The 144179-nt window shown below is 40.3% G+C and overlaps 3 protein-coding genes and 1 long non-coding RNA gene across 5 annotated transcripts; 1 reads left to right on the forward strand and 3 right to left on the reverse strand.

The window, feature by feature from the left end:
* Positions 1–215: 215 nt before the first annotated feature.
* igdcc4 (immunoglobulin superfamily, DCC subclass, member 4) lies at positions 216–54296 on the reverse strand. 2 transcript variants are annotated; one of them, XR_008827769.1, is made up of 21 exons: positions 53935–54296; positions 36914–37231; positions 30260–30401; positions 27819–27952; positions 22986–23120; positions 21923–22075; positions 21019–21429; positions 20744–20908; positions 20213–20350; positions 19465–19647; positions 17774–17986; positions 16552–16653; positions 16250–16436; positions 15309–15436; positions 13357–13527; positions 13119–13253; positions 9950–10052; positions 9528–9759; positions 9274–9402; positions 2596–8831; positions 216–1899 (listed from the first exon to the last, which is right to left on the reverse strand). XR_008827769.1 is itself a non-coding variant. In XM_056375412.1 (20 exons), exons 1-20 carry the CDS (start codon positions 53999–54001, stop codon positions 8298–8300), a joined length of 3780 nt encoding a protein of 1259 aa, XP_056231387.1. In that variant the 5' UTR covers positions 54002–54296; the 3' UTR covers positions 216–8297. The 2 variants fall into 2 exon arrangements, 1 of the variants encoding a protein (XP_056231387.1); XM_056375412.1 differs by having other exon boundaries at positions 216–8831.
* A 9690-nt stretch (positions 54297–63986) lies between these two features.
* Positions 63987–70535, forward strand: LOC130166186 (secretory carrier-associated membrane protein 5-like). The gene is made up of 7 exons (XM_056371636.1): positions 63987–64159; positions 64609–64671; positions 64762–64888; positions 66354–66515; positions 67750–67851; positions 68747–68864; positions 69221–70535. Exons 2-7 carry the CDS (start codon positions 64665–64667, stop codon positions 69398–69400), a joined length of 696 nt encoding a protein of 231 aa, XP_056227611.1. The 5' UTR covers positions 63987–64159; positions 64609–64664; the 3' UTR covers positions 69401–70535.
* Positions 70360–77220, reverse strand: LOC130166251 (uncharacterized). The gene is made up of 3 exons (XR_008827129.1): positions 76390–77220; positions 71679–71827; positions 70360–71593 (listed from the first exon to the last, which is right to left on the reverse strand). It is a non-coding gene; the product is annotated as an uncharacterized LOC130166251 (long non-coding RNA).
* A 3745-nt stretch (positions 77221–80965) lies between these two features.
* On the reverse strand, positions 80966–100055 carry loxl1 (lysyl oxidase-like 1). The gene is made up of 7 exons (XM_056381230.1): positions 98506–100055; positions 93280–93388; positions 92036–92173; positions 85707–85863; positions 85321–85416; positions 84833–84948; positions 80966–83259 (listed from the first exon to the last, which is right to left on the reverse strand). The coding sequence occupies exons 1-7, from the start codon at positions 99602–99604 to the stop codon at positions 83253–83255; spliced, it is 1722 nt and encodes a 573-aa protein (XP_056237205.1). The 5' UTR covers positions 99605–100055; the 3' UTR covers positions 80966–83252.
* Between the last annotated feature and the right edge of the window lie 44124 nt (positions 100056–144179).

Consider the following 144179-nt stretch of genomic DNA (forward strand, 5'->3'; position numbering starts at 1 on the left):
ATAAAAGTCAAAAAGAGTGCAATATGCAATATAACCAAGTGGTCCCTGCTATCTCAAATATCATCTTTTGGAATGTAAAATGCAATGAAAAGCATACAGGGAGTTGAATTGACTGATAAATCTTTGTAAATAAAAGTAATAGAAAAGAAAATTCAAGTGGGAATCAAGTTGGGCTGTTGCATGCACAGTTTGGCAAGAATCACACTGAGTCTTGCTTTCCTTTTTCTTTGATGTTTATTTACAGAAGAGTAGTTTCCACAGACATCTTGAGAGTTGCTGTAAGTTTTGACATTTTCACATATGGTAACACAGTGGAAATATTTCTACAAACCACAAGTACTACCTATCCTGTTACTGATTCCTCTGAACAAGCAATGTTTCTATCACAAATCATGGCCACTGTCGCCATGACTAACACTGAGTAATGGATCTGTCGTTTTACAGGCTAAGGAAATTGCACTTCTAGAAATGTAAAGATGGCAGCCCAAAGTTGCTCATGGCCCAAAAAGAAGTGTTAATCTATTACGTGCTCCTACAATTTGCTCCTACAGTAGCGTCCGTGACATAAATGAGGTTCTGTTCGGCACACAATGATTACAAATGTGTGTGATTAGCTGCAGAGTGTTGCTGGTGGCACATGAACACAGAGTCTGAGTCTGTTCTTAGACATTCTGTGAAGCACAACTGAGCTGGCACACACAAAACTAGAGAAGAAGACGTACAAACAAAAAAAGAAAAAAAAAACCCACAACAATGTGACATCACTGGACAAAGCAGCTCACCACAAAGCACTAGAATGTACAGAGAAAAGCCGGAGAGACAGAAATACACTGAGTGATTTGTACAAAACAAAATATCATCTGTGCATAAGAGTTTCCTTGATTTACTTTCAAAATGACAAAATGAGGTTTTTGTTTGACAACAAATGACATGTATCTGAATCAGATATGCTGGCATGATCCTCTACAATTTTATGCAAAGATGGGGCACCTGAGTAGAGAAGACACAATTATTTCTAAATGGCTGTCTGCACTGAAAGGGTATGACCTGCCTGGGGAGGACATCCCTTTAGCCCTTCTCCCTGCCTAGTACTTCAGACACCTGGGTTGCTTAAAAATGTGGTATTCTGCCAAAAAGTGACTTTTAGGCTGTTATTCATCAAGACATTTTTTTTGCTTCGTTTTGTATTTATCTTATATTTTTTATTTGAAGCATGACTACCAATTGAGTCAACCCATGCTTTAAACTCTAACGGTAAAAGTTTGATAATAACTAACTATTGCAGAATAACAATGTAAAAGTCAATTTGGATTTCCACTGACCCCTCCTCCCCTCATTATTTACCCCTTCACCACTAGACTAGACCATCCAGGCCACTGTAATGAGTAAAGACTCACACTGAGGTAAAACGAAACAGTCTATCCTGTTTTCTATGAAAAACTTGGCTCACAAAACTACAGGATGCTCACGTATATATGTTCTACTCATTATAAAATGTGCAGTATCAAGAAACTGATCAGAATCAAATCAACAAGTTACCAACATGAGGTATACTGTTTTAATAAAACCCTTACAAAAAGAGGATGAAATAAACATAATTATCGAAGTAATTATCATCTCTAGGAAATGAGAGCATGAACAATTTTCCTCAAAAAAATCTGATTGTTCTAGCCGACAAAAAGACGAACAAAAGCAAAAAAAAGTTACATGTATTTCAGAGACAGTGGTTAAAAGACTTAAAAGAGCTCCTATAAGGAGAGCATACATCCTTTATGCTGGAGGCAGGCTTCATGCTAATCCCCATTTCAGATCCTCTGTGTCGGCTCCACCCACCATAATAACCCACTACTGCATCAAGACTTCAAACACAGGCAAAATGCTGTGATTTAACTGAAATATCTGTGGAAAAAAAAAACAACAACATGAAAACCCTAATTTTAAATACTGGATGTTACTAAAAAATTTCAACAGTAGCTTTTACATTAGATTTTGGCAGCTATATTGTCATAAAATCTAAGTCCTGCATCACAAATGTGATATTGTCATTGTTTAACTGACTAACATCCACAAAACTGCAACTCACTGGCACAAATCAACTCATTTCCAAATGTGACGAATGTCCAATAGAACAAATGTGCTCACTGGTTCAGAGTTTACTTTATCTATTACTGGGCAGAGGAGCATCAGCAAATAATACGTACTTTCTGTTAGTCTACTTGAGTGCCAAATGGCTGTGGTCTGTCTGCAGTGACAACAGAGGCTTTTTCACAAAATTAACACCCTCTGTGTTGGAAAGCGGAACAGCTGCTATGTGCAAAGCAAAGCCTGCTTTTCATGCCTTTATGAAAAATATACATACTAAATAAAAACTTGTACTTGGTGTATTATTTTCTCCTGAAAATGTTGGGTGTGAGACAACTTCACAAAAAATTATAGGGTGTGAAAAGCCTCTGTAAGATGAGGATCAACAAGAAAATGTTTTTGTCACCATGACTGACTCAAAACACTTATCTTTACTGCCCTGATTCAGTGATTGCCTCCCACTTGTTGGTTGTCCAAACAGTTTTGCACACATTGCAGCTTAGGCTGCAGTACCTGCAAATGCTGTAGTGAATGGAGGAGCTGAACCTGGGTCTGGATGAAGCCTGTCAGAGCAGCAGGAACACAGTCACTGGGGTTTTAGCACGTCTCTTCTTAAGGTAGCATTGCTAATCATGGCTGACCTGGACTGAGAGAGGTATGTTTAAGATATCAAACTGGAATGCTTTTGAGAATATTTCTGGACTGAGGACATACAAGTGTTTGAGGATGATGAGAAATAGTTATCAATATATAGAACAGTATCAGTAAAGAACCTGGGTCAAAAATATGCAGTTTGGGTGGTTTGCTTCAGCTTTTACTGTGTATAGGCCAAGTGATCCTCAAGCCACAAGGCAGGAAGCTGTGGCTGCATTGCTCTCTGTACATTTAACCTGTCACCTGAATCAATGAAGCCACAGCAGGTGCTTCACTGTTACCTGTTCTGACATGACTGATTGGACCATGGCCACAAAAAAAAAAAAAAACACGCTTGCCACTTTAGATTGATGAGTTGAGAGGTACAGCAGCAGTCTGCTTCCAATGTGAGCTTTCTGTTGAATTGCTCTTTCCGTACCATTCAAATGTGGTTTGCCAAATAGCACTGTGCAGTGAGTGCCATATATTTTAGATGTATTTAGTCGTGAAATCTGAATTCACCTGATGTAGCAAACCCCCCTCATGCACACTTAGATGAACTTCCAATTACTGTTTGACCCAGGTTTGCTAACAACACATTCACTTCTGTCCCTATATGACTGCTAATGCAGTAAAAAAAAATCATATTCATCTCACTGTGATGTTAAGTACATACATGGCAAGGCTAAAAAACAAATAAGTCTCTTTGAGGTACCAACTATGCAACAATAAAAGTTTTCAAGCAAACACAATTATGTTGTTAAAAACCTGTTGAGGGTGTTTCATAGATGTCATGAAGAACCTTTTACATTTCTGTTGCTGATGTGTTTGAGTTGAGCTGGAGAGATTTTTACAGTTGCATGGACATGGGTAGAAACACAGGCAGGACAGAAGAAGGGGTTTGTCACACTCCTTTTTCACTGCTGGATGACTAGAAGAAAACCACCTGAGAGAAGATGAGACATCATGTACAATAGGGCTGGATTCAATACTCTGCTTAAAGCTCTAATTTTTGTAAGAGGATGTTATCATCATTATTATCATTATTAGTAACTGACCCCAACTTTTCCTTGTTTCAGGATCACACACATGTATGCCATAATAGCAGGACTACATCACACTCATACAGAGCAACACCAGCCCTTTCTTTCCACCACAAGTTAAATTTGTTAAATTATAGTGTTAGCATCTTCAAAATAGTCTTTCTGGGAAGCACCTATGGGAACTAGATTGTAACTAACTCCCAAACTCATTCACATGTCAATTATCGCTTACCTACAGGCATACACTGTTAAAGCTACTGTCATTTTAACACTTGTGCCACCTGCAGGCAATGAGTGTTAAGTCATGATCACATAACTGGTGAACTGATTTTGAATAATCAGGCTCCTACTGTGTGGTTGTTTTTTTTCCTTTGTGTGGAAAGTGTGCGGTGTTTGATCAGATATGATTGTTTGGATTTATTGCAGATACATGGGAAAAATTCCAGACTATCAGCTTCGAATGACTTTGTTGTTGATGAGAGTGTCAGTGCCACAGCAGGCTCACACATCAGGCCGCGAAAACCCAGGAAACGAGAGAGACGAGCTGGCCTTCTGGTCTGCCAAAGATGGTGTGGACACTGCACACCATTACCTAGTATGTTTCTCTCTCAATGAACATGACAAGCTTGCCTGTCCGGTCGCATGCTTGTACTGAAACCCACAAGATACACGACTTGGCGCTGCAGCAGGAGGGTTTCACCCTATACCAGGCGGATTGCACAGAGAAGTCACTGAGGCAGCGTGGAGGTGGTGGTGTACCGACATTAAGACTGTGTCATAGTCTTGCTCTCCTGAATTCTGGACCCTTAATATCAGATGCAGACGATTCTATGTGTGCAGCTTTCATCTTGATAACGTATAATTCCCTCCTAAGTCCCCCCAAGTGACAGATATGCTAATCGACTGTCTGGCTACAACTGACTGCACTGTATTGAAGTAGCCAAATGATGACTGGACTCTTTTACTGATGTGGTCATGTCTTACATCAAATGTGTTGAAAATGTATGTGCTCCATCCAAGTCTGTAATGGTTTACAGTAATAATAAGCCATGGTTTAGTAAAGATATTAAAACATTGTGGAGGAAGAAAAATGCAGCTTTCAATTCAGGTGACAAAAACTTTTAAAAGACATCTAAGTATGAATTTCAAAAGCCAGTAAAGAAACAGTATAATGACAAGCTAGAAAGGAGCTTAACTCTAAGGACAGCAGAGGGCTATGGCAAGGCTTTCAATTAATCACTAATTATAAAGCAAATTATGTCACCCAAGGTACTGAACCTAACCTGTTTTGAAGAACCTATTGCAGGTTTGATACTATATCAAACCCACAGCCTTGTTCTGTCACTGTATCTGAGCCTGCTACTCCACATTTATTTATCAGGGAGCATGAGGTAAGAAACCCGCTGTGCAGGCAAAACAGTAGGAAGGCTGCAGGCCTCAATCTGGTATCATCTTTAACTGGTTCCTTGCACAGCAGAGGGTCCCAGCATGCTTAAAATCAGCTGTCATTGTGCCTGTGCCTAAGAAACCCAACCAAAGCATGCTGAATGACTACAGACTTGTTGACATCTGTTATCATGGAAACGCCTGGTATGAAACCATCTCTCCAGTGTTGTCCTAGAACCTTATCAGTTTGTATCTACTGATGCAGTTTTATTTGCCCACACTTTAAAAACACCTAGAGGCCTCTCGTACCTATGCAAGTGTTCCATTTGTCGATCACAGCTCAGCCTTTAACACTAAATTCCCATTGAGGCTGTATGACAAAGTCTTTCATTTGGGAGTTAAACAGCACCTGTGTCAATGAGTCCTTGACTTTTTTGTTGAAGAGGATGAAAGTAGTCAAACTTTGCAAATTCTCTACACCCTTAACAATTAGCACCGATTCTCAACTGGGGTGTGCACTGTCCCCACTCCTGTACTCATTGTGCACAAATGACTGCTTCTCTCACTCCGAAGCTGTTAGGATGTTTAAACCTGCTGATGACACAATGCAAACAATCTCAAATGTTTCCAAAAACCAAGGAATTAGTAGTGAACTTTCACAGGAGCTGTTGGGACCACCTACCCCTGGTCATCAACACTGACATTAGCTACAAATTCCTGGGAGTGGCAATCTACTAGCCCCTTGAAATTGGGGGAAAACGCCAACCACCACAGACTTTTCTTTTTAAGACCATCTGAAAAAATGTGGTATATCCAGGAATGGTATCGTGCAGTTTTATAGAGCCGCAGTTGAGATCATCCTTACGTATGCAAAAACTCAGTGGTAATGTATTGAATCTTGAATCTTGCTCTAGCTGGTGAGCAAACTGTTAACTTGCTAGCAACACAATTATTCAAAAGAGGTATTTGTACCATCGACTCCAGTTATATAAACCATTGCTCTTTTGTGGAATAGTTTTTACTCTGACAGAGGAGGTTAAGTAAATGTTAATGGAGGAAAACAGCTAATAAATAAGCTGTGATAGTTTCCTCCATTCCGGACTCTCAGGCTCTCTGATTATTGTTATTGTTGCTGTTTTCTTGTGCGTGAGTACTTTTAGGTTTCACATTTTACACCTTGTTTTACCGGTCAGGTAAAAGCCTAACGCTAACACACACGCACACGCACACACACACATATATATATATATGTGTATGAATTCCATTGGGTGTACAAGTGGCACAAGTGTCAAATTGCAGGAGCTATCAATTTCCTTGTCTGTAGCTGGCGTCAGATTGACGGGAACTGCAACTGGAAGAATTTGGCTAGACCTAGTTTTACGTGATTTGTGTGTTCTTGTTTTCTGTAAGGGTTCAACATAATACTGAGTGAAACAATCTTTCAGCAAACTGAGAGGAGGTTGCAATGCACTAAAGCGACATAATTTCCTGTTGAACATAACACAAGAACATACAGTCAGTATAGGACGATCATTTCTGCAAATACCAAAGGCTGTCAAATCAGACAAGTTAAGAAAAAGATCTTAAAAAGGTGCTAGTTACATAACACTAACAAAACCACACTGGAAACCGTCCTGAAAAGAAATGAGGTAGTGCTGTTGATAAGGAGTAGGGATGCACCAGTTCCCCTTTTACATTAAAAAACCATACTGACTCACTCAGCTCTATGTATTGGTTAATTAGGAAAAGCAATATGATCCAATGGGGTCAGAGAAAAAAAAATGGAGCAAATTTATTTATTTTTTCTCATCAAACTCCTTTCGTATGTGGGTCTGACTAGAGACCCATACAGCTGAATCAGGTTTGTCAAGATGAATGTCCCATAAATTAAAAACATGGCAAGCATTTCATATAATCAAAAATTTTATACTGAGCTGAAAATGACAATTGGGTCCAACTTACAGCACAGTATCTTGACAACAGTATGGACATTGGTGCATCCCTAACTGGGAGACAAACCAGAAGAGTGGTCTACAGATGGGTTGTTGTAACATCTCCTCTAGTTCTCCCACCAACATAATTAAACCAGTATCGACATGAATGTGTAAATACTTTGATTCCAAAATGAGATATCCACCATCTTAAAAAAAAAGCAAAACAAAAACACTTCACTTTTCAACTGAGTGTCCCTGGTTTACAAAATCACACCACCTGGACATATGGCATTTTGGAAAGGAATACTTCATGTGTACCAAATCTACATACTCAATATCTTTTTATATTTTGAGTGTTTTTTTTTCCCTTAATGTTGACATGTGTTTTGAACTTGTTCTGAATATAATAATCTATAGAAATATACAGAGGTTATAAATGCACCTAGAATATTCAGGCACCTGAGACCCCCACACTCCCGTCAGGAAATGTGTGTGTAAGTGTGTGTTTAAGCGTGACCAATTGAGTTTCTGTGAGATATCATGGAATTAGCTATGCGGTTACCTTTGACTGTGTTTGAATGTGTGTGTGTGTGTGTGTGTGTGTGTGTGTGCACCCTGAGACAGCAGGAGGCTGGAGAGAGACACAGGTGTTCTGCACTCTCAGAGTGTGCAGATACTCTTTAAGGCTTATTCCTCAGTGCCACAGTAAAGTAGCATCCACACAGCGAAGCCCAGGGAGACCCACCGAGCCTCCGCTTCCATCCTTCCATCCACGATTATAGCCTGTCCAAGTGCTCACTCACTCAGGGAACGTTCCAGGCTTTTTCTCATTCCTGAGTGGAACCGAGCCATGTGCGACACAGTGGGAATAGCCTCCTTCAATCCACTTCCATCTGCTTGGTTAAGTTAAATCTTTCTGTTCTTTCCTATGGACAGGAAAGAAACCCAGAGGAAAGTATGGTTGCAATGCTAGAGAAAGCATACCCATATACAGTACTCTACCACTAAAAATATACTGTATATGTATACTGTATATACATGTATGAAACAATGGAATCAAAGTACTTATAAAAACTTTGCAAGGAAGAGAAAAAAATCCAATAATGAGGTGCATAAAAATAATCCTTAGGGACTCTTCCTGGGTACTTTTGTACTTTTGAAAGAAAATCTGTCTGATGTCTCTGTGTTTGTGTAAGGGTCGATGCCCTACATGCAGACGCTACGGGCACAGATAACTGTGTGCTGCTGAGGTAGAGTGGACAAAGCCGGAGCTGACAAAGGGGGCAGGGGACAGCCCGACAGAGATGGCCTTCCCTGGTGCAGAAGGGCAGTGTCTGGAGTCCCCGTTCTCCAGATGCTCCGACCTCAGCACAGACCTCACAGTCTTAGGGGAGTGGAAGCCATTGGTCAGCCCCATGTCCTGATGTGGCTGTATGTCTGCAACCGGCTGGTCTCCTGGGATATCTAGCTCCCCGTTATGATTACCCACCAACTTAATCGAGGGAAAACTTGAGGGGCTTTGCGCCAGTGATAGTTTTTCTAGAGGTTCCTCCTCTCCTGGCAAGCTTGGCTGGCTCAAAGGGGAATATCTGTCCTCGGATAATGAGGGTCCCCTGGTGGCATTAGAATCCTTCTCCCTCTCGCTGCCCTCTTCCTCTTTGTCCCCTCCAGGATCTGACAGCTCAGAGTGAACGATGACTTCTGCCTCCACCTGGTTACTGCAGAGGGATGTACACAGATGATCTTCTAAGCCCTGCAACGAAACAATGCCACTGTTACTTCAGGCTCTCTTCAGACATTAGAAACTATCACAATAGACCGTTCATTAACCACTTCCCTGACAACAATAGTCCAATCATAGCCTTAGCAACTGTAACTGGCCTGTCAAACTTTTTCCACATGCTGAAGTGGTGTGCATGGGGAAAGCTGTAGTCATTTCAGCCAGCAGAATCAAATGGTTTTCTGAAATCTAATAGCCACCCACTGTTTAAAAAAAAATTCTAAGAATTTCAATGTGAAGATGAAAAGCTTGACAGGCATAGCAACAGTAACTATGGGGGGGACAGGTTTGTGCAAACATCAGTTAGAAATGCTATTTGGCTCAGTGATGCTAAAGCTAAAGCTGCTTGTCACATAAATAGATAAATGAAATAGATACAGTACTGGAAGCAATTGTACTGAGTTCATTCATTTACCGTGCCGTTATCAGTAATTAGCATGTTGAGAGCTCCGTTAATGAGTGTTGGACAGTCTTCTGTTATGGTGTCTCTGTATCTAGTGATTCTGTTGGCCCAGTTATGACTCACAGAGCCGTTCCAAGCAGCCTGCAAGATGAACAACACAATGGATGCATCAAAATTAGAACTATTATCTTTCTATCAACACATAAAAAAATAACAGTGTATCCAAGGCCCATCTGGAAAAGAGGTCCCCCTTTGCAGGTTTTGACCTTGGGTTCAGGTGCAGGGCCATCCTCCCCTTCCCCTGGATTAGCACTTGCCATCAGGCTCTGCTCCTCTGGGGCCTCTGCTAGCGGCTGACCAGACTCTTGGCTGCCTGGGGGCATCAGTGTTTCCAACTCATGGCTATCGTTGCACTCTGGCAAGTTGGAGGGTATGGGGCAGCCTCCTCTCCTGTATTGAGGGGTACCAGCTGTGGAGTCCAGGCCCCCAGATATCTCCCTATGTCGAGCAGAGATGAGAGGGATGGTATAGGAGTTGGGACATTATACAAGCCTGAATTTCAATATAGTTGCCTGGTTTGTGATATAGGCTTTCAGTTTGTGAAACATTTTCTGTAAGTAAGATACACTGGGAGAGTAGACGAATGCATAAGAGCAGCACAAGTACTGACACTGTAGTGTTAACATACCTGGATTTGCTGTTACGAAAGCTAAAACACATGCAGAGGAGGATGCATTTCAGTCCCAGACATACACCCACTATGATGCCTGTGACTGCATGGATGTCCAGCTCTGTTACAATGTAAGATGGAAAAGAAGAAAAAAGAGTTTACACCTGGCAGAAACATTTCCAATCTTAAAAACAAATACCATGTTAATTCTCATATTTGAGCTGTTGCCAATAAACATATATGGCTGATATCCAGAGCTCCATCTTAAAAAATACAGTCTGTGAAAATCTATTGATTTCTTCATTTAAGACAAAGTTACTTTGGCAAAGGGATATAAGGCAATATTCGGCTTGGGAGAGCAGACCTTCATTGATATTCATTTATGCTGGGTATCTTTGGCAGTCTGGACATGAAGAGGAAACAGATGGCCAAAACTCTCACCCACCCACCAGCCACCTCGGCCCCATTCACACTGCATACTGGCAACACTATCACTGCCCGTGAACAAAATAAACCTGTTACTCCGTCTTTATTAAGGGTTTGTGTTATATAAAATTGCATTTTCAATGTATGTATTAGGAATGCAATATTTACAGTATATATACATTTATATATATATATATATATATATACATGTGTTGTTACTGTTTATACTGTTTATGATACTGTTTGTAAAGAAGTTGTATGAAAAACTTGTTTAACAGGCACATGCTGAATAATCTTTCACAGGGGAGTTATTGGTTCAATTCATGACTCCGTCTGTTTAAAAACAAAAAGGGCATTTAATAATATAGGTAAAGCTAAAATGCTGACTGATGGAATTAAAAAGTGTATAATGACATTGTATGCTTACACACAAAGTGACATGAGAGTAAATAAAGTGCTTTTCACAGCAATTTTGCTAGGTACAGAGAGCAGTAATTCAAAGATCTCCCCTGGAGTCGCTGATGATGCTGCCCCTTTGATATCCACCCTTAATATTATCATCAAAATGCACTAGAATATAAGAGGAGAAATAACTGTGTCCTGCAGAGCTGCATTTCTCTGCTGGCAGGGAAAAATTACCCACTTTAATAGTAAAGACTGGGTGTGTATGTGTGCGTGAGTGTGGCAGTGTGTATGTGGCCTTGTGTTGCTATCTTTATGAGAACCAATGTTGGGACTCAATCATTCAATAGACCAAATGTTTCTTTGCTCCACTGGACAAAGGAACTCACACTCCACAGTTCCTCACCGTTCACACCTGGGGATGACCCTTCCCCCCACGGACCTTACTGGCCAGCCATGGTCAGCGTGTGACATGTGACCCCCAAGGGTGTCACCAAACAAAACCAGTCTTCTAGACCTCTTCTCTCTCTCTTCCCTTCTTGGCTTGCTCTGGGGAGCAGCTCCAGCTCTCTCCTCTTGGTTCTTCAAAGGGCAACAAGGCCCCAGCCCAGGTCAGCTCTGCTACCTGAGAAACTAGCTCTCTCACCGGCCTGCTAACAGCAGCCTGCAAACACTCTTCTCCTCCACAGCAGCGACCTGCTTCGGATTAACTGTGAGTGAACCAAATCCTCTCTCTCTGATTTTCCAAGCAACAGGAGTCGTAGCAGAGTTAGCATGGAACAGCTAACTCTGTGAGGAGAACAAGGGAGATAACCGCAAAGCAACACAGCCAGACAGGCCTTTACTCCACCAGGAAGCCCCCCAAACTCACTGGATTTTACAAAACACTGGAGAGGACCTCTTTGCTTGTTCCAAGGATTGGGTAACGTTAACGGACTGGGCCTAACCTTTCCCAGCACAGCATAGCACAGCATAGCTAAGCAGCAGAAGTCTTAATTTGTTAATGTACTTGTTGATTGATGCCTTGTTGTTGCAATGTTTGCTTAGGTTGTGGTCAGTCATACAGTTAATCGAGTACTCGTATGTTCACACACATAGCAGTACGTCTCAGTCCTAGAACCTGCATGAAGCTAACCTCCCCCCTCTAACCTGGTACCTTTAGATTACATGAGCTAGGCTAACAAAAAAACTCACACCTTCCCTCTCACACACACTATGTGGTCTCAGCGGCCATTTTGAGTAGTTTCTTTGTTTACCGCCATCTTGTGTAGTCTTCTTTGTTCAGGTCATGTGGTCACAGTGACCACTTTGAGTCGGCCATCTTGCCTTTGTCTGTGTCTCCACAGACACACACACACACACACACACACACACACACACACACACACACACACACACACACACACACACACACACACACACACACACACACACACCTGTATATACTAGATTAGACATTGTATTTTACTATGCTCCATTGTGAATAAATGCCTTTTAAGTATAACTACTGGTGTGTTTAATGTTGCACAAGCGTGAATATTGCCAACCTCTACTCGGTAGAATTCCAATCCTTCAACTTTAACTTACTGTTAATATGGTAATTTGGTTATAGTTAGTAAGCTAATGGTTAATCAGAGTTCCAGATTAATGGTAATAAATTGAGACTAAACCCATATTGGCTATTTTGCCTATTAGTTTAGGCTGGTGCCCCGTGAACTTTAATTCATTTTAAAGTTATTATTCAATATTAATATTTTTAATATTAATATTTTCTTAATTTGTGATAGCCAATAAATTGATAAACAACCGAAATCTAACATATTTGGTGTCCAGCTCATGAGGTAGAGTACTGTTAACATAATGGTGCCCAGGTAGAGCTCAGACCCAACACCAATTTCAGTTTTATTCATCGTGAGGACATTTTTGATATGTGTCATCACTATTTCAAAGGACTGTTTGAAGGTTAAGACTTAGTTTTAAGGTTAAATTTAGAACTGGTTAAGGTTGGAGGACAGGGAATGCATGAATGAGGGTCAACGAGAGTCCTCAAGAGTATTGAAAAAAAAATGTGTGAATGAAGAAAATTAAAATAAGAAAGAAAGAATAGCAAATATATTGTTACTTCTGTTTTTATGTTCTGAATGTAAAAAATTATAATAACAAATCATCAATTAATCATCGATAAAAATGTTGTTAATGAAAATGCATACATTTGATTTAGATTTCTGTTTCTTTCCCATGCTTTCAAAATTCCTTTCCTACTGCCTCCTACCCCATACTGCTACCAGTGCTCCTAAAACTACTACTATTTCTTTTCTACTTAGTATTGTCACCTATACATGTACTACATGATATGTACCATATGTCTGAAGGGGAGTGTGAACATCCTTTACAGGTGAATAAGGCCCTGGCCCCAACTCAGTAGACGCTCCCAACTTAAAAAAGTAATGGGTGCCACTGGACAAACCCTGGATCTCCACGCTGGTAATGCTCCCTGAAAAAGACAGCAACAGCAGAGAAATATTGTGATCCATCTTCAATCATACAGATTTTATTGTGCCAAGCATTCAAGTCATGTCATGCCAGCCAACACCCACCATCCTGAGAGAGATTTTTCCACAGGTGCTCAGGCTGGCTGAGGTTGCCACTGTACAGTATCATGTAGCTGATGATGACACCATTGGGCTCCAGTGGAGGGCGCCAGCTCACCAGCACAGAGGAGGAGTCCAGAGCACTCAGCTGCAGCTCCTCCGGAGGTGTGGAGGGCCCTGAAGGAGAAAGAGGGATTGGGTCAGTAATTAGAACCCAGAAATGAGGCCTCACAGCTGGGGATTGTATATTGTCTTTGTGGGGGATTTGACATGTTGTGCAGCAACCATCTGCGTCCTCATGTCCTCACCACCTGGGTACAGGAGAGAGGGGATAAGCAGGGCAATGGGGGAATGGGCTGGGGCTCAGGTGATGATACTTGGTAGGGGAGAGCGTGACGGGGTGACTGGTAGTAATAATGTCATTAAAAGTGTTCCACTCTACACTCACCACCCTTACTTTGCTGGAAGAAAGAGCTACTGGCCAACATAAGAGACAGTGCTACACCTGGGTGTTTGATTACAGCCAGTTATCGGTCATCGATGCCAACCACTAATTCCCATGTTCACTAGCACTGGCCAGCTGGCACACTGATTTGCACTAGTGATCACACACGCTCGGCCCGATGCATAAACAAACTAAGTGCTAAAGGTCCCCGTGGCCACCAGAGGGCCCCCAAGAGCAGTTGAAATGTCCCACAAGAGACCTTGAAACTGAGCCAGGTGGTCCTAACATGCTCACTACACAAGTAGCGTAGGGTTCTGCAAATCACACAAAGACCCCCTCTCCCCCCCATGTCAAAGTGAGTGTCAACATTCACAACTTCGATGAGAGAAAGAAGCAGAACCCTGGTCACAAAAAGAGAAAAAATAACAGTAATGTTAAGTTCATGTGCATCTCTTTCTCATTTGTCTGTCTCTCTAACCTAGCTGGGCAGTGCATCTCTTGGTCTGTCAGTGTCTTACTTGCAGCCATTTTCTATGACTTTGTGCCTGACAAAAGTGAGAATGAAATACAACTATATATAACGTTTGATAAACACCAACAGACCACGATGTTTATAAACTGCAGCTTGGAAAAGATAATCATGCACCAAATGAAATTTGTGCTTTCCAGCAGCAGCCTCTGTAGGGACTAGTCCAGACAATATATGGGTGTGATGCACACACATAAAACAAGACAATGACTATCTAGTCTTTGAGTCAAGGTTTACTCACAACTCCACTCTAACAATGAACGCAATGGACGGACACTGACTTTTGAATAAATATTGAATTTAAAATGTGGATTAGCTGGGCATACAGGGCCATGTGCAGTCACATCTCTCAGTAAATAAACATCAAATATTCAGCCAAGTCATAGTATAAATTTGGTCTCACAGGTCAGGTAAGAGGGCCCCTTAGCAGAATTTTGCTTAGGGCCCCAAGGAGGTCAGGACTGCCTCTGTGTGCACACATTTACTTGCATGCACAGGCACTAAAGCAGACCTTCAGACACACATATATTACAGCATTTGAAGACTTACAAAAGCAAAAGTAGAACACCTTTACTTCGCTGGCTCAAGACCAATATCAAAATAATAACATAAAATAGGTATAATTTAAAGGTCCTTTCAATGAATACCCAGAAAATCTAAGCTCTTACCTTCTTTAACCTTTAACTTTTTGAGCAGGTTAAGTTATTTGTTCAAGGGCATTCCAGAGGTTTTGAGGGAAAGGAGTGTTTTCATTCATCCATACCACACGAGTCAAAAAAGATGAAATACACATATGAGTGAATTCTCTAACCAAGTAAATGCATGTAAGAATGCTCCCACCTACCGCAAGAAGATTGCTGATTACTTATCATGTTTTAAAGCCTGCAGGGAAATCGTAAAGCCTTTTGAACGCTGGGTCATTAAAAACTAAAACAGGAAAGAGAGTCAAGTGACTAAATTGACAGGAGCACAGTGCAGACTCACGGTCAGACAAAGTGGACTCCTCCACTGTGCCGCTGAAAGGTCCCACCACATCCACTCCATTAGACTGTACAGCCAGCTCATAACGGGTGAAGGGCTTCAATGCCCCGAGCAGTATCTCCTGAGCAGAGCTGCAACACACAAATAGGTGAGAGTCCTGAGTGTGTGTTGTGTCTTTTCTATTCTACATCAACAGAAAGATTGAATTAGATTTGCTTGTGGACCACTTTAGTCTACAATATCTATTAACTTTATAGCGTCACTTCTTATCACCTGCTATTGTTAACATACTGCGGTTGTAGGTACTTCTGCACCTCTTCAGCCCGAGAACTCTGTACCCTTACTGAAGACAAGTGTTATAAGTGTAGAAGGCAATATCAATATAGAGGCAATGTTATGTGCTGGTAGATGGTGCTTCTTAGACACCCCTTACTGACACTTCACTTTGATTGCCGTATGAATGATGGTTAATAATGGAGCTAACCGATGTTATTCAAAATATGATGGAATTCTCACACTGGTTTGTTTGGTGTCGGACAGGAAAATATTTGATAAGAAATGCAGAGGCCAAGGTGCTGTTAAAGATTAAAAAGCTGTCAAAGAAAAGACACAAAGGAGCAAAGCAAGGATAACAGCCTAAACCAAGAGCCTTTATTTAAGGGAGCAATTCAGTGACTTCAAAGCTAAACAGGTTTTGCCAATAAAAAACAAATGCCCAATAAACTCAAGGATTTAAATACACAATATCTCTTTGCTCTGGCTAAGAGTGGCTGAAAAACATGTGACCGATTTTTACTAAAAGTAAAATAATGTTGCTTCAAAAGGTGTTTAAATGAACAGAGTTTGGGTTTGTGTATCATTAAAAAAAGATAGAAGTTTGTGATGTAGACCTTACTACACTGTAGGTTATGCAGAGAGCAGTGTTGTGGTACTGGTGTTCTGACCTGGTGTGGTAGGAGACCAGAGAGGCATTTGTGGTTCCCGCTGGGCTGCAGCGCACCGTGTAGTTGATGATGCGTACGTTGCTGAACCGCGGTTTCTCCCACCGCAGCCAGATGGAGGTGGAACTGTTGGTTGTGGCTTGGATGCTGCTCGGGGGCAACGGAGGGGGGCGCATGGGCGGCGACGGTGCTTTAACACACACATACACATCACTTGAATCTTGGGAAGTGTAAATATCATTTCTTATTATTTATTATACTCATTCATTCATCTATACACGCGCACATGCAAAGAGATATCTTACTTCTGTCATGGGCTTTGTCTGTCCTTCCCTTCCACACTGCAGCTGCTCCATCTATCTGCTTGTTGAATGCCCAAACTCTCACCTCATACTGCCGGTCAGGGACTGACACATACAAACACACCGTGAGAGAGGGAGACAGAGTGAGAGGGAGAGAGGGAGGAGTGGAGAAAGAGGGAAAAGGAGGACCAAATATTAAGCACAATAGATAAAAGAATGATAGTCATACATGCTGTATAAAGTAAACCCAGACTGGCTCTTACAAAGACAAGACTTCTGTCATCAGGCCCTAGGTGCAATCTAAATGCAGTCAATCCATTAGCGGTCTCTCTAGATGCTGCACTTGTATCCTGAAAAGCATGAATGGCAACTGTTTTGAGTTTGGAGTTTGTCTGTTCATTCATTCTTTCGCTCTTTCAGTGCAGTTGTTTGTGCATACACGTTCTTATTCTGCTGTCATTTCAGACCAAGCCACTCCCACCTGCCTGCCTTTCCCACCAGTAGAATCACCTGACCTGCTACTCCCTCCCCACTCACCTGTTCACCTCTTCCCCATTCCCTCAGCTCCAGCATCAGCTCCCTCCTATATACACCGGTCCATTTCCGGCTGCTCTCTGTCAGGTTACCTTTGTGCTATGTGCCTTTGCTTTCCACTGATCTGTTCTTTACCTGCCTGTTTTGCTCCTGATTGTTTTGGACCTTGCATGTGTTTTTTGGGTACTTTGTACTTTGTTCGCCTGCTTGGATTTTACTTTTACATCTGCATCCTGAGCCAATGTCTCAGGTCCCTTTTCTGAGAATCCTGACAATGCCAGACAGCTTTTGAACAAGATGCATGATTATTTTTCATGAGTGCTGCCTGTCTGTCTGTTAATTATTCTTCAAAACTAAGATTTCTTGTTAAACAACCTGAGAGTGAAATACAATGCTCTATCTGCCAAGGACACCAGTAAAACAGCATTCCTTTGCTCAGAACTGAAGCAATATGACTATATCTCAAAACTAGCAATGATTTAAGTGTGCAAAAATAGCTGACAAATTTTTATCAAACATTTTTCTAAAGGGTAGTGGGCATAATTTGATTTAATATTTCGCCAGAGAGGGCTAAATGCAAAGTTAACAAAGATGACCATGAACGTGGTGTGCTCTCATTGCATTGCACATATCTGGGAAAATGAAAGCAGATTACACATTACGTTTGGAGAGGCCTCTGTTAACAACTCACCCAGCCCAGTGAGGAGATGATACCGAGCCTTCTTACGGAGCCTGATGGTGTGGGTTTGTGTGCTCCTTTGTCCATTGGCTGACTCCTCGGCCTCGACCTCGCGACAGGACAGCTTGTAACCAGAGACCAATGTGTGATTGGGTGAGGGATGCCAGGTCACATTGAGTGTGTTCACTCTGGCTCTGACCTTCAGCTCAGTCGGGGCAAAGATCACTGAAAAAGAGGAAGAAAAAAAACAAACAAAACAACTCTTGTGACCAGGTCCACGTGATGCAACATTAAACATGAGACCATGCACTTAAAGTTCTCCAGCACTGTGCCAAGGCCATTTTAGATTTGAAAATAGATAATTATATGTCTATGGAAAATAGTCTTGCATATTTTTTTAACTCTCGCATAGCAAGAATATAGCTACATATATTGTATATATATATACAGCCATAAGGAACCCTATATTTTGTATTAATCAAGTAGACCTACTTTATTTAATAAAAACCATTGTTTACACTTTGGCTCAGTGAAGAGTCAGCTCAATAATGCACGTGATCGCGCTACTTTAAAAAAGCACTGCAATCAGAAGGCTATTCGTTTTGTTGTCATATCTTGGTTGTAATCTTTTGGACTTATTTGGCAACAACATCGTTTGACAACAGTAGGCCTATTATGCCGCATACGCCATTCAGAGACCAACGGAGGAACGAGTGTTGAAAAGTTTGAAAGATATAGGCATATTGGATAGGCTATTCTTTATGGCTTCGAAAGTTGTGCTTAGACTTGCATACATTTACTGTGTATGTACTATGGTTTCTGACTGAGGAATGGGTGAGTGTATAATGCATTTTTCTTCCATTTGGACCATTCAAATTCTATGTTTTTATCATCTCATACCAACAAAGAATCTCTAATATCTTCCAGTTGTTATTTGCTTGTGTGTGTATATTTTGCAGAGAAATTATCCTTGCTTTAAGCCCTGTGAGACTTCTCTGGCTCTATTTTGACCAGTTGTTCGTAGAAAAGATCATATACTCTCTAAATCTATACAGTACTGCCAGCTCACTACTTGTCACATGTGTCATGTTGTAGGGGATACAAAAATGCATATTAGTTGTGTGCCTCAGTCACAGAAACTGTAACTTAGATTGTTTAATGAGATTACAAATGACTGTTAGCCTGCTTGTATGTCTAAGTGACTAAATGGTGAATGTTATTATATTATGTTATATATTGCCTTTAATGCTCTTATGATGCGCATTCAATCTTTATTTTATTAGCTGTTTTATGATAATGTGTTGATCTGGAATATCTTGGAAAAACAATCCTAGAGATTTTTCTTTATTGATATTGCGTCTGAAAAAGTTCTCCATCTACCTGGCTCATCAAGGTGAGCCTAGTGCTTTTTCTCCCATTTTAACATAGCTAAATGCATCATTGTTTACAAGCTACAATACAATATTAAATGTATAAAGAAGCTTCACAGTTACAATTGAAACACCCCAAAACTATTCTTTAAACTGTCTCAATTTAAATTATTAGGTTCAAGATATATTTATCCACTAAGAGTCAAATCCAGATATAATTTTCATGTCTATTGTGATTGACAAACACAGGATATAGATAGGTCTAACTTTACCACTACAAATGATTAAAGTTACAGAATTTAAGAAATGAACAAGGTTTGGTGTCGTTCTCACCCATGCTGTGGTCACTGTGGTTGTAGTGGGCTAATGTTTGGTGCTGGGCCCACTCAGATGGGATCCCAAAGCCAACACCTGTTCCAGCTGCTATCCTCAGTCGGTAGGCCTGGTTAGGCTGCAGCTCTCTCAGTGTAAACTGAGTCTCGTTACCCCCTACCTCCACTGTGAACACTGTGTCCGCTGTGGAAACAGACAATACACACTCTCACACATCTATACCCATATATACAGTATATCTACATATACAGATATACAAATATGCCTGAATGTTTATTTAGAGAAAAAGCAGAGCTATATATTTTTTTCTTGGAAGTGATGATTCAATAGATTATATATAATGTAGAGGGGGAAAATGAGTTCTTTACTGTGTTGTTTCTGCAATAATTCAAATAAATTGCTCTTTCAAGGACAAACTGTTATGAAAACAGCTCCTTTCAGAGTGAGCTTGATCTCTCTGTACATTCTGGAGGGATGGGTATTCAGAATGAATGATTCTGTCCTGCACATACTCTTTTGCACTGTCTAAATGTAATTAACCCTATCATACAAATTTGCGAACCTCTGCACTCTTAAACCAGTATTAACTATTGTCCGAACTCACATAGAATTTCATTAGGTAAAGTAGACTGTCAATGCTGTCAAGCAACCAATATCTCCCAAATTATCCCATCAGTGTGTCACAAAGATGTTCTTTCACTGGCAGTTAAAATCAACTTGTCAGCATTGTCCAGCAGGCGTTACCAACCCTGATCCAGAGAGCTGTACTCAATGCGGTAGCGAGTAACAGCTCCTCGACTGTGCTGCGAGGACAATGGATGCCACATCAGCCTGATGTCTGTTGGGGAGGTGCTGGCTATAGACAGCTGAGGAGGTGCACTCGGTACTGCAGGAGGGAATGAAAAAAGGAGATACTGAGCTGTCTGATGATGCACATTCAAGCCATATCCTACATATCTGCACAGTTGTAAAGCACACTGTATCTATAACTAAAATATACTTTGTTTTCTTAAAGAATTGGTCGAATTTGATCGTCTTCTTCTACAATAAAATATGACATAAAATGTTGGATGAGCTTTTAAAAACAGCTGTAAAGAAATACTCTTGTGTCATGTCTCTACCGAGCTGCTGTGTAGCTAATAGTGATAAAAAATACTGAATGGATGACACTGATGATTCATGAGTGCTTAAAAATCCCGTGGAGTTGATAGTGTTTGCTGTGTGATTCATTGAAGCATCCCAGGCATCATTTTACCTGTTTATTAGTTTGATAACTCACCATCCTCCAGCATCTCTACAGTAACAGGCAGGGATGGGCGACTGGCACCCATGGGAGAATAAGCCACCACAAAGAATGTGTATGCAGTATGGGGGAGAAGCTCTTTGAAGTGATACTCCGTGGTGTCGTTGTTCATCGCAAACTGGTACTCCACATTATCCGAGCCTGGAAAGGATAAAAAATGTTCAAATCAAAAACTTTTTTTTTTTTTTGAAAATGTGGCGATGCTTATTATATGGCTACACAGACAGACACAATTATGAATAGAGAAACACCTGCAGCGCGCTGGCAGTGCACAGAGTAGCCGATGATTTGGTCCGAGTTGTACTCAGGTTTCTCCCAGGTAAGCAAGGCAGTCGTGCTGGAGTAGGGCGTAGCAGACAGGTGGCGGGGAGGGCTGGGCAGACCTTCCCTCACAATGACTGTCAGCTTGGCAGTGGCACAGGCCGTGCCCAGCCCATTGTCTGCTATGCACTGGTAGTACCCAGCATCCTCCAGTGCCAGCTGGTTGATGAGCAGGACTCCAGGGCTTTGGGTCTTCACTCGTCTGAATGACTTGATGGGTTGGCCGTTCTTCAGCCAGTGCAACACGGGAGGAGGCTCCCCAGAGCTGTTGCACACAAACCTGGCTGTGTTTCCCCGGGAGAGGGACACTGTCTCTGGGGGCTGGAGGATCACTGGAGGAGCTATTGAAAGTAGGAAACAAAGCTTTTACTTCTGCACTGTAAAACTAAAGGAAAATTTAATATTGCACTTGGATAAAGTAGTGAATCTTACGAGACAGATTTTAAAAGGAAAGTGAAAAGTGATGTAGCTTCCTCTAATTCAACGTGATAGCAACTTTTTTAGATCTTGGAGTGCCCCTTTAAAGATGGACATTTTATATTTTAGATTAATTAGGAATTAGCGTTAGCATTAGCATTTTGTTGCCGAGGAGCAATTGTTGGTGTAACAATACGAATACAAATTTTGGCTAAAAACTTACAGTTATCTCTTACATAAATTATGAAAATAATAACTTTTTTCTTCATATAAAACGTTACATTATTTAGGATGACTCATCTTGAACTCGAGGCATGCACATAATTTTATCCAATCAAATATCAGAAAGTAGTCTATGAATCAGCTCTGAGAAATGTCTCATCTACCATTATGTACAGTACATAACGTGACTCTTACCAGGCACATGCAGCTCAGCAGCAGCAATGACAAACTCTCTGGTCTTGGGCTTGTTGGCCCGGCAGACGTAGATGCCGGCATGGTGACGCCTTGTGTCCCTAATCACCAGGTTTGTTGCGAGGACGACCACATCAGTGGAAATGGGCTTTCCATCTGTTGAAAGGAGAAAGCAACAGAGAACAACAAAGGACAGTGCCAGATCATACAGATGAAAAAAAACAAGATTGGCCCTGAGTGGAGATCATTTCTCGGGCTTTCTGCCACCTAAGAAAAACAGCACAAAGGAGAGAGGCAGCACTTTGAGCAGCAGGGGATTTGACCTGTAGTCACACAAGCTGACCAACAGGTGGCTCTGTGATTTTTCAGTCTGGGTTCACTGAGCCGCCTGCACTGCCACACTCCTGGGCTGCAAGTGAAATCACTCACTATTCACCATATAGACCACTATTTAGTTGATCCGCCATTTTGTAGGGTTGTCGGATGCTCTACAGACCCGACTGATCATCCCTTACAGTACAAGTCAATTACCTCACAACAGCACATACTGGAAAATAGTGATCAAGATATAGCCACTAAGCAAGCACCAACCTCTCATTTGCAGTGCTGATGATCTGCATAGTGTAGTGCAGTTTTTGAGTACTGACATAATGTATAATCCTCGAACATTAATTGGGAATGAAGGAAGAATTTTTAATGCAGACAAATCAGAGGCTGCAGAACAAATTCCAAACGTTTCATTCCCACAAAGACTTCACAAGTGTGTGTGTCTGTATTTGTGTGTGCTCATGTGTTTATGCATCAAAGTTGTGGAGGTGTGAATGAATCAGTGTGACAAATGATCTTATGTAAAGCTTGGCTCAAAGCACAATAGAATAGCAGGGGACTGGTTGAGAAGAGACAGCTATTATCACTAAAACAACAGCTGTACAGCCACAGGTATGCAAATCTGATCCTGAAATATAACAGTTTGTTCTTCGTTTGTGAAAAACAGATAGTTACAGAGCGAGACGTAGATAATGAAAGTACAGCAAGTACAGCAAGGAACAGCAATTGCTAGTATTACCCTGTCTGCTCCAGGACACCAGTGGTTTCGGCTGGCCTTGTGCCATACACTCCATCACAGCTGGCCCGCCGAGGACTACCGTGGCATTCTGAGGTGGTGCAACAATCACAACTCTGTTCAGGGCTTCAGTAGAGCCTACAACAACAAAAATAGTGCATACATCAGTCTCAGGTAAATAAGTGCTTCTAACAGGAAAGTTGACAGTTTGACTCCACTGACTTTAATATTCACCAGTGAAGTGAAACAAAATGGCAATCCGGTCCGCTTCTGTCCCATGTCTCAATGATTACTGCAGAAGTTTCTGGCCCTTCCTAGTACTATACATACTAGAGTAGATCTTTTACTTAAATACAAGTATCAAAACCACAGCATAAAATACTCTGTTACAAGTAAAAGTTCTGCATTCAAAATGTAACTTAAGTAGTATAAAAGTAGTAGCATCAAAATATACTTGAAAATTAAACACCTTACATAGCATTTCAGAATAAAATATAAATTATATTATTATTTTTATCAACTAAAAATTGTACAGTACTTGAGTAAAGGTTATGTAACACCACCAGTAAAGTGCTAAAAAGCTTCTAACCACTCTAAGTTGTAACCACAGCATAACAGCATGTGTTCTCAACTACTTACAATATTAGGTTAAAGAAGATGAGATAAATAAAGGAAAGTGGTCAGCCTTTAACGTTTTAGTCAACAGTTTTCCTTATTGAGGTGTGATTAGGGTTCCTCCCCATTTCAGGATGAGTTGTTGGAAGTCCTTGCACCCTTGGCGAACAAATTTACCTTCTACCTTCTACCTTCTACCTTCCACTCCTGTATGCACACTTCAAGTTCAAGTTACATAACCCATTACAAGGCAGGGCGTCTGAACATACTCATGTCAGGTGGGTGGTGGCATACACATCTTGCGTTGGCCACCTTGTTTTTAGTTGATAAATGGCTAAAAAGAAGCAGAAATGCTGATTTTGGACACATAGCTGAACCACTGCCCTTCTGTCCTACAAAAGGAAATGCAGCTGAGAACCAAAAACTGATAATCCTTTTGCATTAACATTTGCTAGCATAGCCTGCAACTGAGTGGCAGTTAGCATTTTACGCAAAGGTCTCAGCCGTAATAATGTTCATGCCATATCAGAAAATCTGTGTACTGCACCAGAAGATAGGACAGGATTTAAAGAGCTGACTTCAGAGGAATTTTCTGTGACTCAGAGATAGACTTCATTTCTAACACAGCAAGTCACTTCATCATCAAAACAGTCTCTGTAGCTGGCTGATTGGTATCTGGTTGAGGCTTCATCAACTCTTATTAGATGGTGGATGTGGATAGGAGCTGAATCTAATAGGAAACCTTGATTAGAGAGGTTCTGATGTGAGAGGATATGCTGGGGAAAGGATGGAAGCCCCGTATAGCACAAATGATTATTTACAGGTAGCGGCTCCCAGCTGACAGGGTCCCTCACTAACACACTGCAAACATATTGTACAAAACCACAGATGAGCCATGAACCAAAGAGCTGACTGAGGGGAGATAGTGAGACAGAGAAAGGAGGGGATATTTCGAAGTGATGACAGACATCTCATAGTGCAAAGAGGTGCTTTGAGACACGGGGAGAAGTGGGAGAAGAGAGAACACGAAAGAGAAAATCCTTTTGTGAGAGAAAAGGTAAACCATTAAGTCAGTTGATGGAATGACCTCAAATTATGGAAATGAGGCACATCTCTTCAGTGACTAAGGATGTCAGTCAAAGCATGTTGTTTATGGGTTGAAAGGAACAAATACTCATTTCTTGAGTGTGTATCAGTCCCCAAGGTACTGTTGGTGTGAGAGGTCCTTCCCTGCAATTCTGCTCAGCCCAGGCAGTCTCAGTAGCACATAATGCTAATGATCACCAGAAAGACCCCTGGCATTCTGTAAACGTGTTATAAATTAAATATTCAGATTACGTACCGCAACCCTTGCTTGTGCGTAGGGATTTAACTGTGTCAGTCTGCCTTTGTGAGGACTGCAATGCAGGGTGCACCTTCGTAAGGGTCTTGTGTGAGGATATGATGGGTGTGGTGCAGTGTAAAGCATGTAAGAAACAAAGAGGTCGTTAAGGAAACATTGGAAGAAAATAGAAGCCGGGGGTTTAAGGTAGCTGAACGTTTCATATTTTCTACATCCTCTCAAGTTAAGTATTTGAACTTGATGTCAGCATCAAGCTGTCAGAGCTTGGCTATGAGAGTTGAGGTATTCTATTCATAGAACTCTGAAGTGCAAGCGAGTGAAGCGATGGCATTAGATCTGACATCTGTTTCATTTAATGGTTCACAATAGAGCCTTCAAGTAGTTTCCTTCAAGGGTTCCACAACAGCAGCAAGACTACAGAGAGAAAATAACATTTATAAAATTTTATATTAGTGCTGAACAATTAATCAAAATAGTATCAAAACTGTGCAAAAGTGTAATATCCAAAATTGCAGAAGCTACAATTTTTTTTATAAAGGTAAAATGTTTCACAACGTACATAAATGAGGCATTGTGCTGGTTCAGAGATGCCTTGGCCTGCAAATCATATTCTGCAGACTTAAAGGACTATGTATACATATATATATACTAATTTCTTAAAATGCTCATTGAGAGGATTATTTTCCCTCTTATGTTTATATTTCGTATTCAAATGACGATTAAAGCACGAAAACAAAAACATCATTAAACTGAGATCTGAACTGATATGAAATTTGAACTTGATGACTCGATAACTCGAATTGGAAATGAAAATAAGAACTTGAAAGGTTGCTGTAACAACTGTGTAGAAACTTTAAACGTACATGTGCTGCATCTGACTCACTTGCATTGGCCTCATCTCTCTTTCTCTCTCTCTTTCTCTCTCTCGCTTCAACACCCTTGTTTTTTTGTCTTTCTTTTGAAGGACACAAAAGCTGTGACTCAAAAAGGACACAATGGTTTCCACAGAGCAGCCAATTAAAGTTGACTGATCTCTCGCTAGCTAGTGGCAGAGGCAGATAATGTGGCATGGCTTTAATGTGGGCTGCCTAATGGTGAAAACTCACTTCACAATACTCGCGAGTGATTCACTGCATCATGTAATCACCAATACAAGTCCTTGTAGGTTGCAAGGTTTTGATCAAAGGTGTGTGCTAACGTCAAAATAGTCCGATGCTGAACACACAGTATACTGATCAGACAGCATTACTTGTTTCATTTTATTGTTAGCGTGGAGTTTCATGGATTCAAGCATAATTACACCAAAAATGCAACATTTACACGTTGGTTATTGCCATGTCATTATAAATTGATGTACATGACATTTGATAGTTAGATTTCTTCTTGTCTGTGGTGTAATGATGTGCATTCATTTTCATCATAGTAAATTGAGTCACATTATAGAAAACAAAGGCTATCTAGATAACAGATTCAGTTTAAGGCACTAATAAGAACATTATTGGAAGACAATGTAGTGAATTCTACATAAATACTTACTTATTTATGACTTAAACAAAATTTGCACCTGAATTGGAAATTTATTCACGAAGCCGAATCACTGAAAAATTTGCAGCTCTTTAAGATAATGAGGCTTTATCAGTGACTCACAAGATGATCAAAGCGCAGTGCCAGACATTTATGTAAGACTAAATTAAAAGTGTAAACCCAATGTCAGCAGCATACAGGGGGTGACTATAATCAGTCAACGATCAGAGAATAAACATTTATTAATACTGTGTTGAAGCAAATGAAACCTGAAGGACACGGTAAATGTACAGAACTCTCAAAAACAGAGTAAACAATTTGTGTGCTTATCTAATAAATATGCTTTCAGAGAGAAATGGAGAGGAAAATGAAATATATAATAATATATACGTAACGTTGCATAATGGCAAAGGTCACTGAAGTGCTGAGTTGATAAAAGAAAAATTTGTTGTAATTACACAACTGCATACTGCTTATCTTTGTTTTAATTAACGGGTAAAGTGTTCCCCAGATAACCGGAGTGTCAGATATCAATTCAGACAAGTGACATGGCTCTAAACCTTTAGCCTTTTCAATGAGTTGAGTGACAAAATGTTTAACTCTGAACTGAACGCCACGTTATATCCAAACATGGTTTATCTGCTGTCCAGCTTGGCGAAAAACAGAGGAAAAGGTCGTTTTTTTTTCAATGGAAACAGTTAAATATTCAAATATACTGTTCCCTAATCAGGTCCCTAATCCACATTGTAATACACAACAACAGTGATGACCCTGGTGCTGAAGTAATTCTATGTGGTTATATTAATGCAATATTCTGATCATATTAAACCCACTCACTTTTCCTCTTTCTGGTTATATTGTAAGGGAATGAGCGAGAGATTCGGCTAGACACTGTACAATCACCATTCACTGACAGCAGCTACTGCACATGTGCAGCGTCACCTATTTGTACAGCTGAAGTCACTATAGTCCTGGAATAATCAAAGTAAACACACCATTTCTAAATGTACTCGCAACTAGAAAAGATTCACTGTATTCTATTGTATTCCATTAAAATGTATTTTTAACTATTATAGAGACTTGTTGTTATTATAACAAATTATAACAAATAATACAAGAACCACACCTGCTAGGCAAAACAGTTTTACCAGTTCATTGCAAAATAACGTTGATAAAATATTTACCAGCAACAATACCGTTGTGATTTAGCTTAGCCGAGTAATGGTAGTTTTAAACACACAACGCACACGACAATCACAAGGTGAGAGAGTGGCACTCTTTGAAACTGGCGTGGCAGCTCCCAGTGGGGCCTGGCTGCCTATTCAAACACTATAAAGCACTGCAACAGACCTCACCTGAGGTGACAGTGAGCTTGGCTTCATGACTGATGTCCTTCCTGGCAGAGTTGGATGCAACACAGCGGTAGGCACCCTCGTCCTGCTTGGTCACCTCTAGAATCTGGAGCACCCCGTTAGGAAGGGAAATGAACCTGTTGCACAAAAGGCAGAAAGGGAGAGAAAACTAAACAACTGACTAAATGAATTTAGTGCCCTGCAGAATGAAACATCCAGATGATCAACTCTGTGATGATCCTGCTCGGTCCTCACAGGACTCCATCGTTCTTTAATCAGCAGCAAGGCTTTTGTGTACAACCACTACAAAGAAGGGTTACAATTACAAATACAAGTCAACAAGTAACTGAAATACATGGATGTTTGTGTTGTGTCTTTTTAGGTGCAGAGTGTATTTTTCTACTCTTGATATTTACTATGTTTGCTTTAATTCTACCTCTCCCTGTCTTAAAGATGTCATGTTCCAGACATATTACCATCCGACAAGCTTTTACCACCTTTATAATAGCCAATTAATCCCACCAAAATGTGACCAGTGGAAGCCTGTTCAGCAGGGAGGAAAGTACAGGGAGTGAAGAAGAAGTAAGGAAAAAAAAAAAGAAAGAGAGAGAGAGAGAGAGAGAGAGAGAGAGGAGGGGAAAAACAGAAGAATAAGAAAAAAAAAGAGATAATGAACGGTACACAAAAAAAAAATGGTGAAAGGAAACAGATGTAGAGATGGAACGGGGATAATAGCGAAGAGACAGAGCAAGAGAGGGAGAAAGGACATAGAGGAAATGGCACATTAGAGCAAAAGAGAACAGAGAGAGAAAAAAGCCAGTGATGTATCAGACATCCTTTGGCTCATCTTTGTGAAAGGCCATTAACGGCGCCTGAGGTGGGAGAACCACATCCCACCAATAAGACCTTGTAAGCAGCGCACTGTTTGTGGGTCATGCAGGGCTACAACAGCCATTAGCACTTAGTCCTGTGCAATAAGGCTGGAAACAAATTCCAAGGCGAAGGGGCCAGTGAAGCAACAGTGAAATGTCAATATTGTTAAGTGGCCCAGTAAATGAGAATATTTGTGCGAGGAAACTGACAGAGAAACCTGGCGAGGCAACAGGCGTACCTTTTGAAATTGTTTTTTTTATCTGTAAAAGCACAGAACGTTTATGTTGATATAGTGATATAGCTTGTTTTAAACTCAAGGTGATTCTTCAGTGCTCTTCTGAGAGCTGCTGAAATGTTGAATATTTACTTTGAAAACAGTGCGCTTAGACTTATCTACTCCACTCCACACCTGACAATAAACATGGCCGCATGTTGTGTTAATTCTTATTGTTATTAATAAGTCTTGCATCGTATTGTTTAGCTATCTCTGCCCTCTGACCCCTTCTCTGAAGCATGTAATTGCATCCAGCATTTGCTCCAGAGGAATATACAAACAGATGATGATGCTGCAATTAAACAGCATTAAAACGATCCTGCATCCACGCGTATGTGTCATACCTTTAATGAATGTAGAGGTGACATTTAAATGCAATGAAATGGTTTTCTGATTTTTCATGTTCACCTTGTAGCTGTGATGCATTCACATTCACAGTTGGGTACAGACGTGCAGGTGTGTCAAAGTCCTTGGACCCTTTTCACTCAGTTAACAGAAACTCACAGACTTGGACGTAATCAACAAGTAACTCCTGTGTAGAGTGACCCCGCTGTTTTTTCTAATGCAGACAGATGACAAGTTTGATATAGGTTCATACTTTATTGAGCGTTTTATGAGATTTTCTATAAGAATTTTTATATATATACAAGACTTTGGCTGCATTTTCACCTTGAAAATCCAAAGCAACTTATTCAACTAAAAAAGCACATTTATATATAGCACATATTTCAACATGGATTAAATATAAAACAACTGATAATTTGTGGATCTCACTGCATGAACATTTCCAAATGAACTGCAACACAGTGACACAATATTTATTGTTGTTAAATGAACCAGATGACTGCAACAGCTGGCTTTTATGTAACTGGGATTTAATATTTTGTAACAGCAAAACCAAACGGTAGAAGTACAGTTCAATAGAAGTGACATCCCATGGACTGAGGTCAGCTTGGATTAAATTCTCACTTAACCTTATATATGTGAGTGTGTTTCTCACATTAAGTAATATATTTCACTAAACTATGGTTTTTTTCATAGGAAGGAAAGAGAAATGTTGTGACATGATGTAATGGACAGTACTAGCACATCAATAGGGGAACACAGACAGAGGAAAGTATCAGGTAAAAAAAGAACTATAAAAAGAATAAGTACTCAAATAACTGTGTTGAAATCCTAAAAAAAACAGAATTATCACATTGATTCTTCATCAACGATATTGTCAGTGAATAAAGAGACCAAAGAGATGATAGAATAAGAAGGAGATGAGGGACAAAAACACCTAAAGAAGGCTCACCTTGTCACTTCAGTGACAGCCTCTTTGTTCTTTTCCCAGGTAATAACAGGTGTGGGTACTCCCTCAATCTGGCACTCGAGGCGAGCAGCTCCCCCAACGGGCACTGTTTGGGGTGATGGCTCCTGATGGAACTTGGACAGACCTGGAGGTAAAGAAATGATAGATAAGGGAGGGTATTTATCAAAGCAGAAACGGTGACATTGGAAAGACAAAAAAAACCAAAAAAAAAACAGCCCATATCTAAACTAATACCTGTGCAACTGACCTTTTTTAATCACTTGAAATCCGTGTCATGTCGTCTACCTCTGGTATAATGAATAGGACACACTGTATTTGATGTAGGTCACACATGATGTGACAGACTGCAATTATATTAAAGCCATGGCCCACAATTTGTCCACAGCTCCCTAACCCTGACCCCATTCACAGCTCTTGTTTGAACAACCCAATTAAGGGGAGTTTCTTTATTTCACTTGGTTTACTTTAAAAACAGCTTGAGTAAGTTCAGAATTGGTGCATAACACTTCTATAATCTCTATTTCACAGACTTCTGATTATTGGATTCACACCATTTTAGGGCTTTTAAATTGTACTTTTTAAATTTTTTGTAATTTAATTAAAGACGTGTTCAGACCATTTAAATACCCTTGAATGTCGTGATTAGGAGAAATTTGAGGATTTAATCAGGCTCGGCTAAATTATTTCTCTCCAGGTTGAGTCTTGGCAGAGCTCCAATTTTCTCAGCCTCCGCACATTTACACAGACAGGAAAAGCGTCCTACTGTAGGTAATGCTGAGCACCAGGGAGCAGCAGTGAGCACTGTCTGAGGGCCTCTAACCTCTGACCCCGAACAGGCTGTTGGAGAAAAGAACAAAACTGGTTGGCTGTCCCAGCCACTTCGCCTGCAGCTCTGACTAAGGAATAGAGAGCGGGGGGTGGATCAAAGGAGAGTGTTGAGAGAAGACAGAACAAGGCAACCAAAGGCAGGAAGAAAGAAGGAAGGTAAAAGAAAAGAAGGAGACTCCAAATCCCAACTGGGGGCTAGAAAATACAGCATATACAGTATGTAGTAATGGAAGAAAACCAACATAAGCCACATTTTAAATTGTATCAGAAAAGATATCTGAATAAATGAATCATTCTTAATACAAAAATAATTGATAGCCAGTCATTCTTCCTGCTTTCTGTATCCTGTTCTGTTCTCCATGTGGAGCTAATCGCAGAACTGATACAGACCAGATTTGCAAAGTATGAAAACATAGATTATCCAGCAGTGCTAAATAAATAAATCTACCTCCCAGGAAAAGACAAAGCTGATTCACACATTTCAAAGAGCTGCTGAAGGCAGAAACGCTGTTTTATTACATAAGTGGTTAGGTGTGAACAAATTACCCAGCTATCTTTATTTATTTATTTATTTTTTTTTACAATTAGTAATTTTAGATCTTACTCAGGGGTAAAATGTATAGTGATGTCATGTTAGATTTTGTTTGGATATTGTCACTTCCTGTTTTATTTTGTAGTTGGTTTCCTTGTGCGTCTCAATGTTTTACTTCCTGTCTTTGTCCTGTTTGGTGATTCTCTGCCCCGCCCTAATGTGTTTCACCTGTGTTCAACCACCCTTGCCTCCCTCATTCCTCCCAGCCAGCACCCACGTCGGTTGTCGGGCCCCTTTGCACGCTGGCTGATCACCTATCTGACTCGGATCTGGAGGAACCTGAGCCTGAGTCTCCTTTTTGGGGAACCCGGCTAGCCTTCCCTGGGAGGTATCTAGGATAGGGAGCCCCTGGGAAGACACTCAGGTCACGGAGACGCTGGTTCCCCAAGCTGCCTCAGCCCCAGACCTCCCAGTCCTTTCAACAGCCGACTCCAGTTCCTGATTCCCAGCCGTTGATCCAGCCGATACCTGTTCCTCATGTTCTGTCGGCGGCCCAGCTGACTCCTGCTCCTGTTACCCAGTCAACTCCTGGTCCCCCTCTAGAGGAGCTCCACCTCTGACATCGGAACCCTGCTCGCCCTCCAGAGGTGCGACGCTGTCCTCTGGCTCGACCTCTAGAGAGACTCAGCCTCCAGGGCGGTTCCGTCCGTTTGCCGGACCTCCAGGTCGCCCCATCAAACTGCCCTGTTTTCCCCCTGGGCATCGGTGGATGCTCTCCTGCTCTGCCCCTGTGGCTCCAGTCTCCTTCCCTTGCCCGGTTACTGTCCTTCCTGGCCCCTGGATCCTTCCTCCGGACCCCCTCCTCTCACCCGACTTAGTGTTTTTGTTTTTAAGGGGGGGGGGTACTGTCATGGTCAGTAAACATTTTTTGCACTTCATTCCCCTGTGTTGGCTGCATTTGGGTCCAGCCTTACCCGCACAGTGACAATCTGGTCATAAACCAAAAGATTGGACAACATGAAATTTTGACCTGATTATGGCACCAGCTGAAAAGTTATGGGATCAGTAAATTTATTGGGAACATGAATGTCTGTACCAAGTTTAATTGCATCAATATATCCAATTGTTGTCAAGGCATATAGATCAAAACCATAAATGTCAACCTAATTGTGTAGCTACAGGCAAAGTCATTAGGATAGATCATCTGGGAATCATGAGTCTTTACATAATTCAGTGCCAATCAGTTCAGTAGATATTGACTTATTTTTCTGGATGAGTGAAAACTCAGACCTGCTGGTGGTGCTAGATGAAAAGTCAGGGAATCAAAGCAGACAGTCATCCTCAGGGCACCATGGCTGTAGCACATTTTAAGTGTTAAGTCAGTTTTTAATTTGTGCAACTAATTCAAAACCTGTTGAGACATTTCACTGAAAAGTAAAATTGTAAAACTGATGGTGGTGTTGAAAGTGAGGTCACTGAATCAGCAAAGTCAGTACGCTTCATCCTTTGGGACCATGAATGTCTGTAGAAAATTTCATGGTAATCCACCCAATAGTTGAAACGATATTTCAGTCAGGAAATTTAAAAAAAAAAAAAAAGAAAAAAAAAAGAAAAGGGTGGACTGATTATTGAATTGTCTAATAGGCTGACAATAACATCCCTACAGTCGCTGCTAGTATGGCTAAAAAGCTGCGTGGAGACAGTCACATGTCATCTGACTTTAAACAAACAAAATTATGGCAGGGAGGATTCAGAGCAGAGACCAGCACTGTCTCTCTAACTTGTACACAGGAGTAGCCACTTTCAGATTTGGGTGTTTTCAAACTTGCAACCTAAAGACTCAGTATTCCCCATTTTTTTTTTTTTTTTTTTGGACACGATTTCCTCCAAACCACTGAGAGCTCGAGGGGACACAGGCCTTAAGCCCTATCACACCAGCTGTTAGTCATGGCAACAAACTGGCCTTCTGTGTTTTCCTACTGCACTGAAGGAACAAAGTTTCTCAATGTGCACACAGAGGCTGACACACATACTCGGGCCATAGCAGCAGAAAGCATTTGATTCATTTCAAAAGACTTGCAATGACTGTTGCGTGGACTGTTTCAGGAGTAGTTGATGATTAACCCCTGCCACTTCCAGCCATTACACACGTTGATGCCCTCATGTAAACACACCACCTGTAACACTGCCAGAGAGCACCTGACACGGTGCCAGATTCAGTGAATGTGTGTGAGTGTGTAAATGTGAGTGCGTGTGTGGAGAGCTACTTGTACTTCAGTGTTGACTCTAGTGTGTCTTGATGCCTGTACACAGACTGCTTGTGATTACATTACTTGATCACTGTGTGCATCTATGTGCACGTGTATGGTGGGGTGGGGTGTTTCTGTATGTGAGTGGTGAATAACAGCTGATCAGCGCTGTAGATGTTAATTCAAAGGGGGGCAAAGGGTGTTCAGAGGAGACACTTTGCCCATGCTGTGAAGGAACAATGGCAACTAGCTGTGCTTCCACCTCCGCTCTGTCAAAGCATAATCATATTAGTCTTTTCCCAGGACTCCGTGAGTGTCCCCAGGCCTGCGAAGAAATTCCATGGCAGATCTATCTGGCACCATACAGAGCACACACTCAGATTTTTCAAAGCTGACACTGTCCTGCCCGGGCTTGTGCTGACATCCAGGGCAATCTTTCTGAGTAAGACTCCCAGGAAAGGTGACACATCAAGCCACAGGGTCAGAAATATGTCCAACTGTTTCCTAGCAACAAGATCTTTCTATGTTTTAAAGGAACATTTCCAAGGCAGTTCCTTGGGCCCTTCTCTATGTAAAGTGTGTAACCTTTCCATGCGCTACATTAAAAAGTCCCTATCTTGCCTTTCTTCGTTCCCTCTCATTTTTTCTTTCTTCGTTACTTCTCTTCCCTCTCTCTCTCCTGCCCTTGACTTTACCCAAAATCTCTCTCCGTCTTTGTCCGTCCTTCTATCTATGCCCCACTCTTTGGCCCCAGAGCTATCAGATTGCAGTGCTTTTCCCCTCCCCTTGTGCAAGCAGATAATTCTACCCATGACCTCGTTGCTACCCAGCTTTCAGGCAGAGTAACAGTGTGGAAACCCATCAGGAATGCCCCCAGCCTCAATAGATATTTGTAACAGCTACTGGAAAATATGCGCAATATGAATTTTTTATTTCCTATTTACATTACGCTACCACTTTTATCTTCATTGAGGTGCTCTGTTCTGTCAGTTTTGACATGCATGCAGGAACTCCCTGTCAAATAGCAACATATCCGCAATACTTTTTCTTCTTAAAGTAAAAGGTTTGAATATATTCTTAAGATTGTCAGATGTGCTTAGACTAGAATTTTCCAGCTTTAAAAGTGGTTCTTCTCGTCCTCTTTACCACTGTAGACGGGGTGTGTGCATTTAGTTGTAAAATGAGAAGGTTTGAACACAGTAATATTTGCCTCAAGGTAGCTCATTATAATCTTGTGACTCTAATGTGAGAGGCAGAAAGACACAGAAATGCTCTCATGAAAGAAACAAATTCATTACAAAAAATCTCATAAATTAATCCCTTTCTGTTTTACTTCGACCATGAGGATATTAAAACACACAAAACTGTGATGAAGACCAAAAACTAAAACATGTAAACTAGAGCAGTTTGGTCGCCTGGAGGAGAGAAGTACCCTTTTTCAGGTTATGGCATCAGCTGATTGAAATGCGTTGAGAAAGCTGGCAGGAATTAAGAAATATTGACATTCACCCCAGCACTCTCATAATCAGAAAGGTTAATTGGTCTAATTAACACTAAAAGCTACTTTTTTTTCACAGTGTCATCATTTACACATGGATTTATTTGGAAAACGTGATGTGCGCACTGTGTGCCACAAGAGAAAGTTAAGAGACTGAAAGACCTATTTACATTTTTTTGTCTGCATTTAAAAGAGCGGGTTCTTTCACTGTCTTTTCTCAGGCGCCGACACGTCCTCATGTTTTTTTTAGACAAGGTCACATGCATCATATACCGCCACAAGGAAACTGGAGCAGGTGGCTTTCATAATGTGTTTTCACAGATGTGATCTCTGCTATGTTCTCTCCTCCGTCTCATTTCTGGTAGTGAGGACGCAGTAGGAAATGAGAATGCCCGCTCAATGTCAATGTTGAGGCAGTTCGGCTTCGACCTCCTGCACGCTGGTCCCATCTATCTCATAGCCTCTCACTGCTGGTTTAATTCAAAACCCACACACACACACATACATACATGCACGTATACACACACACACACAAACTGAAGGTCATTCTTAATGGTCTCTGAAGCCTTTCCTTTCACCATCACCCCAAACTCTCTTCAACCTTTTCCTCCTTCCCACCATTCATCCAACATCGCCCCTCCCTCCCCTTTACTACTTATTGTCCCTCAAACAAGAGATCCTCATAAATAGGCCTGTGACAGCTGACAAAAGTAGGGGCATCCACAGAGGATACTGTCTCATTTTACACAAAGCTAATGACTAAATAAAGACTACCACTTAGGAGTGTGAGAGAGAGGCCTCCGTGGAGAGGCGATTAAAAAGCTGCAGCCTGTCCTCTCGTCCCTCACACTCACATCTTCCTGTTAATTTCTTTCATTTCCAGCCACTCTTTCTCCTTCACTCTGTGCCTTTTAACAGACTGTTGTTTAAGAGTGTACCTGTTCCCAGGACACTTGTTAGCGCTCCACCAGAGGATAAGTCTCCTATCTGCAGCAGAGGAGAACCAAGTTCATCTCCATCCATGCAAAGAAATTCCCCCGACAAATCTGAAAAATCACATTGCCCTGCGTGTGCGTGTGCGCGTGTTCATACCCAACTGAATACTTTAAGTGAATGAATGAATCAAACCAGTATTCTTTCCATCACATTATCTTAGAAACCATGAACAACACTTTGACCACCCAAACACAGAGGCACAGGCCAACATCTGCAATGAACACAAAGTAGCATTAATTAAGCTTGATACAGTGTTTTCATGATCGTGAAATCAACATATTTCAGGTATTAAAGAAGTAGTTCAACTGAAGCAAGAAGTGTTTTCTTGCAGAGAGTTACATGCCTATCAGAGCAGGCATTGGGAGAAAGGAAGAGCTCACCCTGGACAGATCATAAAGCTAACACCCAAAGACAGACAAAATCACAGACTCATATAACATCTATGGACGTTTTGAGAACTGAAATGGTTACACTGGTAGGAAACCAAAGCACCAAAATAAACCAACGTGCTGTGGCTGTTGCTGGACACCTACTTGCCAAGAGTACATTTACAGTCCGGCTGGTCAGGGCTCCAAGGGCGCTGGCACTCACGCAGCTGTAGCCCCCCTCCACGTCCTGGGCAGGCTGGCCATCCTTGGAGGTCGGCAGCAGGAGGAGGGATCCATTGCCCAAATACTGCAGATAGTCATCGCCCTCCTCCAGAGGCAGGGTCTTGCCATCCTGAAGCCAGGTAACATTGAAAGGTGTATCGCTGGCCCCCAGATTGCAGTCCAGCAAGAGGGGCGAACCTGGCTCCAACACTACATGGCTGGGCCCAGCCCCGCAGCTCAGCTCCACCGAAACAGGCTTTTCTGTGTGGGACAAAGAAAGGAAAGCTAAATGTTAACTATGCACTGCACCTTCAACAGAGTAGGTTCAGCTAAGATCATCTTTATTCTGAAAAATATGTCCTTATATTTGCACCTTCTAGTGGATTTGACAGTATAACCTGTGTAGAATATATAAACAGACCCTCGATGAAACCCCTTGTAGGAACCTTTCAATTGCTCTGTAAACACTCACAGCTTAATTTAAATACTGCATGTTTTCTATTCATTAATCTGATTATTGTTGTTTTCTCACATCTGCATCATTTTTCATATTTTGCTTTTTTTGTCTACTTTGTCAGTTTCAGCATTTGTCAGTTTTGTAGCATAACTTCAATAGAGTCAATAGCGTTGGCAGCACAGATGGATAGGGGTGGTGCATTCCAGAAGCAGGGTGTTTTGGGGACAGAGCGGAGGCCAGAGGAGGAGGAGGAGGAGGAGGAGGAGGAGGAGCTCTGCAAATGAAATGGGTGTAGAAGCATGAAGGGATTTGTATGTCAGCAGCAGGACAATAAAGTCCGAGGGAGAGGGGAAGTCCTGGAGTGAGAGGTTGATGAGCTGGTGTGAGATGAGCAGCAGATTGCCACATAAACTGGAGTCAAAGGAGATGTTGTTGTTTAAAAACAGACATTTTACCCTGATGAAACTTCACCATGGTTTATTTTTTTAATACTTAAATACTTAAAAATTACAAACATTCAGTCAGTCATTAAACAACATATCATCCTGAAATTAAGTTGCAGATAATTAGAAATGCAAATGAATGCACTTGCAATGCTATCAGGCAACACAAGGAGATTAGTTTATTATTCCTAATGCACTGTGCATCTAGATGTTTTAATATACTCCTCACAGTTTTCTCAATCTCCTATCTTTATATCGCTGTACCTCACCTATACAATTTGATATTATCTCTGCGTTTTCCTCCTCTATTTTAAAACAGTAAGTGCAGTGAAAGACAGTTTTAATTCATTTCTGTGAAGAACAAGACGGAGAGAGAAAAGGTAGTAAAAAAAAATGTAGTAAAGCATCAAAGTAGAGCTCTTAGGAGAAAAGAGAATTAATGAAAAATGAAGAGGGGAAAGATCAAGACGGAAACGGAGATAAGAAATAAAAAGAACTGAACTGACTTCATATCTTGACTGACATGATGGCACTTAATTATCTGTCATGAGGAGGCTGGGTAGAATTATAATGGATAGAGAAATCAGGGGGAAGAAACTGTAAAAAGGAAGGGGTAAATGTAGCTCTACATTGGACTGTTTCAAGCAGACTACACAAATTATCCTACACATGATCTATTGTTAATGCTTCTAATGAGCCCATACTGTGTCATACATTATTCATTAACATCTGTTTTGTATCTTGTCTGTGTAAGACCAGAGGAAATTATTTTCCATGTAAGTGCACAATTAAGTTATAGTGCCAACTATATCAGAAAATAACTAACAGAAAAGTAGAGTAAAAAAGAACCTTCTGAATGTGCTTCTTTTAAATTGTAAAATACTGTATTGTTATGTCTTTATTTTATTATGGAAGAACTGAAAAACTACAAGCCAAGCATTTTTAAAAGAGCTACGTTGAGGAGCTTAGGTATGTTAGCTTAGGTTAGCAGCAATTGAACAACAAGTCCTCCAACCTAAACAACCATATAGGTCGTTAGGAGTGTCTCCTGAAATAGCGCCCCTAAGGCGGCATGTGTACCGGACCTCGGTTGTCATGATTATCATAATAAACACGCGACAGTTAGGTTAAGTTTAGGCACAAAAACTACTTGGTTAGGATTAGGAAAATATCATGATTTGGGTTAAAATAAGTACTTCCTCAAAATCAGTTTTCGTGGTTACAATAATAACAACAAATGGTCACGGATAGTAGAAACAATATAAGCTAGTGGTTTTACATGGGAATCGAACACCAATCTGCTGTGTCATAGTTCTGTGTTTTGTTGACCCATCCATCCACCAACCACCCACCCCAGCCTCCTCTGAAGGTGGACTTTGTCACTCTTCATACCACGTCACCACACTTTTCCCTTTGCTCCTGTCATAACTACTACGGCCACTAGATGTCGCCTAAAAACAAAACGTAACTATGGCTCGTAATAAGCTGCTGCACAAACGACCTGTGGGCTCATTTTACACGGGAGAACAGTCTCCAATTGCAATACAACATACAGTATGTTAATAACAGCAAGGCAGGCTTGATCAAGTTAACACAATCACATTGAAGAAAATAATTCACTGCAACCACTGCATCCATAGTGTATCCATCCATCATTTCACTGATATGTACTTTTTTATCTTTGTCTATGCAGTGTCTATATTTCACATGTACATCATTATTTTCAAAACTCTCCCCCTTGATATAATAGATCATCTAGTTTTAGCTTTTTGACTGAAGCACCTCCACTTTGACAGAGGCAGTTTAGCATCTTTGGACATCATATTGCATATGCTGTCGTCTTATTGTCAGACTTCTTCTATAGACAAACCCGGCAGCAGATTTATGTGTTGCACAGCTGCCAATACTGCTGTTGCAGAATTCAACTGAACACATTTACACAGGCAGTCAAAGTAGATGTTTGAGTTGTTTACGGTTGGCAGGCACACCCTCCCAACAGATGACGGTAGTCTGTCTGAATGTGGAAATTATTCAGTCCCAAAAAGCACTAGTTCGAAATTAGTTTTGACAAAGTCCTTGGGAAAAAAAGAAATACATCCATAGACCTCCACAGTCAAAAACTTGGTGGCTTGTAAATCATCAAACTTCTTCATGTGTGCCTGTGTAAGTCATCTCATTTAATCAGAGGAAATACATCATTTAATAAAAATCGGAAACACACAGTACTCTGGAATGTCGGCCAAGAAATGTCAAAGAGTGCCCAGCTAGCAAGAGAAATGTGGGCTGTGCGGCTGCCTCGTGGCTGATCACTCATTCTAGCGGCGGATCACTCACTCTACTGCATGCCACTCACAGTGTGACCGAAACATGAAGATTTTATGGAAATGTCTAAACGTATAACTGATTAAATAGGGTGTAGGCTTGTGGATTTTGTTAGTTTATAATCTTCATTTGACCTTAATATTTAACATGTGAAAGGTTCTATAGGATCTCTTGGACAGATTTCTTTGTGAAAGAGCTTATGAAGTGAAATCATTTGAAGGCATTACATATTGTGTTACATATGAGTTTAGAAATGAGGTTTACTTCTGCCAACAACCCAAATTTGTCAATAGGTGACAAATACAGTGAAATGAGGTTAAGTCACTTCAAACGTGTTTTACATTAAGTCATTACATGATTTCATATGTGCCAGTGCAGGTCATCTCATTTAAACTTCCCCTCTATAGTTCATTTGACAGACGTCTTTGTGAATCCAGCTAAGAAATATTTTCTCACAGAGGCACACACACGAACACACACACAGGGAGGTTTCTTTCAGCTTCTCGTTCTCTGGCGTTGGATTAATTAACTTAATGGGAGATGGAATTTTTTCCTTGATTAAATGAGGCCTGACCCCCCACCATCATTTCTTGATGAAGAGGCTGGGTAATGCTGAGAAAAGCTGCTGTACTTCGCTCTGGCACACACACACACACACACACACACACACACACACACACACACACACACCAGCCACGGAGATAGCATTTACATGCACGCACCCAAAAACCCATACAAACGCAGACACACATGTAAAGAACACTCAAACATGCACACTGTCTTGTAGGAAGAAAAACACTTGCGCACCAACACACACTGATGCAGATCACCTCCACGGCTCCTCTCTTCCTCTCTCCTATTTCAACTAATTAGGTCTCATTAAGTCATTAAAACGTTAGCAGCCATTTCCCAGCTCACTGCCAGTGGTTTCACTTGGCGAGAGGTGGGGATCCTTCTGCGTTGACATGGAAGCCATTACGCCTCACAAAACTGGATGGAGGCGTGATAAGCAACACGAAAACGCATGAAAACACAAATTTCCTTTTAGCAAGGCTTAGACATGTGTTAAACTAATTACATAATAAGATGAAATAAAATATAGGTATCCTTCTGAGAAAAGTGAAGTGAAAAGTGAAATATTTTTAGAACCGAGGAGCAGCATGACCTACTATCCTTTAAAGAAGTAGGCATGGTAAGCACATCACATATTTCAAGTAGTGGTTATTTCATTTGGGAATAAAACGCTTGATATTCACACACAAACACACACACACACACACACACACACACACACACACTCGCACCAGAAACCTCGACTTGCCCTAGATTTGTGGCCATGAGCACCACGCATGCACATATACACGCATTTTCGCACGCTAACATATACCCATGCGCACACAAACACCCGTTTCAACACACAGACGCATACACACCCGCACGCACCGTAACTGTCAGTGTCTCATGAGGACACAATGCCGTGAAGAGGGGGGATCTGTGAAGTGGCCATTTTGCCAGTTTACTGACAAGTGGGAGCTGCTGGAAAGGACAGGGTACACACTCTGGGATATAGTGGTGGCTGTGCGGTCTCACTGAGCTGTAGTGAATGGATTGCGATGGCACTGCGCCAAGAGGTTCATAGCTTACTCTAACTAGAGAGAGGACAGCGGTTTACAAAAGGAAGAGAGGATAAAATAGAGGCCAACAGACAACAGGAGATGATCAAACACATAAAAAAAAGAAAATGAAAGAAGCAAACATATCATCCATAAATGATACACTGCCCCTCTATCTATGCCTGAGCAGTAACAATTTTGACACTTTACCTGGATTTTCAATGGCTGTCTAATTGTGCCAACAGCAGTTTTTGGTTAAAGTAAGAACACAGAGGTGGTATGATCCACATGAATTTAAATCTAATGCTTGGTGTACCTCTATATGTCTCTCATATATGACGTGGATAAATGGATAGACCAAAAACTGACTTCTTATATCCTATTCACTAATGAAAAATGCAAAAAAAAAAAAGACAGTATAGAGAGACATAACACACGCCGACAAAGAAACAGACTGTCCCTGTCACTCAGGCAGAGAAAAACAAAGAAAAGCCCGGGGAGATGGAAAAGTGAGGAGGGCAGTGCTCTTGATACCATCAACACTTATTCCGCTAGTCCATTTCTGTTAATGGATCACCTATTCACAAAATGTTTGGGAAAACAGAAGGAGAAAGAGGAGGAGCAGGAGGAGGAGAGTGACCCAACACAGCGAAAATTTCGCTCGACCCAGCTCACTGTCAACAGAGCCTGAACACCCCATGACCCCGAGGCCACAGCTCAGGTTTCCACAGCCTCTAAAGTGAAGTGATACAATGCCTCATGCCTATTAGGAACTAGAGATATGCACAAAGAGCCTCGGCTAAAAGGGTCCAAAAACCAATGCTTCTGAATATTATTTTTACTAATACCCAAGTAGACAACAATATATTCTGCTGTTGCTATGTTTTGTGGAGTTTTAGCTGAGTTGCACAGTTATTATGTTGTCCTAATGTGCATTATGCTGGCTTTTATATATTTGGCTGCGTATATTAACAAAAGAGTGATATACAGTCAGAATTAATGAGTTTGTACTACAGAGAGGCAAAAAGCAAGAGGTTTTACAGCCATGCTAGCAGCTCTGTGAAGCTAGCACAGCTGTGATTTGAACCCAATGTTAACGTCAACATGCTAACATGCTCACACTGACAATGCTAAAATGCTGTTTAGCAGGTAATGTTTAATATGTTCTCCAGGTAGCAACACGAAACTTCTGGCCCAACGTTATGCCTGGTTCGTTGGCCCGAGTCTGGTCCATATACCCCCACATCTGGGCTGATTCTGGCTGTTATCTTCCAATGTTGGCTGATACCCAGCAAATTTTCTGTGTGCGCTAGAATTGGTCCAGATGTGGAAGTAGCTGATAGTCACGCTGTATGTGGGCCAGACTTGGGCTGATGAATTTTGCATGTATTGAGCCAGAAGAAACACAATATGTGGCCCACTTATTCGCCAGAATAATTTTGTTACCTATCTCCATCTTAGTTTAACATATTAAAGAAATCACTGTAAAATCAATATTATACATCTCACTTACCCCTTAGCATCTTGTCATGCCAGATAAAAGTAAAGGACCCTCATTTTTTGTACTCACAGTGACAAGAAAGGGACCATGAATGTCTATAATAAAACATCATGGCAATCTATTCAATAATTGTTATATAATTGTTATGTTATGTTTATATCAAGAGAAAGGTGGTGGACCAACCACCACACTGACACTGTCATCCATAAAACCACACTCCTACTACTACTATAAAGTAATATTTATTCATGAACAAGAGCCGGTTAAACTGGAAGAGTTCTAAAAGTTCAAAAAGGTGGAGATGTGAGGTAAAAAAATCGAAAGAAAGGATATGAGACAAAGAAAAAGACTCAGAATTACAGAATGAAATAGAGGACTGAGCAGTGCAGATAAGATTAGAGCAGCCTTGAGATTCAATTGAAAGAGAGCAGCGAAATGTGATTACAGTCACTTTTTGTGAAGAGGGACCACTAAAGCACTCAAATGCAGTGATAACCAGATTGCCTTGTACATCTTCTAAATTGACACAGCGGCAGTAGATAATTGCTATGAGTTGTTCCTGAATGATATTAGCAATGTCTTGTATTGTGCACGTTGGCAGTACTTGTCTCGGAAAAAACAGGGTTGTAGGACATCACTATGCACTGAAACCTAAATACAGGCTGAGTAGACAGGGACAGATGGTCTGATTGATAGCGCGGAGCAGTTTACAGCAGGAAAACTGAGTGTGTGTGTGTGTGTGTGTGTGTATGTGTGTGTGTGTGTGTGGTAGGTCTGGTTGCCACAAACCAAATCTCAAACCAAGCTCAACTAGTGCTCAGCTGTTGTTTCAACAGTGCCTTTGTTTGCTAATTCAATTACTTTACATCAATAACAACAAAGTAAAAAATAGCCCTGGCACTTATATATACTTGTGGCCAAAAACTACGCAGCGTGTGAATAAATCAATATTTTGAAGCCACAGTTGTGATAATCTGAGCAGAGAGGCAGCTTGCGATAAAACCCTGCAGGGAGACGGAGACTCTCATGTTTCACTATCCAGGTGGAAAATGTCTGTGCAAGAACAAGAAACGACTACTGTCTAAACATTTAGGCTTTTATCTGGTATCGCTTCGTCTCTGGATTTTCATGTTAAAGTTATTGTCTTGGGTGTTGGGTTCTTTCTGTTAACATGTAAAACACAATTTGAAGCCTGCTAAACATTCAACCCTCTTTATGAGCCTTAAATTGCTCTGATGCCAAATTAAAACAGTCTGTTTACTAATTAAGCAAAGCTACACACAGAGGGCTCAACATTTCACTGAATCCACACTGAGGCTGTGACTCACTCAACAATCTGAACAGCTGCCGTGTCGGGTGTTAACCGTTCCAGTTGTGTTTCCTCCCATGATGATACTGCGGGGTTGTTCTCACACCAAGTCATCCTCACCACAAACACAAACTCACTTTCACTATCAGAAAGCCAATGAAATGATTCAAATATTTTATTATGACCTTAAGCGTTGGAGGGTTGATGGAGTTTACACACACATATAGAGGGCTGAAATATTAATAAAAAACTTTATTTACTTTAGTGGATGCATTTTTTCCTTGATGGAAAAATGTTTCAGGCATTGGGATCCCTGGCCTCCATATCAAGTGGCATATTTTACTTTATACTTAAAGCCGACCAAATCAAAAATTATTACCATCCAATTACCTCCTAAAAACACATTTCATCTCATTTTAAGATAAAAAATAAGTTATTTTCAGTATTGATTGATTGAGTTTAGGATAATTTTGTTCAATTGATCACTTAGTTGTTATATCAGAAAATACTGAAAAACTTCTTAAAGCCCACGTTGACATATTCTAAATGCTTGTTTGGTCTGACCACAAGTAAAAAACTGTTTAATTTACTATCATAGAAGACTAAGACAACCAGCAAAAATGTATTCATTCTGGCATCAATGAATTTTGGCATTTTTGTATAAGAATTACTTAAAATCATTCTTTAATATAAAAATAGTTGCTGATTGTTTTTCTACCTACTACTTTCTTTCTACTAATTTAACTGACTAATATTTCAGCTTTGGTTCCCAACTTGTCATATGTATTTGTCAACCTGCCTTTGCACCTGATGCTGCTCTGAGATGTACAAAAGCTCTACTGTCGAACATCAAATGAGAATTTACCAAGCTCTGCATATAGTAATGAACTAGAAACATGATATACACTTATAATCATTGAGATCATACAGTGACCCCCCCCCCCCCCCCCCACAATGAAAAAACAGAGGTTGTGGTGAGACAAATACAGGTCCTGTGTCCCACTAAACTCGTGTGTGTGTGCGTGTGTGTGTGTGTGTGTGTGTGTGTGTGTGTGTGTGTGTGTGGTGTGTGTGTGTGTGTGTGTGTGTGTGTGTGTGTCTGAGAGGGAGACAGGGAGCCGAACAGAGAATGAAGGGTAGAGAATGAGAGAGGGGGCGTACCAGTGCACTCCCTCATGTCTCCTGCTCTGTGTACAGTGCTCATTCATCCCAGTCAGATTTCCTCCAATCACAGAGCAACGTTCCTGCAGGCAGGGCCTACCAGCAGCATGGGGCCTCCACATGGCCATGTCAAGGGCCAGGCCCACTTGCATGAGTCAACACGGCGAGCAATAAAACTAACATGGGAGTAACATGGGAGATCTGAATCACAATCACAGTTTATTCACGCAGCAGCACGGTGAATGTAGAGGAATGCGTTTCTGGGGACAGTGGGGCATGAAACTGGCAACACAAAGCTTCTCAGTGTGCAGGACAAAAGGAAATAATGGAAGGTATTCTACAGAAAACGGACTACAAAGATGCAAAGATAGAAGACACAGGCTGAACAGTGTCATACTCCCCTCTGCCTCGACACTGGTCTTTGAAGTGAGGCACGTGTACATTATAATGCTTGTGTGTGAGGATCAGGGTTGAGCATCTCATACAGGGTCAGGATGATGAATGAGACTGCTATGTGACACTACTTTGTACATGCACCAAGGACAGGCATACTGCGCTGAGCAGGCTTTACATATTATGCTCACACAGGGTTCTCAAAAATCCTCCATCACTGATATAAGAGGGATGTGCTTTGATCTTTGAGTAATAAACTGCATTTGAACAACAGAGGGGCGTGTGTACTCAGTGTGAATGCAAAAATGATTTATAAATGTATGCTCTTTATTGTATGAGGGCTGCATGTAGGATTAGGAGCTAAAGTGCAGCCCTCCTTTGACTTCTATGCATGCAAATGTCCTGAACTCCATACCCTCTGCAGCCTGTTCTCATTAATATAGCATAACTCTACAGTTAAACTACAACCCGGGGGTGACATGCACACACACACGCACACACACACACACACGGCCACCTCCAGTGGAACTCATGTGACCAAGCAGACAGCAGGAAGGAATGTGAATGCAGGTTAGTCGACAGCGGTGAGCGCCGCCAGTCTGCTTCTTCTCTCACAAAGGCACAAACACACGCACACAGACACACACACGATTTAAATGAAAGTACAGTATATGATTAGATCTTGGAGTGAGGCTGGTGCTAGATAAGGCTCAAATAAAGAAAGCATATCACCTTCAGTGCCTAGTGTGACCCTACCTGGAGCATTTGCTCAAAATCCCATCATGTACAGTTAACAGACACAGTGTGTGGCAAACCTCAGTGACCTAGTAAGCCAACAGGATGAAATAGCACAATCCGCCTGAGTTGCATCACTACAGTTGTAATATTAATTTCTGCTCCTGGGATCAAAGAATTAACAGAGAGCAGCATTTCCAAAGAGCAACTTGGAAATAGACTGACTCACCAACATTTGATCTTTATGTGCAACTGAGGTGCAACTCGGTGCAAAAGCCGAACGGAGAACATGACCATAGACCCTTAAGGACATGTTTTACATGCTGGCATCATCTGAAAAGGACTGACCTGTAACATTTCAGTATCATTTCTACACGGCTCAAGTGTGAATAAAAGCACACACAGATTAAATTACATTGCTCTTACATACTATATGGTATATATTTTGGTATATAGTGTACGGATGGACGCTGAAGTGTGTCTTTTGTGATCTATGTAAGCAACAGGGCTTATGTAAAAATGGCTGGAAAGTGGCCAAATGGCAAAATTAGAGAGCTGTTCTCCCTCAGACAGGAAGTCACAATAAACAATCTTCACCTTATACATGATATGTAGCTTGACTTGTCTCATGGGCCGGATTCCAAACACCATCCACGTGCTGAGGCTCTATCTGTATTGATCCTGTCATGATTACGTGATTGAAAAGAGTCAAAATGGAATGTTTCCATTACTGAGACTCACATGTCAAAGCCAAAAAAGCCATTATTTTACCAGACAGACAAACACTGAAATGTTCTTATATAAATGTTTTTATAAAAAATCACTTTAAATTGGAAAACAGTCTAATTTCAAAAATATACATTTGAAAAAAAAGGTTACATTTTAAATTCAAGGTTTATGATCTCAAATCCCTTTTCGTGAATTCAAATATCAGCTCGTCATACTTTCTTACTTACATTCTCTGTCACAGGTTTTAGATGGAAAAAAATAATTTTGATCTTTAAATTGTTCTTTTTCTTTTACCACAGATCTGCCCCAGGATAGTCATAGACACACACGCCATTATCTCACAAGGTCTCATTTTGGGGGTATTTGTAAAAGGCCATGGTATTTACAGCTGAAAAAAAAAAACAGTGACAAAATAAACTGACTACAATTCTTGCACATCCCAAGAGGGCAAATCATTTGAATTCATTGCAGACAAAATCGAGCTCAAGACTTCCTTTCCCTTCATACAAACACCTCCGTGCTTGAGCTTGCCTCCCTGGCAGCATGAATAGGAGCGCACAGGGCACCATAAAAATCAACATATTCACTGCACAAATATACCCAGTTGAAACTCAGCCCAAGGCATCTTTAAATAATATGCATCCTAATTTAGCATGGACTCTCGGGGGATGAGATCAAGATGCACTCACAAATTGCAGCTGACACACCCACACTGCACACACAAGCAGGCAAACAAGCAAGCGGGCAGGCACACGGGGTGTATGTACCTCAGCAAACACACACATGCAGATACTTAATTTAGTGCTAATATGCAATGAGCTTTTCTCCACAGGCGCTGCTGTCCGACGAGCTCTGGTTTCAAGTCTCAAGAGATCTGAGCGTGTATGATCACGGAATTACTGAATAAGAACATAGAAAGTTTGAGCCCGGGAAAACTTCAAATAACGCTAACAACTTGAACATAGTCATTAAACACACTATTTACATAAATACTTCATTTACAAATAAATTGCAAATGCAATTACACGAAGCCATTAAGGTGGTGTGTTCAGAAGGAGAGGATCTATAATCTGCTACAGAACATCGAAGAGCAGAATGTGACAGTGAGATAAAAGCAGGTCTAATGTATTTTTCTATACATTTAGCCACTGCAGCGTACACACAGAAACCTCAGAGCTGATATTATATACATATGTAAACAGTGTAAGCGCCAATGCAAGACATACTGCAGACAGAATACGTCCCTCAACAAATTCAATGTTTCATATTCCTTAACTGCCGCTATATGGGAGGTTGAACAGCTGGCCCCTCCGGTGTAGACACAACAAACTGGAGCTGAACACACTTTAAACACTCAAGATGATGGTAGAGTTCAAGAGGAGGCATGGATGATAGCGGAAGATATCCTCCCTGCAGTGGCTGTTTGTTAGTCTTCATGGTTTTAAGTACGAGTTACACCAACAGCTCCTTGGACGGACATGCACAATTGCCTAATAAACTTGAATCAAAATTCCATTTCTGATTCCAGTTTCAGACCAAGTATGGAAATGTAAGATGAAGGACAACCTCCAAAAGCACCAGCTGGAAGAAAACTAGTGCCAAGAACCAAAAACCAATGAAACTTTAAAGCCGCTTCGCTAATTTGGTTTGCCACTCGTAGCGCCAACTTACAGTAACATCAGCTGTTTTTTCGCTGCCCATCCAGTGTGAAATATATATTGCAGGAGAGATGATCATAGAGATGTAAAGGTAACACGCAGCGAGGGAAGAGAATCAAACATCTGTCAGGCAGAATGTCATACCACTTTATCAAAGGCAGTGATATAGTGATACCCATGACTTCATGTGCTGCAAACTAGTGATTGTGCATTTCGTGGTAAAACTTGGATGTTAAATTTCGTGGCAATTACCCTTGTTCAGACACAATGTTTGTAACAACCCCACTACATTCAAAGTATCTTCCACTGACACTGCGCCAAGCCGAAAACGTAACCCCTTGTGCAACTTTACATCTCCATAATACCTAAGCTAGAGAATGGACTTTACCCCATGGTACCCTAGGGCAGTGTGGAATAAATGGTTGACTCAAAACACAGTTCCCTCCCACCACCGTGGCTAATTTTCCTCAGGTGTTCCATGGAAATATTCAATTTTATGAAACAAGCCGCTGAGCTGACCTGTGAATACTGCAGGAATAACAGTACTTTCTTTCCCCTATAACAGTAACAGACTGCATGTTCTATTTCACAATAAAAGACTATAATTTAATCCGTCCCAGGAGTGACCACACAGAGCTAGTCTAAGGTGATTTCAAAGCTAAAATTATGACATCAGCGGTGTGGTGCTGTTGATAGGCAGAATCACACCCTTCACAGGCATTTCAAGAGCTTTCGAGCAAATGCTGCTCATTTGGATATGAGAATATGATTTGTTTGTCTGTATAATTGTACTTAATACAAGGATAAGGAAGCTGTGAATAAAATAAAATGTAATCATAGATACATGGATTACTGCTGGTTGTAGAAATGTGGCAGAAGCTGAGCTTAGAAACAACAACATTAAAGGAATTTAAAAAGCAATACAATTAATGGTTCTAAAAGTTAATAATAAAGCAATATAACAGCTCTATTGAAAAATTTAGAAAGTAGAGTAGAAAGACTAAACATTACAAACACAGTTTTTAAGCCAAGCCACTTTTTGCTGCATACAGAATACTTCTTTTAATCGACGAGATGAAAGGGGGACACTGGTTGTGATGAACCTACAGAATTATTAGAGCTATTGCCTGAATCTGCAGCTCGCCTCAGCTTTACAGAGCTCAACAGAGAGTTTTAGCTCACAACTCACTGTTTAGCTGTCCAGCAACTTTACTGTTTGGTTCACTCTCACTGCTCTCATAGTGTCGTTTTCCACGGTCTCCTGTGGAAAAGCTTTAGAAGAACCCACTGTACACTACCTGCTCAGCACAAAACGACAGACAGACAGACACAGGAAGTGAGTAGCTGGTGACACAGTGGAGCCAGATACTCCCCTCCGGTGTTGGTAGAGACCAAAACTAGAGGTCAAACAGAATGAGCATCAGACTTAAATTCACCACACGGCCTGAAATACAGCAAAAAAATGAATGATAGTGTTGCTCCATAACTGCTGGAATTAGAATAAGAAACGGTTTGCTCGGGGTGTTGTTAGCATGTCTGTGTCTGCTGTTTCCTGAGGGTACTCTTGAGTTTCCCCCCATTGACGAGCAGAAGGAGGAGTTGAGAGAATGGATGGTATTTTGCACAGAGAAGGGAAATTAATTTGAAGTATTTTTCCCCTTAATCAAGGCTTATGACACTAATATCTTGGTCTTGTGGAATTGCAGGAGACTGATGTTGCACTGGGCATCTCTCTACAGCTGGACAAGCATCATGTGAGCTTGATCAACACTGCAAATGTTTTTCATAACAGTATAGAGGCATTTGGGTAGCGGACATCCGCACCCTACACTTCATCATGCAACTGTTGCTGTGTTAACAATTTTCTTGTGCATATAAAAAAAAAAAAAAAAAAAAAAAAAAAAAAAAAAGGCCAAAGGCGTTACAATAATCGGATTCATTTGCTCATAAAGTCCTGCGGGACTGCAGATGTTTTTTTTTATTATGTCCATGAATAACTGAGCGAGTGAGGACTGTGAACACACAGACACCCAGGCACTCACACTCATTCATTTGCTTGTGATGTGTTAAGTGAGGCTGACATATTTTCATTTGATCTTTAGAATGGACAAAACAAGCTCTTTGTTTGTGGATGTAGCAATGGCCCTTGCCCTCAAATTCGCCCCACCAGCAGCCGCCAATTCATCTCTGTCCCACAATTGCCCCCAGCCCCCACTCGCTACCAGCCTCAGTTCCCACAACCACCAACACCCACGACATTCATGCTCCAGTTTCAGAACCTAACAAAACACACGCAGAGAGAGAAACATGCACACACCAAATCACCCTAAATGACTGCGCCGTTGACTGCTCTTGATGACTAATAACAATGCAGTGTAATTATTTGGTAATAATACATAAATACTAATCTGTTGGTTTGATCATAAAGCATGATGGTGCTGTCAGCAGAGCTCATGAATGCAAATGTGAATTTTGCTCTGAAGCAAAACACTTTTTGATGGCAACTGTTAAATATTGCAGTGGATTTTAGTCTGTGATTCCTTTAATGTTCTTTTAATCGTTTTTTCTTTTTTTTGTAAATGTGTTGTTTCATAAACTCAAAAGCTTTTTCAGATATCAAGCAAACTGTCAAAACTGTTTGGTACCAACTTCCAGTGATAAATCTCAGTGTGCAAATAAATCAATTCCCTCCTCACTCTTATCACAGACAACCTCCATCACAATCGCCATTTACCTGCAAAAGATTTCATCATCTGGATGTGATCACCCCCCCGGTGTGGCACTCACTCTCAGGAGGATCTCAAGGGGAGTAATTCCTTATTCTGCCTCTGCTGGAGTCTGCGGGCCATGGTAATCTAACTCTATATAAATCGTATCCTCTGACCTTCTACTACTATATCAGATGGAAGTCAAGGAGGCATATACCTAGTTGCCTCCCTTTTAAAACCTTCATTTGCATAATTGAACAATGAATAACAGAACTTATGTGATAAAATTCCACAATATCTCAGAGGGAGATGGGAGGTCTAACTGGGTGTGTGTATGTACTTTAGGGTTTCTGATATATTCATTCCCGCCACGCTTGACTTTTCACCACCTTGTGCACATTATTGCTTTATATCTCATCACTGTTGGTAGCATTCACTGCAGAGCATGTCATCCTAAGTGGTGAAGCAGCAGCACATCTGTGATGATGTTGAAGTGAGCCGCAGACACAAGAGAGGGATAAAATTATAAATGAAAAACTTTAAGCAGCGCTGCTACTATATTTGCTGAACACAACAATGTGTAAATATATATTGCAGAGAATATTTGATAGCCTCTCTCTGTCAAACACACACACACACACACACACACACACACACACACAGTACACACAGTCCCACTTGTCTGATCCCCATGATAGGCTCTTAACATATACACCTGTTAACATGTTAGTGCTCAGTACTTCAGACTTGAACATTTTAACCGAAATGTCCGTCACACAGTTCAAACTTGAAAGCAGAACACTACAGCTACAATCTGGGAGTTTACCACAGTTCACACAGTCTGATGACAGCTGGTTACATTTCACACCTATTTCACTCCTTAAAGCTCTGTAACAAAAGAGAATTATGGGTAATGAGCTTCACTTCATCACTGTTCCCTCTTCACCTGTAGCTTGTTCTATAATGATTTCATACAGCCATGCAGAATAAAGTTCTCAGATCTATGATGGGACAAAAACACATGTATAGCTTTTGTTCTATGGGAGTCCCCCCTGAAGGAGTATTCAGGAGAAAAATACATGTCTGCTTCGCTATTTTTAATACCCCCCGCCCCCCCCACCACCACCACCACCACCACCACCACCAAGAGCTTTTTAACTGTGTAACCTTCCCTGATATTCTGCACAGGTCTTTGTCATGCAAATGCTGCGGCCACTCGTCGTCGCCTGTGTGGGCAGACTTTCCTCCTCCAACAGCCCGCTTCCACTCTCTGGAGCTACTGTGCATCTTTCACTATCATCTCCCTAACCAATTTGTTTTTTTGCCCTGCAAGTTTATGAAGACCGTGTGTTTGTTATGACATTATGACCCTTTTTCACATATTCTTTCGCTCAACTTTATAAGCCAGTGGCTATAACCAAATGCCATGCGCACAGTCGGTCAGGGTTATTGAGCTGTGAGAAAAAGTTCAGACTTTTTGGCAAAGCACTCGACACATTTAAGGGTGGTTTGCTTCCAGGGCGCTCCACTCTTATTAAGCACCACATCTCGTCTGTTTGATCCCAAACTTCCCCCCGGCTGGTTCAAAACCCTCTGGCCGCCCTGTGGCAACATTCAGGGCTGCTCCTTGAGCAATGTGCTGCAACTTCGTAACGCCAAAGCCTTCCAGCGCGTCCTGGGAGAGGCACCCACGAAGTAACAGTACACCACTACCTCATAAGCACCGGAGAGGCCACATGGGGTGAACACAGAATAGTACGGAGGGGATATAGCAGAGGACCGCGCAAGGTGCAAATTCATCCAGTAGCTCTCCCCTATCTTTTATCACAGCCCACTTATGTTGTGAGTAACTGCACTTCAGTGTAATAAGAGTGGCCCGCTGCCTCACACATGCACTCCGCCGAAAAACCTACAAAAGATTAAAGTGAGCTTTACCTTGCTTGGATGGACCACAAAACAGCGAAAGAAGACAGAACAGCCAAATTGTACTCTCCACCGCCATGTACAGCCTTTGATTTCCACCAGTGGGGTAGCAGCGTGCGTCTATACAACCAGCTATACCGTTATAGCGACATGCATATGTTGGAATCCGCTATTGTCTCCGCCGGTGCGTGAAAGAGTCTCTGTGAATGTTTAGGTCTCTTTGGTTAACAGTCCCCCGGCTTTCCTAACAATAGGGTTGCATTAGACGGGGGAGAGCCGTCGTGTCTCTCGGCGCTCCAACGCCATGTTGCGAACGAATTTTAAGTGTGTGTTGGCTGCTGGTCCACACACACACACGCACACACACACACGCAAGTATGGACGCACGCGCGCGCTCACATACGCGCACACGCACATGCACGTTCACCAGACACTGGCTGGCAGGTCGTCGCTGGAGTCCTGAAAAGCTGTCGGTGATTCTAACACACCCCTTCCTCTTCCTTTTTGTTCAGCTCCATGCTTTCCACTAACACTTGGAGGATCAATTTAAAGCGGATACACTGTAGAAACACTTAATATCAAATTTGTTAAAATATATTTTACCCCAGGCGCCCTCTCTGTCTGTCTGTCTGTCTGTCTGGGACGATGAATTCGTTAGAGTAATGCTTCATTCTCTGTTGGAGCAAAACGAAGTGTGGAGAATGGTCTGGCTGAGCGGTTATCTGTAATGACTGTTAATGTGTTGCCCTGAATGAACTCAGTGTTGGAGATACTGCTGATGTTTACGAGGTTCACATATTCAGAAACACATGTTCCAGTCAAAATATTATTTTCCAATCAGGCAAAACCTACAGTCATTAATGTTTAGAACTTATAAAAAATGTCCTAGTGTGTTTTAGGATTTCCTGCAATATCTGTGAGTGAGGACCTTTGTTTATGCACATGCATGGACATGTATGCTTGGCTGCATTAATGCTTCTGTGTGATAAAGTAGGTCTGGGTAAAAAAAAAAAATGGAGAGCAGGAGAGGCACATGTGCTTTCTGAGAAAGAACAAGCAGGAGGAGGAGGAGGTGTGTTTGTGTGTGTGTGTGTGTGTGTGTGGGGGGGGGGGGGGGGGGGGGGGGCGTTGGTGGTGTGCATCCCAATCAATCAACCAGCCTGCCTCCTGCACTGAGTGCTAAGGGACCCGCTGACTTTTGCATGCAACCACATAGCAGGAGCCAGCTGGAGCCCAGCCTTCCCAGATTAGACAAAGACTCGTCTCGTGCAGTACTCTCAGCATCACCAATATCAGCAGCATCCCCACATCCACCAGCGTGCACAGATAGAGCAGGAGAGAAAAACACAAAGTGAAGGCTTTTACCAGTCAGATACAGCAGCTCACATATCCATCAGAGCTACTACTTGTTACACTGTAATGGACTGTTCTTTGAAGTTCCAATGTGCCATATCCACCTTTTGATGATGTGACAGCCACTCATAAATTGCTTGTTGGAAAAGAAAGAACGCCTATTCCACATCATTAGGGAGTCATCTTGCACCATTTGAAACTTAGTGTAACAGCTGTGCTTTTGAATACAGCCTCCTTCTGTTTATTTATTTTATTTTTATTTTTTAAATGGATCTACAGCATGCAAGAGCTGAATGCTTTGTATTATGCCTACAACATAGAGAAGAAAGACAGGCAATCATAAAGGGCAGTGATGAAGGACTTCCCTTTGATAATAATAGCTTGTCCAGCCAGATTTCTCATCCCAGCGTATTCATTTAATACTGATATAAGATTGATTTGAGCTGATGAAATGAAATGGGATGGATGCATTTCCCAGGTGTCTGATTAAAGCAAATGTCTGGGCCACTGGATTATGTGATTGCATTGGAAAACTAATAGCTTTGCTGTGTCCTCTGTGATTGTGGTCAAGCTGTAATTTCCCTGCCTCTCCTTTTTCCTCCCCAGCTGCCGTAAAATAATGAACACAAACTACCAGCTGCTCGCAAATCACTGAAAAGCGCTATGATATCAGTGCACAAACCATCTAAAAGAAATAGCTTTAGTTCAATTTCATCATAAAATGTTGACACTTCACTATTTGCCGGAGGTTTGGCTGTGTGCCGCTATCCATCACAGTACAAGTGTGCAATGCAGGACACGATATGTTACAGTGCCAACAGTCCAGACAGACAGAAATTAAACAATCGGTGTCCCGTCATAACCTCAAAAGCCAATCCAGCGGAGGGTACAACCTGCTCCCAGTTATGTCCTTAATTATGAGTAACCTGATTCCCTCAATCCACAATCCAACTGAGCACACTGCAGCAACAGTTGAAACCCCATCTGCAAACTGTTACCCCCGACAGACAAGGCTGTCCATGTGCTCTGGTTGATATGTATTATGAGACTGGTGGTTCAATGATTGAACATTGGTCGCTCATTATCATATTTAAAGCAGTTTTGTACAACATAAAAACAGTGTGCTTCAGGAATTTCAGTACAAAACGGCTTTCCAACAGCTTTCTTTTCACAGTCAAAGAAAGAAAGCCACGCTCGCCAAAGATAGAGCAGGCCGATTGCTGAGAAAATTATTTACACATTTGATGCTCTGCCCACTGAGACCAATTAGGATAGTAAAGTTGTTTGGCTTGAGTCAAACAGCAAGAGGTTTCAGTAGTTTCTCTTGGCAGTAAGAGGTAGGTTAGTGTTGCTGTTTTTCACTGAAATCAAATTAGATTTTTCTACTACAGACAATATTGCAATTGGTTGGTGAAGAGCTGAGCAACTCTGCAGCACTCCAAATGTCTATCTTATTAGGTGCTGTGTTCATGTTTATATAAAGACACACTTTTCTTAAAATTACTGCACAGGACGAGAATATTTTTGATTAGCTGGAAAAAAAATACAGTCCGCCTTCATCAATATACTGTCACGCTCATTTAGTTTGACTTTTCTGATGTCAATATTACTGCAAAAGTCAACTTTAAAATTCATTTAGTACTGAGCTTAAAAACTCACTTGCATATTTCACACAAAGATTCATTATCTAGCTTTGTTTTGCATAATATATATGAGCTCAGAGTTTATATAATTTTTTTTTTTAATCAATTATACAGCACTAAAGGAGATTAAATTAGAGTATTAGGGACTTCAAGCTGAACCAAACACAAAAGAAACTATCAAATTAATAGTTTAACTGTAATAACAATCTTTTCTGGTATCTTTCCATGAGCTAATAGCACGTTATATGTCCTGCGTAATGATGATGACATACTTATTATTCATGACCATTCATAAAGAACACAAGCTGTATGCTGCATGATAAATTACAATCATTGCTATAAGAGATTATTAGTGAACCATCATAAACTTAATCACTTATTTAAGTATCTTGTCTGTAGTGAATGTGAGATCAAAGCAGTGTATTTTTCTCTCAGTAATGGTGAATTGTAGAGAAATGTATATTGATGATTTAATTATTAGGGTTAATTAGCCACTCTGGTACAAGGACACACACACACACCCACACGTACATATATATATATTATATATATATATATATATATATATATATGTATACACACACACATATATATATATATATATATATATATATATACACACACACATATATATACAATACAAATTAAAGGACACTGAAAAAATGAGTAGAAACACACTAAAATGCTGAGCAGGCCCAACTGGATCTGATTTTGTATCAAGATGGCAAGAGGAAAAGATCTAAATGACTTTAAAATAAGGTTCGTTGTTCGGACAGAGATAGCAGGAGCTTTCAATAGTAAAAGTGACATCTACATTTAGATCTATGGGAAAGATGTCAGTAAATAAGGTCAGAGATATTTGATGACCATGAGGCTCGTGCATTAGTGCGATATGTAAGGAAAAATAGAAGAGCAACTCTTCCTCAGGAGACTCAGAATGTGAGTGCAGGATGTGTCCGTCAACAGTTACATAGAGATTATAGTATTATATTATAGTATAGTATAATTACAATGCATAAACCCCTCGTCACAAAGATGAATGCACATTTGAAAGTTGAGTGGTGATGAAACCATAGGCACTGGTCTATAGAGATGTGGAAAAAAAGTGATATGGTCAGATGAGTTGTCCATCACCATATTCTCCACAACTGGACAAGTGCATGTGTGGTGTGCAGAAAGAGAACGGTACAAGCCTGAGTGCTCGACCCTTACAGTAAGGGGATCTGGTGGCTCTGTTATGCTGTGGGGGGCATTTTGCTGACATGGCACAGTTTGGATCCTCTTGTCCCCTCAGAGGGAAGGGTCACTGCAAATCAATACAAAGTTGTTCTTAGGGATCACCTTTATCCTGGGATGAAACATCTTTAACCTGATGAGTGGTCTCTTCCAGGATGATAATGCTTCCATTCATAGGGGACGAGGTGCCACTGAATGGTTTGAAGAGTATGAAAATGATGTGAATCATTTGCTATGGCCTCCACAGTCCTCAGATCTCAACACCTACGCAAGATTTTGAAGCGACATGTTTGACAGCGCTCTCCACCACATCATCAAAACAGAATGGCCCTACAGTAAAGTTGAGAGACTTGCAGAATCAATGAGAAGTAACCTGTTTAAGCGGCTTTCTGGGAACACTTTATGTTGGCTTTTCCTTTGTCATTCATATATATATATATATATATATATATATATATTTATGTGTGTGTCTCTGTGGCTGCATGAGACAAATTAATATATATGTGTACATTTACCAGTTTTTGTGTTAAGTAAGTGAACAAAGAAATGTATATATGCTTATGTGTTCTTGTGACGAGTTTGAAAAGAGCATTTTAATGATTTAAAAGAATAATTTTCATTACTGTCGTCGTCACAGCAATGGGTCCTGCTGTTTGAGAATAAGTGCTGGATTAGTCAGTCACTGCCACAATTACTGCCCCAGTAAAATATGTTAATGATGCTTAGCTGCTGTTCTGTTTCTTTGATTTCATTGCTATTTGGCCTGTTAATTAGTAGCCTTTCTATTTTACAAGTATTTGTAGGAGTGAGAAAACTATCCTGTTTCTGTGATATTGTTGTGTGAGCTTATTTATTCCACTGTATGTCAGATGTAAAAAGTCATAAACATATAGCATGTGATTTTAAATCAAACCAAAAATAAATCACATGTATAAACTACAAAAGTACCAATTTTAAGAAAGTATACTCCAGAAATGCTAATGTGGTTAGAAATAGAAATAAGTCAGTTATCAGCTTGCTCCTGCCCTTTGTTTGTGTCCTTGTCTCTAGGCCACATGTATTCGGCGGTGAGTCTGTGAGGTTTGTGCATTTCAGTGCTGTGTACAGTAGCTTCTGCGGTGCATGTCTTTCATCTTCCTCAAGGTCAGAGACACCTAGCTCCATCTGACAGCAGTGTGTCTCCTGAATAGGTAAGGAAATACCACAGACTCACTGACAGACAGATAGAACAGTGCCCCCAGCTGGAGGTGCGGAGGAGCCACCACATCATGCATCATTCATGTCAACTGTACAAAGGGAGCAACGGTGATCAGAATGCTGAATGAACCCAGTGTACAAAGATAGATATTTTGTGTATTCTCCCCTGTAACTTCCCTTTCACCTGATTTCTTTATCTTTCCTTTTTTCACACAATTTCAGAACCAACCTTTGTGTCTTTAAAAAATACTAATCATCACCTATAATCATGTGTCCTCCATTTTCCAGATGGGTTTAATCAACTACTGTGAAATGTTTAGTGAACAAACACTGCGTGCTACGGTCCATGGTTCATGTTTAGATATGTAAATGAGGTTGGTGTATGATTGCCTTGCCACAATGTTATTCCACCTCCTTCCGCTGGAGGGGTGCCCTCCACATACTTGGCCTGGAGGAAAGCGTCTCCATAGAAACTAAGACAAAGGTGGCACATGGGCTTAGAGGGTGACTGGGCAAATGGTTTTTCTTTCGGAGGACAATGACACTGGGGCGCACTGGCACTGGGCCGCAATTGAGAGCATCAAGCAGGGATATTGAGTGTCGAACAACAGACACTTATTTTTACCTCATTTAAAGTGCATTTACTCACCCAGTGATGAGGACAAATAAATGTATTCAATATGAACGAGTGGACTAACGTGTGTGTGTGTGTGTGTGTGTGTGTGTGTGTGTGTGGGCGCGCAAGTATTTGGGTGTGTGGTGTTGCAGGACCTCCACGTTTTACTGACAAGTTTTTATAAAAATTTTAGCGCAAAGTGAAAACAAAATGTTACACGTTTAAATGATAAGACATATCAAGATGATGAATGTACCGTAGCTCATGAATAAATCATCAACTTTTTACTTAGTTTAAATGTGCAATTTCATAAATCTCTTTTACAGATTATTTGTGGATTAATTGAGGCAGAGAGGGAATTTTGACAGACCCAAACAAAACTATACACTTCAATAAATAAGATGCTGTATCTCTCTTCTGATGTTCAATAAATGCTGATGCTAAGATGTTCTCTCACCCTTCATTTCCTCTCTTCTCTTCGCCCTCCTCCTTCTTTTTCTCTCACCGTCTTTCTCAATACTTAATATCCTGCTTTCTGTCTACACCCCATCCAGGATAATGACAAAGCACGCAGCAAAGAGGGCCCAGAAAAGACTGAAAAGTGTTGCATTAATGTGTTGGCAAAGCTTATGGGGCGGGAAATCTGACTTTCCCATTCTAATCTATGCAGAGTGAAGTACTGTTGGTGAGCTGGAGTGGGAGGGAGTAGGTGGGCTCTGTTAATACAGAGTAGGACTATTACGCCCTGAAAGAAGCAGCCCTTGTTCTAATTAGCTTGAAGAGTAGATTTTGAATCAGACTCTCAGCTGAAGACTGCAAGGTGTCAAAGAAAGGAGCTCATCTCAATGGTCCAGTTAATGGTGGCCCTGTTGTTTGTAGAGCCAAGAGTGAGAAAGACAGACAAAGAAACAAGAAACAGAGACCATGTAAAACCCGCTCTTCTGTGGATTTATATGTAAGGTATGATGGCCTTTGAACAACCTGTCAGAAGCTTGTCTAGACTGAAACTACTTCTGATAAATATTAATTGAGAGAGGAGAAGAAAAATGAGAGAGTGGTGGGAGTGACAGTGTAAGATAAGGGGGAGTGAGAGGGGAAAGCTTTACCAGCTCTCTGTCCCCAGTGACCTTGATTTGACGGATGTTAATTTGACAGTTGATCAAAGATGTATTCTTTTTATTACCTGTTAATTTATAGAGTTGTACGGTACAGCTTTGATTCTTTCTTGCCTGGACCACACTGCAATGCACTTCGTGCTGGTGTCTGGCGGGTCTCCCTCTGCTGGTTCAGACTGTAACTGTTCATTTATTTAGTGTCATTAGTCATTTCAAACGAAGTGTTAATGATTACACAAAATTTGTCGAAATCTTGACAGTAAAATCAAAGTTCTTAGAATACACACACTTAAAATAACAATTTTCTGCCAATTCTTCAAAGTCATATGTCTTCTCTTTCCACCAGTCATGACAGTTCTTTCAAAGAAAATGTAATAATGAAGGTGAAGGTCAGTTTACCAAAATCTGAAATCAGAATTTAATAAATCATTGTGAGGATGTTAAAAACCTAGAAAAAGTGTCTTATTGGTAATAGCAACACTATGATACTATATTACTCTTCAGTTTTACTGACATATCAACACTATATCTCAGAGTTTCTATACCAACCTGATGCCCTTGAGCAGGTTGCTTAACTGACTTTTGTTCAGATTTAGTAGAAAGTATTTATGACAGAAAACAAGGTTGTTGAGAGCCAATTACAGCCCAAATTGCGTCGTTCTGCTCCTACTCCTACTTACACTTAATTATATGGTTCAGGTCTGTTATTACAACTTGAATTATTTTATGAGCTCTTACTTATTATTGAACAAAAGACCTCAGAAATCACAAAAGGACTCAATTGCTTCAGATTAGTAATTGAAAACATTATCTAATTAAAAGAGAAATGACTCCAAAAATACTGGTGGTGTGTTAAACTAATTTTCACAGATTGCAATATTACAAGATATTTCTAATATACCCCATAGACTAACCTAATCGTTTAATCTAAAACAGAAAGTTGCAGGAATCTCAGTGTGGGTTGTTGGAGAAAAGCCCAGAGAAAAATTAAATTGAAATGAAATGGTCTCAGATTGTCTGGCCATCATTTGGGCTGATCACAATATATTGTGTCTGTTCTGTTGGAGGTAATTTGCAATGATAATGTAAATGGTCACCAGAGGAAAAGTTCTTTGTTTTCAGGGAAGTAAAATAAGTACAGAGATGTAGTTATTATAGTCTTATAGTAACAAATCAAATAAGTGTGATAAACCAGTCAGCAGAGGGAAGACCTCAGTGCAGTTGAACACATTACAATCTAGGTATCAAATATTAAAGATGTGATGTAATTTGAAAATATGTTATTGAAAAATGACAGTAATAATTTAGTGATTCAATGTCAGAAAGAGAATTTTCAACTAATTGTCTGTCAGTGAGCTCATGTGGCTTGACTTGATAAATGTCATTGTAACAATATAAATGTCATAACACTAAGCCTGCACTAATCCTTCTGTCACATTATAAATTAAGGTTGACCATTGCAGAATGTGTGATGGATTGATTCATATGCAACTGGTAATTAATAACATTTTCACATTTGTATGCATACCGAGCTATGATGGTTGCATCCTTACTGCCTCCATAATGACACAAAACAATGCCTCATTAAGGAATATCAGCATAACACACTGAGGATTTTATTTTCCATTTGTATTTTGGCTTCAATATTAATTTTTGCATGCAAAAGTAGATCATGTGCTATACAAACAACGTTTTATAATTCTTCTTTTCTTATTATTATCATTTGATTCTCTGTTACTGATGAATCACTAGTTTACTAACAAAATGATGAAAGTGAAAGCCAAGTGAAGGCGTGACAAAAACAGATTATCTGCTTGGTTACACTTTCCCTCCAGAGTCCCTCACAGCAGTGAAACAGCAGCCCCCGCTGGCGAGCCGGAGTCCACTTAGTATTTAGGTCAGTAACAAACTCAAGTCTCATATTCAATTTTGGACTGTTGGTATGAGCAGTGACCTGACTGATAGTATCAGGTAGGGTGTGTTACAGCTGAATTTTCACAAGATAAAGAATATCACTCCTAGGCTCTCCTCTCAGGTAATCAGGGTTTCAGTCCCAGTGGTGGAAAAGGTATTCAGGTTCTTTACTTAAGAGTAGAAGCTACAAAGAACCCCACTGGAACAAAGGTTCTACATTCAGATGTTTAATGCAGTGAAGGTGAAATTACAGAAGCATAGGCAACAAAATGTACTTTAAATATAGTAAAAGTGCTCATTATGCACAATAGTCACTGTTAGTATCATATTATTTGATCATTATTATTGATGCATTAATGTGTAAGTAAGCACATTTGGGGTAGTTGTCACCATATATAATAGTGCATCAAAGTAAGTCATACTTAAAGCTGTGGAGTAACTGTTGTAGAGTAAGGAATACTATACTTCCCTATGAAATGTCTTTGAGTGGAAGTATAAAGTAGCATAAAATGGAAACACTCAAGTAAAATGCAAGTACCTTAAAATTGTACTTTAGTGCAGTACTTGAGTAAATGTATTAAATTACCCCCAAACACTGTACAGTCCTCAATTTAATTTTTGATTTATTTGCGGCTGTTGTCTCTTTCTCATGAGAAATCTGAAAACAGAAAAAAAACAACTCTGATTTATATCACCTACTATTTTCATATAGCCTTCCATGTATGCAAGTCCACTTATTATGAAGCTATGAAAATATCAATCTATGAAACAACACAGAAATGAACGGTAAATGTTTTCAGTGTGTTTATCTTAAGCGACAGACACATGATGTTAGGTTTACCTCAGTCAGTGAGTCGGTTTCAGCACCATGGACAGAGAGCTGAACGGTGATTGGGTCAACAATACAACGCCAAGGATTAGAGTAATTCGCCTATTGGTCTGAATCAAAGTGACAGCAGAGTGAAGCACGGTGATTGGTCGAGTGTCAGGACAGTCAGGATCTGTTGCTCTATTCATCCCGTTCATAAGAAAAAATAATAATAGTCTAATAGTTTGCGTTTAGATATCGTCCTATTGGCAGCCGCAGTCTATTCAACGCGTATCTAAAGCCTTCACCGGAAACTGTGCAGTGTGAGGACAGAAGCGGCTGCTCTCTGGAGGAGGTAAGCAGATTAGGTTTCCCTCGGAATCCGTAATTCCTGGCTATGGTGGCCAGCTCTCTGTCAAACTGTCTGCGCACATGTACCGAAAATTGCTGCCTCATTTCATCCGACAAATGCAGCTTGGATGTGATTGCAACCGCCGAGTGTTCCCGGTCAACCGGGGTGTGTGTGGGGGGTGGGTGTGTGTTTTCACTTGGGGTTAAGATCTTATCGCCACCATTGAGACGTGCCTGTAGGGCTCACACATTAAATCCCCCGGCAGGATGTCTCAGTTCAGCTTATAGCACTCTCTGTTAAACGTCTATTTTCTAACAAAGTACAGTATGTAATTTTGCAATGGTATATTGAGATGTGGTCACAAACATATATAAAAATAAACTGCAAATAACCACATATACAGGGGCTATAAAATAAGTCACCTTAACCTGCAGTTTCTCCTTATTTGACAGACTCAAGAGACTGAAGAAGGAGTGAATCTTAACGGCAAACTTGACACTGCATCCACATGGCAGGTCAGTAATTACATACGCATGTACTGGAGTTAAAAAAAAACATCATATACAACCTGCCATAACTAAATGATATGGAATTATATGTTGTAGAGCCCAACTTCCCTCCACTGCCTGGATTCATTCCACTCAAGCCATGTTTCTATCAGGACTTTGATGAGATCCCTGAGCAGCACCGCAGCATGTGCAAGAAAATGTACCACCTGTGGATGTGTGAGTGGTTTTCGGTTATTCAACTTATTATGTTACATTGTCCTTAGATCAAAGCTGCTATCTAAACTTTGGAGTTTAAGTTTCAGCTTTTACTTTTTCTGCAGAGGCTACCCAAATCTGCAACAAAACAACAGGCCCTTAAAGGAGATTGAAATCATCTGAATTCTCCTGGAGGTCCCATAAACTGTCTTCTCTGTGGTTAGCTCATGATAAGAACAATGTAACAGAAGGGCAATGGTTTACAAGGATCCTTTTGGTCCAAAAAGATTTTTATTTTTATTGGCTGCGACTGTGATACCCTGACTGGTTTATTTGCTAATGAGTCATAGTGCTGACCAGATGGCCTTGGTTTGAGCAGAGCAGTTAACTTTGAAATTGTGTTAAACAATTTTTGCCAGAAGCACTTTCATCAAAGTTTATTACACCATAAACAAGCAGTACAATGATATTTGTGATATTGCTCTGCTCTGGAAGCTCCCTGCCCGTCCGTGAAGGTGTGTAAGGGAGCCGAGGGCACGGAGAGCGGTAAGAAAAAGCCCAAAGCTGCTGCAACAGTGATGAATGTGCTGTGACATTAATTTAGCAGGTAAGAATAGAACAAGCTGAATAACAATAAAATAATAACATGAAAATAATGAAAACAAAAGGTGAAGCTGGGATGCTGACACAAGGTTGCAGTTGAACTTGGTCAAATGAAGAACTCCAATATACGTGCAGTAAACAACATGTGATTTGTTTGCAGGGCACAGTGAACAAAACCAAAGATGTTTTCTTTTCTTTCTGCAGGCGTCCTCTATTTTGTAATCGATAAACATAAGCAGGTATTCAAAAGTCGCAATCTGCTTCTTGATGTGTTATTATTCTTTTTTTCTCTGTATCTGTCCGTCTTGTATTTGGATTTGCCATTTTCCATATGTTACCATGTGCAGGCATTGCATGCACATTGCTTTTTACACATTTTTGTTGTTACTTTTATCTTGAGCATTTCTTCCTCATTCCATGTGTTAAAAGCCAACATCATGTTTTTTTCTTCTTCTGCTTTGCATTTGGGAAACTAAACTGTTTACTTAATCGCTGTCATGTTGCAGCTGTGTTTCGCTTCATAATTTTCTTGTGAGGCAATTTTCTCTTCAGCCCAAGATTTGAAATTGACTGGCCTCCTTTGCTAGTTTAGAGAAGAAATATGGAACCAAAGCTCAGAGCTCCAATTAGAATCAAATGCAACTAAAGTGGGGAGGACTGTAGATCATAACATTTCTGAGTATCAGTAGAAAAGGACACACACACAAAAAGGCTATTCAAGGAACACAGGCCATCTTGTGTCAAGTATTATGATTACATATTTCATTTTGTGTTAATGCTGGCTGTCTTCATATCCACTTTTTGTTTCTAAATACTTCTCTGCATCTGCATGTGTGTGTATGTGTACTGAATTGATGCATCAATGCCTGAAATATCTCTGTTGTGGGTCTTACAGTGAATAGTGCCACACTTGCAGTGAATCTCATTGGCTGCTTTGCTTGGATGTTTGGTGGAGGTGGAGTGACCAACTTTGGACTGGCTATCATCTGGCTAATCATGTTCACTCCCTGCTCTTACGTCTGTTGGTTCAGGCCCATCTACAAGGCCTTCAAGTAAGTCAAATATAAAGTACTGACATGCTCATTATAAAGTTGTGTTTTGCTGGCAGTTGTTGTAGTTGTTTAAAGTATAAATTAACACAGCAACAATATAATAATTAATATAATATTGATGTTAATGTGTTATATTGAGGTATAAGTTGTTAAAGGCTATTTTTATGTATTATATACGCTCAACAGAGACAATAACTGCATCATATACAATATAATGTATACTATGTTATTAAATAATACTGAGTGGCAGAGAGAATATTTCTGGCTCAGGGTTGCATATAGTAACAGTACCTTTTTTTCCTCACACCTCTTGTAGAGGCCAAACTATTTTTCTTAACAGAAATAAAGGATATACACTACACATGTGCATCTTATACTGTATTTTGAGGGGAAAATATGACAGTAACCAGACATCCCTCAACCATAGAAAGACTACATGGCATCTTCCTCACAGTAATGGGGAGTTTGCAAGATGTTTCTGACTCATTTCTACACACTACACTATTGTGTAGTCCAGAGCTACTACGTAGTACGTATAATGTGCACTCAGACTGGGTGATGGTCCACTATACACTAAGTGTAAATTGGGGCTTTGAGCTCTTTTTGCCTCCAGCAGAGATACTTCCAACCATTTCTATTTGGAGGCAATAGAGCACCCAGAACATCCTCTCGACCCTTTCGTCGAAGGGCAGTGCAAATTCCAAATCCTCTGCTGACATGGAGATCTTGTCTCATGAGGTGACACACGATACGGCACTAACATGTGACCACTGACTGCACTGCCGAAAGAAACGTCTTCTTAAATTGTTCTTTTATCTCTGAGGCTTAAGCATATTTCTTGTTCCCTGACTACTTTGCACAGCCAAGGTGAAGTCAATGTGTTGCATAGTACAGTCAATGATTCCCTGGTGCAAAATGCAGTGCTTACCTGCTTGGAGGAGAGAGGAAACATTACCTACAGACAGGTTAGGAGAAGTGGCACACATTTGTAGAGGAAGAGAGCTGCTGCTGCCATGCTCCGCCACACTTTTGTCACAGCACAGCTCCAGGGGAGGATGCTAGCACACTCTGCTCTCTGGCAGCATTGTGCATTTGACAGCACATGAAACCAAATTGAGATAAGATGAACAAGATAACACAAAATATAACATGAAATTACAACATTACATGTAAATGTGGTAAATTTGGGTTTGCAAGTATGAATTTTTTTTTTGCTTTTTTTTTCTTTTCTCAGGAATGACAGCTCTTTCAACTTCATGCTGTTCTTTTTTGTGTTCATGGCCCAAGTTGGCATCAGCATCATCCAAAGCATCGGCATCCCAGGATGGGGAGTATGGTAAGAAAACGCAAATATTTCTCTCAAATAGCCCTAATCAATAAGTTGCATTTTACTCAGAATAGAATAGAATATAGAGAGAAAGAGATTCAGATTTCATTTTAATTAATAATTACAATGAATGAATAATTTTCTTTTTATGTCAAGTTCTTTCAAGAAAATCATTGGAGGATTTGGAGAAATCTACTCACATAAAAAAAGATTTAGTGACAGTTTAGTCAAGGGTAACTCTTTGTCTACTGATGCTAGATCTCACTGTGGTAACAGTAATAGTGAATCAGTCATGAATCAAAGTATGTGGCATCAATTGATAAGTAACTCATACCAGTCAAGTGTAACTCAAATAACCCAGTCATTGATAAAGTGATTAATTTAAAAATCAGAAGCTGTTTTAATAAAACTACAAAATATGCTTTTGAATGAAACATTTTGAGCTCAAGCAGTAAGTCCAGTCAGGTAGACTATTTTTTAAAAGACCTTGTTCGCTGCTTTCATTAACATGACAGTGATGGACCATCAGAAATTGCCCTCATATAACATTTATGATCGTCCTGTTATTAGATTTTGAGAGGCTGTTAAAAAGCCCCTCAAAATGTCACCTGACTCAGGCTGATGATCAGAAATTACTATTATGACAGCCTCCATAAAGTTTATAAATGTCACCATGTGCAATTGGATATCCTCATGTATGAGCTATAAAAATTTTAAACTTTATATCACAGCACTTAAAGTCCACAAAGTTATTGGCATTTAACGTCCAGATGTTCAGCAATAGTATCATGAGAAATACCAGACAATCCAATAACAGATGATAACGGATCACGTTGTGTTCATAGTCTAAAATTAATACATTTTTGGATGAAATCTGGTTAATGGCCATTTGTGTCTTTTTCAGTGGTTGGCTTGCTACTATTTCTTTCTTCAGCTATAATATCTTGATCGCACTGATCATGCTGGTCCCTACTCTCATGTTCACTGCTGTGGCCTCACTGTCCTTCATTGCCCTCACCAGGGTAAGAATTTCACCGGGGCACTTCTACAAAAGGGAAATGTAGGGGTGTTGTAGAGTAAAGAGTTTTGGGATATTTTATTATAGTTTTACATTAAAAGTAATTCTATTATTTGAATCAATTTAATATTATTTTCTGTAGTTTCTATGCTGTCTTCTGTCAGATGTTGCAGATGTTTCTGTACCAGAGTTTCAAGATTCAAACTAACTATAACACTGTTCAAATAGGTCTTAATAGAAAAACGTATTGATTTGGACACATAGTAGCATAACTCTAAAATCTATGTGACACTATCAACTAAAGCAATTAAAACCACTTAACCTTTGTTGATAATAACTAGCGCTCCAACCTTGCTGCAGATCCATAATTTCTACCGTGGCAGTGGGGCCAGCATGACCAAAGCTCAGGAGGAATGGACCACAGGAGCCTGGAAGAACCCTCATGTCCAAGCAGCAGCCCAGGAGGCCGCCATGGGGGCAGCTGCCGGAGCCATGCAGAATCAGTACTCCAGCCCACAATACAATGACAACCAGATGTAGCCTCTTGACGACAAGAGGTGTCAAAGAAGTGACGTGACAGTTATGCCAAAGTTTGAGCGACAGGGTTAGGTAGAGTTAGGAGGATCTCACCCACAGTACTGTTTCAGAAAAAAGAACACTGGCATATTTTAACAGGTTCAGTTTTTACATTTTGGTCACGTCACTCACTAAGCAGAATTGTCAGTGATTTCAAACAATTTCATCATTTGGCAAACAAATATCTCCCTGTGAGATGTTGGTTTTCACCTTCCCGTGTTGAAGGGCATGCTAATTATTTGTCATGTTTTATATTATTTCTCATGTATTTTCATGTTTGAGAAATTGAAATGTAACTAGTTTTGAATGTGTATTACTTTAGTGGCTCCATTATGAGAGCTGTGTACTTTGTGTTGACCTACAGTCCTAGCACTTTTTACAAAAGAGGAAAAATATTATTTTTTTTCTTCAAAAATACAAAGATGTACTATAATCTTTATTGTATTGAAGCCTCAAATAGTGTGTAATAGTAGTGAATAGTGTGAATTAATGTATTTATTTATAAATGTTTGAATGAAAAATGACTTAGGATGTAACATTTTAGTATTTCTTTCATTTCAAACTCAAGGGTAAACCAAAGATTCATTGTAATTTTGTAACTTTATTTTAAATTATGTTACTTTCTGTGACCTCGGCACAATTTCATCATGTTTCTATGCAGTTTATCAATGCTTGCACTGTGAAATGAAAGAATGTTGCTGTGGAAAAAAAAACGCAGTTATCGCAAGTCTTAAATTGGATTTAAATAGAAACAGAAAATTCAATCTCACTCAAAGCTGCCTCTTTGATGTACTTCCTGTTAGCATGTCTACCTACACTGAAAATACCAGATTTACATCACAGAATGAACTCGTTTTGAATTAGTTCTACATAAATTCAGGAAAAAATGAATAAGTAAAAATAAGTGAAATACATTAGTCGTGTGCTGTAGCCATTTTACTTTATTTAGTTTTGTGCTGATTGTCAGTTCAGCACGGTCTTTTACAAACGGTGTTGTCGAATGCAGTGTTTAAAAGTCAACCTTTCTGCTGCTGTACGGCTGTTTGACCACAGAGAGGCGCTGATGGCTTTAGTATGAAATAAAAACCTCCAACATGTACACATTACCTTCATTCATCCTTCACAGATCACAGTCTGCATTTATGGTAGATCCTTCTATTCCTCTCTATTTGTCTGCCTCTCTTTCTTCATGTCTCCCCATCATAGCAAATGAGGGCTGTGGAAATCAAGGTACTCACTTAATACCCACTCACAGCCACAAATATATGTAAGTATTGTGCTATTTTGGGACGCGTGTTCTATTTTAGCAGTTGTCTGCATCACACTGACACAGTTGCATACATGGTCATTTGGAGAGGCGCACAGCGCACTAAGTAGCTCTACTGGTGAATCTGGGGTTTAAAAGCCTTGCTCAATGGCACCTCAAGGACAGATGGTAGTGAATGGCACAGCATTGCTCACTCTGACCTTTTGGTCAGCACCATTCTCATTTAACGTCTGATCCCATATTTAGTGAGAAATGATCTCTTTTTAAAAGACATAATAATGAACCTGCAGAAGGCGTAGTATGGGGTGTCATGATGAGCACATACACACGACATTTCCTTTCACTTAAGTCTGTGCGTCTTCTAACAAATTGTGTTTCCAATGCATGCATTGTGCAGTACATTGTGTGGTACTTTACATTTTACTTGACTGTTTTCTCTTTCATACATTGGCTAAGATGCAGGACCTTAATGCATTAACCACCCTTGTTTGAATAAGATCGTAAGACGGGCTACTAAGTTTAATATCCACAGATTGCAAATAGTTTGTTATATTATCATCGAGCAGTTACTCAAAGAGGTTGCTTGCATTGAGCATATTTGTTTCTTGTCTGAGTGTCTGAGTGTTTTGTTATATTTGCCCCATTTAATCAAGACATTGTACTCAATCATTAAAATGTGATTTTAAATTGTTTCCAATACATTACACACTGCAAATGGTTCTACAGCTACATTTAAACACTGTTAACATGGGAGATAAAGAATAGGAGGTGCACTCTTTTCCTTCAGGTGGCAGTATTGGCCCTCTGTAGCTGCCTACCAGTCACACTGACCTTCCACCAGGGGCACTATATGACCTTTGTTTTTCTTTCCATTTCTCTGTTTATGAAGTCTGTGGAAGAGCACAAGAAATCTGAGATAGTTAGGGTGATTCATACTTGCCTGACCAAAAATTGTATCTATTTTTTTTAACTTACATGCAGCGAACACAATTTCTGTGTTGACATCCTGTGAGCAGGTGACCATCATAAATTAGATTCAAAGTACACTTGAAATGGATTTATCTGTGGATGTCCTCCTTACTGCTGTCTGCCTCTGCCTGCGTTTTGAGGGTGATAGAATTACTCTGTGGAGAGGGGGATAAAATTATCCGGCGATATAGATACCCAGAGGACCCACCAACAGCCACCAACAAACACTGTAATTGCCATACACATGGAAATCTCTTGTGACAAGCTGTGACAGCAAAGACTTGCGCCTTCAGGTAAACAGGAGTGGTTGACAGCTACAGAATATATTCATTGATTCATAACAAATCAAGACTGTACAAATGCTTTCGTCTTTTACAATTATATTCTGACCACTCCCAGAAAATGGGAGGAAATACATCTAACTACGTGCCTCTAGTCATTTAATTCAGGCTTTAACAAAGAATGCAGATCTGACTTAGTGGGCTATGGGTTGTCTCAGTGTGGGATTCCCATACTAGCCGATGTACTCTTGAGCAAGTGTTGGGAATACTGTGGTGGCTTGCAATTGCCAAGCTGTGACAGCAATGACTTGTGCCTTCAGGTAAACAGGGGTGTTTGTTTTGGTATATTCCTGCTAAATGTTCCACCATGTTCACCAGCTAGTTGCAAAGTTTGTCCTTCTGCCGTTTGGTGCCATTCTGGAAGCCTACAATGGGTTTTTCACAGAAAATAGTTGCCACATCTGGAGAGTGAGAGGTTTGGAGGAAGGAGGAGGGGAGGTCCACATAAAGGGCACGGTATGACCTAAAGTTGACACAGCACAGAGGGTCTTTTTGTTTTATTTCTCAGGAGAGATGGCGCTAGAGTGCCCTTTAATGCTGTTAAACCACACACAGACATTGCCATCTGGACAAAGGTGTACAGATGTGGAGTCATGCACTCACAGAGGCATGCCTTTATGCTTGTGTATCACACACAGTTACGCGTGTGCACATGGAGCTGGGGTCCCAACACCCAACATGTCTCCTATAAAACTGTTCTCTGAAGTCACAGTCCCACTCAGACCTCCTGTGGGTAAAATGTATAAGGGTTGACATAAGAACCAAGGTTAGGAAGGAAGTGCCTCTCTCCTTAACATGGTAATTAATTCAGGGTTGAAAATACAGCTACGTTTTTGGGGTAAACTTCTCCTGTGTGGTGCTGATCAACGTGAGGTCACAGAAATTGTCATGTGACTTTGGTCATGTACGCCCACAGCAACGTCTCAGCACTAAATGCTTTGACTTACACTTTTCAGGGCAGAAGTACAATGCTGTTTTCTTATGCTGTCCCAGTTCACCTAATGTTCCAATATACCTGAATTCACCCCGACTCATTAGCCATCTGCCATTCACTGTAGACATAGGTGACTAAGACTAATAGCGAGCACATGACAAGGAATCCAAAACAAATGTTTAGACCGAGTTTGCCAAATGACCTAAAGAAACAGACTTAAATCAATGTGTGGAAGTGAATCAGTTAACACTTCCTCTGTGAATGTGCATCCGCAGGCTGAGGTTTTGCAAATTGGGCAGTTAATGATGAAGTTGGCTTAAAACGGAATAAAAAGTAAAAAGGAAGAAAAAATAATAATGTTCATAATTATGTTCGTTTGCAAAATTACCCATTTGCATCCTTCTAAAGTGGTTACTATTAATAATGGCCCTTACAGCTAGTGACCCCCAACACACCCCTGCCTTTGTGCAATGACTGATAACACCATAAGATGCCATTAGTAACATAACAGCAACAGAAGCTAAATCAGAGCATTTCAATGAGATCATCAAAAGTTTGCTGTGACTTGAAATAGGCATCACACTTTTATCTCTCATGAGAAAGTAAACAGCAAGGGAAGCTGAAAAGCTTAAACGTGGTAATGGTACATGCCAAATGATGATCTTGTTGCAGTGTCACTTGTGGATTTTACAACTTTATAACCCTGAATACAGTTTTACTTTGAACTACAAAATAGTTACACCCTATGTTAACATAACACACAAGCCGTTTCCCCCTCTTTAGGCTAAGCTAAGCTAAGCTAACTAGCCGCTGGCTGTAGCTTCATATTTACCGGACACATTCTTTGTGAGAGTGGTATCGATTAAGTGTATTTCCCAAAATATCAAACTATTCCTTTAACAGTAAAGTGACTTAATTCTGACATTGTTCAACATTGGAATTACAACAAGGGTCCAGTCCCAGTTGGACTTTGATATTTGTGTTGACACAGACTCAAACAAACACAGAAATCAGCAGCTCCCAAAAGCTATTGGCATCATGCAGCAAAAATTTCCACCCTAGATCTTTACATGTGCATTATGAGAGGAATCAGAGCATCCAGCCAGCTTCTAAGGAGGGGTCACCCAGCTGTCTGGAGTGGGGCCATGTTAGTCAGCTACAGCGAGGGAGTGCTGCTGCCACCAGCCTGTGAAATCACAGATCTGATGATGGGAGTCGTCCCCCTGACAGCACAGGAAACGGTGACAGTGGAGGTTGGAGAATGAGTCTGGTGAAATATGGGCCTGTCAGAGGGAAGAGAGGCTGAGCACAGTGGCGCAGGGCCGTCACTCCCGTGGCTGACTTCATCATTGACACTCCCTACGGAGCCAGTGGAAGGGTGGGTGGTGGAGCGGGGGTTTTGCGAGGACCCGATTAAGGCTGTAAGCCTATCTTCCTTCTACAAGATCTCCTCATTTGTTCCAATTGCCTGGGACTATAAACACGAATATCCCAACTTCAATTTCTACCTTTCAAGGAAGGAAAGCCTTAATGAGAATTTATTGCCCTGTTGTTGTAACGGTGTGGACTCCCAGGGATCCATTTGCATACTCCTTGAAATTGATGAGTGGGTAAAGTGAGGCAAGTAAGTTGTAGGAAAGCGTGCTTTTTCTGCAGCAGGCACCAAAGACTAGCCAGATGTTTCAGTGATGGGGCAGGTGGTATTTAAACTGTCAGGCAGTGCACTCAAGTGTGTCTTGTGTCTATGACACGAGCTGCTTTTTTGCCCCGTATAACGCCCATCGCTTTCGATGTGGAGTGTTAACACAAGAAGTGAAATGTTTGTTAACTCAGATATATATGGTGGCGTCAGCTCTGCGTAAAGTGTGTGAAGGGTGAGCTATTATCAAAACAAATGAGCCAGCAACTGCAGCTGCATGTAAATCAGAACACTGTTTTTCCCTACTTATTCAAATGTCTTCAGCCATTCACTATCTCCCAGCCAGTGGTTTCTCATCTGCCTCTATTCTTCCTTTACAAAGCCAGCCTTTCCTCTTACCTTTCCCATGCAGCAATGTGTTTATCCCTACGGAAATGAAGATTTCTTCACATCTTTATTCATTTAATTAGGTTGCAAAGCAGAGCTAGAGCCAGAAGATGAATTACCTGTGGCCTTGATATTGTGCCACAGAATCTCTACACAGTAGGCTCTGCAGAAATTAGACCTTAAGTCTGGAGGTGGGCTTTTTGGCAATGTCGGCTCCCAGACTAGTCCCTATTTTCTCTTTCCACTAAATTCAATTATCCTCACATAAACCTGCTGGAGTGAAGAGTGGAGGTCTCAAGTCATGTCTTTTAGTCCTGTCTCACTGTAAGACAGCTGGTCAATTAGGGTGGAGCTGTTTTAGTCTGTCAACAGTGCAATTTATTAATATGAGGAGAAGTCTAACTAATGTATCTGAGAACTTTGTAACTTTGCTGGACCAAGAGCGTGTTAGTAAGTTGAGCACTCTGCTCTAGAAAGACTTATGTTTTTATGATTACATCTATAAATCTTACCAATTACCATTAAAACATTTTTTTTTTTTTTAAAACTATCTTGAGAGAAAGTCCAAACTAATAAAAAAAGAAGCATACATTCAGTAAAAGCTTAATTAAACTCTGGCACATGCTACATGCAGATTGTAGAAGCAATAGCACCCCAGACAAAAAGTCGGATTTACACAAACAATAATTATAATTTACACACTCATGATGTGACCTCAACATGAACTAATATACACACTGGCTGTAGCTAAAAAGAGACAGGGATGGTGAGGGTAGTAAAGCTAAAAGTTGTCACTTGTCATCAGTGTCACCACAAACTTATGATTATGCACTGCATGAGTGAAATTAATGTCAGATCAACTCAACTATATGGTGCACGGGGGAGGAAAAATAGAAAAGGCGAAAAGGAAATAGGAGGAGGAATGTCAGTTCGTAATAATATTTTTCGAAGTAAGTAAGGGAGAAATTACACTCACCGAGCACTTTATTAGGAACACCTGCACAGCGGGTTATTCATGCAGCCAACCACACGATAGCCACTGCCACTAGACCACCAGCATCTCAGACCAAAACACATGCTTCGTCGGCTACACTTCCGGCCGTAACCCCCGTCACCTCCCTTAACTTTCTCAGACAACAAAGTGTTACAAAGACCAGTGAAAGCAGCCACTAAACACACAGCAAGAAGCGCAACTGAATAAAGTTAACGTGTACACGAAAGCCTACAAAGAACAATCCATCCACAACCATTAGCCCACGCTAGCATCGCCGTGATAGGAATGCTGACAGTTAGCAAGCTAGCATAGCAACACTTGCGAACATATTTATTATAATATAGGTGACAGCAAGTCAGCTGTCTACTGCAGCCGCTCACTAATGAAAACAGACTCATAACATTATGTATCAAGTTACTTACACATTGAGGGGAAGAAAAGCCAGTTCTGCGTCAAGCTGGAGCCCATTAGCAACTTGTGGGTCTTTCCATCTTGGTAAAGCCAGACCAGTAGCCTACTGGTTCCACGGTCGGACCCGGACTAAAATTCAGCCTTGGAATTATCTGCTGGGACCGCAGGACTGACACTGACTGAGCAGATAAAGACACTGATGTGACACAGATAAAAACTTTTAAAACTTAACGGATGCTTTGATGGCCCACCGGCCGACTGGGATTTGAGCCAGTAGTCCCCGTGGCACATCTGCCTGTGCCCAGTATCATCTCTCTCTTTGTCAGAGGCCTTTTTTTTTTTTTTATGAAAGCGTGATTTCTTCAGTTGTGGAAATTTTGGACGTGACTCCCTGTGTGTTTCTGAAGTGGGGAGGGTCAAAAGGTGCATGTTACCTGACCAGCTACCAAAACAAAGAAAGAGAAACTAAGATTAAAACATTTATAAAGGGGGTGTGACTTAGTGATCAGCTCAAGACGCCATTTATCTTTACATAATAGTAGTAATAGAAAATAGTTGTTTGCTGCTATATTGCTTTTTGAAATCTCATTTACAGAACATTTAATGTTCACATCAAACACCAGAATGGTGTGATCAGAAAAAATGTGATCTCAGTGACTTTGACTGTGGCATGATTGTTGGTGCCAGATGGGCTGGTTTGAGTATTTCTGAGACTGCTGATCCTCTGGGATCAAAAGTTTACTCAGAATGGTGCCAAGAAAACCAACCTTGCTGTTGCTCTGCTAATCTTTGTTGTCCACCACATCATTGGGAATAGCAGCCGTATGACGCGACCCCTGACTTGCTTTTGTGAGACTTAGATAACACAGATTTTATTATGTACTTGCTAAAATTCAATAAAAATAATAATTTTCCCAAACTATCTAACTACTACTACTATATAATTATCACAAGAATTTGACATACAGTATATATACCAACAAAAGCCTAGGGATTGCTTTGTAGTTACTAGGCCAAATCTTCCAGCAATTCCAAGCTGCTGCCATGTCACAAAGCAAAAGTCAACACATTTCATGAACATGACAGTGAGTTCAGTGAACTTCAGTGGCCTCCCAAGTCACCAGATCTGAATCCAGTGGAAGACCTTTGGGATGTGGTAGAACAGGAGATTGGCAACATGAATGTGAAGCTGACAAATCTGCAGAAATTATGTGATGCAATCATGTCAACATGGAGCAGAATCTCAAAGGAATGTTTCCAACATCTTGTGGAATCCATGCCACAAAGAATTGAGGCTGTTATGAGAGCAGAGGGAAGCCCTACACAGTAGTAGTGTATCTTATAAAGTGCTTGGTGTGTGTATATGAGGTTAGTTTTATTCACTTAAATAATTTTTAATTTAATTAATTATTTTTTATTTATCATCATTTTCACTGCTTGCTTATAAGCCCAGCCTTGTGATCATGGCTTATCCAAAGATGGTGATGGATTTTGGAGATGGACAAATCAGTCTCAGTAGATGGTCAAAGTTGTTATCACTGGCATAACAACCTCTACAACCTGTCTGTATCCATCACAGATCCCCAGGGTTCAACCTCTTCCAGCATCATGTACAGACAGTACAACGGTGATGGCCCACTATCATCCTGCTTCACTGGTAAAGCTAGAAATTTCAGCCGAAGGACATTCAAGGTATGCAGCCCTCATCTGGTCATGACTGGCAACTTCAAACCACGGAGAAGGTGTTTCCTCGTGTTTTTCTTCAGCAACAATACACCCATGGCTTCAATTCCTGCGGGGGTCTTGTGTATTCGATGACGTCTCTCCTCCGAGAATGCTGGAAGACCTAATCAGTCGTGCTTCACTTCACTTGATCTGTTTCCTCAATTATAGTTGCAAGCTTGCAGCTGCAAAAATGCTTGTTACTTTACATAGATTTGCTGGTAAAGTAAATGCAGCTTGTTGTAAGGGGAAATATTTGTCTTGGGGGTTTTTATGGCTTTCCCTACAGATCTTCTCGTCATCGATGATCGGACACAACATTTTGCTGCCCAAAGCGGAATATTTACATATGTAATGGATTTGCTCTTATCATGTTGCAACCTGATCTGTGTGTAGTCAAGAGTCTTTCGCTTTTCCTACGCTGCTTGAATCCCCCCGGGATGGAGCCCCCAAGTGCAGAATGCTTAACGATACATAGAGTGTCTTACCCTGGTTTAACTCTTGGATCAGGAAGAGCAATGATGCTGAACATCCTGTCAGCTAATCAGTATCATCTGACTCTTACAATCACCTCATAATCTAACAAGCTGTTCTGACCATTTATACCAACACATCCTCCTGCTAGTTGTGCCAATTTGTTCATCCAGTTTCCTCCTGTTCTACTTTCTTACTGCCATGCTTGCGTCGGATATCTCTGGCATTGTGCATTATGTATATTACATATCTCAGCGATACAGTATGTGTCTGCCGGGTTTTGTTCTGTACACCCCTCAGGGTATTTTTATGTGCTCCACTCAGAATCTCACACTGTTTGGATTCACTTGGGAAACACCCTCCAGCACATTTCTGATAAATACAATTGCATATTCATTTGTTGCAAAGAATGCTCCTAAATCATTTACATTTGCTTTGACAGCCAATGCAGAAATGTGCTGCAATATGTCTGTTTCATTACCAACAACAAGAACATGAAGCCAGCAGTTTAAAAGAGGCTCCTGGTGGACATTGTGCATTACTACTTAAATCCCACTGAGGAATATAAGACTTCATTTATGCTACTTCACCAGCAGCTGCATGAAAATATGCAGAAGCAAAAACAAGAGGCATGCTTATGAAAAATTGATCTGTAACAGTGAAACTTTTCAACAGGACAGGCAAAGTCTTTTTGGAAAAGTAATACCTCTACGCAAAACAATTCAATACATCATTTGGCTTCCCTCTCCCTCATTAGGAGTTATCCATCTGTCTCTCCCCCTCTCTCTCCCTCTTTCTCTCTCTCTCTCTCTCCCTCTCTCTCTCTCTCTCTCTGTCTCTCTCACACACACATACACAAACAAAAATATACACAGACACACACACAAACACATTAACATAAACACATACGGTCAAAGTCGAGTACATGCCAGCACGTACTGCATCACTTTCACAAAACAACATAATGCTGGAATGGGGTGATTTCGTGTGAACAGCCTGAACAAACAGCCCATACCAAGAGGAAGTCCCATCACGGGGGTCAGGGTTTTGTTAGGACGGACCAAATATGAGAGTGAGAACTGCGTATGAAAACAACCAGATAATGGATTCTCATTCCTCCGGGGGACAGGAAATACTTCTACCAAGAATGTCTATGTGTTTTCCAAATGCCATATTTCACAACTGAAACTAGCTACACTGAGTTACCAGTTTGTTAGGTATAGGCTAGTATACAATGCTGTCAAATGGAATTTAAATGTTATCTTTTCACCATAAGGCCATATACAGTAGTTAGTTGCAGTTTAATATTGCTTTGCATGCTGTTGGGTTTTGTGTGTGTGTGTGTGTGTGTGTGTGTGTGTTTGTGTGTACTCCTCCTCTACTCTCATTTAATTCCTTCCATCTTGTTCATATAAGTTCATATAAGTAGACTAATTCTGTACAGCTTGCAATTTTTGTTCACACTTGGATGCTTTGCTGTTAAAAGCAACTGCACATTATCTTGACTTTAAATCATCAAAGTGTGATGAAGCTTGTAATCACTGCACAAGTACTATTCGTTAGTCGGCATTTCCATCTCCACACAACATTTTGGCACATCATTGCCAATACTCTTTTCTAAGTCACTGATACTATTTAACTGATAAAATGTGCTACTGCAATGGATGATTGATGAAAACAAAGCAAACATAGTAATGTAATTGACTCCTTATGTATAAAACCAAAAACATTATGTTTTGTGCAGTTCTACATTTAGTTATGATAACATTATAGACTCCTCTCTCATTGTTGCAACACAGTGCTGTGTTCCATGTAATGTCTCCTCATGCATAATGTGACTGGTTGCTGCCTGAAGAAGTCAGATGTCAAAGAGAGTAAACTTGTATGAATGAATGGATCTTAAGCTGTGTGGTGGTGATGTGTGACAGTGATGGAAATATGACCCAGTCAGATTATATTTTAGGGTGTCTACACACACGTCAACATGGCAGATTGTGGAAAGTCAACAACAGCATGAAAACCAGTGTGACTGATTCATGTATGCACAGCACTGGTGCCACCACACAGTTGTTGCATTCACTGTTTGGTGTTTGTAGGCAGCTTATATGCAGTGTCTGTTTTCCTGTATTTGCAAAGGTCAGATTTGCATCCTTGCCTGAATCATCCTTAACAAAATCACATACAGTGCCAGCAATGCATTAAACATATCACACCTAATCTTTTACGAGGGGGATGATATCAGTAATTTGTCACACCTGTCATATGGCATTTCCTTTCGATCTACTAATTCGTATTCTGTGTAAACCTGAAGATATGGTCTTGTATGCAGCACGGTGAACCACTGCTGAAAGAGTGCTGCATAGCGTTCATATTCCATTCTGAGAACACAGCAGATGTGTAAATGTATTTATTGTATATGACATTTTGACAGGTGTTCAACTGTAAGAGAAATACAAATTTCATCACCACATGTCAAAGATGCTGTATAACTGTCACCTACTCTTGTGCTGTCGTTCCACTGAGTGTCAGAATCACATGTTGATGCAACTTTCTCAGTGAGTGTACAGTATTATCATGAGCTACCAGAGTAAAAGACTTGTTGTTTTGGATCAAATTAAAGAACTGACTATTTACAGTACAATATAAAAGACCTATGGGTATTACTGTAAATTGGATACCAAAGAATAGGCCTATTCTACATTTAGAATAGAACGCCTGTTTCAAAAAGCATTTAAAATTGCAGAATGAAAACAAACTTAACCAAATTTAATGGTAAAAAAACAACTAATTTTGGCACTCTATCAATGTTTGATCAATACATACTGATCACACACTGTTACTGGTAAAAGATTGCTACTGAAAAAAAGGTTGCTTCACTAATCACACTCATGGATATCAAAGTAATTATCTTTAAGATTTTCATCAAATCCCATTTTTGCTACTATTTATGGTTGGCGTTTTTCATAATAGATGAAAAAGGACCAGCCACAGTGAAGTGTTGCACTCGACAGACTGTACAACTGTTACTGTGCCCTGCTGTTGTGTAAAATACTACTTGCACTATGTGCAGCATAAGATTATGGTTGCTCATGATATGATGGAAGAGGGCCAATTATTGACTGACTCAAACATTAGTTGGTTTGGCTGCACTGTAACGAGATACACCACTTGCTCTCATGTTGTATTTCTTCAAAAGTTAAAGGAGTGAGTGCTACCCCCAGAATTATGGGATCTGTAGTATTGAACCACAGCTGTATCAACCAGGAGTGAAATCTTAAGGATTATAAATTTAAATCTTTTGGAATATTAATTCATTAGTGATAGTCATCCCAAATCATGTGTTCTTTGATAAATCAGGGTTTCAGCTATGTGCTGCAACAGAATGGCAGGAGGCCACAGTCAGTAATTGCAGGGGTTTCCAATGGAAACCAAACACTTAACAGGAAACAACAGCTCACTCAGGTGGAGAGGTAGGTAGAGACGGCTTTCTGGCACTCTGCATTATCATACTAAGTCTGTAGCAGTAGTGTTTTTTCCAACAACACATTCTATTTGAATATTCAGATTATCAAGAAAATATATAAATTCATTAGATTTCACAAATTACAGTAACAGGTCAAAGTGGATAAACAAAGCACAGTAACAACAAAATATTCTCCATCATTAAAGTCATGCATCAGTGGAATATTTGTATATACATTCTTCAAAAGGTATAGATGACTCATGTGCCATCTGACCAGTGTTGGTAGTTGAAGAAAAGACCTCAAGACAGTGTAAGCATACAGTTTACATACTGTGAGTCTTGTTTTCTGGAAAGCACCCTTTTCTGCCAGTTGAGCTTCCTGTTCCTGTTTTACTGATATAAGAAATGACGAATGGGGACACAATGCCTATATCCAAGGATTTGGAGAAGTACAGCACCCAGTGCTGACAGTCTGTCTTTATGATGACTTACAATTTGACGGAGCTGACAAATGAAAATAGGACCTGCTTTCTTCCTCTTGCTGTTAACACAACATTAAACAGGATGTGCCCAGAGAATCACAGTATCCCAGCCTGACCCATTGAGGCAGTGGAGAGGAAAAAAAAAAAAAAAACTAACACATTAGGGTTCTTCTGAGTCACTGGGCATCTCTGTCTGTCCCCACACTGCATGGATAAATGCACTTGGGAAGACTTTGTCCCCTAATTTTATTTGTTGGATTTCTGCTGAACCCTGACTTGTGTGGAGCCACTCATTTATGCACCGGCACCATTTAATGCTTTATTTATAATTCAAACAAAGCCACTCTGTGGGGGGTCTGCATAGATATTTGTGTTCAGATACAGTAAACAACTTTTTGGAAAGTCAATGATGTGTCCTAGCATGTAACCAAACCAGACTGATAGCATTGCAGTATGAGAATTATAGTTGGTTGGACAATATTATAACATAGATTGCAGGGATCTGAACTGTTGGTTCATTATTGGGATATCAACGTGCAATATGCATTATGCAACGTTGTTTGTGTGTCTACTTTAAAACCCCACATTCTTATCAGTGCCAGTGGAGCCCTTGTTTGCCATGGGTCCAGGATACCAAAACAGAATAGTAGAGACAAACAACATCAACAATGAACCAACAACAAATGGATTCCATTCACATTTCACTCTAGTATGGCAGCCATCCAGTGCCTGATCAAGACCTGCAAAATAAACAGATAACAAAAACACATTTGTTCGAGGAACTGTAATGTTGCAGACTCACTGAAGGATTTTTATGCAATAAGAGATGCATACAGTAATGAATAAACAAACATGAATTATAAAACAGCACACAGATCTAGCTTAAAATGACATTTATGTTTTTTTTCTGTTCACATTTTCAGTACCTTTAGACCATTTTATAGATGTTCGATGTTCACACTGTAATGGCAAAACTGTACAACATCTCAAAAAAAATATGCAAAATTGTCGATTACCACTAAGAGGCTTGGCTGAAATGAATGACTAGACCATTATCACAAAAATAAATGTATGCCCAACTCTCCTTTGCTGCTTCCTACTGTTGCTTTAGGGTTCATTTCATGATTCGCAATCCAGGTGTTTTTATTGGTATATTAATGTGTTTTTTTTGTTATTGTGAGTTTGAGGTAGCAATTTGATATATAAAGATCGTAAATGCTTCTTGTTATAATGACCGTAAATGACTGTTTACTAAGTCCCACCCCCCTTAGTTATTGTTGCTACACCAAGCTTTACCTTCTTGTACAGGCACATATGGAGGTTATAGTGATACATAACTAATTTACTGATATATAGTAATCTTTAAACAATGGGTCCTTGATTTCAGATTCCTTGTGATATTTCAGAAAGGATTAAAAAAACAACACCAGTGATTCACTACAGCCCTGTGTGCAGGCTTTGTTATATGGAGAATTTGAAAGCTTGACATTCCTAGCAATTATTTTTGTTGTGTTTAGACTTTTAATCAAATCAGGTTTTCATACTTTTGCTGTAATTTTAACAGACACAGAGGATAATGTCAATAACATCTCTGTTTTGTTATCAACAAGTGTACACAAACGCAGTTCATCAAAAACAAATCTAACTAAGCTACTTGTTATAAACAAGCTGGACTTTCATGTGCTATTTTGTTTAAAATCAAACAAACCCTATTAGTATGGACATAACATAATGTAAGTGGGTTTTTTATAAGAAGCGGTTAAAATATCAGACTTAAATAATGGTGTGCTGTTAGCATCTGCTCAGTATGCAATTATTTTATTGCCGTCAGTATCTGACCATTATACCCAGCTTCCTGGAACTCTGGAAATGCTTTGGCAAACATATTTTTAAGTGAATGTTTCATTGTAGCAATGAAGCTAAGAGAGACCAACTGGAGTACTTGACCCAAGTCATTTAAAGGGGATATAATAGTGATTCTGAGTGCAATGATACACTTCCTAATAGCACTGTTGAAAGACCCCTACATCTCCCTTTGAGGGAAAATATGAAAGATTCAGAGGCAATTCATTTTAACTGTAAAACATTATTCATTAAATCATCAAACATTTCAGCCAAGAACCCATTAAGTCTACAAAGTAATTCAAAACACTAAGACTCTTCATAAAACTGCGTTTAGCCGCCACCTTGTCATGTGGTTAACAGTAACTCATAGGTGTGAAAATGACACATAACAAAACATAACAAATACAATGAACAGTAAAAGTAATTATCAGCTATTTGATAAAAAACTTTATGTTCTGTGTTACTTACTGTGCTATTTTGCAGTTAGTTGTTCTAACAAAGCGTCCTGTATAGTGAATGTTACACCTGACCACATTGTTGGTGAAGTCTGATTCCAGCACCAAGAATTTGGGATTAACCTGGAGCTGGAGACAATGGACAGAAGGCAAATTACAGTTCATCATAATCACACAATCTCAACAAACTTGCATCAAAAAATGTACTTGGGATAAATAACACTGAAAACCATCATATATAGATTTTTTTTGTGTGTGAACTGTACCTCTCGCAGCCATATTGGCCAGATAAAATATGCATGAAAAACAGACAATGTGATGGATGGGAAACCAATGCCACTGAGCCATGAAGTGCTGCAACTTAAAAAACTCTGGATAACTAGTAAACTAAAAACTTTATAACTTTATAACCCGGATCAATTTGTTTTGGTATAGATGTGACCCTGTGCTGTCCACAAACCTGCCATGTCAATGCACACCAGGTCCTCACTTGACTCTTACCTTCAGTATGTAGTTTCCAGGTTGGATGTCCGTGATATCGATCCATTGGCAGTCAATATCAGCATTGTATGTATCATAGCAGCCTGGGCTCAGACCCTGGAGAAACAGGGGGTGGGGGGGGAAACACTGAGGAATACTGATCTGAGTCAAAAACAGTGGGAATTTTAAGTTGTGGTCAAAATGTATATATAATATGTTGCAACAAATATAACAGGTCAATGAATAACATCCTGCTGTAGCAACAACCTACTGTGGAGAGTGGATATTGACCTGGTGATTAATATAGCATGTGGTGGAAAGTGGACCAAAAGTATTGCGGGTGACCACAAAATCTATTCTCTATCTATTGTCACAATCTCCACTCATATTTCTGCTTGCTGTTTTACCTGAGTGTGAGCAGTGCAGGCGTAGCGCTTCAAATGGCCAAAGTCACAGGTGGTGTCCTCCAGACAGAAGCTAGCCTTGTGACCCTCCGCCACTTTACGGCCAGTGCTGACCTCCAGCAAATCATAATGGCTGAACTCGTCCATACTGTGGTAGTGCCTATCAGATCAACATGCATGCAGTCAGAAATTAAACAATGAAAGAGTTCAAGATTGTTCTAGAATCAATCTGTTATGTCACATGTGCCTAGGCAATAATATTTAAGCAGAAGTTTATCAAGCCATTTTGTTTAAATTCCGTTTATCAAAATTAAGTGTAGAAACTCTAAATTCAACCTGTTGACCTCATCTGTTAACATTTCTGTAAGTGATGTTGCACCTTGACTGAACACATCATTAAATATGAAAGGACAATGGATACTAATTAATGGAAGCAATAAAGTATTGCTGAGGCACGGCATTAACACCCTAATGATGTATGATTGTTGTTAATTAGCTTGTATCAGTCGGCAAGATCAGAGGTGTTTGTGTGTTTGTTGGTGTGTCGGCATTTACCTTTTTTTTTTTTTGTGTGTGTGAGTTTGTGTGTGCTTGTGGATATTTTAAAGCTGCCTGCACATATTTGCGCGAGCATGTGTAAGTTTGTGTGTGTATCATTGTAATAGCGCATTTGTGCGTGCGCTGGTTTCAGTGTGTTTGTGTGTGTTTGCACAGCTTTAGCAGCTTAGGAAAGCCTGGATGCACATGGCCACTGATCATCTCAACTGAACCGGAATATGAACCAAGTGACTCAGAGTGAGTGAGTCTGTCAATGAGCTGCTCCATTTGACATCATCTGCATTATTAAGTGCGTCATGGCTTGGACCTCTCTCAGATGCCAAAGTGACCTGAGATGCTGTTCACTTTCTTTTTTTTTTTACAAGCCTGCTCTGAACATAATTGTGGTACATGCTAACAAGTGTATATTTGTACTGAGCGCTGTGACAACATAATTCCATGTTGATGGGGAAAGCTCTACTTTTGCTCATTATTTTGATGGATTTATGCACAGCAGCAGTAACTGAATTATTGAAACACACATAAAATTATTATAAAAATGCCCTACAGTCCCATTTGCCTTTTTTTGTTTCCCCTCATCTACATGATTGAATGTTGCTATGTAGCAGCTTAATTGTTCTAATTTTTCCATTTATTTCATAAAAAGATGCATCTAATAAAAATACTACAAATGCAAATTCAAAGCTGTTTTTTACAGTGATTTTTGTTTCTGTGTGCACACGTCTGAACAGCCCTGTCTGCCAGCATTAAATCATTACTGCAGTGGATGTTGTGGAGTATACTGTATACCAGATATACTATGTCATATGAACATAGCAGTAAGTTGAGCTGTGTGGTCAGAAATCCTTAAGGTAAGTGATACGCTTTAAGTGGAGTGAATACAGGCACAAACCTCATGGAATCAAGTGTCTGTTGTGGAGGACGTGGAGCTGTGCTGAATATGAAGCATGGCTGTCAGGTCTCTGGCCATGACATCATTTGTCACAGGCACCAACATATGCAATATGTTACGAATGAGAATCTGGTCTTTATATCTCAGACAGCAAAATTTCTAGGCTACAGTACGTAGGATTTTCTCTGCATACGTATTTGAAAATGTACACATAGCCTACAAATCTATGACAATCTAATGCACCAGCTTAACAATAAATCCCTCCTTTATGAGGCTCAGAGAGGTGTTTAACTAACTCTGTGGCCACTTTGTTTCTGTTGTGCTATTGTATTCCATTGTACCGTTGCATAGCATTGTATGTATCATAAGTTGTTTATGATGTTTTGTTCTACCCACTGACAAAATGCTCAACATTAGTGTTTACAGCACATATAACTGTATATTAACAATGCAACAATTAACTGTATCTAAATATCTGGGAGTCATTAACATACAGCATCATAGTGTTATGATTAAGGCATGCCGCCAGCTGCTAAATTTCCTCATTTGAGACACAGATAAAGATTTTTTTTAATGAAAACAACCAAGAGTAAGAAAGTTTCCAGCTTCTAATTAGAAAGTACTGGAAATCTGTACTTGTTAGATTAGGTAGTTACCTATTTTCACATATCATATAGAAGCTCTACCTTCCCTTGTCGGAAAAAATATAGCTGTCATTTTCAATATAGGGTTTCCTCTCATGTTACCAAAGTTGCTTGTGATAAAAAAAAATAGATGAATTAATTAATTGAAAAAAAAAAAAAAACACATAAGAATTAGCAGAGTCATTTTTCCTAAAGTTCTGATGAAGCTTGAAAGCAGACAAGGTATGAATGATTTAGAAACTAGAGAATAGAAAGCAACACCTCTTTAAACTGCCAAGAACTCTTTAAGATACAATAACAGCCTGCAACAACGTGACAATGTTCTTTAAGATGACACCCAACTGAAATGATACAGCACAGGATTTAAATACGCCTTCTCGCATTTATTGAAAGTATTTATTTCCATTATTCACTGACTCTTAAATTACTCCACACAGTATACTTAAGTGGTGTTGACTTTAGTTGTTGTAGCAGGTGAGGTAACCACTGGATCTCTTACAGTCAGACAAACTCAGACTATATAAATATTGCCCTTTCGCCTTACTTCATGGCCCATGTTTCGACATAGCAACAGCTTTTACTGGAACAGTCATTAAAGATTGAAGGATGACTTGGAAGGAAAAGTGGGTACTTTCCACTGATGGAGCAAGTGACCATTCAAGGACTCATTCTTTCCATAGGAGAGGCAACCAATTAGTAGTTACTCTCAGGTAGAAACCTGTCTGCTGTTATCTGGGGCTCCACACTACCTTTAGCGTAACTATGAGCGTAAATTACTCTCCTGTCTCTGTTGACATGCAAATGTATGTGTGTGTGTGTGTGTGTGTGTGTGTGTGTGTGTGTGTGTGTGTGTGTGTGCGTGTGTGTCTTTTTCATAGGCTTATTTTATGTGGGGCACATGGTTATGCATTAAATTTGTGCGACGCATACATGTATGTGAGTAGATACATTCACATGTGTATGAATCAGAGCATCAACTGGAGGGCCTGGAATTTTGAAGCACAGTCTTTGTTTGTGTCCCAAACCTGGCATTCATTTCAGGGGCAATCTTGAGATGATTATCTACAGTATATGTGTGTATGTGTGTGTGAAATAGAAAGACAGAGTACAGGGAAGCAGAGAAAAAGATTGAGAGTGGGAGGAGCTGGACTACGAGGTGCTTGGAAAGGTCCCCAGCCTCATTGGATTCCTGGATCCCCTCACTGACTATGTCAACTATAGAGAATGTAGTGTTGGAAGGATACATAAAGGATTTAACAAGAATAGCTTGTGATCGTAATATACAAAACATTCCAGGTTGTCTTCGTAGTCATGAGTCATTTTCCACTTGTGCTGCAACAAACAAGACTTTGAAGGTTTCTCAGATCACAGTTTGGGTTGTAAAACACAGATGACTACAGTAGGTTCTTTGAGAACTATCCAGCAGTGGCCTGACATTTGCCTTCTGTGAAGTGCAGTCAGGAATTGAAGACATATGTCAAAGCACCTGCACAAATAGCAGCCATGATCTTTGACCACAAAGGTCACATAGCTTACTGAAGCTGACTGAGATAAATAAAGCATAAGCTGAAGAATTATTTTATTAACTTTTGTAATATCAAAAATAAAAGTTAAACCAAACAAATCAAACACTTTTAATAACTTCCCATGCCTCTCACGCTGATTGGCATGAAAAAATAAGTTCTACGTGGAATTCTGTGTACTCATTTGGGTAAGAAAAATACACAAATTCCAACATTTTCACAGCCTATGATACTCAAGAGGATGCTGTTCCCTTTCTTTCTTCTAATACTCAAGCGAGAACGATAGGAGTGAATGTAATGAAAAGCAAAACTGTCAACTACACAGCTTATTTGACAAAAATGTAGGGCAGGAAAGTTTATTGTAAGAATCTGGGCTAGAGATTTTCTTCCCCTAAAGAGATTTCTTTGTAACCAAACACTGCGTCCCAGTAACCCACATCCATGCCATCATACTTTAGCAGCTGTGTGATCTGGTGTCACAGATTGACAGGAAAAATGGATTGATTTGTCATTCTGATCACACAGCCAGTGGAGTGATTGCCTTGGCTTTCTGCCCCCTGGGAACCACTGTGTAAATGCAGACTGATGTCAGACAGCAACAACACTGCCAATCTCCTAACGGCCAGTCAACATTCCTCTAAGATGAGGATAGTAAAGCAGAGCCTGGCACTAGCGTCAGTGGGCGGACTTGCTGAAATTGAGATAAGAGCCAGTCTACATGGAATATAATGTCATAAAACAATGACGATAGCCTCAGAATCACCTCATCAGCAGTACCCCAGAGATGTTCAGTCTAAGCCACGGCTGCCTCGCTAAACCAACTAAAATCTGTCCACTGAGGAAGACACAATGAGAAAACTGCTTTCTGAATTGATCAAACCCACAGAGCTAAATACCATAATTTTTTCTGTGATGTGAATTTAGAGTGTTTTGTCCTGCTCTATTTCACGCTGGGTTGGCTCTCAAATGAACTCTATAGGTTTGACCCCTCCTCCCACCCCACCCCACACCCCCACCCTCTCTCCTCTTTAGACGAGAATAACGTAATATACTGTGTGTGTGTACTTTCTCAGCCAACCAGGGCAGGCTTTGTCCTTTCCTGCACTGTAACCATATAGGGCACAATATGGGGCTTATGACTGTATGACACCCAATCTGCATTCACCTTCAGTCAAATGACTTTGACATGCACCACGTCAACTTTCTGGATATGGACTCTGAATGTGCCTTCCAACACTTTGGGCTGTTGCTGTGCAGCAAGGGTGTGCTGGTATGAACCAACAACCACACAGTGTTGTACTTCAGAGAACAGAGAACTCTCACTACCCTGAAAACCCACCATGAACCCAGACATTTAAAGTTCCTCTACAGATATGTTTTAAACTATGTAAAAATACTCTGCCATGATTAATATTTTGTTTAACATGGTTTTCCTACATAAAAAGTGAAAAAAAAAATAGCAAAACTGGGACTGGAAGCACATCTACTCTTACTTTCTCTTTGAGAAATCTGGATCAGACATTGTGCCCCACCACCGCTGCTTAAGTTACTTTGAAAAAGCAGAGCGTATCAAGATGGTTAACGGAAGAAACAGCGTGAGTCTCTGCCACACATATTTGAGCGTCAGTCTGACCCAGACTCTGGAGTTTGCTGGGGTGTGAAGACAGTAGCAGTAGTATCAGAGCAGGAAGTGTAATTATTTGTTTGTTAGCTTGTATCTGGCGGTGGCTGTGTTAGTGGCTCTGTTACTGCAAACTCTTGCTCTCTGTAATGGCGACAGGTGGATATCAAGCATGGTTAGCGTGAGAGGAAATACTGGAGAGAATCAGCTACATGTTTGAGCCTCAGTCGGACCCAGACTCAGATGAGGAGAATATCAGAACAGTTAGTGTAGTTAGCATCTTTTTTTGTTATGTTTTAGCTTGTAACCGGCAGTGGCTGAAGCAGCATTAAGGCAATTGTGCTAAGGCAAATTCTAACTCTCTGTACTGACAAGGCGTCCGGTTTAGTAAGCCCACCCCGGCCCAGCAAGTTGACAAGATTGGTTCCTTAGTTATATGACGTATGAAACCCCGGCTGTCTGAATCATTGGTTCACTGCAGTTCCAAGGTGGAAATACGCAGTCATGGCGCTGACTGCTTATTTTGGTCGTGATATGACTTGTATTATATAAAAAAACATCATATGGACATGTTAACAAGGTTAGAAACTTGATTTTCATTGGAAGGGGTCATTAGAATATTAGTACCAAGTTTTTAATGTCCATGGGGTGGCACATTACCAGAGAAACGGCAACTGCACCCTAATTTTTATAAACCAGGGCTTCATCCAGTCATTTACTCATTAAACTCTTTCTTCTTCTGGTGTCCACCGAGATGTAGTGAGGCCAGCTGGGGTTATTAGTTTGGGTTACATCCAACTCCCAGTGATGAGAGGGTGAGTGCTGCTGCGCCTGTATTATACAAAGTCTTTAAGGTTTTAACTAGAGGTGTTCACCACGTATCATCAGCCTTTCAAAGTGAACACCCACTGTCATGTCAGTCAGTAGTTGTAGTAGTTAGGTTTCGTACAAGCTACATACATTGTAAATACATTCTGTTATAATGAAATCAGATGTTTACTAACTAACTCTCTGGCTACCACAGCGGCTGATGCTGTAGTGACTAAGGCGTGAGTAGCTGATTGGGTAAAATCTGTTTTGTATTAAGCACTTACTGATGACAGCTATGCCACTCCCAGGTATGACGTGGCCTGTTAGGCATGAAGTCGGCGGTGCCCTTGTTCTTCACCCTCTGTGGGAAACGCAGCAGGACCCGTACATCATAGTCGGTGGCCTCAGGGCTATAGGCAGAGCTGAACGGTGGACACATACAACAAGACAAAAAGCGGTGAGGGAAACTGCACAAGTGGCTTCAAAAAGTATGTCGGCATGTCTGTTTCTCATAACTAAGACAAGGAAAGGAAAAAAAAAAGAGCAGGACTGTAAAGGCTTGGAGGCAGGAGAACAGCTACTAAATAATTCATTCTACAGATTACAACCATCTCTCCAAACACACAGTTTCAACATGGGGAGAGGGAACACTGTGTTGTACAATACACTTTTTTTGTGCGTGAAAAAGGAGGCACAACCTCGAGTTCACAGTACCACTGAAGATCTAAGCCATTCGTCTTGTGGCTGTTGTTGACACTGGAGTGTATGGCAAATTACAACAGCCCATCTGTCGGTGATTGCTGCAAACTCAGACAGGATATGAAAGGGCTTTGAGGGATGGCTGTGCTTGTGATGGGAAGAGGGCAAATAGAGCAGCCATGGGGACAGCGCACTTCCATCATTTCAATAGTGTCCTTAGTGCACTGACAGTCAAAGGGCCCAGGTCCGCGGCTCAGGGGATGCTATCTGCCAACACAGAGAAATGAAACTCGCGGCAGCCTGCATCCCTGAAGGTGACCGGGATTTAGTACACTTGTGTTGTGCTGTTGGTCAACTTTTTTCATTATTTCTTTTGGATATTATTGCACAGAATGGGTATAATTCTGAAGGCTACATTAGAATTGTGGATGGTTCACTCACTGGTTAATTTTACCCAAAGGTGAAGCAGCTTATAAAAAATTGTAATTATAAAAGAATTTACATTTTCTTGATCCGGCACAGGGTATAGGCTGGACGCACAACTAGTCTATCAAGAGGCTACACTAAGACAGGAAACACAATTGATTGTTTCCAATTTAACATAACTTTAATATCTATGGACAAATACTAACCACTGAGTCATGATGCTGCCCTTAAGATGTAGCAGAAACCATTGAAATGAGAACATTGTCATTAACATGAAAAACAGAACTGATAGGGCCAAGAACATTTTTGATACTGCGACAGCAGAATGAACTCACTGAAAAAGTAAAGACATGTATAAATAAATAAATGTAAGCCAGTAAAGGACATCCAGAATTGGGTTTACCTTGACAGACATTTTTCCTCTGCAGCGCATCGGAGAGAATACATGTGGGCTCTCTGGATGTAGGTGGAAGCCTGGACATAATTGGGATCAGGAACCAGGTCAGGCAAACCTGAAATGATAGACAGACTGCTCAGTCTATATTGTCATTGTCCATTGTCAGAACTTTGCTACTAAACAGAACAATAGTTTCTTCACAAATCACACAAAGCTGCTCATAAGTGTAATTACTTATACACATTATTAGAATAATGTTTGTACGTGTGGTTAAAGGTCACAAAATGAATTTAGAGCACTGTTATTATGATCTCATTCATAACTAAAGTAATCCAGATGTCAATGATTGATCATTTAATGACAGGTCGCCTTTTGATCTCTTAATTCCAGCCAAACCGCCAGTGAGCTCTTTTGCATATTTGTCATCAATTTTTTATTACCTGGTAAATATGGTGGTGCTGATGGAGGATATGACGGGCAGTAAAGCAGTAACAGGGCCCACAGTTCATGATTGGGGCACTCTAGATAAATCCATTGGCCACTAATTACTGTGCATTCCAGATTATTATCATGGTTTTCTAATGAGACGCTTTTGCTCACATGCCTCTCAGACAGGGGTGAGTTTGGGGAGAGAGAAAACAAGGGTTACATTTTGGATTTTTCCAAATGTAACTACATCTACAGTGCATCCATTTTCAGTGTTGAATACATTTCATTTTCAACCAAATGTATCTTATTACTAGGGAAAAATGTCCCAATACTTGTTTGCTTTCTTGGCTATGATGTGTGATGTGATCTTTCATGACACTAATCTTAATATGCATGTGCCACTTCATCTTAACATTTAACATAGCAAACATAGCATGACTACTCATATCTGTTGGGGATAAGGCTAAACATGGGAATATCTCAGTAACATTATCACAGGAGATCTTGCTGCAATGCAGCCTGTGTTTTTCTTACATTAGTTTCTGAAAACAAGTGACAGAGATGAAGAGATGTAGAAAGGCATAGGTGCACAGAGATACAACGAGAGAGCCAGACAGAGACAGAGTGAGGGAAAACATGCATACCAGGGTAAAACAACAGTGATCTCACACCACTCCTGATTTTAAAGTGGGCCACTGTCCAAATCTGTCAGAAAACCAGAGGAATGAGTAAAAAAAAGAAAAGCAGGCCTGACTTGTCAGAGTAAATGTCTTTCTGTGTAGTTCCCAATGAAGGCCATACCAGCAAGGGTCTCTGGCATAGCTTATCACCCCTCTCTACTGAGCTCACAAAGGCCAGACACGCTTTAATGTGAGATTGTTCAAACAACTCAAAGTCAAACCTTCTGACCTCTAAGCCTGTAAGCATTAATGAAATCAAAAATTATGTACAATCTTTAATTTCTGTTGTAGCATGTTTTAACAAAGGAATAGAAGATGATTAAATAATGTTATCTTTTGATTTTAGTCTAGCATGAGGGGCTTTAGTCATGGTTTGTTTATGGAAACCAGATAGGAAGCTTCCTCTTTCATAGTTGCCCATGTTTAACAACCAGCTGAGTATCCCCTCCCCAGCTGCAAGTTTAAATAAGGGCACTGCGTTTGCGGGCACTGTGTAAACATCCCATCTGACAGCTCTCTCTGAGGCAGACATATAGGACAGGGGGAAGCGTCGTGGGGCAGACCACGTAAACACTGTAAGACCAGTGTGAAACGCAGAGGTTTTCCAACAGCACTCGCAACTCTGTTTTTTTTCTCCTCACCCTAGGAAGGCTTTGTTCTCTGCCCCCTAATCTTTTGAAATGTGAAATTGGGTCTCTTTCAGAGGGATAAAATGTATTGAGAAGCCAAAGCTGATCAGCTCTCGACAGCATGTGACAAAGCCACACATTACATTCTAAGTGGGGCACGGAGAGAAGAAACTGGTTCTTGCCAGGCTTTTTATACCATCTAATATGGCATAATAAAAGACACAAGGGCTCCCTCTCTAGATACTCCTGCTTTAAGCTATAGGCCGTTTAGCTGCAGACGACTGACAGATTGAAATACTTGGAATTCATTGAGGTCATTTTACAATGAAAAATGAAAAATCACAACAGCATCAATATGGAAGATTCTACTGTCAAAGCTTCCTTTGTCAGGCAGTATATACTCTCTACTTTCTCTTGCATCTTATCTATTTTCATGATTATCAGCCACTCTGCTTTTGGTTGTCAGTTGACACATTAAAGATTCATTTCAGCAATGATGAGGTACCAAAACTTCCTTTCCAATTTGAAGATATCATGGTAAAACTAATGAGTGAAATAACTGTGGTGCTGCCTTGATGAATTAATCTACCAATTACAGTTTAATTATTCTAACCAATCACTGCTGGTGGCTTTGTCAGGGAATATGAGAGTAAGGAAGAGTGAGATGAAATGACAACGTGCTGCAAAGGGCATAGTTGGGACAATATGCAGACGTTTTAAACCAATCTTTGCCATGACACTTCATTAAAGACAATTCATTATTCACAAAACCACTGCAACACTGCAGCTTTCAAAACTAGAACACACTCAAAGAGAGAATACCATCACCAAGGCTGCACTATTCAAGTCAGATTACTCTCAGCAGCGACTTGGTTAGAGTACAGCTAACACAGAGTAAAGTGCCCTTGAATTTGTTTGCAAATAAGACTCACTGTTCTTTGTTAGTTTGCCTAGTGGTAGAAAATAAGTATTTCTCAGGAAAAAAAATCGAGAAAGTAGATTGTGGCTGAGATTCAGGGGCACACCTTCCACTTCAGTCTAATTAGAACTGGTGTTTTGTGCTCAACTAATTTGCAACAGGAAATATGTTTTGAAAGAAACGTTGTGCCAACCGGACTCAGTTTTTTCATAAACTAATAAGGAAATGTTGTCATTTAACACGTAGAACAAAAATATTGCTACATTTGTTTTTTACCAGCATGTCCAATCTTACAATACAACACCATGTTGTAGTGATTATGTCACATGTATGTTTAACAGGGAAAAAGTGGTAATCAACATTTAACTAAAAACCATGATCTTTTTTCAACCTTAATCAAAGTGCTGTTATTGCCTGAAACAAACCACAGAGGGGAGGCAGGATGCAAACCCTGGGTTCTGGTGTGCGCTTAGTTCACCCACCATCCAGCCCAACCAGTGCGACTCCGGTGCGGTAGATAAATGTAACACTTCATTCACTCCACACAACTTTGCCTCTGAAAGTAATCCAGGCAGAGGTTACATTTGTCTGTTTGCACCTCGTGTCAACTGCACATGACTTGTGGTCATTGGCCCCATTGATGTCAAATGATGTCAGAGCCAGTGTGAGAGAGGAGACACTTGCAAACTTGATTGACTGCTCCAATTTTACACATGTAGTGAAATCTATTTGCTTAACACTTCAAACACACAGTACATACACTGTGTTGAGTTTTAGCTCTCCTCCTGCCACACTCTGCTGTGTGTGTTAAGCCCTATTCACACAGTGAGATTCTGTTAACAGGTTGTCTGTGGAAACATTTGACAACTTGAATGGGCAGTGACTGTGCACTGGAACTTGATTCATGGAATTAAACTTAATCACTGCAGTTATCTGGTTGGTTACTCATGGTAATGCTCGCCAGCTCGTCAACCTTAGTTGCACCTTTATGAACTGACCTTAGTTGGCTACACATAATGAGATAGACTGAGAGACTTTATCTGAATTATTTCATGAGCAACCTGGAGATTGAAACTGTTGTTTTTTTGATTCTTCAATTCTTCTTCTCTGATACCTCACAACATTGTATTTAAAGAAAGTGGTATACAACTTCCCTTTCATGTTAGTTTTAAACTTGTAGATCACAATAGTTATTACAATACAAAACAAATACAAAACAGCCTAATGCCCTGCGATGAAGCGATGCAATAAAAATGTCAGCTGCTCCCAATGGCTGAATCTTTATCACAATGATTACTGAGAGCACTACGGCCTCTGCACATATGTTGGCTTTTTGTGCTGTTAGAAATGGCTCCCAGCTCTAGAGTGTCTAATGAATGGTAGCACTCTTGAGAGACCGCTGCACAGTAAGGTAGATTACTGGGTAAAACAGAGGGTAAATCTGCATCATCAAGTGTCTGAGCATTTCGTTGGAGGCCCTCATCTCCTCTCAGCTCAGACCAGACGCAGCCTCCGGCGGTCAAAACACAGAGAAAGTTCACATGTTGTTTGCATTTAGCTAAGTCATTTTTTCCCACCATAGACAATAACAGAAACTTCTTCCTCCTTAGCAATGACAGTGTTATTAAAATAAATGTGACAAATTGCTAATAGATCCAAAGAAACCTGTTTTTTCTCAGTCAGGGTTCTGTGCATATACATGTTCTGACACTCCTCACCCCCCCTCGACCACTCTGCCTGAATATTTCTTTGATTTCCTGTAGCTGAAGCAATGGACCCCATGTGTTACTGGGACTTTCCACGCTCTCTTTCCCCCTCAAGGAGTGGTGAAGAACTGTATCCCCCCTCCTCCCTTGTTTCCCCTCTCCTGTCCTCAAGCCGTGGAGGCAGCCACTGCCCACCACCCCCACCCCCATGTCACCAGCCCCCCAACCCCTATGAGGTCACCACCACCATTACCAAACTCCACACGACTCACGAACCAGTCTCCTCTCTTGTAGCACAGAACTCCCCCCACAAAAAAAAAAACACAGTGGTTCTTGTGTGTGCTCTTTGTACATTGGCAGGACTTGCTCAACACCTGGTTTCAATAATCATACAAGTGGGAAAAGATGAACCTTGTGTCCGCCTTACTTTGTTTGTAAACTGGAAAAGCGGCTGAATTTTAAGCAGCTGTTTCATTCTGATGACTTCAGACCTCTGACAAACATGAAAGAGGAATATTGGAGAAACACGATTGTGTAATGGGGGGGGGGGGTTGGTGAGCTCTCTACACCCCTGGGTTTTGCATATTTCAAACTCATATGTCCAGCAATAACAGAGATCACATGGTGAGCTTTTCATTTTCTGCCTCAAAGACAGAAATACCTTGGATGAATGCCTACAAGTGAAAGCGCTCCATTTTTCCCCTGGAAATGTGAAATATTTTTGTTTAATCTGCAGCTATTGTCACTCTTCTCATGTCTCACAGCCTCTCCTAATATTATCAAGATGTGGCCAAACTTCCTGGACAAAATGGGAAATAAAGGACACATTGTTTTAGTTCACAAACACCCAAACAGACACTTTACTGTACCTCTCTGCTCTGGTCGGTACACACTCCCAACGTTCATACTGGGGTTCTCCAGGGCAGAGTTGGGAGAATTTCTGCCTGGAGCAATGGGCTGCATGAAAGGAGGCTGGGGTCTTCCAAATGGGGGAAACTGCTCATACTGTGGGCTCCTGATTGGTTGTTGACCAGCTGATCCTGTCCTGTCCACTATCATGGTTGTGGCCTGGTTGGCATCGGGGGCAGGGATGGCAGGGAGTGCAGGGGCAGTGTCCTCGTTGTAGAGACTGTGGGTGTATCTGTGGTCCAGACCATCTGCAAATGGTGGTTGGGCAGCACGTGCAGGAACCGCAGGATTGGACCCATAGCTGTAAGATTGGTAGTAGCGGTAGCTGTCGTCAGTAAAATCAGAGGGCGAGCCTGGGAGCACTGGGGCCAGACCACCACCTACATACCCCCCTCCAGTATAAGCCCGGCCAGCACCGTATCCTCCACCGCCATATGCCCCACCGACAGCAGGCTGAAAGGGAGGCTCATAGCTCCTGGCTGGTCCCTCTACGTAACTAGGGTCGTAAGGTACTGGTTGGAAGGGAGACTGCTGAGGAAGAGGGTACTGTGGGTATGACGGTACATTATAAGAGGATGCAGAGAAAGATGATGATGACGATGAAGATGAAGACCCTGCAGATTGCCTGAAGCGAGTGGATCCCTGGAACTGGCCTCCACCTGTGCTGCCTGTGCTTTGTCTCCAATTGTCAGGCACTTGCCCAAAGCCAAAGGGATGCCTTGCCTGCCCGCGCACTGTCTCAGAGGATCCTCTTGATGGAGCCTGTCGGCGGACATTGCCTCCCTGAGGTCTACCTGAGGAGCGTGGGCGAGAATCTGCCACAACCACCCTGGGACCTCTGTCCTGGGTTCCTGTCCCAGCAGGGACATATTCAGCTCCACTGTTCATCAGGCTAAACACCCGACCATTGTTCTCCCACTGAATCACCTGCCTCCATGGAGTGGCAGCGCTGTCCTGCCCCTGGCTGCGACTCCCCTGCCCCTGAGTCTGTGTGGCAACCTGAGCCTGCCCCGAGCCCAACAGGACGAATACCATACATGCCACAACAATATGCAACATACCGGCTCCAAAGATGCCACAGCTCACCACACAGGAAAAAAAAACAAAAAATTCTCCAAGTCCACAAGAGGCTGAAACTCAAACCACCTGTAGCTCTGTCAATAAAACATGTGTATCCTCTTCCCGCGGGTACAGCGCTGGTGTGAGTGTTGAGACAGATGCAGGGTTGAGAAGTAAGCCTGTGGTTGAGGGCATCTGCAGGTCTTCACTGGCAGCAGTAGACAAGGTTGAACATGCATACAGGGGCAATAACACGCAGGAGAGTGAAAGTGGGCTTCAGAAGACCCACTGGTGGCGTTACCGTGTGTTGGTGCTATGAGAATATGTCCTGACTTCTTGTCGGTGTGCTGGCCCGCCTGTCAGTAGACTGAGCATTGCTCTCTGCCTTCTGGAAAGAAGTGCCTGTGCACTGCACGACTGCAAGCTTCTATTTGCCTGATTGCTTACAATGGGCTGTGAAAAAAATCTCAAACTTTTTTTTTTTTTTTCTTTTTTTTTTTTTTACACAGAGGTCCCACATGGCCCTAGTGCTAGTGATGTTTCCTGGCCTGCAGCAGCTAGGGCTCCAGAGTCAACATTACCATCTGCAAAGGCATTCAGACATACTGTATAACACTTCTCACTTTCAATGGCTTTAATTCTTTTCTCATGTTGTACAAGCAAAGAACCGGACAGTGTGATCCTGATTTTTCCACAGGTGTTTCAAAGGCTTGTAATGTTGTTACTTTGCCTTTAAACCTTTAAAATTTACAGTAACCATGTGCAGATGGGAAATTACCTAATTGGTAACAGGGGCATGCTGTCACAGAGAGCCACTTTGTGCCATATCCTTCCGTAAAATATAGTATAAAGAACTGTTGAGGTACAGTAAGTCATCTGTTTGCACAAACAATGAGCAAATAATCGGAATATACTGCCTGGAAATATTCAATATGACCTTATATGCATGAATTAATCTCACCCCTTCAACACAATTCTACATTTATGCGGTGGATATGTTGGGAAATGTGTTCTGTACACCCCACCCTTAAAAATATCAAACTGAGGTCAATTAGGCAAGCGTTCAAAGCCCTCCTCCCACCAAAAACACACACACACACACAAACATACATCACCACCTCTCTCCACCCCTCATTCCCCTTGCTGCTTGTAGTAACACTGAATGCACAAAAGACATGCATACAAGCCGTGCTCTCCAGCAAGACAACACCGTGTGTGTTGCTGTCTGTGAATACTATCAAAGCACTGTTGCACTCCGAGACCCCCTATTACACAAATGTTCAGAGAGACAAGTCATTAGTAAACACAATTCAGGCGGGATTTGAAACAGCTTGGTTACTGTTCGCTTTGATAGAGTGCATGCAGGCAGAATTAGGTTTCACCCTGTTATCAAAGTCAGCAGTTTGCGAAGCTATTTTCCTTGGAATGGCTCGCAGAGGCAGCAACCACAATGTACCACAGACCAAAGAAAGGACAACAGTCCTACTGGGCTGCAGCAGTCAATATTCCCTTTGTCTCACAAAAAAACAACCTGATTTCAATATGTATCTTCCCCCACGAGCAGCCAACTGAACTGCAAAGTGAAGCTTCATCGGGATCATTTCGGGGACAATGGTTGACCATGAAAGTGCAGTGGAATGCATCAATGGATATGATATCACTACATATGTATACGTCACATCTGGCATACAGACATGAGCAGTTTCATCATACTGCTCTACAATGACTCAATGACACATTCATGACTGAAGCATTTTAACAACTTCACATTGTATTGTGCTCCTACTTTAACATGAGTGTTTGTATTTTCACCAGTGAACAGCCTGTTAGAGAGTTACATCACAGAAACAGTGCCATAATTTGTGGAAAATTCATACAAAGTCAGCATGTTTATGAAATGCTTCCTGCTCATACAAAATATGAGATAAAACCTTTGCTGTCCAATATTATTAGATCAAGATAAGACTTTCTGAGAGCTCAACAAGACCTTGTACTGTATATTCAGCATTAACAGCACCCTAACACTGGCATCTATTCTACTGCCAAGTGACAAGCTGGTTTATCGAATCTTTTTTATTTTATTGATTTATGTTCAGTACCCTCTTACACTTTGTGTAGATCTATTTGCGATACCTCATGTGGGAATTTTACTTTAAAGTGACACAATATGGAGAAATTCCTCCTGGAAGGACAGTGTCAAATTCTTCTGAGGTTACACTATCCCACTTTGGTGCTTTTTAAAGCCAGGATTCTTTTACTTTTTTTTTTTTTTTTGGATCAGACTTGTTTTCATCTCTCACTCCTTGCATTTGTCTTACATGCCCTTAGACTTTTCTATGGTTATGTTAGGCTTGAGATTTTTTTTTTTTTTCTTCATTACAGATTGATCCCAGGGGATTTTTCCTCTGAGACAGAAATTGCTGCTTTAAAGATGCAGACCAACAGAGAGCCTCAGAATGCCTTGAAATCCTGTCACTGAAACATTCCACAGAGATTAGACTAAGTTGTGAGGCAAGGTTGGTTGTTTTTGTGTGACTGCTGTGTGCGTCTCCTGTCTGCTAGAAACACCGTGTATCCTGTGAAGTACGGTGAAAGAACGCATTGATCTGAGTGACTATGCAGCGCAGGAGGAAAGCCCAAGGAGCAGGCATCCTGCTGAGAGCAACCTTTAGTGCACAGAATCAGAGCCAGGGATGCTTATATACTTGAAACTACATTCAACTTCTGAGTCAATGTAGACAGTAGATACAAGCTCTCATATGTGATGCTACAGCTAACTTATCTGTGTTTATAGTCCAGAATGTTATTGAATAAATTGTTGCTGATTATGAAACATAACTAATGTACAAACTAATATTGTGGCCTTCCTGCGTCCTATCGAGGAAAAGTCAAGTCTGCTACATAGTGTTGCTTCGCCTTTACCTGAAAACTTGGACTAATCACAGACTTATGATCAAACTGACAAAGGTTTCTGCTTGAAAATGTTTTTTAATCATGTTAGAAACCACTTTTGTTCTGTCAAAAGAGACGCCTGTTCTCCATGGAAACTGGTTTTGCACACTGCAGATTTCATGCTAATTTTGACAGCTGACAACATGAGATCACATGAAGAGAAGAGATGTCATAATTATGAAAAAAATCTCTCTTTCTTACAAAAGAAAAAAAATCTTTCAACTTTGCAGCTGTCAGATGCTGCAACAGTTGCATTTTGAAATATACTTATTTGATCCCTCCTTGTTCCAAAAATGAAATTTTCTAGTATACAAATAAAAGGTAGATGAAGAACATACAGAAAAAACGAGAAAAGTTATATTGGCTGCCATTTTTGAACATCTCCTGCCCTGCATGTACCTGATATACCCTGCGTTTGAATTAAAGGATTTAAAATGGAACAGTGCAGCTGCAGCCCAGCAAACATGTTGTTAAAAACTGAGCTTTCTGTGATGGCTAAATCTGTATATTCAATGCCAGACATGACGATAAACCACTTCCTGAAGTTGGTTAAGAATCTAACACATTCAGCATTTTGTTGTCCTACAGTTTCCCTTCCCATCTGTAATCTGCTGGAAAAACATTAAAAGATTGCTGCGGCTGCATTTTCTGTGGAACATTTCCAGCTATTTTGCAAATGATTTTTGGGTCATAGTATCTTTTTTTTAATTATCATTACATCTGAACATTAAAGATGCTGTGTATTTGTTGTTTAGGAGCATTGATCTGTAATGTGAATGTGAAAATGGGTCAGTTTAACAGTTCACACTCATTGTAAAACACAAGACATGGACACAGTGTATGCAAAAAAAAAAAAAATGCCAAACTGAAGATTCATATAATTATATCATCATGTGAGGCCAGTATACACTTTGTGATTGTACCAGCCATAAAGTTGCACCACAATCTCTTATCTCTTTCTCCTTTATCTGCTTTACTCTACACTCTCGCTAATATTAAGTAATTACTTCCATTCACAATCCTAACTTTCACTCCTCCGTGGCAGAGATACAACAGCTGAGGTTTGTGATTGCAAGCACATTTGGTCATACTGTTGGAGCAGTCAGCCTTTGAAGTACCCACCTGCTTTCCATTAATTTCATTTTCATTCAAGGAGTGTTATCAGGCACCTGCACTCTGTTCCTGGCTCAGAATCAGATGCCAGGACACAGAAACAACAAAAATGCCTTAAATCATATGGGAAATTTACCCCCCCCCCCCTTCTTAACACAACATCAAAATGAAGCATGTGATTCTAATAAAAAAAAAAAAAAAAAAACTTGTATTGATGGACTAATCGTTTGACTCCAAGTATATTGTAACAAAGTATACGTGTTTTTCTGGATAACACTTACATATAGCATTTGGAGCATATTTGTAAAACGTGATTAAGAGACATCCAGGCTCCTTTACGAGGTTCTAAACGCATGCTGTGAATATGTGTAATGATTAAAGTGCAGCATCACAAAATGCAGTAAAAACTAATAAGCCTTCAGCTAAGAAGATATCAGATTTTGTTAGACAATACCACCTGCCTCATACTACATACTATATATAATATAATATAATATTGCAAGTGCCAGGATGAAAACCTCAGGTGTTTTATATGGTGTTCTCATGCTTAAGTCAATTAAATTGGGTTTTTAACCCCCTCCCCATGAAGATGTAAGTGCCAAGATTGTCTTGATTGTTCCCAGTGGGATCGTTCTGGACCTAATAGTGCTGCTCATGTCGTTTCAATTCTTCTTGTAAGAAACTGCATCAGCAAAAGGAGGAGGAGCAACTATAAATGGGGTAAACTACACATTTACACCTTTTGTTGGCTAAAAACATGATGTAAAAACGGTCATACGTCTCTGATATTTTCCTCACAAGGACAATTGAAGAAAGACATATTGTCTGACTCCATCTGTAATTAAGGCACTGAGTTCACAGAACCTTCAAAATACTTTGTACTAAGGGGATGAGATTATTCAGTCCCTGGATGCCATTGACCTAATGAAGTGTAAATCAGGTGGTAAGGATGGAGGAGGGAGGACACAGAGAGATAATTGCCTAACAGGTACTGTACATTACCTTGTCAATGGCTGCCCTCCCCACACTGTGGTGGCATTAGCAAGAGAAAGTGATGTGACTAATGTTAAATGCTGGTTTAGGTTATAGCCAAGGGAACCGGGAGCTGTGGGGCAAATCTGTGCTTGTTTGGTGCTGATGTGTATGTAGATTAATGAAAAATCCACCAGAGTGTAACAGGCTCATTGGAAAAAAAAACCATGCAATTAAGCACAGCGCAGATGCACATTAACATGCACATATACCTGGCTCAGGCATCCATACAAAGATAATACTGTAGAAAGTATGCACTTGAGGATCCCAACACTTTATTATTCCTCTCATGCTCCTTCCATAAATAAGCCAGATTTGATGAGTTATGAGCACTTTCACTTCCCTCGTTACTCTACAAATGTCCAGATGGACCTTTAGATGGTGGTGTTCACTCCTCACACATTGTGACAGAACCTGGGAGGGGGGTATTAATCTGCTCATCTGATCTGTCTGTTTAAGTGTGAGGTCACGACCTGTGACCCTTATCTCAGATGCAAACTTCAGAGGCGTGGGCTAATTTGAGCTCGGATCCCGTACGATGGGCGGCCTTTTGCACACACTGCTCAACCTCGAGGGAAGGACACGGAGGCAACACACAATCTAAATCAGAGATTATAATGCAAACAGCCCTGTGGGGCTCACTAATGACTAAGGTGAGCCTGAGATGCAGCTCCGACTCTGCTTTGGAATATCAATTAGGTCTCTCAGGGACATGGAGATGGGAGGAAGTGACTGGCATAGTAAGCGTCTACTGCTTGTCTGTGGGCACCTCTAGCACACGCTATGCACCACGACGACTGCTGGGAGATACTGAGCTAAAAGGAAAAGAGGGAAAAGAAAGACTGGTAAGGTGGTGTGGGTGGGGGCAAATGATGCAACAGGAAGAATTCCATTATCATGAGTTTCCCAAAGAAAGAGGCGTCTGTAAATTTGTTGGAGCAGCCTATTCAATTAGCTCCAGAAATCCACAGCTGGTCCCCAGAGAGTCATCTCAACAGATGTGTTGTGTGCTGTTGTCTCCACACCCCAGAGAACTACCCTTCCTCTGTTCTCTCGCTTTCTCTCAAATCTCTCTTCCCCTCTTTGTTACATTCTCAAGACAACACAACAAGGTCCTGGTAATCAGATGCCGGCTGAGCCAGGATACAGAGCACAGAGACAGACAACAGGCTGTATCTGAAATCATCTCACACCTCCGCTTGATCTGACTGAGAATCTTCACAGACATCTCCACTTGATATTGTTCAAGGAGAAAGAGTCATCCAAGGCTTTCCTCTGTATAGACACAAAGGCAGGCACGCTCAAACACACCCACATTCTGAATAAGGTACAGAAATAAAAGCTGGCGTTCACTGGATTCTTGGAGGTGTGGAGTGAGCGATCTCTTAGAGGACAGAGTAATGTTATTATGCCATTAGTGTGATGCTCCACCTGTGCTGATAGCAGGTTAGCCTCTGGAAATTCTTTGTATTTTGTTAAACAATGGTGCCTGATTTCAGACAGAGGTAAACAACGTCAAGCTTCTCGTTTCTAGCCTGTGATCGTAAAAATTATCTGTCTCCAGCCGGCTTTTTAATGTTTCCAGCTGACTTGTTTGGTTTCACTTTTAACGGCACAAGAATGAGGGCTAACAGACGTGTTTGCCAAACGTAGTGCCATCTTAGGTAACATTAGCTTGTGTTGCTAGAGTATAAAGCTCCCTGAATCCACTAACATCAGAACAGAGCCGCTAATGTTACCCCACAAACTAATGTTGTTAATTAATGCGATGCTAACTCTCATAAATTGAATCACTATGTTGTGTTATATGAAATGCCAGTAGGGAGAAGGGAAATGTTAATCTTGATGTAAAAATTTCACACATTACTCCTTTCTGTTTTTTTTTCTCTCTCAATAAAGTCCCCCCCCCCCCCCCCCCCCCCCCCATCAAGACAAAGTGATTGATCTGATATGCCATTGAGTCAGATTACATTATGCAGTTCTCACTGATAAGAGAATAGCGAAACAACTATTTTCTTTCCCCTTATCTCCTCCAAGAGGCGGCGTTTCTAAAAGGAGAACTAGCCTCGCTGGCCAGATATCATTATTCATTTTGATCCAAGGCCTTCAGTACTGATTACATTTTACAGACTCAGAAATTTCACACCAATGGTCAGCACTAAGACTATTGCTCTCTTTTTTTTCTGAAGGATAAAATCCGAAGTATCACATAAAACCGGGTTACACAAGGAAAGAAATTTGCTCAGAAATTTGAAGCACCTAAATCATTTTGGTCAGGTGTTGAATGTGGAGCTTCTTCCTGAAATTCCACCTTTAAAACCTCTCCTTGTTTAAAGTCAGGAGGGGTTAGAGTGGTGAGTGTGGGAATTTAAGCTACGTCACACTCTCTCACTCTTTGGGCGGCACCCAAATTATTACCCTGCCTCTCCCCTGGAGGGGTTGAAAGCTTCTAGTGTTTATTATTCTGAATGATTACAGCAGAGAAATAAACTTCACCACAAATACAAGCCACAACTGAGATTATCTACTGCATGCAGTGAAATTACCACGATATAAAAATCAAATTTCACATTGATTTAAGACCCAAAATAAGAACATGTGGAATCAATCTCAAACTAATAGATGCTGTAGATGCTGAATAGTCCCAACGGGATGACAGAATATCTCTGTTACATATACTGCAGTCAGAGGCCAATGCTTAAGTGTGTTTTTTTAAACCTTTATTTATCCTGGGAGGGTTGTGCTGAGAACATGTGCTCTTTTGCAATAACGCCCTGCTTCATAGTCACATGCAGTCATACCTAAAAACTGCTCAGTCCAAACACAGCCTTCCAACTGCTGGCCTCTAAGGAGCTTCGCTGAAGGGGTTTGGTGCCTTGCTCAAGAGCACTAAAGTTGAAGCAGGGGTGTGTTTCTCATTGTAGAATGTATGTAATAAATATTTCACAAACACATGCTGGCTTGGCCCGGTGGAATGGCAGAGTGTTTCTGTAATGTATGCTGCTTTGCAGGGTCAATGCCAAAGTGCTTCAGAGAGAAGAAAGAAAGTGAGAGTGCTGTGCAAACTCACTGCAGAGGACAAGCCAAAAAACGACTGGAATATTTGCTCTGGGCTGCCTGATTTAGTGTTCAGGCATTTTGGATTAAGATGGGCAGGTTAAAACACTTCCCAGGCATTTCCTGATGATTACATTGTTGGTGTGTAAATGTTGGCTGCCAGACAGACCTATGCACATGACCTGATAGAGATGTAGACGTGAAGTCATGCTCTGTGTTTTTTTTCTTTCTGCCTTCTGCTGTGTTGGATCCCGAGGAGGATCCCATCTATTCACTTTCTGTATTTGAAATTGAAACGGAATCACGTACAAGTCATGTTCAGTGATTGCTTAAAATGCTTGTGGGAGGAAATAGTGTCAGACAGGTGGTGAATGGCATTTAAGTATAAAATTGACTTTCTTAATGTATCTATTGTATATGTGGTTTTGGCCACCCATTGTATTTTCAATAGGTGGCCAGAAAAACCTCCTTTATGAAATGTGGGAATTTAGATAAAAGCTTATTGATGAAGACATTAGAAGTCAATAACATACCTGGCCTAATGTTCAGAGTGTTTAATGCTCTTATGTGGTTTTGTGTTTCCAACCATTACTGGTACATTGGACTGCACCTCAGCATTAACTTTCCCTTACAGCCACATTTTAACTGACATGGACATCAACAAATTACTGCCCCCTTGTGGGTCTCTTTATGGGTATAGCCATACAGTACCAAGTCACTAATACTCCCTTCACATCTTCTACAAATGTTTGACAAGGCAAAGTTGTCTGTATTATGTTGATTTCAAGCATTTTTGAGGAGCAGAATGGGGTCTAGCAGCTGTTATTGGTACCCAGAATTGTCACACCTGTCAACACGTAGGTCTTCATAATCCTTTCACGCGTTTATTTATCCCGTTTGTGTCAGCTGTAGTCATGGATAGCAAATTATCTATTTGTTATCGCGAAGATAATCTCAAATAAATGATGGAATAACTGGCATTATTCTCACTTTAAAACCCTGAGAATGCAGAAGTCTTATCTGCTGCTGTACATTATAAATTGCACTGTATGTATGAGGACAATGAGCTCACGTTGTGCTTTTGTTGGTGAAAGATAAGCACATAGCTATGATGAGGTGATAAAACGCTGCCTGATGCGGCTCCTCTGGAGGTGAGGGTGACAGCGCACGCTGAGGCTTTTTAGTGTCACTGAAGCCTCTGTTTTTATGTGATCGCTACTAAATGTAGTTTACAGTATACTACTGTATGTAAACACCTCAGCATGGAGATGGTTGACTACTTTAGCACTTCTCAACACCTTTAAGTTTTATTGTGTATGAGCTTCCCTTGGCAAGTATAATAGACCTGAAGTGCTGACTTGGGATCTGCTTTGCCAGACATTTCTTCTCTTGTTAACTATTTTGAGTCCAGGTCTGAATCAAAAAGCAGTTTCAATACATTTCTTCTTTTTTATAACAGCAACTCTGTCGCTAAGACACTAAGAGCTCCTATAATTCACATCAGTGTAAATTAATTGGTGTTTATTTGCATTTTAGAGATTTTTCAAAACATAAATCACACATGAACAACTAGATATGGTTTAACAGTGGATTTGATGATCCATCATCTCAGTTTCGCAGATACTGAAACCTCAGTTTCAAAATTTCCAGTAAGCAAGACCGATTGCCAGTGTTTGGTACAAGATCAGGATTCTTTGTGCATCTTCAGCGTGCCCTTTGCAGGAGGCGGGAATCCTTAACCAAATAATAAATATACATACAAAGGAATCAATGACAGGAGCAACTTATTATTCCTGCCATGGTGCACTTCATGGGTCTTTATCAAACTGCAACCTCCCACCCCTATTTTCCAATACCGTATCTCTCACCCCTTTCAGCCCAAGCGGCTGGATTCTCCTCTTCTTGTGAGATAAGCAGACTGCCCTTTCTTCACTGGGGAAATGCAAGAATAAGGATGCAGGATTTGTTCTCTGCGTAAAATATATAAATAAATAAAAAAGTAAAAAAAAAAAACAAAAAAAAACAGGACTCTGGCTCCTTGTCCCACAGCTGAAAATGTCATCCTGGCCCTGCAATAAATCACATGGGGTTGTGATGTGTTTACTTATTACAGTGAGGTGCATCGCTGTCATCCGCGCTCTTATTTACTCTCTTGGTCCTCTGCACGCCCCCCAAACCCTCTGCTCTTCTGCCTAACCTTTCCTCTCTCTCTGTCCCTCTCATTCATCGCAAGTTCAAGTTACTTTATTTGTACCTGTAGGTAGTTTTGTTTTTCAGTAGACGAGGCATCCATCTTGACACACACTTTACGGACAACAGACAAACACAATAAAAGTACTCAAGGTTCCACACATCACCAAACCAAAAATAAAAATAAAATAATTAAAAGTTCCTTTGATGGTTTCTATATACATACATGACACACAAATGTATCAATCCCTGCATACACACTCATTTGCACACACGCATACATACATAATATTCTGCACAAAAAACAGTCTAATCTAGGAAACTCCTTGAGATACCAGACACTAAATTTGAAAGCCTTTACCTTACAATGCCCCAATGAGAATTTGCTGCTATTAAGAATGGTGCAGTCACTGTGTAAGTGTCTTAATAAATTGGCACCAGACACCAGAACCAATTCACTGGGGAGAGAGAGAATAAGGCCGACTCTCTTTATCTGGAGATAGAAGCTCTTGTCAGAGGGACACAAAACAAAATTGGTAGTAATAAGCACAAAGCCACATTTCCAAAAGAGAAAAATGTATTGAAACTTCACTTGGTTTAACCGATCATTGTTAATTAGCGTTGATATCACTGAATATTGAAGACTTGCGTAACACCATCAGTAGCGAACACAGTCCCTTCCTCAGTCTCAGTGTCTCTCAGTCTGTCAACTGCACTGGTTAAACAACACTGCATAATGAGAATGGAAAAATAATTACTGATGCTCTCTCCTGTTGAGATGTCTTTAAGTGAGAGACCTACTCCTCCCTTTGCATCTCTGGAGGTTGTCAGCGGTCAACACAAAGACAACTGCATTTGCGCTGAACTGCAGGATATGGTGGTGCTTCACAAACCCTCTCCCAGGGTAAGAAAAAGACTGCATTGTTCATGTAATTTCTGTTTACTCTGAAGAGGTTCCCAGGGACTAGAGTAGGGCAGCAAAAGCTCGACATGAAAGTGGCAGGAGTTTGATAAGAGCAACAGCAGGCAATTACACTTCAGCTGCTCACAAGAGAATTGGTGGCTGTAACCTGTTGTTGGGACAGAGCCATCACTAAATCTGTGGCGACGGACAGTGTTGCCTGTTCTATGATTTGCTGTTTCTTGCTTTTAAGTTTGATTTTTTTTCTCCAGTCTCCAAAATCACTACTCAGGTTTAGCGAGGACATCATTTCTGTCCTATCAAAAGTTCTAGCTTTGTACCTATTCTGCAATTTATTTAATCAAAATATGCATAGATAAATCTGGAAGTGCAATCAGCACACTTTTTTTTTTTTTTTTACTGCAACAGCAGGTAATTTAATGGAATTTAATCTTCCACACTCTGAGCCTCATGGAGGGATTTCTGTGTAAACGCTGGTGAGTATTTGTGTGTCTGTGTGTATGTGTATGAACACTATCTTCTCTCTCCATTTGAAGCTAGTATAGCCCTCGTGCCCTCCCTCCAGCTCATTTCATCTTGGATTAGTCATGGCTGATGCTGCAATACTGAGAACAGAACATGTGATTCTATTTTTTTTTCCAAAATTTTTTTTTTCCTCTCGTGAGTAATTTTGTGAACTAACTACAGTATTTATATATATACAGTACAGTATTTTACATGTTGCCAATTATTCACAAAGAGGGCAGTCTTTTTTGTTCCAACTTGCACAGTTTCTGTCTTCAAATACATGTGACTATAACCCTCATCTCACTGCAAAGTTTTAAAAAAAGCACTCGATTGGTGATGTGGCCTTCTCTTCTGCAAAGCCTCTATTGATGTCATACAGAAGGAGAAGGAAGGTGAGCCAAATCTGAGAGAAATTTCCTGCCAACAGATGAATTTTTTTTTTTTTTTCAAAAGAGACAGATTCTGATTGCATTTTACTTGTATTGCCTCTGTTGTTTTTACTTATTGCATGTGTATCTTCAGCATTCATGTCTGTGGTCAGAAACGCACTGCGTCACTAAGGCTATGACCTCTGGGAGTAGCTGAGGGCTCCTGGGTATTTGAAGAGCAGTGGCAGCCCTGTGTGATTCTGTGGCATCAACATGGATTAATATATAGTCTGCTGAATAACTTTAGTATGTAGGCTCCATAAAAGGGTGAGGTGAGCAGTAAGGGGCATGAGAACATAAAGGGGAGAATGCCCTGCTCTCTTTAATCTGAAACGGTTTCCTTTGGGAGTTTTGTTGTGTCTGATAAGCAAGACTGGAATTACGTAATAGTTGTACACAAAGCTCTGCAAAAAAACGAAAACAAACCAGAAACATTTACGGAATGATTTATGCATTTCAGGGCATTGCAGTAAAGCCTCTAATACCCTTGATGATAAACAATGAGGAAACTAAAATGATAACTATTTGGTTGCTGCCAATCTACTCCTTTTGTTGATAAAGGTAAACACTGCAGTGGCACCTGATGACCTGTATTTACCTCATGGATGGATTACTGAACGGGCCTACTGGGGACATGCCCCCCCCCCCCAGGCCTAAGTCTCTGAAGTGACAGTTAACATTTCTTTTTGGGAAGTCAATCAAACTAGTACAAACAGATGCCAAACAACCGCAAAGATACACCAAAGAAGAAATGACTACACAGGGATGCAGAATGACCACAAAGAGACACAAAACGACCACAGAGACTCTGAATCTGTGGGTCTTGCTGTTTTGTAGAAGGGGTGTGGGGCCTTTTATGTGTTTGTGCGCAGAGGCCCATTGTCTCATAATCTGTCCATGACTTACCTTTAATATATGTGGACTGTGTGGCACAAGGTGTATGAATTAATACATGGTTACTGTAGCCATTTAAGTTATTCACTGAATGTTTTTATATATGCCGTATCCTGTAGTCTTTGCAGAGGGTTTATGTTAAGCAGGTTGTACAGAGTGAGTGAACTCATGAAATAATAGGATACTTTGCTCACTGAGGCACAAAAACTTCAATATATGCAATTAAAGCAAGGCAACACTCATTTTTCAATCCAGTCATGCTTATCAAATTGATCATGCCTTTTTTTCAATTTTGTACATATTTCATAATTTTTGCCTTTTTGCACATAAATAAAACAGTTCAGTCAGCAGTTTCTATTTGTGTACCTTTCCTGTCTTGTGCTTGGTGTTTCCAGATGATGATGTAGTGCTGCCGGCAGATGAGAGATTGGAGAAGTGGAGCAGGGATTTCAGCACTGCGCGATGGTTACATTGTGTGTGTCAGCAAGATACCACAAATGCCCAGCACACACAAACCTGTCTTTTAGACGATGCCTTGTCAAGAAGAAGGTCAGATGAATGCGGAAGGTAGACAAATTACACATCACCACTGACAAAGGAGCAGGAGAGCAGGAGAACAGCATTATGGGTCCCAGAGCCTGGATTTGTCTCACATGACTAATGGTACCGGTGGATGGTGGATCATACATGTCATCAGTGTTCAAGAGCCTCAGATCCAGTCCCTGAAAGGACTTTTAGTTTTTCTCTGCCCCTGGCCCTCTCCCCTGGGTGGCCATTAGTGCTGGTTAAAGTCCATCCATACATCCACCAGTAGATGGCGTGGGTGATCTGACTGTTCTGCCAAAGATGGAGGCTCTATGCCTTCTCTGACAGTCTTCATAATGATGTTGCTGAGTTACATAAGAGTGCAGTATCTCTCAGCAGGCTCTACATAAGAAATTATGCGTTAGATCTCAACCCAAACTCCCTGCTTTTATTTCTTTTTGTTACTGCGCAGAGCTGTAGCAGAGAGCCACCAAAATGTATTTTTTCCTCTCCTCCCGAGTGATAGAGAAATCCTGCTTTGATCACTGACCTAATTAATGAAGCAATTGATGAATGTAAATACCAGATTAGTTATGCAAATGATCACACCACAGGAAAAAAAAAAAAAAAAAAATACATTGCCCCCGTTAGGAAGTTCTGAGGGCGTAGAAATTATGAATGCATGAGACAAGATCTTGTTCATGATAATTTTTAAAAAATACAGATAAACAAAAATAAAGCTGTGGATTAGAGACTGTGGCAGAGGGGTTTTAGGGTAAGAGCGATCTGAATGAGGCTGCAGGATTAGGGGTTTTGCCCTTGCTCTCCCTTCCTTTTTCTAACTGTGTAATGAATCCACTTTGTTAAGACAATCTCTGACATTTTCAGCCCTGCATTAGACTAAAGAGTCTCTATCAGCACTCATGATACCCAGGACATTGCTATTTAGTACTGCTGACCTGTAAATTCAACTATGTGTCAGAATTGCTACACTCACTATACAGTGAATTATGTATATACACACAAGTGACACATTAAATGACTTGTATGACAGAGAAGACAATGTGGTCTATCCTGACAACCTAGAGCACAGGAGACATGATGTGGTTTCAGTATCAATATGTTGACAATACGTGTAAGATGATAATACCCTGAAATTACGCAGACATGTATATGTAAAGTGGGTGTGTCAGTATGTGGAGATATATATGGAGATGTTAAGGACAGGATAGAAACAAGACTAAAGGCGTATCCACATTAAACAAGGGTCTGGAGCTGCGTTCTCTGTGTTGGAAAGAACAGTATTTACCACTGCAGAACTCTGAGTGGTATTTTACTATACAGCACCACCTTAGCTATAATGCTAATGTTGCTAGCAGTAAATTACTATGTGTCAGAGGAAATTACTACTCCCTATATAGTGCACTATATAGTGACATATAGTGATATGCCATTTTGTAATACTGTCTGAATGTATAGTGAAAATTATTATACCCTATAAAGTGGACTCATAGAACAAACCACTAGTTTACTCAATGCATCATGAAACGTAGTGTACAACCGATGGTCACTAACCAAGTAATATATACCATCATGCATTGCGTTAGTGCTGAAATGAGGGAGGCAGAAATGTGTGAAGCAAATTTCATGGCAATCCATCCCACAGTTGTAGAGATATTTCACTTAACGCCAGTAATGTGAACCTCATGGTGGTGCTAAAGGCAACATCAGTTTCCCATCATTCAGTTCAGAAAACAAGACAAGTCATTACAATTCATCCTCCTTTGTATATTAGTTATATACTATATGTACTGAATACCTTTAGGACTTTAATTCATTTTAAAGTTATTATTTAGTATCAATATTTTTAATATTAATAATATCAATATTTTCTTAATTTATGATAGCCAATAAATTGATAGACAGCCTCCCACATATGGTGTCCCACTTGTGAGGCATCGCTCAGACCCAACATAGGTACTTGTTGGATGATCCCACCAACCAGGACAACAGTACTATACTGTAATTTTCCCAGACAATCCAGCGTCCACGCCCACTATGGACAACCATTGGCCAAGTGTTTGGAGGGGAGAATGCAAGGATTTAACTTCTATCTCAAACTCTCTTTTTTTTGCATTTGTGTGTCTACAACTCAGTACAACACTATTTGAGGGAAAACTGTCTGAAGCTGTGCTAAATTATCGCTATATTTGGGTGATTATCATTTCTCCCCCATTCCATGACCTTTCTGAACATCTATACACTTTTGTATTCAGATGTACCCAAATGACACGTGCAAACAATATTTTATCAGCACACTGAAACCTATAGGCCAACCAGATCAACTGTTTGTTTTATTTTGAGTGCAGTCATATCACTGCCGAATAAAAGAATGAAACTGTGGAAGATAAGTTTAAGATGCTTAATGATATTTAAACAAAACTCTCAGTGTTGTTGCTATTTTTAAGGAAGTGAAACAGGCGGTTTTTAATCACTGGTCTGTTTGCTTTATGTCTATCCAGAAGACGTCTGGCTCATTTGGATGCATCCACTTAAGTATGTATTGGAAATATATCTGGGGTTTCAAGACTTAAAAACATTTGGCATGTTTGAAGTGTGGATAGTTTAATTCTGGGTGTTTTGCGTTTCCAGGATAATTCTGCGACATTTACATCAAGGGATTTGAATCAGGTAAGAGGTGGTTTTTAGTTGGGACTTTAGTTGTAAACACATTTACAGTTTATTGTTGGTGGTGTGGTCTTATTGTAGATATTCTTTCTGACTGGGAGAGGTGCATTCATCTAGCATGGCAAATCATGGTTCATTGTTTTGAGCAGTGAGGTGATGTTAAGGTTGAGCCAGTCTGACAGTTTTGGACAAATGTTAATAGCTAAATATGTGATGTTGCCAGTACATAGAGAGATATGTGGTATTCGGGCTGCTGCATCCCATTCACTCAGACAGAGTGGAAGGATTTATTCCAGACGATGGAGTAATTTGTGATTTGGGAGAATGCCTCACTAAGCTGGATGGTCTCTTGTTTCAGATTTTTTACAGCTACATCATTGTGTGCCTGAGGAAGTCAAATTGTGCACCAAACTGAAAAAAAGATGGAAGCAAATGTATGACTGCAAGGTTGCTCGGTCAAAAATCTGCACCAGCACTAAAATCTTGGCTTTGGAAGTGAATGAATAATCCCCTCTTCCTAACCCCAACAGCTTAAGTGGAGCTATTTAGAGACCTGCAGTTGAAGACTGTGGTCTTAGTGGGCAGCTCTAACACATGACTGAGCAGTGAGCGTAAAGTAGGGCATTTCTGAAGAGGAGAACACATACACAGAAGAATTCTCTGAACAAATGAGAGTTAAATTGTCAAGGTTTAATTTAAATATTGCTGAAAATGTGAGGCAAATATATATTTGATATCCCCTTTAACCCTCTTGTTAAAATCTCAACAAACTGTGCACTGAAGGAAGTTTTTTACAAAAAAAGGAAAGGAAGTTTCACACTTCTGCTGATGGGCCATGATGTGAGGAGAAATAATGATAAAACCAGAAAGGCTTAAAAGAAGTCCAGCTTTCTAAAATTACCTGAATTTTTCCAGCTGTCTGTGCCATGCACTAATAAGGATCAGAAGCCCTCCATATGCTCCTCATGTCCCTTTCTACACTGGAGACTCCAGGGATTAAGAGGCTTGAGCTGCAAATGAAGCCAAAATGGCCTTAGCTTTACTGGGGCATATAGACAGCCAGAGACTGAGAGCGCATGAGAGAGTCACAATGATGTTCATTCTCACAACTGTACTTTTTTATTTGAAATCACACAGACTGTTGGATGCCAGATCACTTCATTCACTAAATACATTTGTGTGTGAGTGTGTCACACAATTTTCAGTAACTGCCAATATCACAACATTTATATACTCCTACCTCAAGGATATAAAGTGATGGCTTCTTCTTGTGTCAGGGTTGTTTATTAAGTAGCATGTAATCCTTCCAACCTCTGTATAAGCATGTTCATTTTAAAGCTTCTAATAAAGATATCCTCACTCCTATGATGGTGTACACTAGAGTCTTCAGGGTTATCATGGTAGTTCAGAAACTGTTGTGCCTGTAGGTACAGCCATTAATGCCATTATCTGGGCAGATTTGCATGGGTAAGTAGTAGCTTTCTTGTGAAGCTGAGGTGCTGTGCAGGAGGATCTGACCCTCGGCACAAGCGGCACAAGTGGTCTAGCTACCCTGCTAGAGGCCCAGAGGCTTATACTCTTCCAATACATGACTGTACACCACCTACACAGCAATGAACAGCAGACAAACAAAAAGAGCAAGTGGCTGGCAAACACTAAAGAGGAGGAGTTGGTCAGGAGTTGGTGGAGACTAAAACAGAGCTAAAAGAGGGTGAATATTGGAGTCACAGTCAGCAGGTGATCACAAACAAGACTTCAAATGAAGGCTAACATTGCTTTGTGTCTGCTCTATGTTTAAATCCTCAACTTTTTGCTAACAAATTTGCCACGGGAGACTTGGCTGATGAGCGTAGTTAAGCTAGCACTACTGCTATAGCAAGCTAATCTGCTAGCATGTACTACTGATGGCTGTGAGAGATAATGTCAATGTCAATTTGGCTGTGTGATTGATAATGATGGTTAAAACATTTTTTTTGTTATATATAATGGATAAACTTTACACCATTTTTCCTTTTGTCGTTTTGCTAACTTTTCAAGGGTAGCTGTGTTATGTGCTCGCTATGGGAAAGCAAGATGACTGCAAACTAACCTAGTGACACCACTGGTTGTCTTTGTTGTTTATGTAACCCTTGACTTGCAGGGGGATATCTTCAAGATTTAATGTTTTCACAGAAAAAATTATCAGCGCTTTGCACAATAATCAATTTTGTGACAAAAAAGTTGATCTCGAGGCTAAAATGCTATTATGTCCTCTCAGCTGAGGCATCAAAGACAGGCATGAACACCAGGGACACAGTCAGTAAAAACTTAAATAATGCTATAATCATCTTTGTGGGTAATGGTAAAATTCAATTACATAATGTTCCATGTAAACATCCTGATTATTGACAGGATATATGTGCATTTAAACATATCTACTGACCCTAATGATTACTGTAGTTGAACCTTTAAATTTCGAAATATGGGTTAGGATCCAGTTTCTAGTGATGGAACGGATTCATTAAAACTTGTGGTTGTTTTTTCTGGAAGCAGTGGAATTGGCTGTACCCTTTCCTTAACTTCTCCTGGGTCTTGATCCTTTAATGACTAAAAACAATCAAAGCAACAGCACAAATGTGCTTCACTCAGCCATTCCAAAGTCAACAGGGGCTCATGACTTAAACTAACTCCATCAAGAGTGGCTGTGACTTAATTAAACCTTGCAAACAATGTCACGGACCACAGGGGCTGGCACTGCTGCCTTGCCAGAACTCAAAATGTGAGAGAGATGCTATTACCTCAAGTTGCTTTACAAAGAAAATATTTTGCTCAGAGGAACTCACACTGCTTCTGGCTATGATCTTTCAGCAGACAATCATCAGTATTTATTGGCAACTAATTAGGTACTTTGTATTCATTTTGTATCCTGCACTTCTGAAAATGTAATGCATCAAACTCATTCAAACTTATTTCCCTTATGTATCATAGCAGCAGCATAACAATGTATGGTTTATTAAATTTATCATTAAGTCAAATAGAAAAGCTTGGCAGCACAACTGGAATTAAACCTGTTGACTGCAGGCTTCACCACCTCAGGACTTAGCTATATGGTTATAGACCATTATCAACTGATCATTAGAACCAGCTCAGCAACGTGGAAAATGGGATGTTCAGTGTTTCTAGTTAAAGGTTTGTGAAGTAACAAAACGCAGAGGTTGCTTAATTAAAAGAAACCAGCATCTGTTCAGTGAGCGATTAAATATGAGAGGCATTAACATGTGGCATTTAAACAGAATTTTGGCACTATGGTTTCCTTAACAGATGATTTAGCAAACAGCTGTTGGTTTTTGTGAAATGAGCAATGAGTTTCCATCAGTCTGCCAAGCCACTTTGTTGAGCTGCTATTTTCTACGCTTCAGGTCTTTGTAGCCCATAAGTCTTGCCTAGCAGTGATGGGTGGTTAAGGAGCTGCTTCTCTGGTCAGGTTGGTCGACCTGAGAAGCAATTGTCAGGCTCTAGACTGTAACATAACTTCATAATCTGTCTCTATCTCATAGTGCTGTGCACTGCACATCTGTTTTACTGTTTGCCAAGTGTTTCGCACACAAAAAGATTAAGCAGCCCAAATACACTAGAGAGACCCTCAAAAAGTAAAGTTGAGGAAAAATTTAGAAAAAGAAATATTAATTTTATTGACCTATACAGGCTTGGCTATATAATGAGTGGGATATAAATTAATGACCTTTAACTGCTCAACCTTTTTCCCTTGCCGGGGACTGAGTCGTCTGTCATTTATACAAGATTGCCCTTGACTGCATCAACGACACACCAGTCTTGATTACTTTAAAACAAACCATAGAATATTCTGATTTTTATGTGCTTCACCAGAGGAAAGGAAGTGCAGTTCCATCAACTTCTGCCTTAGGAAGAAAAATGAAAAAAAAAAAAAGAATTTCAGTGTAAGCTGGCAAAAAGTGGTATTCTTTTTTTCGTATCGTATCGTATCGTATCGTATCGTATCGTATCGTATCACAAAAACACTTTAGTTGGCCCCAATTCCTTAATTACAAGTTTCCGAAGTAAATAAAGTGAATGGTGCCAGTTACATTTTACGAACCGAAGAAATAATTAGAGGTGGAATAGTTGTACAAGTTCTTCACGAAAAAATTCTTATATAGGCATTTTGATTCAGTTGAGTTTTATGTAGATAAGGATCTTTTTTTTCATTAGGAGTCTGTTATTTGCATTATGCCCTGAAATCTTGGAAAAACATACTGTATATTCATAAAAACTATGAATGGTGAGTGAGATAACAGTCTGCATAAAGAGGAATAATTAATTATCTACTGTCTGTTTATTTTCAGACAAACATTGTTAAAGGCTTGGTGAGTGTATCAAACTGTCAGCCCGAATAATGAACTTACTGTGTTTTTACACCCCTAGAAGCCTGTCAATGTACCAGGTGATATACTAATAATACAGTGCTAAAGCATAGAAAGATTATCTAAATCCCACATAGCAGTGGATGTTTTAAGGCACTCTCTGTGCTGCGAAACACTGCACACACATTGAAACACAAACATTGCAATGATCACCTTTTGCCTGAGGGATGTGTCCACTTATGTTTGCGTAGGCTTATACTGTATGTCTGCGAGTGTGATTCGGTGTGTATTTATGAGTGCATGTGTTTGCATGTGTCTATGTGTCTTGCTGTATCAAGTGGCAAGTTTTGCCTCAATTACTCTATGTGAATTTGGCTGATGTGTTTTTTTAGCTACTAACATATAATTTCACTGTGGACTTTTTATCCATTTTATTTATTTGTATCCATAAGAACTCCAGCCACAGAAGTTGAATACTGCCAACATTTTGTCTATACATTTGATGATGATCCAGTGTAGTTTGCATCAATTTACGTATTTCTGTTGCTTGACAGGTTTCCTGGGCTATCACAGTCATCTGGGGTTGTCGCAATTTATTCCTCCCATCTCCACCATCCTCCCCTTTGACCAAAATAAGATTTTCTTGATGCAAAATGGCAGCGAAAGGCAAAACCAAACTCCAAAACGCCTTCAGAATCAAGTCTTAACAACCTGCTTTGATAAAAACCAGTGAAGGGATCCTGCTTCAGAGGTTAATGCAATGCAATTAGAAGGCTCCAGCAAGCAGAAATTCTCACACTCTGCTTTACAACCACTCAGTCTGGTGTGTTGCATTTGTACCACCAACACAAATCAATTTGTCATCATCATCACCCTGCAACCTACCAGCTGTGATCCTACAGTGAGTCACTGGACACTCTCATGATGACTGATCCTGCATCAGTTACTAAGTGAGGTCAACAAGCCATCAGCCTCTATGGCCTGGATACAGCCATTAGTGTAATATGATAAATAGGAAACAGATTAAGGAACACAATTTCCCTTTTCTAATATGACCAGAGGTCTCATTTGGAGATATGGCTAATCTTTACACAGCTCTCCATCTCCATCATGGTGCCTCCTCTGACGCCCAGTGAGATGGATCCTCTCCTCCTCCAATGACATCCCCATTAGAGCAATCCTGCTGATAAATGCCAGGTAGATTACAAAAAGGGTGGTTTCATTTCAACATGCTCCTTAGGCTGCACTCCAAGACAGGCCAAACCTCTGTTCCCCGCCCTTTAAATTATACCCTGTTTCTTCACACAGTCAACCAAGACCCACTGACTATGAATAATGCATCAGGGTAATCAGGGCCTCTCAATGGATGCGCAGAGCATGGAAGGGGCTGATAAATATAGTACAGGTTTGGCTACCACATACTGTATGCTTAAAACATGACAGAAATAATTTAAACACCATCATAAACTTTGAAACCATTCTCTTAGTCAAGTGTATCAAGCAGGTTTTAAGTAAGGCAAGCTGGTTAATAAGAACATCCTGGATGCAGCACAGCTCTCAAGTATTGGTAAGGACACTTATAGACTTCCCTCAGATCAATAGCATACAGTTTTCTGGCTTTGAATTATCTACTACCCTGCAGCATGCAGATTGTCAAGAAAATGACTGAGCTTTTAATGTAGACTAAATCTTCACCCCACCACATCTACTGGACGATACAGTGCTGAAGAAAATGTATTGTTATCATCGGGGAGTGATCGATCAGGGGCATTCACGGGGTGCTAATGTCACGTCAGAGGTCTCCATACTGTGAAGATCAATTGGAGACAAAGCCCATCCTCCTGCCGATGGCAGTGGGACGGTCTGTTATCAGTGCAACTAGCACTTCAATTATAACAGTAACAACTTTCAGATCCAAGATAATGGCTGAACCAAGAAAGGGCTTTAACAAAAAGCTACAGTTTCTTTCGGGTTCTCTAAGAAAATAAAACCACTGGTACCTTCTGTCCATCTAATGAACTAGCTCAGTACAAAACTGTACTGTAAACAGCATCTCTTATATTAGCTCCATAGCTTCGTCAGCTTGACTGCTCATTAATAACTTGCCTGTACATAAACCTCAAGCCGAGGATGGCTATCTTCCCCACCGCTTAAATCACCCGTCTAAGTTTAAAATACAGTATTTCAACTTTTAAAAGAGATTGCAATGCTTTGAACATGTTTTGAATGAAACAGTAGCATGACCAGTTTTTTCCACATGCTTGTACTGAGAGTGGATTGCTAAAACAAACAACAGTAAAGCAACACCCACTGGACACAGGCTCCAATCTCTTCAGCTGGCCAGCACACATAAGACCCATTAACCATGTGATGTGTTTAAGGATAAAATAAAACATTTTTTAAAAAGCACTTACAGGCATCATTCACATTTTGGGTCCTTTATGGAAAGTGTCCTACATGTTATAGACAATGCAATGCAGAAGGACTGTCTGAGTATAAACTGTATACTGTGATTATAAAGCAACTCTTTGTTACATTACAATGCCATGGTGAATTAGTATGTAAAGATTAATCTGAACTTTTTTCTTTGCTAGACAATAAGTCAAAACATCCAGCCAGGTGGTTATACTGAGCTTTTTTTTAAGCAGCACCCAACTTCAATTGAGTTGAAGGAACAGTGATTTGGAATTTTCTTTTTTCTTTTCTTTTTTTTTTTTACATATTGCCTTTTTATTTTGTTGACAGTGTGAGCATTCATAGCCTATACTTAAGTAGTACAATAGATCAATCTCCTGTCAAATAGTGCACCCTCAGAAGGTGCAGTGAGCTCACATCACACATCTCGTTTACAAGCCGCGACAGTCTGTCTCTATGGCTACAGACATTACTTCCTCGTTGGTTAGTGAGGGCTTGTGTCAGAAATTGACAAACCTCAGCAACGGGCTGGTAGCCCTCACGAAACAACAATGTATGACTGATGTAACAACTGTTGTTCTTACTTCAGAAAAATGTATGGAGCACTGGAGATGTAAATAAGAAACTGTGCATGTGTGACAAACAGCAGAGCTGTTTTACCATGTATATTAGTTATAGGTATTTTTGTATGAGAGCCTTACTTATTTGGTTCAGTGTAAATTCATAGCCACAATGGACTTAGAGATGGAAAAACATTGCCTGTTGCATATTGTATTATTCCCTCAATATTTATAGGTTTATAGGTGTCTTAAAAAAAATAAAACAATGAATGGATGGCTATAAAATCAGAGGTTCTTCAACAAAAAAAGTATATCATAATCTAGCAAAGAGTAAATTATGATTAAATTAGTTACCATGCTTTCCATAATAATGTTAGTATACCAAAAAAGGTTGAATAAATTGCTGCTTCACAATGCACTACAAAACATTAATCACTTATAATTATATGATACATAAATAATAATAGAGAAACGATCATTTCTCCGTAAAGTCTGGGGAAAAAAGTCAGTCAATGACTTGCCACTGCCTGTAAATCTTAAATGTCATGTGCACGTTAATAAGTCAACTTAGATGAGCATTTTGACATTTTGAGCAACTCAAAGCTTCTCCCATCTTGTCAGGTGGACAGACAGATGAAACAGTTGTCTTTTGGTGAGTAAATTGAATTGAAACTGTAGAGATGGGGGCAACAATAGGATTTTGAAAAGTGAAAGAGACATTATGCCCTTGGTAATCTGGTTACAGGACATGTGCCCTGGATCTATTACAACTGTATAATTACTGTATAAAAACCATCTTTCCAAAGAAATTGCCAAAACACTCAATCATTACAGGATGTTGGTTAGACAATGGAGTAGTGTCAATGTGAGGGGGACTATTTAAATTGACTTTGCTGACATTTTCAAATTCATAGCTGTGGGGGAATGAACATGGCTCTCCAGCCAGCCCAGATGTTGTTGAGCTGGCTACTCTTCCCAGCAGTCAGCGTTTGCTTCTAACCCTGAGGAAATCACTGAGGCTCAGTGTTGCTTGCAGTGTGAGGAATTATTGGGTTTGACTGGACTTTTTAGTCACCAAGGGAACTTAGCTGGGCAGGTACTGAGACCAACAAACACTGTATTTTTTTCACCTCCTCTTTGGTTACCAAACAATGTTGATGTAGCTCACCCGCTGTTTCTAGTCTGTGTTAGTGATTTCACTTCAACCGCTGAAACTGGATAATGTCTTCGAACACAGAACACATGGCGCAAAAGTGACTGGTGGAATGAAAAGGTGCATTAAGAGTGATGAATCTCATGAACTGCTGAGGTGGTTGCATGTTTCTTTACTGTATTTTACTTCACAAATTTCAAACAAATGTTCTATTGAAATTATAGTCCCTCTCTAACATTCAGATACTGCTGGAATAGTATAAACAGCATTTGATCATTCATTGCTTGGGATTGTTTTTATAAGCTGCTGTACTTAGTAAAACTTGAATGGCCCATGTGAGAAAGGGCAGTACACATTCAGAACTTAGTGCATGATTCCTGATTCTTGAGGTGAGATAAGAAAGGTGATAATAGACCCCTCCCCCAATCCCCCACCCCACCCCCTCCGTGCCAAATACACACACTCACACAGAAGAGCATGGGACCAAAATGCAATTTCCATGCAAATTTTGAGCATACTTACAAAAAGATTTCCATATTCAGTGTGATTGTGACTCAAACCCTCTGTTTTCTCTGCTTAACCTTTTCATTTATTTATACATTTATACTTATTTCGTTTCCCACTCGCTCCATCTCTGTGTCTCTTTCTCATGTGTTGGCTTAATGCAGGTTTTGTGCACTGACCAGAATGTACGGGTACAGGGCTGTTTTACCCCCCTGTTCTTGTCGCTTTATTTATTCATGTGACATCTTGTCCTTTTGCCTCATCCAGCTCAGTGCTTCGCAGGGATACAGATGCTTTAGATAGCAGACACATTTGGGTTGCTCAAGCACTGATCGTATGCCAGCTTCTCAGACAACACCATTAATCTCTCTTATCAGCATCTCAGTGGGTGCTCTGGCCCCAGAATGGTATGTTCTGCATTGGGCTACCATTACTCAACTGATGCTAAATAAACCACATTGCTCCCTCTGATTTACCCTCAGTACTGAGTTACAGTCTCAGCTGAAGAGACGAAAAGGGCCATCGCTCTCCCAGTGGCACTGACCACTTTGTTATTGTTAGTTCCTTCAAACTGTTCCTGGCCTCTTACACCAACGGCTTGACAATTTTGTAATTGCATTGTGTGATAAAAAGCTAATTAAGTTATGGAAGATCTCTTATCTGTTTTATTTTCCGCAGCGCTATTCAGGGGATGACCTTGATAAGATCAGTTGGAGGCTGCTGGCTTTTTTCACTGGTGCTCTGTGTTAATAGGGACAGTGATAACTACTGTGGATGGAGATGAGAAAGGGCTCCTTGATGACAGTAAGCTTAACACAAGATACAGAGATACAGGCCCCGATAAAAGGCAAGGGAGCGCCTGAGGGAATCACCCACCAATAAAGTTCTGGTTCTTGTGATCCCATAAACAACTGATAAGACTTGGAAGCCTAATGAGTTGAGTTATTTTACTGACACATGGAAAATGCGGGTTGACTGGTGTCTTATGAACCAAGACCCTATGCTCACGCTTGCAAATTTGTACTGTAAGCGACGGAAAATGACTTTGCGAAGCCCCTGGTGTTTTACCAGCAAGCGTTGAAGATGTGGTTACACTCAGAGCAAACATCAAGCTGAGAGAACACTATGTACACACTGGGTAGTACTGCACTTCCACATTAAAAGACAGACATTCAAAAAAGAAAACCCCCCAAAAAACATCTAAAGCAAACTCATCTCTTGCCCACTGTCACTCAAAAACCAACAGGCACACCACTCATGCAGACCCTGTACACATACTCACGCTCAGCTATTTCATTCAGACCCCATCTCTTTCCTTAATACTGTCCCAGCAATCGCACAGAGCTGATATCCCATGATTGTGTATGAGGACAGATTAGGATTGTGCTGTCTGTGCAGGAAATACATCTTACTCTGGGATTTATTGCGCCTGGTGGCTTGTTTACGGTGCTAAGCATGGCTAGCTGAGCAAGCGTAGCACCAGACATAAAACATCATTTATTTTAGTTAGGGATGCCCTGTTGGACATATAGTGCACAGGAATGGTACTAAATAGCTTTTTCAGTCTGTAACACACACGTCAGGGATCCTGTACTCCACCTGAGGCTGTATGAGAAGGCAGAACCTGTCACAAATGGCCCTCTCTTTCATCTAGAAAGTATAAGACACATAAGTTGTATACAAACATTCGTAGATGAATGCATGATGATCCATTTGTTTATATTAAAAACAGACGAATAAACACAAGAGTCCATCAAGACAGAGTTTAAGGTCTGATATTGCTATATTTAAATAAGAAAAACACCTAATTTCTCTCAAACTAGCCTATTTTCATGGACTTCAAGGCCCGTGGGAACCCCTTCACCATTAATGATTTTGGCTATACCTCGCTAAACAATGTGGCTTTATACTTCTGTTCTTTTGGATGTGTTAAAAATGTATCTGGGGGAAAATTTGACAGTGCTCTCACCATGCATTACCTAAATGAACTGTTATCCTCAGCGCTCACCCAGACCTTGTTTGGTATTAAATAATTCAGGACATTCTCTGTTGCAAACTTCAGCTGCATGCACATCACGTCTCTGCTTGCTGTCTCCCCTGTGTTTCAGAGGCCTAATATATTACATCGGCCCATGATGCAGTGGAGACTGTTGCACATACTGTATATAATATGTCAGCCTCGCTTTAACCTGCCCAAGGGTGTGGTTAGGGTGATGGTGGGGGGAAATGACTACACTGTTATACATCATTCTCTACACTGTTCTACCATAATGTTTTCATATAGAGACAGATGATAGAAGCAGTAATGTGGTTAAAAGAGCAGTTGTAAACAGAATTAGATACTTAATGTAAATGGTGAAAAAAATAAATAAAAAATGGAGATGGAGAGAATAAGGAAGAGAGGATTGTTCTGTCAATTATAATTAGGGGGAAATAACCTCAAGCTTCTTCTTGATGACTGACTGCATGGTCTTTTTTAACTTCATGTGGCAGGAGGTTCGCAGTCTGACAAAGCTTCCATCAGCAGCACTTGTCTTGAACACCTTCTCTTGCAGAAATTTAACTGTCCAGCAAGCTAATTAGTTATCTGACATGTGGCCTTTCCATTACAGAAAGAAAACATCAGAGCTGTGTTATCACTGCTACAAGATGACCTGCTGACAGACAGTGTCAGGGACCTCGCTGGGATTGGTGTATTGATCAGATGGGCTAAAAACCCCTTTCACAGTGCGAATGGACAGTTTACATGCGAGTGAGAATACCTGGGTGGATGGGGTGGAGGGGTCAGGTGGTCAATTAAAAATGTCTACCATGTAACTAAAATAAGTGAGAAAGACACAGCAGCAAGATGACAGGAAAGTGATATAGAAACAGAAACACTAATATTTCACAACACATATTGTACACGCAAACAAATACTATAAAAACTTGCACGCACACACACACGCACACACCAATGCAGATATAATTTTCTTAATTTCAGGTAATATTCTCCAGGGAAACTGATATTGGATTTTTCTTCTTTTAAGTATTGGGTGAACAGAGCAGCATATTGACACTGCCTGGAAAATGTGCCCTTGAATGACTGCCCTCAGCACCCTGGCATTTGTACTTGACAAACAGGCTCATTATTGGATGACTTAATGAAAGCCTTCCATTCAGAATAGATTTCGGTCCAAGACAAATGATGTACACGTGGCACCAAGAAATTAGAAGTCTGGAAAGGCAGAATGTGGCTCTGTCAACACCCACTCAACTGGACAAATCCCTGCGTCCAGAAAGGGTAATGAGGCTAGATCACTGCAATAATTGTAATTATAGTATTATTTTGATCAGTTAGTCCCACATATTAGACTAGTTTCAATATGATGGGTTTCACATTCTTTTTGGATTGGACAAACCCAGAAGTCAGAGAGTTAAACATAACCCTAGGGACTGCTTCTAAATGTCCATTTAATTGAATGAGTAGATAAATTTTGTCAGGCAATAAATGACTCATATGAGAAAAAACTGAAAAGAAGTACTGTAATTATTTTATTTATCTGGTGATATAACAGAATAAAACCACCAAACTCTGGAACATTGCATTTATTACAGTGCAAAGTCATATTTGTGATAGACAGGAGGTATCTGCTGTTCCACACTCTCAACTCATGCACATTGTGTGAATTATTTGTAATTCAACAATCAATTCCAGGGTTTTCAGCCAAGGTAAGAAACAGCAGCCATAAAAATTAAAACACAGCAAGGTACAAGCAAAAGAAATGACTCTGTGATCATAGTTAATGCAGAAAACTTATGTCCAAGCAGTGTACCCAAATGTCTTCGTCCACTGACCTCTTCTTTCCCTGCCTTTACTCCTTCGTGCTCTGTCGACCTAGTTCTTCCATAATCTCTTTCCTTCTTTGCAAAACTGCCCTTGCTGTCTGCTGGGAAAGGTGCTGGAGTCAGCAGAAAGCCAACTTGCTGTGAGCTGGCCTTTAAACATCGCCTTGGTAAACCACTGAATTTCCAAAGATCCAGGTCTGAGGAGTGCCACATTAATTTCTGCACCACTGGCTTGTATCCTTTACCCTTATTAATGTTTAAGCTTGAATGCTTTCTCTTGATACATAGCTTGACATCGAGACAACGTCTGTTTTTAATATTGCAGATGACAATGAGTGATGCCAATACAGTCAGCCTATTCATTTCAGATTACACAAACAAAGACCAATGTCCCCCTTTTTGCATTCACCAGGTCAATAACGAAGGCGCTAACGAAAGTGATTACTCATACAATGACAGCCCACTCATCTGTACATGCCTAAAAGAAGCTGCGGCTTAATTCAAAATAAAAGACGACTACCACAACCCTTCTTGTGTGAGAGAGAATGGTGGAGGGCTTCAAATGCCGCCCTTTTACACACATTGCCAAATACTGTAGGCTGAATGATTCATAGTGGCATTAAAAATTCACTCCTCTGGAATTTGAATTATAGTGTTTTTTTTCTTGCCTCTTTAAACCTGCAAAACATGTTTTTTTTGTTTGTTTGGCTACTGGAAATAAGGCAGTTAAAACAAGCCATGAATACAACATATTATCACTACTGAAATAGCAGACACGGGAATAACACCATTCATTTGGAGTCATGTTTTTAACCTCCTCGATAATCTAACAATATTTACTCTCCTTTTAGCTCTATTTTCCTCTCTACAAACTCCTGAAGGAAATACGTTTTAAGCTAGTAACGTCTAGCCGCTAACTTTGCCTGCTTGACATTTGATACTGAGCAGGCAGCATACTGTGGGATTTTACTGCTTTTCACTGGAAACAGCTGCCATTTGCTGCTGGAAACAAAACTGATGAGAGTGCTGAAAATGAAAGAAAGAAAAATCTGCAATGTGGTGTTTTAGGTAAATTTCATTTTCAGCATTGAAATAAAGCGTAGCCCCTGGTCATCTACATACAGTAAGAGTCTAATTGTGTTTTACCTCAAACTATTTGCTGATGTTGATGAAGCTAAAACCGATTGCCATAAGCTAGGTGTTTATGGCTACTAACTTAACATTTGAGGACCTTCTAAATGAGCTTATTTTTTTCTGTTATTTAAAGAATTCGCTCAATATTTTTAGACCTTACCAGGCACATACTCTAATATATTGCTGTGGCCCCAGAAAAAAAAACAAAACAAAAAAAACTAATTTCTTTGTGAATAAAATTGCTTTGATGCCTTGAAGCCATCCTAGCATATTTCTACTTTCCCTGAATTATGTTTAAATATTTCAGTAGGTATTCCATCTCCAGAATATCAGGGTTCAATATCAATGAGACATACATGTTTTACATGTATCGTAAGTTATGTTTTAGACAGACACATCAACGTGTCTTTGCCTGTAGTCACACATGCTCACATGCACACAGTGTAGCCTGTGGAGCAACACCACCGTCCTAGAAAGCCAGCATTAGCAACATAAGTACTATATATACAGTACCTGGGGCGTCTACACTATTGTGAAAGTATTTATGTATGGATATGGCAACTGTAAAAGTTAGCTCTTTAATTATTTTCACTTGTTATCTCCTTTGATAGCTGCTTAAGGGAAAATTACTCATTCAAATACAATTCCCTTAAAAAATGACTTTCAAGCAATACAATCTATTCTACATCCAATGACATACAAAACATTCGTTCATTAATACCCTACAGTGTGAGGAATATGTGCAAAGGCAACACTCTTTAGACTGTAACAGATGGTCGTGACTCTGGTATCTGTGGCTATAACTGATGTGATCAATCAGTGGCGTCAAAGTGAAGGTCAGGCGGCAAATGATCCCTCATGAAAACGCACATGTTTTCACATCTTTGGTTTAAACAGTGCTACAAAGTTCAGTTATATATGTTCCGTGCGCACACACAGTCATTAAAGACATACAGTAGATCACATTGTTTAGATCACAAATAAAAAACTACACGCTGTTGTATTTAGGCATTTAGCCATTTAGAAATGAATCTGTTCATGCCAAAAAAAACTTACTGTATACTTTATTGAAGGACACATAAAGACACAAAAAGCACAAGGTGCTACATATAGTATGCCATCGCAGAGTGACAATAAAAAGTTAGAGCAGATGAAGCATGGCTAGAGAGGGCTTAAGCCAGTTATTAGGGCCAGTAATGTTCACAAGGCTGCTACAGAATAAATCAAATTCTAAAGACAACCTCATTGTATTGACAGGACATGATTGGTGACACCTGATGATAAGAGTCAGCTGATTCTGATCAGTGACATCAGTGCTTTGCTAGAGCAAAAGATGTATTTGTTTTACAGATGAGTGGCATTAATTCGAGTCTTACTAATTCTTAACAAGGTAATTAACACATTGTAAAAATACAAACATTAATTAACAACAACTTTTATGGAAAAAATGAATACAACAGAAGCGAGTCAATGACCAGTGCAGACTGCATATGCATGTCTTGCAAACTTATAAAATGATTTGACATACTGATGCCAAAATTTCACTTTTTATTATGTATTTTACACTTGCAAAGTAACTTTAGCCTCATTTCAATTAGTGTGTCCACTGACTGAAATGGGACAGATGAATAATGTGGTCTATGCTCACAAAGAGCTTTATTACTGAAAGTAATTTGAACTCCTTGATGCATGCTTGTGGTTTTTACCTATATACCACTGTCTCATAATGGTCCTGGATGTAATGAATTCTGTAAGCATTAGCAAGGCTAAACAATAATTCAAAAACACTGGTGTGCACGCAACATTTGTCTTCAGCTGTCTGCTAAGTCTAAGATGCTGAATCTTCTCACTGGAACATGAAGTGTTTCAGCTTCATGGCACTGCTAAAATAGCTTTGATAAAAAAAAAATTAAAAAAGACAAGAAATAATACTAGAACTCTGATTTGCAAATGATGTTGACTGTGGGGGATTGCAAAATACGTAGCCCTTGAATAAGCCGTGGAGGGCAAATGATAATGTTTTATTGTGGGAGATATAACACAGTTCTCCTTTTGTGGTCCGAGATGAACTAAAGATTAATGCAGTAAATTGTTTGGCAAATAGCAAAACAGAAGTTGGCGATGAACTTCGAGGACATTTCTCCCTAGGAAGAAGGGTTCCTTCAGCAAATCACACAGTGGCAAGTCAAGGTTGCAATGGCAATCATTTATTTCACAGTAGCATGTGTAGGAAGGAGAGCTGTGTGTTTTTTTATGTGAGGAAGGTCAAAATACCCAACATGTCACGTACAGTACAAAGTTTAAAAACTCCAAGAGTATATTTCCATTAATAGAGAACTAAGGCTGAAGAATTAACCAAAATATTATTCAAATCACAATATGGCCAAATACAATATCCAAATCAAAGGAACTGGATTTTTTTTGATAAAGGTAAAATGTGTCACAACATACCATAAAGGAAGCATTGGAACAATGGAGTAAAGGAACATCTTTGTTCGGTACAGACCCCAACTAAAACCACATCATCGTCATTTGACTCATGTCGCAATCACAATATCTGCCAAAATAATTGAAATTTGACTTTCTTTGCGTATCGTTCAGCCCTTAAAACACTGATGATATTAGACAGGCACTTTTGACCTGACCTGACCTGAAAAGGAAGATCATTTAAGTGCAAAGCCCAGAAAGCCTTCACACCACCAAATTGACCTTGTGCTACTTGACTGCTACTGACATGCCTTCTATTGTGCTTCTCATCACACGTTGAAAGTCAAGCTCACAGCAAGTTGCCAAAATATCAATCAGGTGCTGCTGAGAGAAGCTTTGTTTTGTCAAAACCAAATGATGGATTACACAGTCTCTAATAAGGTGAATTGTATTGAGATTACTGAGCGATGCTTCTGTTAAACGTCCATAATTGTTTTAAGGACAAACAGATAGAGTGCGTCTGACCACTGACTTAACACGCATGGATTTCAAATGGATTAGACGAAGCCATGGTGGAGGAATCTGAGGAGAATCTATGATTTATTCACCCCTGTGAGGAAATGGGATGCTGCCTTATTTTTTTTTTTTCTGCCACAGAGTTAGACAATGAGACAAATGGTTGCATTAAAAGATAAAAGAAAGTGAACAAGAACTGAATACAAAGGGGAACACGAGCGTAGCTCCAGAGATATGAACTATAATTCTTTTTATGACGTAAGCATTGACCTGCGATACCACTCTGCACTCTTTCTCCATCTATTGTGGTGTCTGGGTTTTCTTTTCTCTGCAGGCTCCCAGACTGTCATACTACACAGGATATTCATCAAAGCTGCAAAAAACTCCATGTAATTAAATGTACAGTATGTCTATTCACTCATCCTCATCTCTTAACACACCGCATATAAATGTATCTGTGTTTCCCATCTCTATTCTGCGGTACTTGGGAAAAAGGGTGAGCTTGTGTGTATGACAGTGTCAGTGAATGTGTGTGTGTGTGTGTGTGTGTGTGTGTGTGTGTGTGTTAGTGTGTTTCAGTGTATTAATGTTGCCCACTGAGCCTCTTCTCTCATGACATATCTGAGAAGTGATTGTGTCTACTGGGGATCTCATGTCTGGCTAAAGAATGGGAACACACGTGATTGTTATCTGCCTCTTTTATTCTTGACTGAGCAGCATACAAACATCATACACCGTTGCTCTGGCTTCACTTTGCCTTGTGTGACTTTTCTTTCTATTTAGTTTCATTACAGAGTACCACATTAAACAAATGGCTGTGTCCTATGCCTTCAATATGCCTGCATTGATCTGGACAGTAACTTTGTGCCTTTGTGTTGCTGCCGTCACCTTGAGTCATGCCTGGAGAGCAGCCAGACTACTTGTAGCCAATTTGCGTCACACTAACAGCACACACTGTTTTCTTAATAGGATTGTCACGGCGCTAGTATAGGGTCCATCGAAACACAGCGCTTTTCCAAACTGCTGATTACTCTTAGAGAAGACCCAAGTAGGGCTTAATGCCTTTACTTATCAGCGGGGAAGTAACATGCTAGCTGGAGTGAAAAGCACTTATTAGTCTTCTCATTTGCCTGCACAAGTGTAGACCATATGACACAATGAAAAATTCAGTTCCCTGGTGTAGGGTACATAAAATCTGAATATTTTTCAATCTGGGTCATCTACAACCAGTGCAAGTGTGTGAAACACAGGAGATCGCTGTCTCACAAATATGCACATGCATGGGCAGCTTGCAAGTTCCTGTCATACAGACACAGGGCACACACACAGTAAATCAAACTATTGCATTTTGATGTTGACATGAACATACTTCAGTGCAGTGCCATAAATATTTATTGAAGGAATGTCGGTGTAGAATGTAGCAAACTGCATCCTCTCCAGATAGCAATACAGGATTTGCCAAATTGAAATATAAAACTGCATACAGCTCATCTTCTCTTATCTGACTCTTTCTCCAACTGCACGGTTCCAGTCCATGTTGAATAGTAGAATGAGAGTGCACGCGGAGCCGCAAAGGAAGATGTCACACACAACAATGGGAATATTCTGTAGCATTATTTTCCTCTTTCAATGTCGCTAGTCAGACCTGCTATTAACATGCGTCTCAGGTGATCCGATCACAAGTGGTCAGCTCTAAGTACTTCAGTTCACGCCTGGCATTAAAATGCATCTCGAGTGACCACTTGTGATCAGATCTCACGTTCCCGCTCTATATGCAGGTGTGTTGTTTTTTGGTCAATCTGACTACGACAGACGGGTCTGTTGTCAATGTGTTGGTGAGAGAGAGTCAGAGAGAGAGAGAGAGAGACAGAGAGAGACAGAGAGAGAAAGAGAGAGAGTGGGGCAAGGACTGGCTGAGTGAATCAATGCAGTGTGCACAGCTCTACAATGAAATAAAGTTTTATTTGAAATAATAAAATATTTTCGGCGGGACTGATTGGAGTCGGCGGACCTACAATATGACCCACGACGCAATTGTGTTCATTTATGTTCCATTTGATAAAAGAACACCTCCGAATTTGGTCTGAGTGATTGGATCTCAAATGTGTCCTCCATGCGTCTTGGGTGTGTTCACACCTGTAGTTAGAGCTGTCCGCTTGTGATCGGATCACCCAAGACGGACGTTAATACCAGGTCTGAACAGGGCCTATGTGAACACCAGAGCCATGTCAAACGTTTCTATTTCAGAGAATGTTATTATAAAGGTATGAAATTATTATATAGTTTCCGATATGCAATTTTTACATCATCATATAGCCTTTTCTATAGGCTTGACCTGAATCAATGGTTCCACACTGCAGGTGTTAAAAGCATGGGCCTGTGTTCCTATTTAGAAATCTGAGCATTGAATTTCATATGTACGCACACACATACACAAGAGCCCGTGTGCGGATTCAGTACCATTCACTGACATTTTACTGAGTGTGCTTCCTATTTTTAAGCAGTGCCCCACTTCATATTTATACTGTCAACCACATCTATACCTGGGAGCTGCCCACAACACCTGAAGTCGACTTCTGGCCACATGTTGTCTAAGAGAATCTATTTTACTCAAGAGTCCCTCATTTGTATAGAAGGTGACAGCATTTTTATTTATTTTTCCCATCCAGATTTTGCCATCTCAGAGTGAGTAATAAACCTGCCTGTCAGAAAACCATATCTAAATCCTCTAGATTATACCCTGTAAACTCTGTGTGGCAAAAAAAAATCTGTCAGCTCCAGACTGCTTCAGTGGAAACTGGACAGAATATGGGCCATTTAATGCAACATCAATAAATTCATGTAATATCCAAAATTAACATGGTGTGGTGTGGATGGTGTGGAACTCTGAAAGTCTAGATGAGGTAAATGCACTTTTATTGTCAAAGGGATGTTGGATATTATGCGAAAAATGTTAATTTGGAGAGATTCATCCAAACTTGCTCTTCTTTGTATCTTAACAACATTCAAAGTCTATTACGCTTATTTCATTATATTAGAGACAGCTACAAATTCCAGATACTGTTTCTCATTTTTATATAAACAAGGTCAATATTATAAGACTATGTTTTGAAGTCATAATGACCTGGATCATTTAAAACTTTTGGGAGAAACCTATAGTCAGGTACCAACCTGCAGTCAAGTAAACATCTGAGTTATTACTGCACTTAAACAAAACATGAGTCAGCTGTGAAGACTTGGGAAATAACATATCAAATCAAATGCTGCTATTGTTGAACTATCTATCAAAAATAGGTGACTCAGTGGACATAGGGACTCAGACGCTCAGACTGTCGCCTCAGTAAGGGTCAGCATTGTATTCCTGGAACCAGTTTTCTGCCCTCTCCCATCTACAATCATGTGGTTTTCCTCCCATAATTCAAAGACATTCAAGAGAGATGGTTTGGAGACTTTCAATTGCCTGTAACTACAAATGTCACTGTCTGTCCATTTGTGTTAACCCTGCAAAGCACTGGAAACTTGTCTGCAATCTAGCTATTGTACATTAGGACCCCTGTGACCCAAAAAAGACACATTTTCAAGCCAGCCCAATGGCAAAAGACAGAAAAAGAGAACAGTGACAACAGAAAAAAAAAACGTAATACTGTTATTGCGTTTTCTGTGAATCTTAAAACATCAAACATGAATGTACGAAGGAGTTTTAGGGCCATGGATGAGAAAAAAAAATGAGAGGAGGAAGATTTTTTTTTCATCATGCACTTCGAGAAAAAAAGTCAAAATGTCGAGAAAAAAGTCGAACTGACTCAGAAGAGGGAGAATTTTTCTATTTTGCATTTCGAGAACAAAATTGAAATGTCGAGAATAAAGTCAACTCCCCCTGTCATTTTCCGTGCCTCTGTCAGTGCGCAGTTGCTCTGTGCATCCTCCCAAGCGCGCAATTGATGTGACAAAGTAGTCTGCTATTACTTTGGGGTCGCTGGTTATTCTGTAGGCCTCCGTCCACACTACATAGCGACTAAAACCATATGTAGAAACATTTATAGCGATGGCGTATGGCTTCAGCTTATCGTATGAATCGATGTGTCACAGAGCGTTTGGACCTTTGTTGCGGTAATGTCTGCGTCTCAGACATTGCTCCTGGCTGAGCTCCACACTTTCAGGATCAAACAACCTGATCAGATGTCTTATTGTGTCTTGTGATATAACATATCACCTCTGATTTGCATGCAGGTGTAACCAACGATATCTTTCCATTTGTCCATTACCCGCTATTTCAGTTTGCATGAATGCGGCCACCTCTTCCAAGCTTGAGTAGTTTTTCCTTCTGAACAGACGCAGTTTTTGGCACAATCTCTTCAAAGTCCTAATACTGACAACAACACTGTGTTTATGAGCCAAAAGAGAAAGAATTTCTTTGTTGCTGGAACTGATTGTGAAGTACAGTTTCACTAGTTCATCTATACAAGGCATTTTGTAGAGGCAGTCATACGCGCTTGTTTGATATCTTCTCAAAAGGTCGACTTTAATCTCGAAATGTCAAGTTTATTCTCGACATTTAGACTTTATTCTCGAAAGGCAAAATTAAAATAAAAATTTTCCTCTTCTGACTCAGTTCAATTTTATTCTCGACATTTTGACTTTTTTTCTCGAAGTCCACAATTTTTTTCTCATCCATGGCACTAATACTCCTTCGTATGAATGTGATTCCCATTGTCATCTTGAAATGAACAATCTGGTCAACAAGATGAGCAAAACTACAAAACAAACTAGAAAAGATGAAGCACATTCTCAGCAACACAGGTGTGAATGTCCTGTTCACCTACACGGAGCCGTGGTTTGACTCCTGGCTAGGTTGTACGCTCCAACACGCACAATTGGCTGTGTTAACAGGTGGGAAAGCAGGTGAGGGTACTCCTCATTGCTCACCGAAGTTGTTCGCTGGTAGGTTAAAAGAAGCGGCTGGTGGCCCCATGTGTCACAGAGGTAGCAGATGGCTGTCTACACCCTCTTCAGGCCAACACTAGCAGTTAGCAGCGACAAAGACTGCAGTGCAAAGGCTGTCGGATGTTGAAAATTAGGAAAAATCGTCTAAAACATTAATTGAATTAAAAAATAACTGCCTTTCTGCAGGCAACGACTTCTGCCAAGAGTCTGGGAGAGCTGCAGGCTCTTGCCTTCCATCAAGCTTTCGATTTGGGCAGGTCATTTCCTTAAAGTGTAGTTGCAAATCCTGCAACCAGCATTATTCTCAAAGATCCTCTCTGATGTTCCATTGGATTACATGACTGCAGGTGATGCTGAGTGCAATCATAGTTCAATCATAGTGAACACTTGCCCATCCAAAAACAGATCAGTTGTTGTCTGTTTCATGCAAGAGAGCCTCACATTTACCAGTGTGATTTTGGGTGTTATCCAGTAGCATTACATGGGTGCTGGTGTGCCCCTTCCATTAGGTGTTGGGGCACATTCACATGCACATGCACTTGTGGCTGCATAGTATCATGGGCAACAATCAGCAGAATAAAAAACAGAACTTTCTTCCTAAAACTCATCAGGGTATTCTTGCTCTATGAAATGAGAGCAATGCAATGCAAGAAACTGCAAAAGAAAAACCTGAAGATTGCATACAATGCTGTGTACTACTCCCTTCACAGAACAGCATGAACTGGCTCCAACCAGAATGGAAAGAGAAGTGAGAGGGTCTGAAATGGCAGCTTCACAAAACAGCAGTCTCAATATCAACAGTTAAGAAAAAAAACTCTAGGATGCTGGCCTTCTAGACAGAGTTGCTAAGAAAAAGCCATATCTGAGACTGGTCAATAAAGGGTACAGATTAAGATGGGCAGAAGAACACAGCCATTTGACAGAGGAAGACTGGAAAACAAAAAAGTGTTATGGACAGACAAATCTAAGTTTGAGGTAAAAAAGTGGAGTGGCCAGCACAGTAACCAGAGCTCAACCCTATGGTATATAAGAAGTGCCGAATCAACCAATCCCACTTGTGGAAGGTGTTTAAGGAAGCATGGGGGGCAATTTATCCAGATTACCTCAACAAACTGGCAGCTCTAATGCCAAAAGTCTGCAAGGCTTGATGAAAGTAAAGTTTGAAGGACAAAATTATTATTTCAAGTAAAAAATCATTGTGTCTCACCTTGTCAATGTCTTGACTACATTTTCTATTCACTTTGCAACTCATCTGATGAATAAAAGTATGAGTTTTCAAGAAAAACTTAAAGTTTTCTGGGTGACCCCAAATGTTTGAGCAGTAGTATATATCGTTTTGGGACACATTCAGAAACAATGATGAAATTGTGTGTATATCCAATCCACAGTGACTATCTTAATGTGGCTGTTTGCATTTCAATTTGTGCTTGGGATTGCACCATTCCTAAACCTATTTGTACACACTTCACAACACAAGTAGGGAAAGAGAAGTTCAAATGATCAAGACCTCGGCTCTCAGCCTTCCCACTCCAGATCCTCACACCAAACCCTCTTCAACTGGTGTTAAAATCACAATTTATTCCTTTATTGTGCACCCCTCCCCTTTTTAAATGTGCAGTAGTCCCAGGTGAATAGTTCCAAGTATAGGTGGCAAAAAATTAATTCAAAGCAACACTTGACAAAGGCACATAAATGGATAGCCATCCTTTTCACCAGGCCTGTAACCTTTTAAGGGCCATAATGCTGTTTCTAGATGTGTGGGTGCAGATTAGTTCACCCTTTTACTGCACATTCTGTAAAAATGTTGAGGAGAGCACAGCTGTTACTCAATGGAATATGATGAAAAAATATCTTTTACATGAACACGGTTACAGGCATTCAGGCTTAGCCATCGTTCACCAAGGCCTATGGCCTCTTGCTTACTCATCTCCTACAATCATTGTCATTCTGTCTTGTCTTGTTTTCATTTATTTGTTTTATTTATTTACTTTGTGTCTTCTCACTCTGTAAAGCAGCCTTGGGTACCTTGAAAGGCGCTATAAAAATCTAAGTTATTATTATCATTATTATAATTATTAGCATTCACAGCTGTTTACTTTCTAGTCTAGAAGAAACGTTGTAAGTTCGGCATTAAACTTCATTCCTTTACTCACCAAGAGCTGTCTCCAGCGGTGGACAGCAAAACCAATGTTGACTCCTGTTTTGCCTCTATTTCTATCACTCCGTATTCATCCACTGAATTTAGCTTGCTAACCAGCTAAAAGCAAACCAGCCAGACCGTCTCATCACTCTCTGATCGCGAATTATAACCTCTTGTACTGCAACCTCTTGTAATGCAGTGATGGCTGAAGCTCTTTGTAAGTGACCGTGTTCAGTGCCCAAAATTCCTTCTTAGAAATAGCCCCTTTAACATGCAGTGCTTTATTTTTTACATCACTTATTCAATTCACATGGCAGTTGTTAATCCAATTATTATCTTCTTGTGAAAAATCACTTCTCAGATTTCTATATATGACCAATGCATGTTATATAATAGGCCTATAGGCCGCTGCAAACTAAGGTTTCTTGTGCAAAGGTCGAGAGGCTATGCGATAAGGTATGCAGCCCTGTACATGAGATCTCTACATCTGTGGGGATCCCCTGCTCCAATCTCTCATACCATGCAGTAATGCTGACAGCTGTAGCTGCACTGACTCCCTCACCTGCCTACACTAATATATACATTACGCTCGATGAGTTGGAGTTAGGGAGCAAAATGTACATTGCATGGTTTTCCCTGATGCAATTAAAGACTGCTAAACCATGAGCAGTAGCCGAGTATGTTCCATAACCATGAAGCGGAATATTAGATTTCCCAGCTCCCCCTGCTTGAGCAGTCTGAAAGTGATAAGGAGATGGGAAACTCTGTGCAGGAGACCTGGGATCAAGCACAGTATGCACCCATCCTGGTCTAAGGACCGAGACAAGAAATAATTACAACGTTATGACTGACATTACAATTTACATTTAATTATCCTGAATTTCGAAAATCTTGTATACGAATTTAGGGAAAAGAATGATGTGATTGAATTGATTGGCCCGGGCTTGTCTGGCAAGCAAAACAATTTAGATGTTCCTGATAGTATTTTGAGAAACACTGAGGAATTATGGCTTTTATTTCTCAGTTCAGACACTTTGATTATTACACATTATCTGTACAAAACACATTATTTCGGACACTGCTTCCTTGTGCCTTCCAGAAATTACTCAACAGAACATTTTCTGATCTGCCACTTCTATGGCTAAGATTTGGTTAAGTTTGGTTATCTAAGGGGCACTTTGGGTTTTAAGGCATTAGAGTTTCTCTTGTGTAATTTCTCCTCAGTTTTCTGTAGTAAAAGGTATGCAATCCCCACAAAATACCTTCAAAAACACTAATAGACTAAAAGTCCTTAACTGAAGGCTGGGAAAGATTAAAGTTAGGGAAAGAAACCAATGATTACAGAACATTTTTCTTAGGTCACACATTTATTCTGAATCTCTTACTTTATTCCGTAGGTCTAGGAGGATTCACCGAACTCTTTCAACTGCACTAACTCGTCGTAAATCACTTGTTCCATACTGAAGAGTTTAGGTGTATTTGTGAGATTTGATCATTAGCATATGCCCCTAAAATTGCCATATAAACCTGTTCTGCCTCATTTGTGGAGAAGTTTCATTCACAAACATGTTACCAAATTTTACACCATTGGGGGAAAAGAATGTGGTATTAGATGGCCTAAACAATTGAAAAAAAAATATGAATGGTACAGCTGCCAAAGATTTGTCGTCAGAGCAGTGACAGACGTAAAGAAAGACTTGTCTGGCACGAAGTTTGATGTTAGAACAACAAAAGTCGAGGGGATGAGACAGTCACGAAGGATTTTCATGAAATGATTTGACTATAGCTTCAGTTCCCAGAAGGAGAGAGACGAGGTGAGGTTACACTGTTGGGTGCAGAGGACAATGTATAAACACCCTGAGGCAGCAGTCACAGAATTTTCCTTATAACTACTGAAATGAATAAGTTGCTGTGATGAAAAATACCCCCCCCCCCAAAAAAAAAAAAAAAAATGTTTTATTATTAGAGACCTTTCAGGATATTGTGAATTATGACAATGGTGATGATGATGAAGACATGGGGAGCAAAATATCAATTTAACCTTATGTTTGCTTATACTTGACTTATGTTAATTTCAGTATTTTATTCAAAATGAATTCAGAAAGGCATTATGATTTCAGGTCAGATTAGTTTTTAGTTCTTTTCCCCCTCCTGTGCAGAGAGAGATTATCTGTTCATGACTCACACAACATGTCTGGACCAGTATAAATCTAATTCCTGCTAAAGTGTGAGATAATGAATGATGAGATAATGAATGCTACAAATTCTCTCTAATCATTTTTACATGCCATTCAGGAACAAATCTATCCATGTGAGTGATTCTCAAAGGAGGCCACTTGTATGCTCAACCAGCCTCTTTGACCAATATGTTGTACCATTGTAGGAAGGAAATGTCCCATTTCTTCCTTTGTTGTTGAAAGAGGATGATTTTTATTTGCACAGCTGCAAGAGGTCTCTCATAAGGGAAACAAACAAACACACAGGAGTAGGTCATTTTAAGTGTTTTCATAAATAACAAATGCTTAAATTTTTCCCTGTGAAAACATTTTCCTGATTATTCCTTATGGTATTTTTACATTTTTTTTATTTGAATAATTGGGGTGCATAATATTTTAATTTTCCTTATTACCGATTGTCCAAAAGGAAGTCTATCCCTTTGACATGTCAGTCTCTAATTTAAGAATTTTTGGAAATATACATATTCTGTTCCCTCAAACAATGATATACAACACATTAGTAGAGAGAGGGGCATTTCGGAGTAGGCAGCATTATGTGGGTATAGGGTTAACATGGTGCCACTTACTGCAATATACTGATATTTTTAATCAATTTTATATCTTGTAAATTGCAGTTGACCAAAATGTTCCTGCAGTTATCTAAAAGTAATCTGAGATATCTTTGATTCAGTTGACTACGGTGCCTCTCGAGGGTCAAGTTTGACTGCAGTATATAATCTACAATGCACGCATGGGGATATGGAGGGGATATGGCATTTGACAGTGTTGCCTTTTTGCATCAGCTGTTTGAACTGAACTCTGAGCTATAGCGCTTGTGAAGTGTGCACATGCACAACTCTGGTATTTGGGTCCAGGGGACAGAACGTCATTGTTTAGATGCAAATTTTAAGGGGTGTGGTGAGATCATGCTGTCCAATTGGAATCCGACAGAGGGTTATTAAATGAAAGGACCAGACTATCCATCTGATAAAGTTTCATCTAAAAGGCAGAACTGTTTGAAGACTGAAGCCAATTAGACATGATATGCAAAGGGGTCCAAGATTTACATTTTCTTCTATCAGGCGACAGATGGATTTATGTCACTAATGCCTCTGATCAGAAGAGGAACGGGGACCAAAGGCACGCACATTATTCATTCAACACTGCTGCATGCATAATGTTAAGTCTGTATTTGATAGAAATATTGTCTCTGAGGCCTGCATCCAAAGCACAGAAATAGGAAACTCTTTCCTATAGCTCATGACTAATAAATTTGAGTTTCTTTTGCAGGACGATGTAATTCTGTCTGGATGTATTAAAATAATAAATCTAATTACAAGCCCTCCATTTGCACAGAGAGGGAAAAAAATACATCAATGGGATTTTGAAAACATATTTACAGAGACTGAGGCAGAGAGCGTATCTGCAAATATTGGATTTTGCTGTGAAGGGAGCAAATGGGTCAGGGTAACATTAGACACAGGGAAAACAATGACAAGGCGAGACCAAAGGGAAAAAAATCTGATAAATAAGAAAAGTAATAAGTCAGATATCAATAGAGTGGATAAAGAAAGTACATCAATAGTAACACACACACACACACACACACACACACACACACACACACACACACACTGACAAACAAAGTTTATCAAGTGACTGCATGAAATGGGCTTGAATAAATCTTTAAAAATGTTAAATTGTCAACTTCAGCACTGGTAATTGAGGTTTGATCATGTGTCCTCTTTAGAACCTGGTTAGGGTTAGATATAGATTCCAGTTTTGGTTAAATATTTAAAAAGTCAAAGGGTCCCAGCTCATGCTTAATGTCAACTGACCTTTTCAATAGCTGAAGCTATCAACTCAAAAGCTTCCAAGATATGATGTCCCTAACTTTAACCAAGTATTTTGAGTTCTTTATTTTTTTAATTTTACGTTTTATAGCATTTTTAATTTTCTGGATTAAAAAAACCAACTACATAAAAAAAAAAAAAAAACAACAACATGGCGGCTACAATGGAGTCAATGATCATTATAGACAGGTACAGTTCCTTACAGGGATGTAAGCA

Source organism: Seriola aureovittata, chromosome 1, assembly GCF_021018895.1.
Source record: "Seriola aureovittata isolate HTS-2021-v1 ecotype China chromosome 1, ASM2101889v1, whole genome shotgun sequence".
Taxonomy (NCBI): domain Eukaryota; kingdom Metazoa; phylum Chordata; class Actinopteri; order Carangiformes; family Carangidae; genus Seriola; species Seriola aureovittata.

Coding starts and splice junctions, on each gene's coding strand:
- loxl1 (XM_056381230.1), bottom strand. CDS start 99,604: ATGTTGCATATTGTTGTGGCATGTATGGTATTCGTCCTGTTGGGCTCG. Junction 92,174..93,279: donor GAGGAAAAATGTCTGTCAAG/GTAAACCCAATT, acceptor TCCACCGTTCAG/CTCTGCCTATAGCCCTGAGG. Junction 85,417..85,706: donor CCTGCACTGCTCACACTCAG/GTAAAACAGCAA, acceptor CTGTTTCTCCAG/GGTCTGAGCCCAGGCTGCTA.
- igdcc4 (XM_056375412.1), bottom strand. CDS start 54,001: ATGGCGGTGGAGAGTACAATTTGGCTGTTCTGTCTTCTTTCGCTGTTT. Junction 27,953..30,259: donor GCTGTCACTGAAGTGACAAG/GTGAGCCTTCTT, acceptor TTTGTGCAACAG/GTTCATTTCCCTTCCTAACG. Junction 15,437..16,249: donor CTGGTCTCCTACCACACCAG/GTCAGAACACCA, acceptor TGTGTGTTGCAG/CTCTGCTCAGGAGATACTGC.
- LOC130166186 (XM_056371636.1), top strand. Junction 66,516..67,749: donor CCCATCTACAAGGCCTTCAA/GTAAGTCAAATA, acceptor TTCTTTTCTCAG/GAATGACAGCTCTTTCAACT. Junction 68,865..69,220: donor CCTTCATTGCCCTCACCAGG/GTAAGAATTTCA, acceptor ACCTTGCTGCAG/ATCCATAATTTCTACCGTGG.